A 104,886-nucleotide genomic window follows, 5' to 3' on the forward strand; every position below is an offset into this window, starting at 1 on the left:
CATGGACCTGATAGAGAGGGTCCAGATGGGGGCCGCAAAAATGATCAGAGGGTTGGAGCACCTCTGCTACAAGGACAGGCTAAGGGAGCTGGGGTTGTTCTGCCTGGAGAAGAGGAGCTTCCGGGGAGACCTGATAGCAGCCTTCCAGTACTTGAAGGGGGCCTACAGGAAGGATGGGGAGAGACTGTTTACAAGGGCCTGCAGTGACAGGACAAGGGGCAATGGCTTCAAACTGGAGAAGGGCAGATTTAGATTGGATATCAGGAATAAGTTCTTCACTATGAGATTTGTGGAATACTGGAACAGGTTGCACAGGGATATAGACGACAGAAATTGGAGTCAATACAGCTGACCAATATGATCGAGTATTGTTCCTTTATTGTTCCAGTATTGTAGGCCTATAGTGCGAGCATAGTGAGTATAGCACAGTAAAGTAAAGCAAAGAAGAAGAAGGGAAAGGAAAGGTAGAAGTGCGTATCAAGGGAAGTTCTACAACTCGGAGAGCCTCGTTGACATAGCTTCATTGGTTCTCTATGAGTGACCACACATAGCACTATTATAGATTATTGGTCCAACTACTAATGACATGTGAGGTTTGTTGATGCAGGTGCATGTCCTGTTGTTCCAAGATAACTTTCTGTGTTTATAGCTACCAGTGTCCTGTTTTAGTTACATGCTGCAGGCATAGCACTGTCTTGCTACACTGCTAGCTGGCTCTGCACTTATGCTGAGCATGGCCTACCACCATGTCAGGCTCTGGGCCTACACTGCCAGATTGCTCATGCTGCTCGTCGCTGGCATTGCTACACAGGGAGGTGGTTAAGGCCACTTCCCTGGAGATATTCAAGGTGAGGCTTGACGAGGCCCTGGGCAGCCTGGTCTGGTTGGGGATGTCCCTGCTGACTGCGAGGAGGTTGGACTAGATGACCTTTGGAGGTCCCTTCCAGCCTGGACCGTTCTATGATTATTTTTTAATATTCCTGTGTTGTGAAATTAAAGGCACAAATGAGGCCAAATATCAAAACCAAGGGTATTTATTAACAGAATAAAGTGGACAAAACCGAAAGAGGGGGAGAGAGAAGGGAAAAAAAAATGGAAAAGGAGAGAAAGCAGGAAAGGAATTATATTACCACACTCCTCCCTGCCAAGACCATTTGGCTAAAGGAGGTCTGAGGAACTGTGCTGCCAGTTTGGCTTGGAGGAGATGTCATCCTTGTTGGCTTGGGCTGTCCTCCCTGGAGGAGGGGAGGGAGAGATCCCAAAGTCCAAGTACTTCTCTGAGCAGTCTCCAACATGTGGTATCTTCAGTAAAGATGTCTTTTTTCCATGAGTTCTTCTTCGAGGCAGAAGCTCTACCAAGTAACACCTCCACTCAAAAGGCACAGATAATAGCACTAACCAGAGCCCTTGAGCTTTTCCAAGGGAAATGTGCAAACATGGACTGACTCCAAGTATGCCTTTGGGGTGGTACATGCCCATGGAGCCATTTGGAAAGAAAGAGGACTGTTGTCATCTCAAGGAAAAGGTATTAAATATGGGGAAGAAATACTGAGGCTTCTGGCAGCAGTGCAAAAGCCAAGTAAGGCAGCCATAATGCACTGCAAAGCATACCAAAAAGGGAATTCCGATCAAGAAAGAGGCAATTGACTGGCAGACAAAACAGCTAAAAGGGTGGCCAGGGAGGGGAGGAAGGTGGCAGAGTTTGTTTTGATCCCAGATGGTAAACTGCCAGTTGAGCAAAAAGAGCCAGAACCTGTGTATAGCACAGAGGATCAGAAATTAATCAAAGACCTCTTAAGGATTAGGAGAGGAAAGGGCTGGGCCAAGACACCAGATGGGAAGTTAATCATACCCACTAACCTTCTCTGGGCTTTTGTTCAGATGGAACATGCAAAGACTCATTGGGGAACAGAAGCCCTGTATGGAAAATTGGTTCTGGAGTGTATATAGCACGAAAGTTATACAGCACAGGAGAACAGGTAACCCAGCAATGTGAGTGTGTCTTAAGGCTAACCCTAAGGTAAGGAGAGGAGATAGGTTGGGACAGGTTAGCAAAGGAAATTATCCAGGACAGAAATGGCAAATTGATTTTACTGAGCTCCCAAGAAATGGGGGGACACAGGTACCTGTTGGTACTCGCTGACACCTCGTCTGGTTGGCCAGAAGCATTTCTCTGTCGCACAAACAAAGCACGGGAGGTTACTAAAACAGTGTTACAAGAGAGAATATCTTGCTTTGGGTTACCTGCTGCTATTTCCTCAGACAGAGGACCTCATTTTGTGGCCAAGGTAGTACAGGAAGTAAGTAAAATTTTAGGGATTGATTTGCAACTCCACACCCCCTATTATCCACATTCAAGTGGGCAAGTGGAGAAAACGAACCATTTAATCAAAAATCAGATAGTAAAAATTGGTCACAAACATATGCCCTGTTCCAAATTAGAACTAAGGAAAGGATAAAGGAATAGAATATAATAGAATAAACCAGGTTGGAAGAGACCTTCAAGATCATCGCGTCCAACCTATCATCCAACACCACCTAATCAACTAAACCATGCAACCAAGAACCCTGTCAAGTCTCCTCCTGAACACCTCTAGTGATGGCGATTCCACCACCTCCCAGGGAAGCCCATTCCAATGGGAAATCACTCTCTCTGTGTAAAACTTCCTCCCGACCTCCAGCCTGAACTTCCCCTAGCGCAGCCTGAAACTGTGTCCTCTTGTTCTGGTGCTGGCTGCCTGGGAGAAGAGACCAACCTCTGCCTGTCTACAACCCCCCTTCAGGTTAACAGCAATAAGGTCACCCCTGAGTCTCCTCTTCTCCAGGCTAAGAAGCCCCAGCTCCCTCAACCTCTCCTCATAGGGCTTGTGTTCCAAGCCCCTCACCAACTTCGTTGCCCTTCTCTGGACTCGTTCCAGCAAGTCAACATCCTTCCTAAACTGAGGGGCCCAGAACTGGACACAGTACTTGAGGTGTGGCCTAACCAGTGCAGTGTACAGGGGCAGAATGACCTCCCTGCGCCTGCTGGCCACACTGTTCTTAATGCAGGCCAGGATGCCATTAGCCCTCCTGGCTGCCTGGGCACACTGCAGGCTCATAGTATCATAGTATCATTCAGGGTTGGAAGGGACCACAAGGACCATCTAGTTCCAACCCCCCTGCCATGGGCAGGGACACCCCACACTAGATCAGGCTGGCCAGAGCCTCATCCAGCCTGGTCTTAAACACCCCCAGCGACGGGGCCTCGACCACCTCCCTGGACAACCCATTCCAGGGTTTCACCACTCCCATGGTGAAGAACCTCCTCCTCACATCTAGCCTGAATCTCCCCACCTCCAGCTTCATTCCATTCCCCCTAGTCCTATCACTACCTGAGACCCTGAGAAGCCCTTCCCCAGCCTTCCTGTAGGCCCCCTTCAGATACTGGAAGGCCACAATTAGGTCACCTCAGAACCTTCTCTTCTGCAGACTGAACAGCCCCAACTCCTTCAGTCTGTCCTCATAGGAGAGGTGCTCCAGCCCTCTGATCATCCTCGTGGCCCTTCTCTGGACACGCTCCAGCGCCTCCACATCCCTCTTGTAATAGGGGCTCCAGAACTGGACACAGTACTCCAGGTGGGGTCTCATGTTCAGCCTACTATCAACCAGCACTTCCAGGTCCCTCTCTGCCTGGCCGCTCAGCTTGGTGTCATCAGCAAATTTACTGATGATAGACTCAATGCCCACATCCAGATCATCAATAAAGATGTTAAAGAGGATGGGGCCCAGCACTGATCCCTGGGGGACTCCACTACTGACTGGCCGCCAGCTGGATGTGGCACCATTCACCACCACAATCTGGGCTCGGCCATCCAGCCAGTTCCTAACCCAGCTCAGAGTGCTGCTGTCCAAGCCATGGGCTGACAGCTTGGCCAGCAGTTTGCTATGGGGGACGGGGTCAAAGGCTTTGCTGAAGTCCAGGTAGACTACATCCACAGGCCTCCCCACATCCACCAGGCAGGTCACCTGCTCGTAGAAGGAGATCAGGTTGGTCAGGCAGGACCTGCCCTTCCTAAATCCATGGTGGATACGCCTGATCCATTGGCCATCCTGTAAGTGCTGTGTGATTGCACTCAGGATGACTTGTTCCATGATCTTGCCTGGCACTGAGGTCAGGCTGACAGGCCAATAATTCCCTGGCTCATCCAACCGGCCCTTCTTATGGATGGGCACCACGGTGGCCAGCTTCCAGCCCTCTGGGTCATCTCTAGTGAGCCAGGACTGCTGAAAAATGATGGAGAGTGGCTTGGGCAGCTCCTCTGCCAGCTCTCTCAGCACCCTAGGATGGATCCCATCTGGTCCCATGGACTTGTGGGGATCCAAGCGGCTGAGCAGATCACCAACTACCTCATTCTGGAACAGTGGAAAACTATGCTGCACCCTGGCTCCTTCTGCCAGCTCTGCAGGCCAGCTGTCTGGAAGACATTCTGTCCTGCTAGTAAAAATTGAGGGAAAGAAGGTGTTAAGTACCTCTGCCTTTTCATCATCCTTTGTTACAACGTTCCCCTCCGTGTCCACCAAGGAGTGGAGGTTGTCCTTGCCCTTCCTCTTGCTATTAATGTATTTATAGAAGGACTTTTTGTTGTCCTTCACAGCAGTCTAAGCTCCAAATGCGCTTTTGCCTCCCTAATTTTCTTCCTGCAAGACCTAGCAACATCCTTAATTTTTTCATGGGTTGCCTCCCCTTTCTTCCAAAGATGATACACCCTCTTTTGTTCCCTTAGTTCTTTTAGAATTTCATTGCGCATCCAGGCTGGCCGTCTGCCCCGGCGGATCATCTTCCGGCACATTGGCACAGCCTGTCCCTGCACCTTCAACTATTCTTCCTTGAAGTAGGTCCAGCTCTCCTGGACCCCTTTGTTTTTAAGTGCTTTATCCCAAGGAACCCTCTGAATTATTTCCTTGAGTAACCCGAAGTCTGCCCTCCGGAACTCCAGAGTGGAGGTCTTCTTGCTACCCCTCTTGGCTTGACCAAAAACCGAGAATTCAATTATCTCGTGGTCACTGGACCCCAAACACCCTCCAACCACCACATCACCCACTAGCCCTTCCCTGTTGGTGAAGAGGAGGTCAAGCATAGCCTTGCCCCTGGTAGGCTCTCGCAGCACCTGGGAGAAGAAGCTGTCCTCCATGCATTCTAAGAACCTCCTAGACTGCCTTTTCTCTGCTATGTCAAGATCCCAGCAGATATCAGGCAAGTTGAAGTCGCCCATGAGAACAAGGTCCGGAGATCTTGAGACAGCCTTAAGCTGCCTATAGGATGCTTCATCAACATCTTCCTCCTGGTTGGGTGGTCTATAACAGACTCCAACCAGGATGTCAGCCCTGTTGGCCTTCCCTCTAATTCTCACCCACAGGCACTCAACCCGATCGTCCCTAATCTCCGTCTCAATGGCATCGAGTGCCTTCCTGATGTAAAGGACCACCCCTCCACCCCTTCTTCCTTGCCTGTCTCTCCTGAAGAGCCTGTAGCCGTCAATTGCAGCGCTCGTCATGTGAGTCGTCCCACCACGTCTTTGTGATGGCAACTACATCATAACTTTCCTGCTGCAGCAAGGCTTCCAGCTCCTCTTGTTTGTTGCCCATGCTTCGTGCATTAGTGTACATGCACTTCAGCCATGCTGCTGGTTTCACCTCTGGCTCTGGCTTATCACCCCCAGATTCCTGTCTGGGGGGGCTGGTTTCAGCCCCTTCCCCCTTCGAAACTAGTTTAAAGCCCTATCTATGAGACCTGCCAATTCCCTTCCTAGAATCTTTTTCCCTTTGAGGGATAGGCCATTCTTGTACACTCTGATCTTACCCCTCCTCTGGGACAGATGTACTCCATCTGTTGCCAGCTGGCCTGGTGCAGCAGAAAGTTTTTCAAGATCGAAAACCCCAAAATTCTTTTGACTGCACCAGCCTCTAAGCCACTTGTTGACTGCAGCTGCTGACCTGTTCTATATGGTATTCCCTCCTGCAACTAAGGGTATAGATGAAGAAAGTATTTTTGCACCTGACCCCTCAACCAGATCTCCCAGGGCCCTGAAGTCATCTTTGATAGCCCTGGGAGTTCTGGTTGCAACATCATCATTCCTTAACTGCATAACTATCAAGGTATAATAGTCAGAGGGCTGCACCATACCAGGCAGTCTTCTGGTAACATCTCCAACCATGGCTACTGGAAGGCAACAAACCTCCCTGTGAGTAAGATCTGGGTGACATATGGGGCCCTCTGTTCCCCTCAGGAGGGAATCGCCAATAACAATTACCCTCCTCTTTTTTTTAAGGGAACAATTCCTGATGCCGGGGGAAGGCTGCTTAACCTTAGGCTGTTTAACCTTAGGCTGTTTTGCCACAGGGAAAACCCCAGATGGTGTGTCCTCCGATATCAGAATCACCTCACCCTCAACCTCCAATGCCCCGTACTTGTTTTCCAAGGGCAGTGGGGGGGGTGAGGGGAGGCAAGGAGGTTTAACCTTGTGTCTTTTGAGAGGAACCTGCATCCATTTCCCTCTGCTTTTTGGATAACCGGCCTCTGCTGTGGGGGCCTGCAGAGCCTGGTTACTCAGGTTCGTCACCCTTCTGCAATTGCATACATCTCTAAATTTAGCAACCTTGTCCTTCAGTCCGGCCACCAGGCTAAGCAGACAGTCGATCTGCTCACACCTAATGCAGGAGCCGTCCCCTCTACCCTGCATCTCAAGTGCCAGGCTCCAGCACCGTCTGCAGCTAGATGCCTGGACACCTACCTCTTGCTTATGACACCTAGCTGCCTGCTTATATTCCCCCTCAGTCTGAGTCGAGACTGACTTTTTAAAGGAGTTATTGCGGCGAGTTACCACCATGGCTAGCCCTGCCCACGGGACCTACTGGAGAATGTTTTTAAAAGAAGTGTGGCGGCGCGCGTGACCGAGCGAGAAGCCGGGCTGAAACGGAAGCTGCCACAAGCTGCCGCTGGCTTTTAAACTGCCGCAACACACAGTGGAGCCCGAACGATCCCGAACACGTGGAGAATCGGCGAGAGCCGATCCTTGCCGAGCGTTGAGATTCCGCGCAGGAAGGATTGAGCCCATTTGAAATTCTGTCTGGAAGACCTTATGTAGTAGGAACTCTGGACCCTTCTGAACCAGGACAATTCAGAGAAGAAATGTTGAACAAATATGTTCAGCAGATTTGTAAGACCCGGAGCATTGTTAACGAACAGGTGATTGGAACTAATGTGAGAGGGTTAGACAGACCAGTCCATGATGTGGAACCTGGAGACTATGTCTATGTAACATCTTTTTCAGAGAACCCTCTGGAGCCCAAGTGGACAGGACCGTATCAGGGGTTAAAGACATCCTTCACAGCCATTAAAATCAAGGAACAAGCTACCTGGATCCACCACACCCAAGTCAAGAAGATTTCAGAGAGAAAAGGGAAACTCCAATCCCAGAGACCCCTGAAGCTCAAGCTCTATGGATAATTGTGGCCTGTTTGTTGGTTAATACTATTGAGAGATGGGAAGGAAATATGTATTTAAATGTTAGTCAATAATTGGCTTTGCAAACTAATCTTTCTAACTGTAGTACTTGGGGGCCATTAGTCTGGGTGACTACATCTCGTAGTAATTTCCAAAATTGTCAGTATGGGACAGATGATTCAGATATCATTGTTCACTAGCTGACATGGTGCAGAATCTGGCTTTGGTTATGATTATAGCTGAAATGGGAGGGGTGTGTGCCTGATTAACACCACTTGTTGCACTTATGTAGATAAGTAAGGACAAATTAAAACTGATGTACAAAAATATGGGAACAAGGGAAAGTATTACATGAGGTGAACAAGGATGATACATCATATGGATCTTCAAACCTCTGGGAAGAATTAACCTCATGGATACCCAACATTTTCTGGCTTAAACAGTTGTTGCTGGGAATTGTAATGATTATTAATAGTATTATTGTTAGTTTTGATTAAGATAGTTCTTTGTACTGGAAAGAGTGGTGTGGAATCATACCAGAAGGATAAAAATTATACACTTAGGCATGAGCTGGAAACAGGATATTATTTTAAGCAAATATAGTATAGGAATATACTATTGGATGTAAGAAAGGGGGGAACTGATGAGCAGAAAATTCTTTTAAATTTCTTATCGAGTTTAACAGAGTAACAGAGCTGATAAGGAACTCCCCATTGTCAGCTGGAATGCAGGGAGGGGGAGAGGATTAGACAGATAGTGTTTGCATAGATAATAAACAACAGGATTTTTCTGTAGTTTACTTCTGTTAGTCTTAGATAATCTTTTGTATAGATAGAAGACATCTGAACATTTTGTATACTTCTGTTGTTTTTAGATAGATAACCTTTGTATAGATAGAAAACATATGGGCTTTTCCATGAAATATTAAAATACCTCTGTCATTTTAGACAGATAAACTTTTGTATATATGCCTGCACAAAACTCTCTGAAGGTACACAAGTCTTTTAGAGATATCCAACTTGTGTCGGGCACCGAAAATAGAAGCATAATACAAGAAACTTACTGAGTCTCTTGTGTTTTTCTAAGTCAATTCCTCCGGGGAGCGGCTCCAGACCCACTGAGCCCCCGTCGGGCACGACTCTGGCTCCTGCAGCACCGCCGTTTCCTGCCGCAGCAGCACCATCCAGAGCCCCGGCAGGGCCCCCAGCAGCAGCCCCAGCACGGACAGGGGGCCCGGTGCAGTCTGCCTCACGCTCCTAAGGCCTGCTCTGCACGTGTGGAGAGGACACTCTGCCTTAATCCCCACTAAAGCCCTGGGCAGGCACCCGGGGCTCCGCAAGTGGCAGTGGAGCATCCACACACACAGCCAGCACTCCGAACAGCTCAGCTTCTCGGAGCTCTGCGCTTAACGCACTCACTGAGCTGCTGGTTCTTCACAGAAACCCAGAGCTACAGCCTCAGGAACAAGTCCCCACTCCTGAGTGGACACATGCAGAAGCAGTGCAGGGGAGGCAGCATCACCTGGAGCCAGCACAGCAGGAGCTCTTTGCAAGCCAGAATTTAACATGAAGACATCCACCATTAATGCTGTGTGACCGTTTGAGGCTGTGCCTTTAAGAAAGGGAATATGGTGGACGGATGTTGGTAAACGAAAGAAGAATCTAAACTAATTTCATTGGTGAAGTGGGAGGAAGCACCTTCTGAACTGGGAGTGCAGGAGGAGTATCCTGGGCACTCCAGCACTTCTATCTTCAGTCTTGCTTCCGCTTTTCCTTCGGGCAGCAGCTTTCTGTGCTGGGCTTTCTGCCAAGGCTTCGGCCTTGAAACTGATAAAGGCCTGTATTAACTCCTTTCCAATTAACACAAACTGATTCTAACAATTTTTTTCCTCCTTCTCTCTCTTTTCTAACCTACTCTGGGGAAAGGGGGGAGAGAGGGGAGAGCGGAGGTGGGGAACCCCCTCTGCTGAGGGGGGAACTGTCATTTCTGTGTTACTTTATTGTATATCTTTGTATATATTGTAAATATTGTAAATTTGTATATATTCCCCTGCATATCCTACATTGCTTTGTAAATATACAGCTCCACTGCTTTGCTAATTCAGCTGTGAGTTTTTTTTTTTCTTTCCCTTCAATTTTCTTTCCCTTTACTTTACAGGGGGGAGGGAGGAGGCTTTTGGGCCTTACCCTTCCAACCCCACGACATGCTGTGGCTGCCAATGCTTGAATACACACCGGCCAGCATTGAGTACTACTGACTTACAGGACCCTCTCCATTCTTGAGTCAGCACTCCATAAACTACCCCTCCCTCCATGTATTCAGGGAAGGGAGGCTCAAAACTGGAGCAGTAATCCCTTGTCTTCCCCTGTCCAAATGAAGTCACCATCCCCCACTAGTTCTTCATATAAAAACTTAACTGACTATATCCCTTGATCCACAATCTACAATATCCCAATAATCTTTGTTTTGGGGGCTTGAAGAGACACAATCCCCCTTCCTTCCAACTTCAATTGCTCCTTCTCCCGAGATCAACAGATTATCTACACCTAAACTCCCTTTATTTTCTTCACTGGCCCAGACTTCTGGGTTAATCTCTGCCTCATCCCAAATGCTTAACTGTAATATTCTGACCGTCATCTGCACCTCTTCCGGAACTACCCTTGTGTCCAATTGAACTATCTCTCCCCAGTAAATTACGTTACCCTAGCCCAATTCTAGTTTCAGTCTCCAATTTAACATCCCTAACTACCGGGACTTTAAGCCCTTCCCCCTTTGCCCCTAAAACTTTGTGGTAGATTGAGAGGCCAATTCTCCCACCACGGGCAAAAGAGAAGACTCAGACAAACGGATTGCAAAAATGGTGGAAAGTTTAAATGGAAAAACAATGAAAGTTTTACAGAGAACCACAAGCACCATGACAAAAGAGAGAGAGATCCCAAAACATACCCAAGAACATCCCACCCCCACCTGGGGGTACACCCAAAACCCCCAGGGCTCTTTCTCCCTCCCCCAACCCGGCCTTGGGCCTAGCCAGGCCCAAGAGAGGCAGCTCACCCCATTACTCAGGCAGCGGTGAGGGAAGAAAGAGGCAGAGAGGACCCCCCGCTGATATTTTATAGGGGAGCAGGACATTATGGGATGAAATACCTGGCTTCCTGTGCCCACCCACTGGGCTGGCCACTTTTTGGGACATCCCAGGTGTGGCTTGTGCAGTGGCATCAAGGGCGAGCCCCCCCCAGCCTGAACCATCACAAACTTACTCTCCACACACTCTCTAGGAACCTTAGTAACATTAAGTCTCCGTCCTGAGCCTGGCCACCTCCGGGGCCTGATCCTCGGCCAGTCCCTGGCGGGCACAGCTCAGCTGCTGCAGCTGCCCCCACAGCAGCTGCTGCTCCGCCCACATCTGTGCCAGTGCCTCGGCCGCTGCGCCCTGCTCCTGCACTGCCTACCACAGGTGCTGGTGCAGAGGCTGGTGCTGGCTGTGCAGCTCCCGCAGCTCTGCGTGCAGCCCCTGCCTGCCCTCCTCGGCTGCCCTGCGAGCCCTCTCCAGCCCCTGCAGCTCCGCGGTGCCGCAGCCATGGCCCCACTCCAGGGCTGCCCGGAGCCAGTCCAGCTCCTGTAGCAGCCGCGCTCCTATTCCTCCTCCAGACGTGCCAGGCTGCAGCTCAGCTCTGCCTTGTCCCGGGCCAGCCCTGCTGCCAGCTCGCTGGTGGCCAGGGCATCCCACAGCCGATCCTACGTTCAGCTCCTGGATCTTCTAAAAATTTTAGAATTTCTTCTTGGAGTCCCACTTTATAAAAGTGGCTTGTCTCTCTTTCCTTCCTTATATAAGCTAATTATTATATCCTCAAAAACCTTAAGATCTCTCTTCCTCCTTGGGCAATCTCAGTTAAAATGCCCAACTTTCCCACAATCTAATTTTCTTTCTAGGCCCTTCCTCCGTACAATAATTTATCATTTTTGCCTTATCCTTATCCTGCATATTAGGATTATCCCTCCAATACGGTAATTGTAACCCCAGAGGACTGTCTGGGTGTATATCCCTGGGTACCCTTCACAGTATCACAGTATCACCATGGTTGGAAGAGACCTCAAAGATCAAGTCCAACCTGTCACCACAGACCTCATGACTAGACCATGGCACCAAATGCCATGTCCAATCCCCTCTTGAACCCCTCCAGGGATGGTGACTCCACCACCTCCCTGGGCAGCCCTTTCCATACCCTTGTTGCTCCCATGTTTCCTGGGGCTGGTCTATTTACCTGACCCCTGCCATATTTTCCCGAGGTCTATTCTTCCCAACTGCTAACCAACCTCTTTGTCCCTTTAGCAGGACTCTGCACTCACTTCGTGAATCTGGCTCACGCACACATTCACCGACCTCAATTCCCGCCAAACCGAATAATACTTACAGTCCTGTTCTTGTCTGGATCTTGGTGCACTAGAATTACAGGCAACTGCAGCAACTGGGAGCTCCTTCCCTTGCCTTTATCTTATAATATTTGCTGAATCGTTTACCCATGTTCTGAGAGGCTTACAGGATCCTCCTTCCGGGCCGCTGAAATCAGCAGGGGTGCCCCCTCCCCCGAAGGGTCCTGAAAGCTGTTGCAGACAGGGTAATCATGTACGGGTCACCAAATTGTGAGAAACAAGCTCACTGCTAAATTTTAAATACAACCAGTTTATTATAAAATAAAGGCAAAAGAGCGCTGGGTGCATAGCAGGTTTACTAGAGTCGTGCCATAACAACATGAGTTGAACTTATATAAATGTCAAACATGCATATTCATACATTTCCCCAGCACACTCCCACCCCTCTCCATCAGGCCTGGGACAAAACCTGCACTTTTGATCTGGACAGTCTTCAGACATCTTGGCGCCTCACCTTTCTCTCCCAATACACAAGGATCGAACCCCACACAACACAGACTACGATCAACCAATCAGCCCAAAGATCGAACCCCACAGTCCCCAGCAATTCCCCTTGCGAAAGCCAAATATTACAATTTCTCACACTTTTAGGGGATGGTTCTTCAGTATTTGTAAAAGTGAGCAGACAATCTTTATATTTTCTCTTCCCTGTCCATCTGAGGAAGGGAGTGATAGAGTGGCTTGCTGGACACCTGGCATTTGGCCAGGGTCAACACACCACATCTTGGCAAAGGCTATAAGACTCAGCTATGCAGGAAGAACACCAAAACTCAGCATCCATGGGTGTAAAGATGGGCAGTGGCTCAGACTCAGCTTCCCACAGCGATCTGCCAGTGGAGTCCGGCGAGGACCACCCTGGGGTTCTTGGCTGAGGCAGTGCCACCACTAGGGATCGGATCTCCGCCCGAGCATGGGGACACAGCCAGCTGCCACTGGAGCCCACAGTTGTACCCGAAAACTGTCTCCCTCCTACCGCCTCCAGTCCCGGCTCCGCAGACCCTCGTTGCCCCTTCCCGGCTCCCAGCAGATGAACCCATGGGCAGAGGTGGTTTCCCACCAGATCACGGGCTTTAGCACTGCCGCAGCCCCTGCCAACCACCCACCATTTGCTGTTGTGACGCAGCCCGTCATTTGCCTGTCTCAATCCCTTTATGTAATGGGGATGGACCTCCCTGCCTCACCCTGTCCCCTGCCTCCCCTCGGGAAGGTGTGGGCCCTGAGCAACTCCCGACGCTCCAGCTGAGAGGGTCTGGATCCTGGGCTGATGGATCGCCATCGCCTTTGCTGCAAAACCTTCCTTGCTTTGCTTTGCTGGACAGGCCTGGTAACGGTGGGCTGTGATCCCACGCCTGGCTGTCATTTTCCAGGCACAGCTCCTAGCACCCCACTTATATTCTCTAGCTTCTCCCGTCCCTGCCTTTGAGACCTGCACTCTAAACGCTGCAGGCTGCATACCTCCTTCCTAGTTTCGGTTCTTTTAATGGTAAAAATTACTGAAGCTAGACTAGATGAGAGTTGGTGAGTCAGGAAAGGGCTCCAGCTTCTGTTGGACCTGCCCGAGCTGCCAAATATTTGACAAGATACAAAAAATTCACATTTTCATTATAAACAGTTTGCTATGATTTTAAAATTATTTGCTATCTGCAAACACTATCATTTAAGAACAAAGTTGTTAGAAATAACAACAAAATGATCTGCATGTTACATTTTCACAACAATCCCTATAGATGAGATACTCCAGTCCTTAAAAGTAAGCAAATTACACATCTATTTAAATGTTTTCTCATTTGAAATAATGTTACAGAATTTGTGCAAGAGTACCGTATTTTGCACCATTACCTACTTAAGAGTTCCACTGCAGACATGAAACAAAGCAGAGGCTGCATGACCTTCCTCCACTTACTGTTTCCACAAAGGACTGACATCCGATTTCATCCTCATAGTGTGGTTTGGCAAGTGTTTTCATAAAAAATAGCTGCTCCTTTCTTATACTGCCCGAATAATTCATCAGCTCTCAAACTACTGATCAGCTCTTCCCTTTCCCCCCTCTGCCCTTCTTTCAGAAATAGCTTGTGGTCACATGAATATTCTATATCAAAATAATAATAACAATAATAATAATAATAATAATAATAACAATAAAAAAAATAATAATAATAAACAACAACCAGGTTGGAAGAGACCTTCAAGATCATCGCGTCCAACCCATCAACCAATCCAACCCACCTAAACAACTAAACCATGGCACCAAGCACCCCATCAAGTCTCCTCCTGAAAACCTCCAATGACAGTGACTCCACCACCTCCCCGGGCAGCCCATTCCAATAAGCAATCACTCTCTCTGTGTAGAACTTCTTCCTAACATCCAACCTAAACCGCCCCTGGTGCAGCCTCAGACTGTGTCCTCTTGTTCTGGTACTGGCTGCCTGGGAGAAGAGATCAACATCTGCCGGTCTACAACCTCCCTTCAGGTAGTTGTAGAGAGTGATAAGGTCACCCCTGAGTCTCCTCTTCTCCAGGCTAAGCAATCCCAGCTCCCTCAGTCTTTCCTCATAGGGCTTGTGTTCCAAACCTCTCACCAACTTTGTTGCCCTTCTCTGGACACGTTCCAGCAAGTCAACATCCTTCCTAAACTGAGGGGCCTAGAACTGGACACAGTACTCGAGGTGTTGACTAACCAGTGCAGTATACAGGGGCAGAATGACCTCCCTGCTCCTGCTGGCAACACTGTTCCTGATGCAGGCCAGGATGCCATTGGCCCTCCTGGCCACCTGGGCACACTGCAGGCTCATATTCAGCCTACCATCAACCAGTACCCCCAGGTCCCTCTCTGCCTGGCTGCTCTCCAGCCACTCTGGCCCCACCCTGTAGCTCTGCATGGGGTTCTTGTGGCCAATGTGCAGAACCCAGCACTTGGATGTGTTAAATCTCATGCCATTTGACTCTGCCCATCTGTCCAGCCTGTCGAGGTCTCTCTGAAGAGCCTCTCTACCCTCCAGCAGATCAACTCCTGCCCCCAGCTTGGTGTCGTCAGCAAATTTACTGATGATGGACTCAATGCCCTCATCCAGATCATCAATAAAGATGTTAAAGAGCACAGGGCCAAGCAGTGATCCTTGGGGCACACCACTAGTGACTGGCCGCCAGCTGGATGTGGCACCATTCACCACCACTCTCTGGGCTCGGCCATCCAGCCAGTTCCTAACCCATCGCAGTGTGCTCCCATCCAAGCTATGGGCTGACAGTTTGGCCAGCAGTTTGCTATGGGGGACGGTGTCAAAGGCCTTGCTGAGGTCCAGGCAAACTACATCCACAGGCCTCCCCACACCCACCAGGCAGGTCACCTGATCATAGAAGGAGATCAGGTTGGTCAGGCAGGACCTGCCCTTCCTAAATCCATGCTGGCTGAGCCTGATCCCTTGGCCATCCTGTAAGGGCTGTGTGATTGCACTCAAGATGACCTGTTCCATGATCTTGCCTGTCACTGAGGTCAGGCTGTGTGGTGTGTTGACAGAGTGCTGTGTGTTGCCCCTGTATACTGCACTGGTTAGGCCACACCTCAAGTACTGTGTCCAGTTCTGGGCCCCTCAGTTTAGGAAGGATGTTGACTTGCTGGAACGAGTCCAGAGAAGAGCAACAAAGTTGGTGAGGGCTTTGGAAAACAAGTCCTATGAGGAGAGGTTGAGGGAGCTGGGGTTGCTCAGCCTGGAGAAGAGGAGACTCAGGGGTGACCTTATCACTCTCTACAACTACCTGAAGGGAGGTTGTAGACCGGCAGATGATGGTCTCTTCTCCCAGGCACCCAGTACCAGAACAAGAGGACACAGTCTCAGGCTGCGCCAGGGGAAGTTCAGGCCGGAGGTCAGGAGGAAGTTTTACACAGAGAGAGTGATTTCCCATTGGAATGGGCTGCCCGGGGAGGTGGTGGAGTTGCCGTCATTGGAGGTGTTCAGGAGGAGACTTCATGGGGTACTTGGTGCCATGGGTTAGCTGTTTGGGTGGGTTGGATTGGTTGATGGGTTGGACATGATGATCTTGAAGGTCTCTTCCAACATGGTTTGGTCTATTCTATTCTATTCTATTCTATTCTAAAGGCCTAGCTTTCTCTCCCCCACAAACGGAAAAAAAACCACAGCTAACTCAGCCGGAGAAGCGGAAGGAATGCTATATTTTACAAGCAATGTGGAAAGGCAGGTTAGATAGACAATATATACAATATTTACAATATATATACAGAAATATACAGCAAGGAAACAAAATCAAGAAAACAGGAATGAAACTCCCTCCTCTGGACATAGGAAGGTTCCCCCTCTGTATCCGATTCTCTCCCCCTAACTCCCTTTTTTCCCAAAGAGGGTTAGAAAGAGAGAAAAAGGCAGTTATTAAGAAAGCAGAATTTCAGTAGGCCTCATGCGAATTAGTATTCGAGCTTATCTTTATCCAAGGTCACTGTGGCAAGGAGCCCAGAAGCAACCAAGCTGGAACGGAGAATGAAAGGAACAAACTGAGAAAAAATTCCAGCTGCACTAAAACTTAAAACTGCATTCTACCAATCTACCAATGTGTTACAGTTTGAGCTGGGTGCCCCCCTGCAATGTTTACTTCCTGTGTCCAGAAGTCCAGCCTAGAGGGGTGGACAAAGGAAGTTATGTAGTATTTCCCACCACAATTCTTTGCACCACTATAAGATCCAGTGCGGAGTCTAGCACCTCCTCTTCTCTTCCTCCTCCGTCAGCCGGTAACTGGGGAAGATGCCTCCTGGCTTTGAGCCTGGCTAGGCCCAAGGCCATGGGGGGATGGGCAGTCTCAGATCTGGCCAGCTGAGACTAGCCTAGCAGTGGGAGGGGGAAGAAGGAGCCCTGGGGATCTTGGGTGTACCCTCAGGTGGGGATGGGATCTCTCTGGGTCTGTTTTGGGATCTTTCTTTGTCACTGTGCTTTTGCTTTTCTGTAAATGTTCACTGCTTTCCATTTAAACTTTCCATCACTTTTGCAATCCGTTTGTCTGAGTGTTTATTGTTGCCAGGGGTGGGGAAGGGGGCTGCCTCCACCCAGCACACAATGAAATTCGTTTAGAACATCAATGTTTTCATTGTCTTCACCAAAACATTCGGCCAGAGTGTCCCAGCACTGTCCCTTTCTTAACAGCACAGCCTCAAACGTTCACAGGCTGACAGGCCTATAATTCCCTGGCTCATCCAACTGGCCCTTCTTGTGGATGGGCACAACGTTGGCCAGCTTCCAGGCTTCTGGGACATCTCCAGTGAGCCAGAACTGCTGAAAAATGATGGAGAGTGGCTTGGCCAGCTCATCTGCCAGCTCTCTCAACACCCCAGGATGGATCCCATCCAGTCCCATGGACTTGTGGGGATCCAAGCAGCTGAGGAGAGCTCCAACCACCTCCTCATGGAACATAGGGAAACTACGCAGCTCCCTGTCTCCTTCTGCCAGCTCTGCAGGCCAGCTGTCTGGAAGATATTCTGTCCTGCTACTAAAAATTGAGGCAAAGAAGGTGTTGAATACCTCTGCCTTTTCCTCATCCTTTGATACAACGTTCCCCTCCGTGACCACCAAGGAGTGGAGGTTGTCCTTGCCCTTCCACTTGCTATTAATGTATTTATAGAAGGACTTTTTGTTGACCTTCACAGCAGAGGCCAGTTTAAGCTCCAAATGTGCTTTTGCCTCCCAAATTTTCTTCCTACATGATTTAGCAACATCCTTAAACATTCCATGGGTTGCCTGACCTTTCTTCCAAAGATGATACACCCTCTTTTTTTCCCTTAGTTCTATTAAAAGTTCATTGACCATCCAGGCTGGTCGTCTGCCCCGGTGGCTCATCTTCCGGCACACTGGCACAGCCTGTTCCTGCATCTCCAGGAGCCCTTTAATTTTATATTTTATAAATATAATAACAATAAGAAGAATGGCAGGAAGAACCTGCACTCCCTAGTGGACCTGGAGGGGAACATGGTGACCGAAGATGAGGAAAAGTCTGAGGTCCTGAACCCCTTCTTTGCCTCAATGTTTAACAGCAAGGCAGGAGTTCAGGACGAGTGGCCTCCTGAGCTGGGCGACGGGGTCAGGGAGCAGAGTGGTGTCCCGGTAATCCAAGAGGAATTAGTTCGGGACCTGCTGAGCCACTTGGATACTCACAAGTCCATGGGACCGGATGGGATCCATCCTAGGGTGCTGAGAGAGCTGGCAGATGAGCTGGCCAAGCCGCTCTCCATCATTTTCCTCCAGTCCTGGCTCACAGGTGAGGTCCCAGATGACTGGAAACTGGCCAATGTGGTCCCCATCCATAAGAAAGGTCTGATGGAGGAACCTGGAAACTACAGGCCAGTCAGCCTGACCTCAGTGCCAGGGAAAGTGATGGAGCAGATGATCCTGGCGGCAATAACTGCGCACCTGAAGGATGGCCAAGGGCTCAGGTCCAGCCAGCATGGATTTAGGAAGGGCAGGTCCTGCCTCTCCAACCTGATCTCCTTCTATGATCAGGTGACCCGTCTGGTGGATGTGGGGAGGCCTGTGGATGTGGTCTACCTGGACTTCAGCAAGGCCTTTGACACCGTTCCCCACAGCAAACTGCTGGCTAAGCTGTCAGCTCGTGGCTTGGACCACTACACTCTGTGCTGGGTTAGGAATTGGCTGGAGGGCCGGGCCCAGAGAGTGGTAGTGAATGGTGCCACATCCAGCTGGCGGCCAGTCACCAGTGGCGTCCCCCAGGGATCAGTGCTGGGCCCCGTCCTCTTCAACATCTTCGTCGATGATCTGGATGAGGGGGGCGAGTCAGTCATCAGCAAGTTTGCAGATGACACCAAGTTAGGGGCAGATGTTAGTCAGTTAGAGGGTAGAAAGGCTCTGCAGAGGGACCTCGACCGACTGGACCGATGGGCAGAGTCCAATGGAATGGCATTCAACAAGTCCAAGTGCCAAGTGCTGCACTTTAGCTACGGCAATCCCATGCAGAGCTACAGGCTGGGGTCAGAGTGGCTGGAGAGCTCCCAAACAGAGAGGGACCTGGGGGTGCTGATTGACAGCCACCTGAATATGAGCCAGCAGTGTGCCCAGGTGGCCAGGAGGGCCAATGGCATCCTGGCCTGCATTAGGAATAGTGCGGCCAGCAGGAGCAGGGAGGTCATTGTGCCCCTGTACTCTGAATTGGTTAGGCCGAACCTTGAGTACTGTGTCCAGTTCTGGGCCCCTCAGTTTAAGAAGGACATCGAGACACTTGAACGTGTCCAGAGAAGGGCAACAAGGCTGGTGAGAAGCCTTGAACACAAGCCCTATGAGGAGAGGCTGAGGGAGCTGGGATTGTTTAGCCTGGAGAAGAGGAGGCTCAGGGGTCACCTCATTGCCCTCTACAACTACCTGAAAGGTGGTTGTAGCTAGGAAGGGGTTGGTCTCTTCTCCCAGGCAACCAGCACCAGAACAAGGGGACACAGTCTCAAGCTGCGCCAGGGGAGGTTTAGACTCGAGGTGAGGAGGAAGTTCTTCACTGAGCAAGTCATTCATCATTGGAACAGGTTGCCCAGGGAGGTGGTTGAGTCGCCGTCCCTGGAGGCGTTCAAGAGGAGATTGGACGTGGCACTTGGTGCCATGGTCTAGTCATGGGGTCTGTGTTGATAGGTTGGACTCGATGATCCTCGAGGTCCTTTCCAACCTAAGTGATACTGTGATAAAATTTAGAGAGGTCTGTGTGCTTTTACAGACATTTGGGGCAGAAAGAGGATGGCAAGGTACCTGTTACAGAAAGCACCCAGAACTTCTGATTCTCCAAGTTCTTTCCCCCATATCAGCTGTTGTAGTGAGGATGCATGGGGGACTCCATCAGTGGAATCAATGTGGGCTTTAGACATTTGAGAAGGAAATTCTAGGAGGTTATAAATAGAAACACTTTCCAGGGGAGTTATTACTTGAGGAGAGCTTTTCACCCTGTTCCTCTGAGTGAGAAGGGGATTGCTTATGCCCCCATCACACTTCCATCCAGGCTCAGCAAGAGTTTGGATGGAGGAAGCGCTGGATGCAACAATGGAGCATTGTTTCTTTCCTACCAAATTGGAAGCTGTTGGTAAGGGGAGATCAAACAGAATAAAAAACCAGCCCAACTATGCTTTTACCAAATTACAGCCCTGTTAACAATACCATGTACCTTCTCAATTTACATTAGACCTTAAATTACCTAAAAGTTAGTTTCATTGGTTAAGATCATTCCTTTAATTCCACAGACACAGACCTTGTGTCTATATGCACAAATACCTAAAAAAAATAGTTATACAGCTAAACAAGCAGGCCTGTGCCCTCCAAAAGACAGTTTTTTTTATCAGAAAACAGATATAAATACAATAGACAACTTCTACTTTCATGATTAACATTGGGCCACATTCTTCCCTCTGCTCAGAATCTCATTGCATATTACTTGTATCTCAGAAAACAAAAACAAACAAAACAACCCACAAAAAATAAAAGCAAATTACATTAATCAAATTGACATTTTAATTGAGATCCATGTTTGCTTTGCAACAGTTTCTCAAAGGCTATGCTATGATGAAACACAGGAATCAATTTAAATGTGACTAAATAAAAGCACGAATATCAGGAAATAATTCTGCATTTGGAGAAGACTGGATAGAAATGGATGGAAGACTGGATAGAAATTTTAATTAAGATGTACAAGATTACAAAAAGCATTAGGAAACATCCTTACAGAAATACTTCTCTTTAGTTAAGGCTTTGAAATGAATTTTTTTCACAAGTATGGAGGCACCTCTAATCTCAAGGCAATAATTGAGAAATAAAAGTTCTTAGCATCCTTAAACATAGAGCTAGACAGGCATTTTCTAAACAAACTTAACTTTACAGTAATGAGCTATTAATCTGAGATTGATTCTTGCCACTGGGATCTGTCAGTGTAATTGCCAGTGACTCAGTTGTTCCAAATTTATTAGATGTTTATTAGATGTTGGGGGGGAATTTTCAACCCACCACAAGCAAATAATGCAGTATTTAATGGATGTTATTGTTTAATTTTTTAATATTGATGAAAATATTTACAATAGAATAGAATAAACCAGGTTGGAAGAGACCTTCAAGATTATCGCGTCCAACCCATCAACCAATCCAATCCACCTAAACAATTAAACCATGGCACCAAGCACCCTATCAAGTCTCCTCCTGAACACCTCCAATGATGGTGACTCCACCACCTCCCGGGGCAGCCCATTCCAATCCTACCTTTCAATCCAAATTTTAGCACTCATACCTATGGCTTTTACTTTCAGTATATCTTTGTGTCGAGTGTCAGATTTCATTAAAAAAAAAAAAACAAGAACTTGATACTATATAGACAAATCTTCTCTATATTTATGTTTAAAAATAGTCTTTTTAAATGAAGAGTTATAGAAGAGTCTGCTGATAGCTTTCTTCCAGCTCATGTTTACCACAGATTCTATTGAGCTTTTTCTAAATTAAAGCATCCATTTTAGAGTGTCCCACTGCCTCCATGTGGAATCTGTTTCCTCCCTCACCTCCCCTCTAAATTTTACAAAATATAAAAATCAGTAGCTGACAATTTAAAGCAAAAATATAAAGCACTATAACATTATCAACATTACTTTTACTGAACTAAGTTCTGAACATTCTAGGAGCTTTGTGACATTTTAACCAGACTGTTGAAAAGGCACAGGTTTTTTGTTCTCCAGGACCTCCAGCAACAGTTTTTTCCCCAGCCTGAAAGTTAGGTACCACTGATAGGAAACAGCAAACTGTCTGCTCAGAAAATTGGCAGGTATCTGATTGTCCACTTATATTAGAATCCACCTAATTTTACTGATTCTTCTGCCACAGATACCCTGTAAATATATAACAAGAGTTTGCAAGAGGAAAAGAGGTAAAGTTACTCTTATATGTACCCAGGAATGGTGTAACAGTGATACAAACTACTCATCATTAAAATCTTCACAAAGCTGTCCAACTCCATGGTAGTTTCTGTTCCATGGTATTACATAAATGGGAAAGTTATTTTTACACATGAGAGAAGTTTGGTTGTACATGAAGAAAGTTAACTTTGGTCCATTTGTCCAGCTTCCTAAGGACAACATACTGGAAAGATGATCACTGACAGTTCAAAAACCAATTTAAAAGCAAACAAAAATAATCAGGTATTTTATTCCTAAACCTGCAGTGTGGTTATTTGTCCTAGTCATCCACCTTTTCATTCTGTGTGTCCACTAACTGTTGAGTTTAAGTCTTCAGCTTGTTCATGATCTTCCTTATCTATATTATCTACTTGATTAATTTTATTTTCTTCTGCTTCTCCTTGATCAATACTTTCATATTCTACTTGTTCCAGGTCTGTTCCATCTACAAGTTCTGTCTGTACATCTTCCATCTGTATTTGATTTACATGCTGAACATGTAATTGCTCCACGTGAACTTCAGCACCTTGTTCAGGCTGAATGTGTTCAACTTCCAAGTAACTAATTTGCACCTGTTCTTGCAGTTCCTCCATCTGTGTGTCTTTCACTTGACTGTTCTCCATGAGATCCTGATGCATCTGTTCCACAGTTACCTGTGCAGGATCCACTTGTACCTGAATTACTGGTAGGACATGGACTTGCTCCACTTGTTCTATTATAGTCATTGATGTTACTGGTTCAGCTTCCACTGGAAGAACCTGTTCTGTCACTATTTGTTCTGAAATATTGTGCATTTCTTTGAGATGCCTTCTCAGCTCACTACCTTGCATAAACCACAAATCACATAAGGTACAGTGGTTGGGTTTGTCACCGGTGTGTATTACTAAGTGATCTTTAAATTGATCCCAGCTGTTAAACACACTGTTACAAACCTGAAACAAAATATACAGTATGTCAAACAGTGTCAACAGAAACATGACAAAGTATAGTGCCTACTTCAGATCACAGATTTGTATAGTGTAGCTTCTTGCTACTTGGATTTAAAAGTAAACAAACAACAACAACAACAAAAACAACCAAACAACCCCCCAACCACAAAACCTAAACAAACCACCCCCTCTCCCTCAAACAATAACAAAAACACACACCCCAACCCCACATATGTTACAGATAAAACCTGAAAAGTCAGCTTCAGATGAACAAAATACCTAATATTTATTTATTTTTAAGAATCACTGTGCCATTTGAGAGTTGTGCATACATAGGATAGCTACAAAATTTATGAGTCAGTACAGCATTTGAAAGTTTTCTTATTTTAACCTTATGTGAAATTTGCATACAGATTCATGCCCAAATAGATGCCTGGTACTACAATTTTGTGTAAAAAACTATTTTTGCAATAATATTGTATGATGAAAGTGTAGTACAAACCACCCTTTTACTGAAGTTCTAGATGCAGTCCTACTAGCCAATGTTTTTCTTATCAGCTTTCATTTGTTCATGGCATTGTAAGATTTATCTGACTATACTAAAGTCTCAATTTTGCCATTAAAAAAAAATATATGAGTGGTTTCAGCAGATAAAAATCTCTTAAAACTCCATCCCTTTTAAGTCTCTTCCAGATAAAAGTACTGCTTTCACTGCAGACATACTATTTTCACAAAGCACTTGAGTACACTTCCTTCCCTTCAGCTGACACTGAGGTAAGTAGTCTGAAAACAACACACAGAGGACTGCAGAAATGAATCAGATGCTGGGGTAGAAGAGAGAAAAGAGTAGAGTTAAGCTTGAAGTCAAGAAACAGGCTCAGGGGTCTTTGTCCATGCAAGTGTTCTTAGCTGCAGAAATAAGCATTTCACTGTTGGCAAATACTTTTGAAACATAACATTCTATCTCAATTTTCAGCAACAGAACAGAAGAATGATGTAGTATCTGGCAGTAAATAACTCTGTGTAACAGAGTTGAATATCCCCCATTTCGCTGTTGAAGTCTTAAAGCCATGTTTGTGATGCTAACAATGTGCTTTTTGTCTGCCACCCCCCCATGCTCATGCTTTAGAAAGTTACAACATACACTTCTTAAAATACTAACCTCATAGATAAGCACTCAAAATTACTTATTCATAAATAAATTTAATGACTATCAGTAATGTCCAAGCACATAATTACTGTTCTTGCCACATATAGCCTAATCCAGTACTCAATGCATACAATGAAGAGCACCAAAAGTGCTCATCAAGCAAGTGCAGTTTTGTTTTCTTCTCTTTGTTCAGTGAGTCAAGATTTTATATATTCAACACTATCCAAATTTAGTTCTAAAGAGAAAAAAATTGCAAATTTAGTTCTAAAGAGAAAAAAATTAAGAAAAAATTATCCAAGAATTGCTGTAGGCTGAAATACCACTAACTGACATTCACAATATCTGTAACAAAGCTGTGATGAGGTAAAGCAATTAAACCAAAGAGTCGCAAAGACAAAACAGTATTTTCAAATGAAGCTACTAGGGACAATTTTGTGTTATAGAGTAGTTCTCATGTTCAAAACAAACTTATATTTAAGTTCAAGCTATGCTCCCAAGAATTAACTTCAGACTAGCATAACAGCTAAATGATGCAACAGCATCAGTGAAACTTCTGATTAAATTATTTGATTAGCAACACAGAATTCATTCATCTCCTGCAGTATTCATTGCTTCCTGTGAATATGATCACTGGGATTTTTTAACAAATAAATCAAATATCCAGCAGTTTTTACTGCACAATTCAATTTAACCTTGAACCACAGCCATCCTGTGAACTGAATAATGTGAAAGCCTTAAGAGAGGAAGAGTGTGAAGTGTGTTATTATTTATGACTATCACAGCAGTAAAGCAGCGAAATGACAAATAAAAATGCTACAATCAACCTCAGCTCTCATATTTTCTAGCTTTTCAGAATCAACTTTTAAAATCTAAGGAACATTCTTCTGAATAGCTTTTCAAATGTCAGCTACATATAGTGACTAAGTATTCTAGCTATCCATCTACAGCATTTATATTTGCTTAAAAGACATTACAGATTGTCATAAATTGGAATGACTTCCCAGACAAAGTCAATATTATTGGTATTAATCAGAAGTTCTTTGTATTTTGGACTTTAGTGAAGCATGCTCACAAGCACAAAAGGCCTAGGTCAGTGCATCAAGAACCTTGAAAAGGAAGCAGAAAGATCAGTAAGATGCAGATGAACACTCACCTACCCAGAAGAATCTTTCTGATAAACAAGGTATTATGAAGTTCCATAGCAGTAATTCTATATTTTAAATAGAACTATTTAGATATACTAATTTACCCTCATGTTGTGGTTGAATGCAATTTTTATAATTTATATTACTAAAAGTAGTTACTGGAGGTATAAGCCTACTCTCATTACATTTCCTGCTCAGTACTCCCTCAGCACAGGAAGGAGATATCTAGTCTCAGACTCTGCTACTTTTATTACCCACCTGACATTCATACAGCTTCTTTCTTCCCTTTTTAGCTCCAGCTCCAGACTGACAGGCCGTTAGATGACATTTGAGCGTACTATTCCTAGCAAAATGTTCATGGCAGTTTGGACATTCAAATGGTTTTTCACCTGTTAAGACAGACACAGGGATTTGTAAGTGTATAAAGCCAGTGAGTTTTTGGTCAGATCTCCTGTGGTGGCTTGGAGAGAATGGCCTAGCCTTCTCTCCCTCACAAAGAGGAAAAAAAAACCCGCAGCTAGCCGGCCGGAGAAGCAAGGAAAAATGCTATATTTTACAAGCAATTTGGGGAATGCAGGATATATACACAATATACAGTATTTACAACATATATACAGAAATATACAGCAAAGTAAAAAAAAAACAGGAATGAAATTCCCTCCGGAGGAGGAGGGTTCCCCCCCTGTACCCCCTTCTCCCCCCCTTTTCCCCAAAGAGGGTTAGAAAGAGAGAAAAAGAGCAGTTATTCATTAAAGCAGAGCGTTAGTCGGCCTTATCTGTTCAGGGTCACTCTGGCAGGGAGCCCAGAAGCAGACGAGCTGGACAGGGAGAAGGAAAGCAGCGAACTGAGAGGAAAATCCCAACTGCACCTAAACCTAAAACTGCATTCTACCAATCCACCAATGAAATTAGTTTAGAATATCTAATTGTATTCGTTAATATTCCAAAACATTCAGCCATAGTGTCCCAGCACGGTCTCTTTTCTTAAAGGCACAGCCTCAAACGGCCACAGTCCACCCCTTCTAAACAATTTCATTGGCTGTTCACATTGTCCATCCAATCCAAAACAATATTTTACAGTTCGTAAGTAAAGTTCATAGTCCCTTCCAGCTATACTCAGATGTAGATGATTCAGACGTCCAGAGGGACCTCGACAGACTGGACAGATGGGCAGAATCCAATGGAATGGCATTCAACAAGTCCAAGTGCCGAGTGCTGCACTTTGGCTACGGCAATCCCATGCAGAGATATAGGCTGGGGTCGGAGTGGCTGGAGAGCCCCCAAACAGAGAGGGACATGGGGATACTGATCGACAGCCACCTGAATATGAGCCAGCAGTGTGCCCAGGTGGCCAAGAGGGACAATGGCATCCTGGCCTGCATTAGGAATAGTGTGGCCAGCAGGAGCAGGGAAGTCATTGTGCCCCTGTACTCTGCATTGGTTAGGCCACACCTTGAGTACTGTGTCCAATTCAGGGCCCCTCAGTTTAAGAAGGACATCGAAACACTTGAGTGTGTCCAGAGAAGGGCAACAAGGCTGGTGAGAGGCCTTGAACACAAGCCCTATGAGGAGAGGCTGAGGGAGCTGGGATTGTTTAGCCTGGAGAAGAGGAGGCTCAGGGGTCACCTCATTGCCCTCTACAACTACCTGAAAGGTGGTTGTAGCCAGGAAGGGGTTGGTCTCTTCTCCCAGGCAACCAGCACCAGAACAAGGGGACACAGTCTCAAGCTGCGCCAGGGGAGGTTCAGACTCGAGGTGAGGAGAAAGTTCCTCACCAAGTGAGTCGTTCGTCATTGGAATGGGCTGCCCAGGGAGGGGGTGAAGTCATCGTCCCTGGAGGCGTTCAAGAGGAGATTGGAAGTGGCACTTGGTGCCATGGTCTAGTCATGGGGTCTGTGTTTATAGGTTGGACACGATGATCCTAAAGGTCTCTTCCAACCTTAGTTATACTGTGATAATGTGATACTGTGAAAATCAGGAACTGAGAAAAATGGAAAACAGTTTATCTCTTCACCGACGAAGCAAAGAAAAGGAAAACAGGGATTCTCAGGGTCTCTTAGTTGACTCAGGGTTTTCAGGGTTCTCAGGGTTCGTGCACCGTAGATTCCTCGTAGATTCTTCCTTTGGGCGCGATGTTGTAGGACGACGGAGATTGGGAATCAATACGGCTGACCAATGTGATCGAGTATTGTTCCTTTATTGTTCCAGTGTTGCAGACCTATGTTGCAGGCCTGAGGTGCAGGCCTATGGAGCAGGCCTGTAGTGCAAGTATAGCACTGTAAAGTGTAGAAGAAAAAGGAGACAGGAAAGGCAGAAGAAGAAGTGCGTAGCAAGGCAACTGCTACAACTTATATAAACTCGGAGAGCCTCGTTGGCATAGTTCCATTGGTTCCCTCTGAGTGACCACACATTGCACTATTACAGATTATTGGTCCAACTACTAATGACACAACGAGGTTGTTGATGCAGGTGCATGTCATGTTGTCCCAAGATAACTGTCCATGTTTATAGCTACCAGTGTCTTGTTTTAGTTACATGCTGCAGGCACAGCAGTGTTTTGCTCCACTGCTAGCTGACTCTGCATTTATTACTGAGCATGGCCTACCACCATGTCAGGCTCTAGGCCTGCACTGCCAGATTGCTCACACTGCTCGTCGCTGGCATTGCCACACTATGTAGCTGCACAACAGTTTGAAATTAAACTCTTTCAGCTAAAGTTCTATTTCTTTGTGGAATACACTGACTTTCACCATTCTCTTGCATTACACAATAAGTGTGACCCGGACCTTCAGCTGAAACCACCCCTCGGACAGGTTTAGCCTCTCCTGAGGGTGAAAATACCCAAACAGTTTTACCTAACAGATTATTTTCTCTAACAACAGGATCTCTATCAACTTCTGCTTTCTGTGGCAGATCTGAATGTGCAGGTCCAGCGCGGTTCACTGGGCCTCTACTATTTACCAGCCAGGTTGCTTGTGCTAAATGTTTTTCCCAGTTTTTCAAAGATCCACCCCCCATGGCTTTAAGAGTGGTCTTCAACAAACCGTTGTAGCGTTCAATCTTCCCTGAAGCTGGTGCATAGCAGAGAATATGGAATATCCACTCAATACCATGCTCTTTTGCCCAGTTCTTTACAAGGTTGTTTTTGAAATGAGTTCAGTTGTCTGACTCAAACCTCTCTGGAGTTCCGTGTCTCCACAGGATCTGTCCAGACCAAGAATGGTGTTGCGTGCAGTTGCATGTGGAACTGGATAAGTTTCCAACCATCCAGTGTTTGCCTCTACCATAGTAAGCACGTATTGATTACCAGAAGGAGAACGTGGTAGAGTGATGTAGTCAATCTGCCAAGCTTCACCATACTTGTACTTGGACCATCTGCCACCATACCACAAGGGCTTAATTCGTTTTGCCTGCTTAATAGCAGCACAAATGTCACAGTCATGGATGACTTGTGTGATAGCATCCATGGAAATATCTATGGATCTGTCATGAGCCCACGAGGAATGTGAGCATCAATGTGTCTCACTTTCACTGGAATTCTCTTGATTCGATCAGCAATGTCCTGCCATGGGTCGGCTGCCCAAATGGGTTTTCCTTTCCTCTGCCAACCATTCTTTTTCCAGTCCTTTAGCCAATCCCATATAACATTGGCTACCATCCATGAGTCGGTGTGGAGATAAAGCTTTGGCCATCTCTCATATTCAGCTACGTCGATAGCTAGCTGGACAGCTTTTACCTCTGCAAACTGACTGGATTCTCCTTCTCCATCCTTCGCCTCTGCAACTCGGCGTGTTGGACTCCACACTGCACACTTCCACCTTCGCTTGTTTCCAACAAGACGACAGGAACCGTCTGTGAACAAAGCATATTTCTTTTCATCATCAGAAAGGTCATTGTAAGGAGGAGCTTCCTCAGCACGAGTTACTTTCTCCTCTGGAGGTTTAGCACAGTTGGTACCTTCAGACCAACTTGAGATCACCTCCACTAGACCAGGCGTCTCAAGATTCCCCATTCGAGCCGTCTGTGTTATCAGAGCCATCCACTTAGACCGTGTTGAGTCTGTGGCTTTTTGCCACAGGCACCAGGTTGGACCATTGTCACTTGCAGCCGTGTACAAAATGTTCTTAATGTCTGGACCATCTCGGACAGGTCCCAGACCCATTGCTTGAACTACCTCTTGCTTTATCTGGTCAAAGGCTGCTTGTTGTTCAGGTCCCCAGTGGAAGTTGTTTCTCTTTCGAGTCACATCATACAGAGGTTTCACAATTTGATTGTATCCAGGAATGTGCAGTCTCCAAAATCCCACTATCCCCAAGAAACGTGGGGTTTCTTGCTTGTTCATGGGATTTGCCATGGTAGAGACTCTATTTACCACATCCACTGGAATGTGTCGGCGTCCATCCTGCCACCGCACTCCCAGAAACTGAATATCTGTAGTAGGTCCTTTCACCTTGTCTCGCTTGATGGCAAAACCTGCATTCAGAAGAATGTCAATGATTTTGTTACCTTTCTCGAAAACTTCTTCAGTAGTTTTACCCCAGACGATGATATCATCGATGAACTGGATGTGTTCTGGAGCACCGCCTTTCTCCAGAGCATCGTGGATCACTGCATGACAGATGCTTGAGCTGTGGATCCAGCCCATTGGCAATCTGTTGAAAGTGTACTGGATTCCTCTCCAGGTGAAAGCAAACTGAGGCCTGCATTCCTCTGCTATGGGAATAGAGAAAAATGCATTAGCAATGTCTATGGTAGCATACCATTTGGCCTCTTTGGATTCCAGCTCATACTGTAGCTCCATCATGTCTGGTACTGCTGCACTCATAGGTGGTGTTACTTCATTTAGGGCTCGGTAGTCCACTGTCAGACACCAGTCTCCATTCTGCTTCCACACAGGCCACACTGGACTGTTGAAAGGTGAATGAGTTTTGCTGACGACTTTCTGACTCTCCAGCTGACGAATCAGATTCTGAATGGGCAACAGAGAGTCATGGTTGGTTCTGTATTGTCTGTGATGCACAGTCTGAGAAGCAACCGGCAATTTAATGTCCTGTATCTTGTGTTGTCCCACAACTGCAGATTCATCAGAAAGTTCAGGTCTAACAGACAGCTTCAGTTTTTGTCCATCAATTTCTACAGATGCTACTCCAAAAGCCCATTTGTAACCTCTAGGGTCTTTGAAACGCCCTTCTCTCAGAAAATCAATTCCCAAAATACAAGGTGCATCAGGTCTGGTCACAACTGTATGCTTCCTCCATTGTTTACCAGTTAAACTTATATTAACCGCCACCTTACTTAACTCATGAGATCCACCAGTGACTCCAAGAATAGTTGTAGACTCTGATCCCTGATAATTTGATGGCAGTATGGTGCACTGTGCTCCTGTGTCAACCAAGGCCCTGTACTTCCGAAATTTTGAAGTGCCAGGCCACTGGATGTACACATCCCAATAGATTCTGTTATCTCTGTTATCCCTCTCCTCCCCCTGGCAGGAGGCCGGGCACCCCTAGTTATAGGGAACATGCCCACATGTGCATTGAGCACAGTGTACAGTGTTATAAGTGGAGCCACTGTTGGAGCTACTAGAGTTGTTCTGGGGAACTGTGGAAGTAACAGCTACCCTTCTGGTATTGCTACCTCGGGTTCTGCCACTTTGCAGTTCCCTCAGTCTCCTGAAAAGATTAGAAGTTGGTTGGCCATCCCACCTGTTCATGTTCTCACCAAACTGATCACGCAGAGTTATCCAAATGGTCCTACGTGACTGCCTTGGTGGTCTGTTTTGATTTGATCTGTTTTGGAATGACCTCTTTGGAGGACGTGTATTCCTCACAGATGAAACTTGTATCCACCTGGAGGAAGAACTATCTTTTTGTGCCAATTGGTATATGGCATCCTTCAGCTCTTTCATGCAATTCTCAATGTTTCCAGACAGAGTTTCAATGGCTGAAACCAAAGAAATACGTGTCATGCCATCCTCCAATTGTCTCATTTGATCAGTGAATTGGCCAACCGTAGGAGGATCAAATTCTCTCAGGCGCTTAATTCCCTCATCTATGGTAGTCCAGGGCTTAGGATTCCATGGAAGACCATCTTGGGAAGGGTATCTCAGGGCAACTGCCATTAAAAGGCGTATCCACAGATTAACCTTACCGAGAACCTTGCCTAGATGTCTATCTATTCCATTATCACTCGAGAGATTTCCTGAGTTGCTGACTTGTCTCCAACTGTTAGAGCTGGAGCACCTGTATCATAACATCTACTAAGCCAAGCTAGAACTGGCTCCTTATCTGCTCTGGTGTAATCTTTACGGACATTTCTAAGTTCTTCCCAGGGTGAAGAACATTCAGAAATGTTATCTCCTTCCTCCTTTGCCTCCTCTTCCTCAACTTGTTGTCCAAATAATCCTGCTGTCACTCTCCTAATGATCTCTTTAAGCTGAGAAGCACCACTGCTAGCTGCTGTCCTAGCTGCATCTCCATCCTGTTTTGATCTCACTAACTCCACTAGATCTTTAAAACAAACCTTCTCTTCCTCCTTAGCAGGATCTTTTCTAGTAGAAGGTCCCTCACCAGGATCAGTCTCCTGCTCTTCTCCCCCATTAGCTCCTGGATCAGCTTTGGCCTTTCCACTTCTAGTCTTTAAAACTGCTACTTGCTTAATTGGAGCTGTGTTTGAATTTACAGCCACCTTGACAGAAGCTGACAGGTTTTGAGACAGATCAGCTGCTGTGGAAGTGGCTTCCGGTCCTGCCGAGAAGGTGGGCGGAAATGACTTTGCCTCGTTAATGGCTGAAGAAGAAGGGGAAGCTGCCATGTTAGGAGATGCCGCCGCCCCTGGCTGCTTGCCAGAATCAGCAACAGAACCGTTCAAAGCAGCCTTTCCAATAGACTTTTTAACTTTATCTTTAACTGATACAGATTCTCCATTCTCCTCATCACTGGACGTCTCTGGGGCTGACCCAGAGGTACGCCTCCTCCTCTTTGATCTATGCTTAATAATGAAACATGCTCTGGACACCTTTTTCTCCTGGCGCAAGGAAAATAGCAAATACACATTAATTATCACCGAGAGCAGGATTACACACATGAAATAAATCACCTTTGGGTCCCAGCCATCACTTAAAACTACTCTTTCACCTACTGGAATCTTAAACTGCCTTATCTCAATCAGGAGAGTGCTAGAGGTCACATTTCTGTATCTGGTAAGCCAAAAGAATCCCAGACAGTGATCATATAGAAGGCGGATTTTATACACAAACTACAAATATAACTTCCGGAGGAGGGAATTTCATTCCTGTATTATTGGGGTTTTTTTTTCTTTGCTGTGTATTTCTGTATATATGTTGTAAATACTGTAAATTGTGTACATATCCTGCATTTTCCAAAATTGCTTGTAAAATATAGCATTTTTCCTTTGCTTCTCCGGCTGGCTAGCTGTGGTTTTTCTTCCTCTTTGTGGGGGAGAGAGGGCTGGGCCGGTCTCTCGAAACCACCACATCTGCCTTCTTCCCTTCTCCCTTTTGTGTAGGTTGATGATTATGCTGTAAAGGTAAGTCCAATTGGATTATTCTACAGAAGAGAAAGACATTCTATTTGGACTTTATTTATGTAAACAAAAGGGCAAAAACATAATGGGAAGCATGACTCTCTTTTATAAAAGAGAAAACAAACCCCATAAACAGACAACAATGTAATATAATTCCCAGTGCAACTTAAGGTACATTTAGGTTTTTATGGAAGTTAGATTACTATTCTGATGAAATATCTTAAAGAAATATCCATTATTTCTCTCTTTTCACCTGATGATATTAACAATGAAAGACTCAACATTAGTATATACAAAGTGACACAGTAAAGGATAAAGTATTTAAATAATAAAGTTTTATCTAAAAAAAAATAACAGCTTATGCTTGAGAGACGAAAATGAGCTCCAGAAAGTCTCCTTGACCATGAAGTAGCAATGCATTAGTGTTAAAAACAAACCTCAATTTCATCTGAAGTAGTATATTTTTTATTTCCATCATCAAGTAGTAACAAAAAGTAGCTAGTGTCTCTGTTTACTAATTTCATCATGCACAAACACAATGAAATTCAAGGAAATTAAAGAAATTGCAAATAGTGTGTTCCTTCGGAAGTTCTGATAATTAATCTGTGGAGGTACCAATACCAACGTAAATATTGAAACAAACTACTTAATGAACTCCAAAAGAGGCCGAGATATTTCTGTGAGTAACATAAGAATCTATTTTAGCTAGATTAAGAGCTTACATTTTCAAGAATGCAGCAGTTACTGACTCCTGAGATGGAAAGCAAATAAACCTGTATTTTCAGAAATAAAGAAATTGAGAAGTGCCTAACTAGCTTCAAAAGGAAATCCACAAGTAGCCTATGATTCTCACTTATACACTTAAAGGCCACAGAAAAATGTTAAATGGCAGGAATATTTTCCTTAACTGTTATCAAAGGCTATGTTTTTGGAGACTCTTTGCTACAGGTAATACAGTGGATGCTGTATCAGTCTTGTAGATCAAAAATTATGGACTTAGCATGAGCAACCAAATACATTGGTAAGCCAAGAGGATACTACAGAATAAAACTCACACCACAGACCTTCACCTGCACTGAGATTTGGTCACATTTAATGAGTTACTTGCAACAAGGCACCACCCAGTCAAGGACAGATTTATTCTATTCTTACTAAAATTCTTCAAAGCATTCTGCCAAAAGTACCTGAAAGGGAAACTTCAAAGACAACAGTGGTGATATCCAAAGGCTAAAAGACATTGATTTGCACAGTGCAAATCAATGCCGCAACCTCAGCTGCACTAGAAAACAGAGAGCATGTCACCCTACATCTAGCTTGAGAATTTAGGGTTGCTAGGGAAATGGATCCTCAATTCATCCCACATCAAGGCCAATGATACTGAGACATCCTGGGCCTGGAATTGGACCGCAGGCTGGAAAGTGCAGAATAAGGGAACTTCGATCAGTAAATCATAGTATCATAGTATCAGTCAGGGTTGGAAGGGACCACAAGGATCATCTAGTTCCAACCCCCCTGCCATGGGCAGGGACACCCCACACTAGATCAGGCTGGCCAGAGCCTCGTCCAGCCTGGTCTTAAACACCTCCAGGGACGGGGCCTCGACCACCTCCCTGGACAACCCATTCCAGGGTTTCACCACTCTCATGGTGAAGAACCTCCTCCTCACATCTAGCCTGAATCTCCCCACCTCCAGCTTCATTCCATTCCCCCTAGTCCTGTCACTACCTGAGATCCTGAGAAGTCCTTCCCCAGCCTTCCTGTAGGCCCCCTTCAGATACTGGAAGACCACAATAAGGTCACCTCGGAGCCTTCCCTTCTCCAGACTGAACAGCCCCAACTCCTTCAGTCTGTCCTCATAGGAGAGGTGCTCCAGCCCTCTGATCATCCTCGTGGCCCTTCTCTGGACACGTTCCAGCACCTCCACATCCCTCTTGTAATAGGGGCTCCAGAACTGGGCGCAGCACTCCAGGTGGGGTCTCACCAGGGCTGAGTAGAGGGGGAGAATCACCTCCCTCGACCTGCTAGCAACACTTCTCCTGATGCAGCCCAGGATCTGATTGGCTTTGCGGGCTGCAAGTGCACACTGAGAGCTCATGTTGAGCTTCTTGTCCACCAGCACCCCCAAGTCTCTCTCCTCAGGGCTGCTTTCCAGCCAGTCACTGCCCAGCCTGTATTTGTGCCTGGGATTGCCTCGACCCAGATGCAGGACCCTGCACTTGCTCTTATTGAACTTCATGAGGTTGGCTTGTGCCCACCTCTCCAGCCTGTCAAGGTTCCTCTGGATGGCCTCCCTTCCCTCCAGCGTGTCTGCTGCACCACACAGCTTGGTGTCATCAGCAAACTTGCTGAGGGTGCACTCAATGCCACTGTCCATGTCACCCACAAAGATGTTGAACAAGACAGGTCCTAGGACTGATCCCTGAGGGACTCCGCTTGTCACTGGCCTCCACTGGGACATGGACCCATTGACAGCCACTCTTTGGGTGCGGCCATCAAGACAGTTCCTTATCCATCTAGTGGTCCACCCATCAAACCCATGTGTCACCAGTTTGGAGACCAGGATGTGGTGCGGGACAGTGTCAAAGACTTTGCTCAGGTCCAGGTAAACGGCATCAGTTGCTCACCCCTCATCTATTAATTTTGTCACCTGCTCATAGAAGGCAACCAGGTTGGTCAGGCAGGATTTGCCCTTGGCAAAGCCATGCTGACTGTTCCAAATCACCTCTTCACTATTCTTCTGAGCGAGTAGTGACTCTAGGAGGATCTGCTCCATGACCTTTCCAGGCACAGAGGTGAGACTGACTGGCCTGTAGTTCCCTGGTTCCTCCTTCTTACCCTTTTTGAAAATGGGGGCAATGTTTCCCCTTTTCCAGTCTGTGGGGACTTCACCAGATTGCCATGACTTTTGGAATATAATAGAGAGGGGTTTAGCAACCTCATCTGCCAGTTCTCTCAGTACCCGTGGGTGTATCCCGTCGGGTCCCATGGACTTGAACACTTCAATGGAGGCCCAACTTAACTGCCTCTACACTAAGGCACTGAGCATGGGGAATAAGCAAGAAGACCTACAAAACATATGCATACCTGCAGGGCTATGATGTCATTGGCATCACTAAGACATGGTGGGATGGCTCTCACAACTGGAGCATAGAAATACAGTTTGTGAGCTCTTCAGGAAAGAGGTGGGGAGAAGGAGAGGGGGTGTTGCCCTGTACATCAAGGACCAACTGGAGTCCATGGAGCTCCACCTGGGGATGGATGAAGAGCTGACTGAGAACTTATAGATGAGGAAGGCAAGGAAAAGAGATATCATAGTGAGGGTCTGCTACAGGCCACCTGACCGAGAAGACCGAGTGGATGAGGCCCTCTATAAACAGATAGGAGCATCTTTGTGTACAAAAGCCCTGGCCCTCATGGGAGATTTCAATCACCCAGATGTCTGTTGGAAGGACAACACAGCAGGGCACCAGCAATATAAGAGGTTCCTGGAGTGTACTGATGATAACTTTCTCTTCCAAGAGGTAAAGGAATCCACAAGAAAAGATACTATCCTGGACCTTGTCCTCACCAAAAAGGATGGGCTAGTGAGTGATGTGAAACTTAAGGGAAACCTTGGCTGCAGTGACCATGAAATTGTAGAGTTTGAGATCCTCAAGGAATCAAAGTGGGTGCAAAGCAAGCTCACTATTCTGAACTTCAAGAGAGCAGACTTCATCCTCTTAAGGGATCTGCTTGACAGAGTACCATGGGATAAAGCCCTGGAGGGAAGAGAGGTCCAAGAAAACTGGTCAATATTCAAGGACCATCTCCTCCAAGCTCAGGAGCAGTGCATCTCAATCAAAAAGAAGGCAGGCAAGAATGCTAGGAGGCCGGCATGGATGAACAAGGTGCTCCTGGACTTACTTGGGCACAAAAAGAGAGTCTACAGGGAGTGGAAGAAAGAATGTGCCACATGGCAGAATTACAAAGTTGTTCTCCAAGCAGCCAGGGATCAGATTAGGGAAGCAAAAGCACAGAGATTCAAGTTTGACAAAGGGAAACATGAAGAATTTCTTCAGCAAAAGGAAGGCTAAGGAAGATGTGGGGCCCCTCTGGACTCAAAATGGAGACCTGGTCATGAGGGATACAGAGAAGACTGAGGTACTCAGTTACTACTTTGCCTCAGTCTTCACCAGCAAGGGCTCTAGCCACACTGCCCAAGCTCCAGAAGGCAAAGATAGGGACTGGGAAATGAAAGATCCACCCACTATAAGCAAAGATCACATTTGAGCCCATCTAAAGAACTGGAAGGTGCACAAGTCCATGAGGCCTTTATGAGATCCACCTGTGGGTCCTGAAGGAACTGGCAGATGAAGTTGCAAAACCACTGTCCATCATATTTGAAAGGTTATGGCAGTCTGGTGACATTCCTGCTGACTGGAAAAGGGGAAATATAACCCCCATCTTCAAAAAGAGAAAAAAGGAAGATCCCAGAAACTATAGGCCAGTCAGTCTCGCCTCTGCCTGTCAAGATCATGGAGCAGATCTTCCTGAAGGCTTTGCTAAGGCATATGGAAAATGTAGAAGAGGTGATTGGTGGTAACCAACTGTGACAGTTTTAGGCTGTGCCTTTAAGGAAAAGGACAGCTACTGAAACACTCTGGCTGAATGTTTTGGTGTAAAAAGGAAAACAAAGATAGTTCTAAACGAATTTCATTGGTAGATCAGTAGCAGTGTAACTTTAAGTTCAGTTTGTAACTTTAAGCTCAGTCTGTTTCAGTCTGAGTCCGGACAGCTGTTTCTCTTTCTGTGCTTGGTGCTGACCTTCAAATAATGAGATAAGAAACTAATTCCAACCTAAGTGATACTGTGATACTGTGATACTGTAATTCCTTTCTTCCCTTAGCATACACTTTTAAACTAACAGAATTTCCCCTAACAATTACTTTTCTCTCTAACCCTTTTTGGGAAAAAAGGAGGAAGGGGGAAAAGGGGTTTTTGGGGGGACCCTCCTCTATTGAGGGGAGGGGCAGGTTTTCTGTGTTACATTTTTTCCTGTATATTTTTGTATATACTGTAAATACTGTATACTGTGTATATATTCATCGCATTTAATCCTGCTTGTAAAAATATAGCTTTTCCATCTGCTCCTCCGACTGAGTTAGCCGTGGTTTCTGTGTGTGGGGGAGAATTGAACTCTTCTCACTACCGCACCAACATGGCTTCACCAAGGGCAAATCATGCCTGATGAACTTGGTGGCCTTTTATGATGGAGTTACAGCATCAGTAGATAAGGGAAGAGCAAATGATGTCATCTACTTGGACATGTGTAAAGCATTTGACACTGTCCCACATGACATACTGGTCACTAAACTGGAAAAACATGGACTTGAGAGATGGACCACTCACTGGATAAGGAATTGGCTGAACGGTCAGAGAGCTGACGTTAATGGCTCAATATCCAAATAGAGACCAGTGACAAATGGCATCCCTCAGGGGTACTGGAACCAGTGCTGTTTAACGTTTTTGTCAATGATGTGGACAGTAGAACCGAATGCACCCTCAGCAAGTTTGCAGATGACACCAAGCTGTGTGGTCTGGTTGACATGCTGGAGGGATGTGATGCCATCCAGAGGGACTTGGACAGGCTTGAAAGGTAGGCCCATGTGACCCTCATGAAGTTGGACAAGGCCAAGTGCAAGGTGGGTTGGGGCAATCCCAAGCATAAATATAGGCTGGGCAACAAGTTGTTGGTTTCATTTTAAGCTTGAGATTTAACACATCTAAGTGCCGGGTTCTACATATTGGCCACAACAACCCCAGGCGGTGCTACAGGCTGGGGTTAGAGTGGCTGGAGAGTGGCCAGGCAGAAAGGGACATGGGGGGTACTGGTCAATAGTAGGCTGAACATGAGCCAGCAGTGTGCCCAGGTGGCCAAGAAGGCCAATGGCATCCTGGCCTGCATCAAGAACAGTGTGGCCAGCAAGGGCAGGGAAGTCATTCCTCCCCTGTACTCAGCACTGGTTAGGCCACACCTTGAGTACTGTGTCCAGTTCTGGGCCCCTCAGTTTAGGAAAGATGTTGAGTTGCTGGAAGGTGTCCAGAGAAGGGCAACAAAGCTGGTGAGGGGTTTGGAGCACAGTCCTGTGAGGAGAGGCTGAGGGAGCTGGGGTTGCTTAGCCTGGAGAAGAGGAGGCTCAGAGGAGACCTTATTGCTGTCTACAACTACCTGAAGGGAGGTTGTAGATAGGTGGGAGTCGGTCTCTTCTCCCGGGCGACCAGCACCAGAACAAGAGGACAGTCTCAAGCTGCACCGGGGAGGTTCAGGCTGGATGTTAGGAAGAAGTTCTTCATAGAAAGAGTGATTGGCCATTGGAATGGGCTGCTCAGGGAGGTGGTGGAGTCACCATCACTGGAGGTGCTTAGGAAGAGACTGGATGAGGCACTTAGTGCCATGGTTTAGTTGATTAGATAGTGTTGGATGATAGGTTGGACTCGATGATCTCAAAGGTCTTTTCCAACCTGGTTAATTCTATTCTATTCTATTCTATTCTATTCTATTCTATTCTATTCTATTCTATTCTATTCTATTCTATTCTATATAAATATTTACAAATTATTCTGCATCTCCTGTGATGTGCTAAGTTGCTTCATCACCAAAATCCTTTGTCACAACAGCAACCAACATACTGTGATATTTGGGCTACTCTGTTAATCTGCCACATCTTTTATCTCAAAATAAAAAGCTACTTCAAAAGAAAGGTACTTCTGTTAAGTAGCTTGTATTTGGCTTCAGCATAATGGAGAAAAACTCCCTACTTCATATGGAATAAGGATTTTCCAAAGACTTTTTATAAATGCAACTTTTAAGGGGCTACTGGGAGTAGACTGGTTATGGTGTCATATATCAATACTCAGCAGTCCCATACACAGTTGCAAAAAAGTTCCAATTAAAAGGCTTTAGCAAAACAGCAAGCCCCAAAAGAAATAGGACTGCTACACTCCATTAAATTCTTACTGATGACTCTCAACCAACATAAACAAAACCATCTGAAAGATCAGGAAAATATATATTTTACATTCAGGGAGTTATCTATATAATTCTCAGTACATATTCAGATAGTACAGACTTTTCAGTGAGATGAAGAAATAGCATCTTAATGTTATAGAAAATGTTTGTCCATTGTTTTACTATACAATAGAGTTAGCTATTTATGTTAGCATAGGATGTACTGTGGTCATGACCTGTAACTAATAGTAGGAGTGGAAGTCAAAATAGGCCCCTATATGTCAATGTATTGTGCAAGAGGATGTTGAAAGGGGATGTTGTGCAAATGCACGATAGAAGTCTGCCAAAACAACTCCTTATATAGACAAAAACTAATGAAAAGACCCCGAGGAATACTGACTTCAGCCTCACCGACCACCAGAAGGCAGAAAAAGACCCCTTAGCAACTCCTTGGACATGCGCCTTGAAGAATCTTCTAAGACACGAACACGGAAGTAAAAGGAAGATATAAGGACTGCTGAAACCACTTTGTATTGCGGCAGTTGGAGGAACGGTGATTCCCCTGTCGCCCAGCGCTGTCTTACCCTGCTCTATTTTATCAATTATTAAATCTATACTAATTAACAAAAAGACGACTTAAGGGTTTTTTTTTATAACAATTTGGTGCCGTGACTCGGATAGAGACAATAACTAATGATTGAAAATGAGGTGGGCGCCCTCACTGGTTTCAGTGGGCCTCTTTTTCAAAAATTGTTTTGTCTCTAACTGACGATCCGAAAAATTGAAATAGACGGGTAAGAGGAAAAACCGGTTGACTCCTTAAATTTTGTGCACAAAAGTCCGGACGAAGACGCAGGACGCGTAAGTAACTGCTATTTAGCAGGGGTATCCGTTCGGTCGGGGTCAGATTCCCTGGGGTGTAGAGTGTGTGAATGAGAGGGAGCCGGTAGTCCGGACTAACCCAAGCGAGTGTGGACCCTTCAGTAGTGCGTTTCTCATTGCTCGCGAGAGCGTGAGCCACGACCAAGGGGAGCGTTTGAGATTGAGAGAAAGAAACACCCCGGAAGATGGGTCAGGGAGCAAGTAAGACTCCTAAGCCTGTGAGACGTCCTTCTATACCGAAGGACTCTCCTTTAGCATTTATGTTAGAAATGTGGAAATATTATCCCGGGACAGGGAATAAGAGCAAATAAAAAATGATACACTACTGTATAGATGTATGGGGAGGACAAAAGATTGGACAGGCTGTTTGGTGGCCAAAATTTGGATCTAGTGAGGATTGGGTACAACAGAAATTAAACATATGGGTTAACAGTAAATCTCCTTTTAGTCAGGAGGAAAGTGAATATGCTGCTGTATGGGTTACTAGACCCGGAGGACCGGGAGTATCCCTTTTTACTTTATCTAAAGTAGATGACGATGAGAAAAAGGAAAAATCTAGGAAAATTGAAGAAATTCCGGTGGGCCCCCCACCATATGTGGTTGAACCGGAAGCCCCTCCTTTTGAAGTTGAAGAAAATAATGGACATTTGGAATCTAGTGAGGGTCCCCGGACCAGGAGTAGAACACGCCAGCAGAACTTGTTCCCTTTACGGGAAGTTCCCATGGGAGGCCCGAATCCTCAAATGGGATTTATTTCTATGCCATTAAGCTCCGGAGATGTAAGGGAATTTAAAAAGGAAATGGGAAAATTATTAGAAGATCCCTTGGGAGTTGCAGAAAAAGTAGATCAGTTCCTAGGTCCCAACATATATACGTGGGACGAAATGCAGAGTATTTTGAATATTCTTTTCACAACCGAAGAAAAAAATATGATAAGGACTGCAGGTATGAGAATTTGGGATGCACAACATGTACAAGGCCCACAGGCTGATACAAAATGGCCATTACAAAGACCCCAATGGGACCACCAAAATCCAAATCATAGAACGCATATGCAGGATTTAAGAACTATAGTTATACAGGGAATTAGAGAATCTGTCCCTAGAGGGCAAAATATCAATAAGGCCTTTAATGAGAGGCAACGAAAGGAAGAGTCTCCAAATGAATGGTTAGAGCGGTTATGAAAAAGTTTACAAATGTATTCAGGTTTGGACACCGAAGCCCCCCCAGGACAAATATTACTAAAAACACAATTCGTTGCAAAAGCCTGGGAAGATATTAGAAAGAAATTGGAAAAGCTGGAAAATTGGCAGGAAAGGGGATTAGACGAGTTATTACGAGAAGCTCAAAAGGTGTATGTAAGAAGAGATGATGAAAATCATAAGAAACAGGTCTGTATGATGGTGGCAGCAGTAAGAGAGAGTAAGGATATAGGTTATAGACCTAGAAAGGTGTTTAGGGGACAGGGACCTCAAAAGGAGAACGAAGATTTGAGAGGAAAAGGAGACGATAGAAGTTGTTTTTATTGTGGTAGAAAAGGTCATATAAAACGGAATTGTAGAAGCAGAATTCAAGATGAGAAACTTTTTAAAGAAGATTAGGGGAGTCAGGGGCTTTATCTTTTGGGGACTAGGAAACATCATGAGCCCTTGATAAAATTGAAAATAGGTCCCCATCAGGAGGAAATAGAGTTTCTAGTAGATTCAGGTGCAGAAAGATCAACGATTCAGAAACTGCCACTAGGATGTGAAAAATCTGCAGAAACTGCACTAGTGGTAGGAGCAAAAGGCGAACCTTTTAAAGTAGGGATGGTTAAAAACGTAATAATAGAGACAGAAACAAAAATAGGGGTTGGTAACTTTTTAATAGTACCTGAAGCAGAATATAACCTGTTAGGAAGAGATTTAATGGTTGAATTAGGTATAAATTTAGAAATAAAAAATGAAGAAATTAAGATTAAACTTTGTTCCTTAAGGATAGAGGATGAAGAACAAATAAATCCAGAAGTATGGTACACCCCTGAAACGGTAGGGAGGCTGCAAATTACCCCTTTTAAAGTTCAGTTACGGAACCCTGAAGACCCAATTGTTGTCAAACAATATCCGATCTCATTAGAAGGAAGGAAAGGATTAAAGCCTGAAATAGAGAGATTGATAAACCAAGGATTATTAGAACCTTGTATGTCCCCATTTAATACTCCAATATTACCGGTTAAGAAACCGAATGGGATGTACCATCTGGTGCATGACTTACGAGAAATAAATAAAAGAACAGTTTCTCGTTTTCCTGTGGTTGCAAATCCATATACGTTATTGAGTAAATTGGGTCCTGAAAATTTGTGGTATAGCGTTATAGACTTAAAAGATGCATTCTGGGCTTGCCCACTAGATGAAACTAGTAGAGATTATTTTGCCTTTGAATGGGAAGACCCAGACACGGGGAGGAAACAACAATTAAGATGGACTGTTTTACCACAAGGGTTCACAGAATCCCCCAATTTGTTTGGGCAAGCTTTAGAGCAAATACTACAGGAATACCGCCCTGCTGAAGAAATTACATTGATACAATACGTAGATGATTTGTTGATTGCTGGAAAAGAAGAAGAACAAGTAAGAGTAGAAAGCATTAAACTTCTTAATTTTCTTGCTTTGAAGGGTCTTAAGGTTTCTAAAGCAAAATTGCAGTTTGTTGAGGAAGAAGTCAAATATTTAGGCCATTACATTAATAAAGGCGAAAAGAAAATAGATCCAGAAAGGGTTAAAGGAATTTTAGCCATGCCAATTCCAAAAAACAAGAGACAAATAAGACAAATCTTGGGATTATTGGGGTATTGTAGACAATGGATTGAAGATTATAGTAGCAAGGTTAAATTTTTATATCAAAAGTTGGTAACAGATGGAGCTGTTACCTGGACGCAAGCAGATGAGGAAAAGTGGAAAATATTACAAGACAATCTAGTTAATGCTCCAGTGTTAAGCTTACCGGATTTAAAGAGACCATTTTATCTTTTTGTAAACATTAATGATGGAACAGCATATGGAGTGTTAACCCAAGAATGGGCAGGAAAGAAGAAACCTATAGGGTATTTTTCTAAGCTTCTTGATCCCGTTAGTAGAGGATGGCCCACTTGTTTACAAGCAATAGTGGGTTGTGCATTACTGGTGGAAGAAACAAAGAAGGTAACATTTAATGGAAATATTACGGTATTCTCTCCTCATAACATTCGAGGGGTATTACAACAAAAAGCTGAAAAATGGATATCAGACTCTAGGTTACTTAAGTATGAAGGAATCTTGTTGGAAGCACCAAATTTGAAAATAGAAACTGTAAATTTGCAGAATCCAGTGCAGTTTTTGTATGGCAGGACTGAAACGGAATTGGTGCATGACTGTCTCCAAACTATAGAATGTCAGATGAAGATCAGACCAGATTTAGAAGAAGAACTGCAGGAAGGAATGAAAATTTTTGTAGACGGATCTTCCAGAGTAGTGGAAGGGAAAAGAAAATCAGGGTATGCCCTAGTAGACGGAAAAACATTTAGGGTATTAGAATCGGGACCATTAAGCCCCAGTTGGTCGGCACAAGCTTGTGAATTATATGCTGTCTTAAAGGCTTTACAGCACTTAGACGGAAAAACTGGCACGATATACACAGATTCTAAATACAGTTATGGGGTAATACATACATTTGGAAAAATCTGGGAAGAAAGAGGGTTGATAAACTCTCAAGGAAAAGATTTGATTCACCAAGAATTAATTAAGAAAGTATTGCGTGCTTTAAGGAAACCCCGAAAGTTAGCAGTAGTACATTTAAAAGGCCATCAAAAAGGGTTAGACTATAAGACTCGAGGGAATAACCTAGCTGACCAAGAAGCAAAACAAGCTGCTTTATGTGTATTGTCACTAACTGAAAAGAACCTGCAGGTGACGAACTCAAATTTGGATGATTTTAAATTTACGTTTACCCCTGCAGAACAGCTAAAACTTTCTCAAATGGAGGTAAGGAAAGAAAAGGACAGATGGTATTTACCTGATGGCAGGGAAGTGATACCAAAATCTGTGGCTTTTGAGGTTATAAACAAAATGCATAGTAAAACTCATTAGGGAAGTCAGGGATTAGTTGATCACTTTGCCACTAAATATATAACGATTGGATTACACGACCTGGCCAAGAGAGTTACACAAGGCTGCCCAACCTGTTTAAAAATAAATAGGTCGGTGCAGAGGCAATTGCCTATGGGAGGCAGACCTTCAGCTGAAAAACCCTTTTCAAGAATTCAAGTTGACTTTACAGAATTTCCTAAAATACATAGATATAAGTATGTGTTAGTCATAGTAGACCATCTTACCCACTATGTGGAGGCTTTTCCTACAACTAAAGCGACTGCACAGACGGTGGCCAAACTGTTATTAGAACAAATTATTCCAAGATACGGAGTCACGGAGGTTATTGATTCAGATCAAGGCACCCATTTTACATCCAAAATTATTAAAAACTTGAAAGATGCATTGGGGATACGATGGGAAGAACACACCCCATGGCATCCTCAAAGTTCGGGTCGCGTTGAGCGAATGAATGGAGAACTAAAGAAGCAGTTATCTAAATTAATTTTAGAAACGAATTTGTCTTGGTTAAAGTGTCTCCCATTGGCATTGCTGAATATTAGGACCCAGCCAAGAACAGATCTTGGGATTTCTCCTTTTGAAATGCTGTATGGTATGCCTTATGATATTGGGATTCCGGGGGATCATCCGGGAATAAAAGATCAGATCACGACTGCTTATATCAGCACTCTTATGAAATATAAACGAGAACTATGGGAAAAAGGTCGATTAGTTCAAAGACCTCCTTTGGATATAAGCTTACACAAAATCAAACCAGGTGACTGGGTGCTTATTAGGACTTGGAAGGATACCACCTTACAACCGAAGTGGGAAGGTCCCTATCTGACATTGCTGACTACAAACTCTGCAGTATGTACGGCGGAAAAAGGATGGACACATGCCAGTCGTGTAAAAGGACCTGTAAGTGCGGATTGGCGAGTCATTAGCCCCCCAGGAGAATTGAAGCTTACTCTGCAACGGCAACCTAAGAAGTAGTAACCATCTTGCATTAATACTGACTGTTTGACTGCCATATTACTGTTAGACTACCATATTACTGTTTGACTACCATATTCTGTTATATATTTTGTTCTGGTTAGCTTTTAGTATATTTTTTTAGTATATTTTGCCTTTTGTCTTTTGTTTTTCAGGTGAACATTGCTTCACTAGAGTCTATTGGGAACTAACATTGGGTCGAATGATTTGGACTTGGTTTGAACGACTGTCGTTTAGCGTACAGTGTATTATAGGGTTTATCATAGCAATCATTGGGTCATTAGTCGTTTACTGGGTGTGGAAAATCTTGAAGTGTGGCAAAGGAATTTGTAATGAGTGAAATCTTTTGTTAAAACAGACCACTATACAGGGAGCTACTCTCAAACATCTCCTGTAATAGGTGGCCTGCTGCCGAGAAGAAAATGTACCTCGTAGCTTGCTGCAACCAAGTTGACGAGCGAGGCAAAGGAAACCTTGTAAGGGATGTTCATAAACACCGGCTAAGGTGTTGGCTCTTGGTTTTTCTTAGCAGCCAAGTATCAGTGGTCTGGACCATTGGCAACAATCACAATCCACACCGACCTGTAATCTGGGAATTGATTAATGTTGAAGAATCAAAAGTTATAGCCAAATATGGAGGGGTAGGAAGTGATTGGAATTTTACAGTGCCCCTTTCAGACCTGTTGGTAATTCAGCAGCCAGATATTATATCTCGACATCCTGGTCCTCCTAAACCCTTTTATGTATGTCCAGCCTCAAATCCCGGAAGGGCATATTGTAACGTGCCTAACCAATATTACTGTGCCTATTGGGGATGTGAAACAATCGCATCAAATTGGAAAACCAGAGGAGAACCTTTTTTGAAAGCTCAATGGGGACCTAAAGGATGTCAAGGCCCCAAATATGATGCTGTAGGGGGATTAACACCAACATGTAGGGGACCAAAATGTAAGGTTTTAAGGTGTGAAAACATAACATTACAAATACAACAAATGATGGATCCTTCGTGGGAAATAGGAAGGATGTGGGGCATTAGGATATGGGAATCAGGGGCGGACAGAGGTAGTGTTTTTCAAATACACCGTAGAAATATGACATATGATACTCCCATGGCTATTGGTCCCAATAAGGTATTAACATCCTCAAACATAAAGCAGGAGATGCTATTAACTACTACTTCTAGCCAAATAGTATCAACTTCTCCTAGTCAAATAGAATCTGCTACATCTGGTCTAGCATTGGACCCTACAGGCACCACCCACACGGATCAGGAAAACGATCTAATAGAATTAAAAGACCCATTATTAGAAGTTATGTATGCGGCTTATGTTACTTTGAATAAGACGCATCCAAATTTAACCACTGAATGTTGGCTATGTTACAACATGAGACCACCATATTATGAAGCGATTGGACGACAAGGAAAGGTACAGTGGAAGAATGGAACTAACCCACCTGAGTGCCCATGGGACCAAAATGTCACCCAAGGAATTACTATGCAATATGTTTCTGGTTCTGGGAAATGCATTGGTACGGTCCCAAGACGATATAATAGACTTTGTGCAAGCCGAATATCAAAAGAAAAGATACAGCAAAAACAAAACGATTCAATTCAATGGGTAATGCCAACCCAGGGTGCTAAGTGGTTATGTTCAGATATTGGAATAACACCATGTATATCTTTAAGGGTTTTTAACGACTCCGAATTTTGTATACAGGTGGTAATAGTGCCTCGACTGATATACCATCCCATGGAAGAGGTCATACATCAGTATGAACATGATTGGGTTCGGTCTAAACGGGAACCTGTTACTGCAATAACGATAGCAACATTGTTAGCTATTGGAGGAGTGGGTGCTGGAACAGGGATAGCCTCCTTAGTCAAGAATGAGGAAATTCGGACTCTACAAAAAGCAGTAGATGAAGACTTAAGTAGATTAGAACAATCGATTGACAATCTGGCTATTTCTGTAAAATCTCTGTCTGAAGTGGCTTTGCAAAATCGGCGGGGTTTAGATTTATTATTATTAGAAAAAGGTGGATTATGTGTGGCATTGCAAGAAGAATGCTGTTCTTTTATAGATCACACAGGAATGATTAGAGACTCGATGGCCGAGTTACGAAAAAGGCTAGAACAGCGGAAAAAGGAAAGAGAAATTGGGAGAACTTGGTATGAAGGGTGGTTCAATATGTCACCCTGGTTTACTACATTACTCTCTGCGGTAGCAGGACCTTTAATTTTGTTACTGTTGGCCTTTTTGTTTGGTCCTTGTATAGTGCGCTGCTTGACTAAGTTCATAGAAAGCCGCTTTGAAGCCACTAAACTGTTAATTTTGGCCGCACCGAGAAATGAATATAGAGACGATGTACAACCCCCATCTATCAATCTTGAGGATTATAAAAATGGGACAAACATTTAAAGGTTCAAGAGAAAAAGGGGGGATTGTTATAGAAAATGTTTGTCCGTTGTTTTACTATACAATAGAGTTAGCTATTTATGTTAGCATAGGATGTACTGTGGTCATGACCTGTAACTAATAGTAGGAGTGGAAGTCAAAATAGGCCCCTATATGTCAATGTATTGTGCAAGAGGATGTTGAAAGGGGATGTTGTGCAAATGCACGATAGAAGTCTGCCAAAACAACTCCTTATATAGACAAAAACTAATGAAAAGACCCTGAGGAATACTGACTTCAGCCTCACCGACCACCAGAAGGCAGAAAAAGACCCCTTAGCAACTCCTTGGACATGCGCCTTGAAGAATCTTCTAAGACACGAACACGGAAGTAAAAGGAAGATATAAGGACTGCTGAAACCGCTTTGTATTGCGGCAGTTGGAGGAACGGTGATTCCCCTGTCGCCCAGCGCTGTCTTACCCTGCTCTATTTTATCAATTATTAAATCTATACTAATTAACAAAGAGACGACTTAAGGTTTTTTTTTTATAACATTAACCTCCCATATTATATAGAAGAAGGAGCACGAGTAATTTTGTATTCAAATGAAGCTATCCAGATTTGAGGGGAAGGATTTACAGTAACAAAGCCTACTATAGTCACTAGAAATGTTTTGCTATGTTAATTAACAAAGAAAATGAAATCATAGATGAGATGTCAAAAGCAAGGATGAAACTTTCAAACAAGATGGTACAAGAGTTGTTAGGGGAGTATTTTATGCCTAATGCATTAATAGGTATTTGCTCAGAAGTTCTGTTAAAGGAACCCTTTAAACTGTGTATTCCACTAAGAATCTCACAGTTCAGATGATGTTTGAAAAGAAATATTTACTAGTAAAAATGTGAAAATATAAGTAGCTCCTCAGTTTAGTACTTTCAAATAAACAATTTGGGAAAAAATATTTAAAATTTAATAGACTTCAGAGAGAAGCTTCAGTAGTGCTTTCTGGGTTTAGATGACTATTTTTAACTACCCCAATTCTTAAAGTATATATCAATGGGAAAAAAATTAAACAAAACAACAAAACTCAATGAAACAAACAAACAACCCCCCCCCAGCATTTTAGTTGTAACCAGAAGCCAAATATTCCTAGTACTTGTGTTTCCTTCAGTATATTTTCCATTTTGCCAAACCATGCAAAAACCCAAAATGCTAGAGGCAAAGGCACAAATACATGACCATAGCAATACTCTTACCTGTGTGCTTCCGGAGGTGCTCTTTAAAATGTCCAAAGTGGTCAAACTGCTTATTACAATACTGGCATATATGTATCTTTTTGCCAGGTCTTTGCTTCTTGCTGGCACCACCTTCATCTAGATGGTAACCAATAAGGTGCTGTTTCAAAGCACTCTCTCGTAGGTACCTTTTATTGCATATGTCACATTTGTAACTCTCAGTAGAGTGTGTTTTCATGTGTTCCTTAAAATGGTAAAACAATTTAAATGAACGGTTACATTTCTCACAGTGGAATAAATTCTTCATGTGTGACAGCTGAAGTTCCACAATTTCAATACCTTCTACCTGTTTGCATGAGGGATCAGTTGCACCGTCACCTTCTTGAATCTGGCATTTTGCCTCTCCCTGACGATACTTACTGGTGATATCTGCCAAAAGAGCCAAGGCAGATTCATCTGATGTACCTGTTGTCTGTAGGTACTTTATAGATTGCTCTGCAGAAGCTACTTCAAGCGTTTCAGTGCTGTCATCTTCCACTTCAATTGTCCCCTCAGCAATCTCAACCTCAATTTCAACAGGCTCCGAATCTGCAGATGGCAGTGTTTCTGTGATAACATTAGAGGTTTCAGCTATCTTCCTCTTTTTCGGTTTATTTTTACCTTGCATTTGATTTGATTCTAAGGGTGATGAATTTTCTTTGTTCCTGCAAAGTATTTGCATAAACATATAAGTGTTTATAACAATTTCTGCCTGATACTGAGCTTCTGCCTTAAACACTTGCAGTTGTTTCTCAAAGAAGCTGAATGACCACATAATCTGCATGCATTTCAGAAGGTAATTTATCCTTAATCTATACTTCTTAGAGCTGTAAAATAACATGGTTAAAGTTGTGGAGCCTTTGAATTAAGGTTACTAAAGTGTTTTAAACAGCTCCACTTGAATGATATACACATCAAGAAGAAAGGCCACTTAGCCTAATGATATAGGCTTATCTAGAAACTTGCAAAACTCTGCACTTGGAAAGAGAAATTCCCCAAAGGAAGTTCTTTGGACTGTCTACTCAAAAATAAGATTCATGTTCTTCCTATGCTATTCACCTCTTAAGTTTTGGAGTACGTGCAATTGCCTACAGTGCTTACAGCTTGTTAGAAAACACTACAGCTGTGACTTCACACAATGATTATTATAACATCTCCTTCTTCAAGTAAGCAAACAGCTAACAGCTGAGGAAACAAAAAAAGCCACCAGGATGTGGAAAGAGTATTCTGGTTTAATTTTACGGGCAGATAAAAGGTGCCACAGCAACATTTTATTAAGTACTGATCCCATACAAAAAAGACTATAACAATTACATTTGTTTAAGAAGTTTAAGAGATTAATTTTGCACCAGGTTTTAAAATCACTGCTTATTCTCTTGAAAACAGAAAGCTGCATAAAATCAAAACACCAGCACAAACTTGTTAATGTGTGTGACCATTTGAGGCTGTGCCTTTAAGAAAAGGACAGTACTGGGACACTCTGGCTGAATGTTTTGTAAACAAAAGACAGGTCTAAACGAATTTCATTGGTAGATTGGTAGAATGCAACTTTAAGTTTTGAGTGCAGCCGAGACTTTCCTCAGTTCACTCTTCCCTCCTCCCTTTCCAGCTCGTCTGCTTCTAGGCTCTCTGCCAGACTGACCTTGGACAGATAAGTGTGTGGCCTACTAACACTTTGCTTTAATTTATAATTGCTTTTATTAACAATTGTTCTTTTTCTCTCTTTCTAACCCACTTTGGGGAAAAAGGGGAGAGAAGGGGGTACAGGGGGGGAACCCTCCTCAGCAGAGGAGGGAATTTCGTTCCTGTATTATCGCTTTTCTTTTTACTTTGCTGTATATTTCTGTGTATATATTGTAAATACTGTAAATTGTGTATATATACTGCATTCCCTAAAAATTGCTTGTAAATATAGCATTTCCCTTTTGCTCCTCCGGCTGGCTAGCTGTGGTTATTTTCTTTTTCTTCTCTTTGTGGGGGGAGAAGGCTGGGCCTTTATCTCTAACCCTCCACAATGTGACATCATCACTGTACACTTAGCTCTAAATCAGGTGTGGGCAATCAGATAACAGAGATGTAACATTAGTTACTACAAAGTCACAGCCCTACAATGTCTGCAACATTTACCAACCATGTTACTTGTCATTGAGTTCCAGCCCAAAGAATGTGATATTAAATTTTTTAGCCTTTATAATTCTGAGCCATATCTTATAGTAGAAGAGTACATGGTCCCACGCAAGTCTAGGAGGTTCCAGGATAAAGAACAGCACTGCAAAATACTGGCAGTCAGCTCTCATAAAAGGATTCTTAAAACTCTATGTTTCAGTGTTGGGGAGAAAAAGAGGCTTGTGCGTTTACCTGATTTCAAGTGCTTTGATTGCTTCTAACATCTGTAGATATTCAGCTGCTTTCCAAACATCATTTGCTTCTTCCTCACCTTGGACCATTAGTTTTGCTGTATAGGTGAACTCAATTAGGTGACGAAAAGCCATGTTACTTACACCTGTTCACAAGCAAGAAAAACTGCTTTTTTAGCAATTCCTCAGTCTTGCACACTTGTCTGCTCATCATTTTGCTCACAATTCTTTGACAACCAGTTTCATGAAGAGGTAGGCTCACATTGGAATAAAAAAAAATCTACTATAGAAGCATGTGAATCCAGAACAACTACAGAGTCATACCAATATATTTTTACAACTACATTAACAGCAAGAAGAGAGTCAAGGAGAATCTCCACCCTTTATTGGATGTGGGGAGGAACATGGCCATCATGGAGGAAAAGGTTGAGGTACTTAATGCCACCTTTGCTTCAGTCCTTAATAGTCAAACCATTTATATCCTCAGGGCATCCAGCCCCCTGAGCTGGAAGACAGGGGCAGAGAGTAGAATAAATCCCCCATAATCCAGGAGGAAGCAGTTAACAACCTGCTACACCACCTGGACACTTACAAGTCTATGGGGCTGGACGGGATCCGCCCAAAAGTATTGAGGGATGCTGGCAGAGAAGGTTGCCAAGTCACTCTCCATCATTTATCAGCAGTCCTGGTTAACATGGAATATGCCAGACAACTGGAGGCTTGCCAACGTGATGGCCATCTACAAGAGCCAGGAGGATCCAGAGAACTACAGGCCTGTCAGCCTGACCTCAGTACAGGAGAAGATTACAGAACAGTTCATCTTCAGTTTACTCACATGGCACATGCAAGATAACCAGGGGATCAGACCCAGTCAGCACAGTTCATAAAAGGCAGGTTTTGCTTGACCAATGTGATCTCTTTCCATGACCAGGTGACTCACTTAGTGGATGAGGGAAAGGCTGTGGATATTGCCTACTTGGACTTCAGTAAACCCTTTCACACTGTCTCCCACAGCTGGCAACTCATGGATTACAGGTGTATTTTTGCTGGGTAAAAAAAGTGACTGGACAGCCAAAATCAGAGAGTTCTAGTGAATGAAGCCCAGTTAGTGACCAGTCACAAGTGGTGTTCTCCAGGGCTCACTTTCTGGGCCAGTGTTGTTTAACATCTTTATCACTGATCTGAACAAGGGGATTGAGTGCTCTCTCAGTAAGTCTGCAGGTGACACCAAGTTGGGTGGGAGTGTTGATCTGTTTGAAGGTAGGAAGGCTCCACAGAGGGATCTGGAGGGGCTGGCTTGATGGGCCAAAGTCAGTTTTATGAAGTTTAACAAGGCCAAGTGCCAGGCCCTGCACTTGGGTCACAACAACCCCACACAATGCTATGAGCTTGGGGGAGAGTGGCTGGAAAGTGGTCCAGAAGAAAAGTACCTGGAGGTGCTGGTTGACGACTGGCTGAACATGAGCCAGCAGTGTACCCAGGAGGCCAAGACGACCTGTATCAAAAATAGTGTGGCCAGCAGGAGTAGGGAAGTGATTCTGCCCCTCTGCTCAGCACTGCTGAGGCTGCACCTCAAATACTGTGTTCAGTTTTAGGCCCCTCACTACAAGAAGGACATTGAGGTGCTGGAGCATGTCCAGAGAATGGCAATGAAACTGGTGAAGGGCTTGGAGTACAAGTCTGATGAGGAATGGCTGAGGGAACTGGGGTTGTTTAGTCTGGAGGAGGCTCAGGAGACCTCATTGCTCTCTACAACTACCTGAAAGGTTTTAATGAGGTGGGGGGCCAGTCTCTTCTGCCAAGTAACTAGCAATAGGACTAGAGGAAATGGCCTCAAGTTGCACCAGGGGAGGTTTAGATTAAGTATTAGGAAAAATTTCTTTACTGAGTGAGTGGTCACCCATTGGAGCAGTCTGCCCAGGGAAGTGGTGGAGTCACCATCCCTGGAAGTGTTCAAAAGACATGTAGACATGGTATTTCAGGATGTGGTATTTCAGGATGTGGCACTTGGGCAAGTGTTGATCTGCTGGAGGGTAGAGAGTCTCTGCAGAGGGACCTCGACAGGCTGGACAGATGGGCAGAATCCAACGGCATGAGATTTAACACATCCAAGTGCCAGGTTCTGCACATTGGCCACAACAACCCCATGCAGTGCTACAGGCTGGGATCAGAGTGGCTGGAGAGCGGCCAGGCAGAGAGGGACCTGGGGGTGCTGATTGACAGCTGGCTGAACATGAGCCAGCAGTGTGTCCAGGCAGCCAGGAGGGCCAATGGCATCCTGGCCTGCATCAGGAACAGTATGGCCAGCAGGAGCAGGGAGGTCATTCTGCCCCTGTACACTGCACTGGTTAGGCCACACCTCGAGTACTGTGTCCAGTTCTGGGCTCCTCAGTTTAGGAAGGATGTTGACTTGCTGGAACGAGTGCAGAGAAGGGCAACAAGGTTGGTGAAGGGTTTGGAACACAAGCCCTATGAGGAAAGACTGAGGGAGCTGGGGTTGCTTAGCCTGGAGGAGACTCAGGGGTGACCTTATTGCTCTCTACAACTACCTGAAGGGAGGTTGTAGAAGGGAAGTTGTAGACAGGGAGATGTTGGTCTCTTCTCCCAGGCAGCCAGAACCAGAACAAGAGGACACAGTCTCAGGCTGCGCCAGGGGAGGTTTAGGCTGGATGTTAGGAAGAAGTTCTATACAGAGAGAGTGATTGCCCATTGGAATGGGCTGCCCGGGGAGGTGGTGGATTCAGCATCATTGGAGGTGTTCAGGAGGAGACTTGACAGGGTGCTTGGTGCCATGGTTTAGTTGTTTAGGTGGGTTGGATTAGTTGATAGGTTGGACATGATATTGAAGGTCTCCTCCAACCTGGTCTATTCTATTCTATTCTATCTTTTTATTTTTAATTTTTCTTCAGGATTAGTTTCTTCCACTGACAACAACTACCTGTATTGGTTTTGTCTGAGGCAGAGTTAAGTTCTTCATGGTAGCTTGCATGGGGCTGTTTTGAATTTGTGCTGAAATAGTGTTAGCAATAACTAATACATCCCTGTATTGCTAAGCAGTGCTTACACAGAGTCAGGGGCTTTTTTGCTCCTCATGCTGCCCTGTCAGTGAGTAGGTGAGAGGTGCAGAAGAATTTGAGAGGGGACACAGCTGGAACAGTTGACCCCAACTGACCAAAGGCATATTCCATGTCATATGACATCATGCTCAGCAATAAAACTGGGGGACAGGTGTGGAGGTGAGCCAAAGGGTCATTGCTCAGGGACTGGCTGGGCATCAGTCAGTTGGCGACAGGCAAATGTTTTCATCTGTATTGCTTTTCTTTCTTTTTTTTTAATTTCTCTGTTATTTTTTTCTCTTTTCCTTACCATTACAATAATAATAACAATAATAAACCATTTGTTTTTAATATTTAAACTCTTTTAATCTCAAACCATGAGTTTCTTTCTCACTTTTACCCTTCAGATTCTCTCCCCATCCCACTGGTAGGGAATGAATGAGCCTGGCTGCCTAGTGGCTGGCCAGGGTTAAACCATGATGTTACCTCAGAACAACTCAAGAGCTGAGATATAGAAAACTAATCAATATGACCAAACATGCATTTAAACCCATACCAAGGCTACTACATTCATTTTGAGCTTGGGCACACAACTCTGAAGATTTCTATTTACATGAATCGGGCTACCTTCAATCTCCACCAAGGGCTCCTGGGTGAAATCTTGGAAGAATTTGTAGAAAAACTGGCTACAGGCAGCAAGAACAGCCTTATGAGCTTTGAAATGGTGACCTACAAAGAGGGAAAAAAATTGGCTTAGGATAACACCTTCCGTACTCATAGTGCAGAATAAGTACAGATGCAGAGAACAGCTGCAGAACCACCCAGTCTACAAATCTATTCCAGCAGCATATAGTCGCTTAGTATGTCTCTTTGTAACATGGGATACTACTTCAGCTAGCCTGTCCCCTCTCATGCAGGCGCTTGCTGACATCACTGACCTTGCTGAAGCTCTGCAACTCAATCAGCTGGAGGACTCACTCCAGAGTATTTAACTTTTTGGATATTTATGTTATGGGAAGCTCCTGTGCAAACTTTTTCCTGCATGCCTTGGGCTCAGCTCTCAGGTTTTATCCAGGCTCTGTTTGGATTTGTGTTCTTACATACAGATGCATTTTATCATTACGTCTGTCAGCATAAAGACTCCCACAGAACAGAAGTAGGTCTGCTCTGTTCCTCCTGTTTTTTAGACTATTTCCCATCATTGTGTTGGCTTCTCCCTGGTGTAGGCATGAACGTTCATAATGCTCCATGGAATAGAGGTAAGAGAAGCAACATGGATTAGAACTACATAGTTACACACACAAAAAAAAACAAAACAAAAAACCCAAACAATCCAATTTTGAGCTCAACATGTGGATTCAGTAATACTAGAGCAGGAAAAAACATTCAGGATAAATTTTGTGCAAGTGTTGCCAGTGAAACTACTTCGATTCCAGAAGGGTAATTTTTTTCTAAATTTGTGTAATTGTCTCTAATCCAGACTCTGCAAGACGCTTTTCCTTCAAGTGAGTTCTTGCTATCCTTTTAAGGATCAGGTGGTACTCCATTAGCTAGGTCCATCCAATGAGACACTGCCTACCTTCCTTGAAGAGCTCATACATTCTAAGACATGTTTGGGATAAGAAGCGATCTTAGGCGATCAATCAGACACTACCTCAATTTAAGGAGGATACTGAGACGCTTGAACGTGTCCAGACAAGGGCAATGAGGCTGGTGAGAGGTCTCGAGCACAATCCCTATGAGGAGAGGCTAAGGGAGCTGGGGTTGTTTAGCCTGGAGAAGAGAAGGCTCAAAGGAGACCTTATTGCTCTCTACAACTACCTGAAGGGAGGTTGTAGACAGGTAGGGGTTGGTCTCTTCTCCCAGGCAACCAGCACCAGAACAAGAGGACACAGTCTCAACCTGTGCCAGGGGAAGTTTAGGCTTGAGGTGAGGAGAAAGTTCATTACATAAAGAGTTGTTGGCCATTGGAATGTCCTGCCCAGGGAGGTGGTGGAGTCACCATCACTGGAGGTGTTCAAGAGAGGACTGGACATGGCAGTTGAAGCCATGGCTTAGTTAGTCATGAGGTGTTGGGTGACATGTTGGACTCAATGATCTCTGAGGTATTTCCCAATCTTACTGATTCTATGATTTTCTAATGAAAAAATAAACACTTATAACTCCATCTTCCTTTTAAACTAATACTTGTGTCTTTAGAGCACACAGAAAAAGGAAAATGTAAAAGAGAGAGAATAGCTCTACCCTGGTTTAAATATATATCAAAATAGCAGGCAGATACCAGAGAAGTAAGAAGGTAATCTTATTGCAAGATGAGTTTGGGGACTGTGACCGTTTGACGTTGTCCCCTTAAGAAAGGGAATATGGTGGATGGAAGTTGATAAACAAAAAGAAGGATCTAAACTAATTTCATTGGTAGAGTGGGAGGAAGCACCTTCTGAACTGGGAGTGCAGGAGGGTATACTGGGCATTCCGGCACTTTATCTTCAGTCCTTCTTCCGCTCCTCCACCAAGCAGCAGTTCTCTGTGCTGGGCTTTCGGCCAAGGCTTTGGCCTTGAAACTGATAAGCTACCAAGGCCTGTATTAACTGCTTTCCAATTAACACACAACTGCTTATAATTTTTTCTTCTTTTCTCTCTCTTTTCTAACCTGCTCTGGGGAAAAGGGGAGAGAGGGGGAAGCAGAGGTGGGGAGCCCCCCTCAGCAGAGGGGGAACTCTCATTTCTGTGCTACTCTATTGTATATCTTTGTATATATTGTAAATATTGTAAATTTGTATATATTCCCCTGCATATCCTACATTGCTTTGTAAATAAACAGCTCCACTGCTTTGCTAATTCAGGTGTGAGTTTTTTTTCCCTTTCCCTTCAATTTTCTTTCCCTTTACTTTACAGGGGGGAGGGAGGAGGCTTTTTGGCCTTACCCTTCCAACCCTACCACATTTTTTTTTTCTTGGCTTACCCAACGTGCGGCAGATAATTAGTTTAATTTATTACTTGATTGATTTAGTGTTTTCTAGCTGAATTAGCAAACATGAAGGTGTTGTGGTTTGTGGAGCGATTATTCTTTTCAATTTTTGGGGCTCTGGTTTACAGATATTGTTTGGGTTTGATTTTGGATTACCTGGGTAAACATTTGGTGCAGACAATTTATCTGTGGGTTATGTATAGAGTTAGATTATGGTATGGAAAATGTATTGATTTATTATGGCCAGCGAGATACAGAAATGTTACCTCCACCACTCTCCCAATTGAGATAAAGGGTTTTAGGATTCCGCCTGAGGAGAGAGTAACTTTAGGTGATACCTGGGAACCAAAGGCGATTTATTTCATGTGTATAATTCTGCTGCTGGAGATAATTATCGTGTATCTGCTGATTCCTTTGCGGCGAGAGAGAAAGGTGTCCAGAGCTTGTTTTGTTATTAAACCTAGATCAAAAAGAAAACGCCATGGCTCTGGATCAGTTACAGAGTCATCTAGTGATGAGGAGTGCGCAGAATCTCTGTCAGTTAAAAAGAGGGCTAAAAAGTTAATTGGTAAATCAGCTCAAAATGACTTTGCTGCTGATTCTGGCAAGCTGCCAAGGGCGGCGGCTGGTATCAACATGGCGCCTACTCCTTCTCCTACTCCTTCTCCTCCTTCTTCTTCTCCGTCGGCCATTAACGGAGCAACGTCACTTCCGCCCACTCTCTCAGTGGGACCGGAAGTCACTGCCCCAGCAGATGATTTATCTCAGGACCTCTCAGCTTCTATTAAGGTGGCTGTAAATTCAAACACAGCTCCAGTTAAGGTGACTGTTTTAAAGACTAGAGGTGCAAAGGCCAAAGAAGGAGAAGAAGAGCTGGAGACTGATCCTGGTGAGGGGCCCTCTACTCTAAGAAATCCTGCTGAGGAGGAAGAGAAGGTTTGTTTTAAAGATCTAGCTAACCTAGTGAGATCAAAGCAGGATAGAGATGAAGTTAGGAAAGGAGCTGGCAAAGGTGGTTCTCAGCTTAAAGAGATCCTTGAGAAAATGACAGCAGGATTATCTGGACAAAAAGTTCAGGGAGAGGAGGAAGAAGATGATATTTTAGAGTGTTCCTCACTGCGTGAGGAATTGCGAAATGTCCGTAAAGATTTCACCAGGGCAGATAAGGAGCCAGTTCTAGCTTGGCTTAGTAGGTGTTATGATACAGGTGCTCCAGCTCAAACGGTTGGAGACAAGTCAGCAGCTCAGTTAGGAACTCTCTCGAGGGATAATGGAATAGATAGACATCTAGGCAGGGCTCTCGGTAAGGTTAATCTGTGGATACGCCTTTTAATGGCAGTTGCCCTGAGATACCCTTCCCGAGATGATCTTCCATGGAATCCTAAACCCTGGACTACCATAGATGAGGGAATTAAGCGCCTGAGAGAATTTGCTGTTAGAGAGCTACTCTATGGTGAACATGAAACTCTGAATCCTGATGACATTCCTGTGGGTATTGGTCTTGCTGAGAAGATCATCAAACTTGCTCCTTCTAATTATGCAAACATTCTGGCAAGCAGAATTGTGTCAAGAAATTATGGTGGAGCTTCTCCCATGGTTGGCCAATTCAGTGATCAAATGAGACAATTGGAGGATAGCATGACACGTGTTTCTTTGGTTTCAGCCATTGAAACTCTGTCTGGGAAAACTGAGAGTTGCATGAAGGATCTGAAAGATTCCATATACCAATTGGCACAGAAGGATAATTTCAATTCTTCCTCCAGGTGGATACAAGTTTCATCTGTGAGGAATACACGTCCTCCAAGGAGGTCATTCCAAAATAGATCAAATCAAAATAGACCACCAAGGCAATCACGTAGAACTATTTGGATAACTCTGCGTGATCAGTTTGGTGAGAACATGAACCGGTGGGATGGCCAACCAACTTCTAATCTTTTCAGGAGACTGAGGGAATTGCAAAGTCGCAGAACCCGAGGTAGCAATACCAGAAGGGTAGCTGTTACTTCCACAGTTCCCCAGAAATACCCTAGTAGCTCCAACAGTGACTCCAGTTATAACATGCAAAGTTATAACACTGCACACTATGTGCAATGCACCTGTGTGCATGATCCCCATAACTAGGGGTGCCCTGCCTCCTGCCAGGGGGAGAAGAAGGATAACAGAGATAATAGAATCTATTGGGATGTGTACATCCAGTGGCCTGGCACTTCACAATTTCGGAAGTACAGGGCCTTGGTTGACACAGGAGCTCAGTGCACCATAATGCCATCAAATTATCAGGGATCAGAGTCTATAACTATTCTGGGAGTCACTGGTGGATCTCAAGAGTTAAGTAAGGCAGAGGTTAATATAAGTTTAACTGGTAAACAATGGAGGAAGCATACAGTTGTGACCGGACCTGATGCACCTTGTATTTTGGGAATTGATTTTCTGAGAGAAGGGCGTTTCAAAGACCCTAGAGGTTACAAATGGGCTTTTGGAGTAGCTTCAATAGAAACTGATGGACAAAAATTGAAGCTGTCTGCTAGACCTGAACTTGCTGATGAATCTGCAGGTGTGGGACAACATAAGATACAGGACACTAAATTGCCGGTTGCTTCTCAGACTGTGCATCACAGTCAATACAGAACCAACCGTGACTCTTTGTTGCCCATTCAGAATCTGATTCGTCAGTTGGAGAGTCAGAAAGTCGTCAGCAAAACTCATTCACCTTTCAACAGTCCAGTGTGGCCTGTGCGGAAGCAGAATGGAGACTGGCGTCTGACAGTGGACTACCAAGCCCTGAATGAAGTGACACCACCTATGAGTGCAGCAGTACCAGACATGATGGAACTCCAGTATGAGCTGGAATCCAAAGAGGCCAAATGGTATGCTACCATAGACATTGCTAATGCATTTTTCTCTATTCCCATAGCAGAGGAATGCAGGCCTCAGTTTGCTTTCACCTGGAGAGGAATCCAGTACACTTTCAACAGATTGCCAATGGGCTGGATCCACAGCTCAAGCATCTGTCATGCAGTGATCCACGATGCTCTGGAGAAAGGCGGTGCTCCAGAACACATCCAGTTCATCGATGATATCATCGTCTGGGGTAAAACTGCTGAGGAAGTCTTCGAGAAAGGTAACAAAATCATTGACATTCTTCTGAATGCAGGTTTTGCCATCAAGCGAGACAAGGTGAAAGGACCTACCACAGAGATTCAATTTCTGGGAGTGCGGTGGCAGGATGGCCGTCGACACATTCCAGTGGATGTAGTAAATAGAGTCTCTACCATGGCAAATCCCACAAACAAGCAAGAGACCTTACATTTCTTGGGGATATTGAGATTTTGGAGACTGCACATTCCTGGATACAGTCAGATTGTGAAACCTCCGAATGATGTGACTCGAAAGAGAAACAATTTCCACTGGGGACCTGAACAACAAGCAGCCTTTGACCAGATAAAGCAAGAGGTAGTTCAAGCAATGGGTCTGGGACCTGTCCGAGATGGTCCAGACATTAAGAACATTTTGTACACGGCTGCAAGTGACAATGGTCCAACCTGGTGCTTGTGGCAAAAAGCTCCAGGTAAGACACGTGGACGACCTCTTGGTTTCTGGAGTCGAGGTTACAGAGGTTCAGAGGCTAACTATACTCCAACAGAGAAAGAAATTTTAGCAGCCTATGAAGGAGTACAAGCATCTTCTGAAGTGATTGGAACTGAATCACAACTTCTCTTAGCTCCCAGATTACCAGTTTTGAATTAGATGTTCAAAGGCAAAGGCTCCACACCACATCATGCCACAGACTCAACATGGTCTAAGTGGATGGCTCTGATAACACAGAGAGCTCGAATGGGAAATCTTGAAAGACCTGGTCTAGTGGAGGTGATCTCAAGTTGGCCTGAAGGTATCAACTGTGCTAAACCTCCAGAGGAGTAAGTAACTTGTGCTGAGGAAGCTCCTCCTTACAATGACCTTTCTGATGATGAAAAGAAATATGCTTTGTTCACAGACGGTTCCTGTCGTCTTGTTGGAAACAAGCGAAGGTGGAAGTCTGCAGTGTGGAGTCCAACACGCCGAGTTGCAGAGGCAAAGGATGGAGAAGGAGAATCCAGTCAGTTAGCAGAGGTAAAAGCTGTCCAGCTAGCTCTCGACGTGTCTGAACGTGAGAGATGGCCAAAGCTTTATCTCCACACCGACTCATGGATGGTAGCCAATGCTCTATGGGGTTGGCTAAAGAACTGGAAGAAGAGTGGCTGGCAGAGGAAAGAAAAACCCATTTGGGCAGCCAACCTGTGGCAGGACATTGCTGATCGAATCGAGAGAATTCCAGTGAAAGTGAGACACATTGATGCTCACATTCCTAAGGGCAAAGCTACTGAGGAACGGCAACACAACCATCAGGCAGATCTAGCTGCAAGAGTTTCTCAAGTAGACATGGACTCTAATCTTGATCTCGACTGGAAACACCGAGGTGTGGTATTTTTAGCTCGGTGGGCTCATGATTCATCAGGACATCAAGGCAGAGATGCAACATACCAATGGGCTCGTGACAGATCCATAGACATTTCCATGGATGCTATCACACAAGTCATCCATGACTGTGACATTTGTGCTGCTATTAAGCAGGCAAAACGACTTAAGCCCTTGTGGTATGGTGACAGATGGTCCAAGTACAAGTATGGTGAAGCTTGGCAGATTGACTACATCACTCTACCACGTTCTCGTTCTGGTAAGCAAGACGTGCTTACTATGGTAGAGGCAAACACTGGATGGTTGGAAACTTATCCAGTTCCACATGCAACTGCACGCAACACCATTCTCGGTCTGGAGAGACAAATCCTGTGGAGACATGGAACTCCAGAGAGGATTGAGTCAGACAACGGAACTCATTTCAAGAACAACCTTGTAAAGAACTGGGCAAAAGAGCATGGTATTGAGTGGATATTCCATATTCCCTACTATGCACCAGCTTCAGGGAAGATTGAACGCTACAACGGTTTGTTGAAGACCACTCTTAAAGCCATGGGGGGTGGATCTTTGAAAAACTGGGAAAAACATTTAGGACAGGCAACCTGGCTGGTAAATAGTAGAGGTTCAGTGAACCGAGTTGGGCCTGCACATTCAGATTTGCTACGGAAAGTAGAAGGTGATAGAGTTCCTGTTGTTAGAGAAAGGAACCTGTTAGGTAAAACTGTTTGGGTATTTTCACCCTCAGGAGAGGCTAAACCTGTCCGAGGGGTGGTTTCAGCTGAAGGCCCGGGTCACACTTATTGGGTAATGCAAGAGAATGGTGAAATTCAGTGTATTCCACAAAGAAATTTAAGTTTAGCTGAAAGAGGTTAATTTTGAACTGCTGTACAGCTACATTGTGTCCAGAGGAAGAATCAACGTAGAATCTACGGTGCACGAACCCTGATATCCCCGAGAGCCCTGACTCAACTAAGAGACCCTGAGATTCCCTGTTTCCCTTTTCTTCGCTTCATTGGCGAAGAAATTAACTGTTTTCCATTTTTCTCATTTTCTGATTTCCTTGGACTTTAGAATCATCTACATCTAAGCATAGCCGGAATGGACTATGAACTTTACTCACGAACTGTAAATGTCGTTTTGAATTGGATGGACAGTATGAACGGTCAATGAAATTGTTTAGAAGGGGTGGACTGTGACCGTTTGATGTTGCCCCCTTAAGAAAGGGAATATGGTGGACGGAAGTTGATAAACGAAAAGAAGGATCTAAACTAATTTCATTGGTGAAGTGGGAGGAAGCACCTTCTGAACTGGGAGTGCAGGAGGGTATACTGGGCATTCCGGCACTTTATCTTCAGTCCTTCTTCTGCTCCTCTGCCAAGCAGCAGCTCTCTGTGCTGGGCTTTCGGCCAAGGCTTTGGCCTTGAAACTGATAAGCTACCAAGGCCTGTATTAACTGCTTTCCAATTAACACACAACTGCTTATAATTTTTTTTTCTTTTCTCTCTCTTTTCTAACCTGCTCTGGGAAAAAGGGGAGAGAGGGGGAGAGCAGAGGTGGGGAACCCCCTCAGCAGAGGGGGGAACTCTCATTTCTGTGTTACTTTGTTTTATATCTTTTTATATATTGTAAATATTGTAAATTTGTATATATTCCCCTGCATATCCTACATTGCTTTGTAAATACACAGCTCCACTGCTTTGCTAATTCAGCTGTGAGGTTTTTTTTCCTTTCCCTTCAATTTTCTTTCCCTTTACCTTACAGGGGGGAGGGAGGAGGCTTTTTGGCCTTACCCTTCCAACCCTACCACAGGGATTTTTGGGGTCTTTTTTGGATTTTCTTTAAAAAAACCCAAACGAAACAATCAATCAATATTTGTATAAGTTCACTGCATGTAAACAGTCAGCTCAAGTTAGGGAAAGATATATATTTTTACAATGTTTTGGAAATCCATAGACAACATGTTAAACATATACAACTGTTTCAAAGTGGGCTTCTACCTGAAAACATTTAGCCCTTTGTTTGGAATTTTGTTTTGTTTGAAAGTCAGGGAATTACAGGCCTATCAGCCTGACCTCAGTGCCAGGCAAGATTATGGAACAGGTCATCTTGAGTGCAATCACACAGCACTGACAGGATGGCCAAGGGATCAGGCCCAGCCAGCATGGATTTAGGAAGGGTAGGTCCTGCCTGACCAACCGGATCTCCTTCTATGATCAGGTGACCCGCCTGGTGGATGTGGGGAGGCCTGTGGATGTAGTCTACCTGGACTTCAGCAAGGCCTTTGACACTGTCCCCCATAGCAAACTCCTGGCCAAGCTGTCAGCCTATGGGTGCTGGGATGGGAGCACACTGCAATGGGTTAGGAACTGGCTGAGAGGGCCATGCCCAGAGAGTGGTGGTGAATGGTGCCCCATCCAGCTGGTGCCCCGTCACCAGTGGCGTCCCCCAGGGATCAGTGCTGGGCCCCATCCTCTTCAACATCTTCATCGATGATCTGGATGAGGGGATTGAGTCAGTCATCAGCAAATTTGCAGATGACACCAAGTTAAGGGCAGATGTTAGTCAGTTAGAGAGTAGAGAGGCTCTGCAGAGGGACCTTGACAGGCTAGACAGATGGGCAGAGTCCAATGGGATGTCATTCAACAAGTCCAAGTGCCGGGTGCTGCACTTTGGCCATGGCAACCCCATGCAGAGCTACAGGCAGGGGTCAGAGTGGCTGGAGAGCTGCCAAATGGAGAGGGACCTGGGGGTGCTGATCCACAGCTGCCTAAACATGAGCCAGCAGTGTGCCCAGGTGGCCAAGAAGGCCAATGGCATCCTGGCCTGTATTAGGAACAGTGTGGCCAGCAGGAGTAGGGAGGTCCCTGTGCCCCTGTACTCTGCTTTGGTTAGGCCGCACCTTGAGTACTATGTCCAGTTCTGGGCCCCTCAGTTTAAGAAGGACACCGAGACACTTGAACGTGTCCAGAGAAGGGAAACAAGGCTGGTGAGAGGCCTTGAACACAAGCCCTATGAGGAGAGGCTGAGGGAGCTGGGATTGTTTAGCCTGGAGAAGAGGAGGCTCAGGGGTGACCTCATTGCCCTCTACAACTACCTGAAAGGTGGTTGTAGCCGGGAAGGGGTTGGTCTCTTCTCCCAGGCAACCAGCACCAGAACAAGGGGACACAGTATCACGCTGCGCCAGGGGAAGTTTAGGCTCGAGGTGAGGAGAAAGTTCTTCACCGAGAGAGTCATTAGCCATTGGAATGGGCTGCCCGGGGAGGTGGTGGAGTCACCATCCCTCGAGGCGTTCAAGAGGAAATTGGACGTGGCACTTGGTGCCATGGTCTAGTCATGGGTCTGTGGTGACAGGTTGGACTCGATGCTCCTCGAGGTCTCTTCCAACCTTGGTGATACTGTGATACTGTGATACTGTGAAAAGCAGAAGCAAAATTATTAATCACTGCTGGAGACTCTGTTCAGCCCAAGATTTTAAATTAAACTCTGCAAGCAATTCACACACTAATACAGAACCAAGAATTTGTTAGCAACCCAATTTGACAGCATGATAAACTCAACAGCTTCCCACCACAGCTTTCAGAATTCTCTGTATACCAACTGCTTCTCAGGCTTGCACATACCATCGACAATTAGAGTGATATCCGTAAACTGGTCCTGCTCACGTTGTTCATTCAGTCTATCCAAAATAACTTTATAGTGTTCAGGGAATTCCTGGATACATTCCATCATTTTCTCAGATTCCGTAGCAAAAGGACTACTCTGCAAAAGATGTGGTAGGACACTAAGAATATTGTACTACTCAGTAACATGTACAGTCAGCATACGTGCAGTCAGGTTAGTACACACACTAACTAGCACTTTTCAGGGACTATAAACCCAATAGAAATACCACAGTGTCTTGGTAACAGGTTTACCCAATTTTAGCTGGCAGGTAAATGTTAGAGTTCATGAAGTGAAGTGTGGCCTTATTCATACATATGGAAAAAAACAGTCAATGTGTGTAAGTGCATTTCTTTATTCTGCAGATTCAGCAGGGACCCACCTCCTTCAAAGCAAATACTGCAGGGATGTAACATCTCCATAACTAACTATTCTATACCACCTCAGCAGCATAATCATAGAATACCAGGTTGGAAGGGACCTCAAGGATCATCTGGTCCAACCTTTCTTGGAAAAAGCATGGTCTAGACAAGATGACCCAACACCCTGTCCAGCTGAATCTTAGAAGTGTCCAATGTTGGGGAATCCACCTGTAGGAAAATAATGGAAAAATGGTGAGGAAGGTTGTAAACACACTGAAATGACTTGCACCTGGGGTATTAAAACCCACATATACTAATTGTTGCTTAGTTTGTGTGCTTGAGAAGTACATAAAACATCTATGTTTAGATAATATAGGTCTGTGAAGGGGTTGGAGGCAGCTTATTGAACATGCTTGAGATTCCTACCCTGCTGTGGGGAAGATCTAAGCACAGTGGAAAACTATGCCTGCAAGAATCCTTGATATACAGGAGAAAGCAGAATGTTTGAAAGGGTTTTTGCTCTCTATCAAGGACTGAGCTCCACAATGCCTGTGTCCTTGTTTGTATACCTCCATCTGAATGTTGCTGTGGAGATCCCTCTGTTCATGAAGTAATGAGAATATCTACTCTTTGCATTTTATCTGTGGCTTTGCGGTTGTTCCTGCATCTTGCCTGTGCCAGCTCACATACCACCAGTTCCCTGGGGAGATTATTCCAGTATCTGGTTGTTCTCATTGTGAAAAATTTTCCTTGTGTGTGACCGTTTTAGGCGGTGCCTTTAAGAAAGGGACAGTTGCTGGAAAACTCTGGCTGAATGTTTTGGTGAAATAATGAAAACAAGATATTATAAATTAATTTCATTGGTAGATTGGTAGAATGCAACTTAAAATTTTAGTTCAGTTTGAGTCTCAGTCAGTTCTGTCTGTCTTTTTCAGCCTGTCTGTTTCAGTCTCTCTCTCTGAGCAATAGCTCTGCTGGATGGAGTTGACTTTGAACTAACAGATAAGAAACTAATTCTTGCATATGCTTTGAGCAAACAGAATTTCCTCCTTAATAATTACCTTTTCTCACTGTCTAACCCTTCTTGGGAAAAAAGGGAGGTAGGGGGAGAGAGGGGGGTACGAGGGGGGGGGACCCTCCTGGCTGGAGGAGGGAGCTTTGTTCTGTATTACGTTCTTTGCTGTATATTTCTGTATATATTGTAAATACTGTATATTGTGTATATATCCATCTGCATTTCATCCTGCTTGTAAATATAGCTCTTATCCATTTCTGCTCCTCTGACTGACTTAGCTGTGGTTTCTTTGTGTGTGGGGGAAGAACTGAACTTACTCTCACCACCACACTTGTGTCTAATTGGAATCTTCTCAGGAGTAACATGTATGCATTACTCCTTATCTTTTCTATATGACTCCTTGTAAAGAGTAGCAGCCACCCTTTAAATACTGGAACATGGTGAAAAGGTCTCCCCTAAGGCTTCTTTTCTCAAGGCTGAACAAACCCAGTTCTCTCAGCCTTTCCTCATATGGCAGGCTTCCAGTCCTTGGATCATCTTTGTGGCCCTTCTCTGGACCCTCTCCAGCCTGTCCACATCTTTTTTTGTACAGTGGGGACCAAAACTGAACACAGTATTCCAAGTGTGGCCTGACAAGCACTGAGTCTTTGTCTCTACTGGTGATGTCCTTGTTGATGCAAGCCAGCATCCTGTTGGCTTTCTTTACTGCAGCAGCAGCAAACTCATACTAATCTTGTTATCCACCAGGAACCCCAGGTCCTAGAATAAACTTTATTTAGAATAAACATTATTTAGAATAAATACTTTATTTAGAATAAACCAAACCGGGTTGGAAGAGACCTTCAAGGTCATCGTGTCCAACCCATCAACCAATCCAACCCACCCAAACAGCTAACCCATGGCACCAAGTACCCCATCAAGTCTCCTCCTGAACACCTCCCATGACGGCAACTCCACCACCTCCCCGGGCAACCCATTCCATAGCACAATCACTCTTTCTGTATAGAACTTCTTCCTAACATCCAACCTGAACCTCCCCTGGTGCAGCCTGAGACTGTGTCCTCTTGTTCTGGTACTGGGTGCCTGGGAGAAGAGACCATCATCCGCCTGTCTACAACCTCCCTTCAGGAAGTTGTAGAGAGTGATAAGGTCACCCCTGAGTCTCCTCTTCTCCAGGCTGAGCAACCCCAGCTCCCTCAGTCTTTCCTCATAGGGCTTCTGTTCCAAATCCCTCACCAACTTTGTTGCTCTTCTCTGGACTCGTTCCAGCAAGTCAACATCCTTCCTAAACTGAGGGGCCCAGAACTGGACACAGTACTCGAGGTGCGGCCTAACCAGTGCAGTATACAGGGGCAGAATGACCTCCCTGCTCCTGCTGGCCACACCGTTCCTGATGCAGGCCAGGATGCCATTGGCCCTCTTGGCTGCCTGGGCACACTGCAGGCTCATGTTCAGCCTGCCATCGACCAGTACCCCTAGGTCCCTCTCTGCCTGGCTGCTCTCCAGCCACTCTGACCCCAGCCTGTAGCACTGCATGGGGTTGTTGTGGCCAATGTGCAGAACCCGGCACTTGGATGTATTAAATCTCATGCCGTTGGATTCTGCCCATCTGTCCAGCCTGTCGAGGTCCCTCTGCAGAGCCTCTCTACCCTGCAGCAGATCAACTCCTGCCCCCAGCTTGGTGTCGTCAGCAAATTTACTGATGATGGACTCAATGCCCTCATCCAGATCATCCATAGAGATGTTAAAGAGCACAGGGCCCAGCAGTGATCCTTGGGGCACACCACTAGTGACTGGCCGCCAGCTGGATGTGGCACCATTCACCACCACTCTCTGGGCTCGGCCCCCCAGCCAGTTCCTAACCCATCGCAGTGTGCTCCCGTCCAAGCCATGGGCTGACAGCTTGGCCAGCAGTTTGCTATGGGGGATGGTGTCAAAGGCCTTGCTGAGGTCCAGGTAGACTACATCCACAGGCCTCCCCACATCCAGCAGGCGGGTCACCTGATCCTTGAAGTAGGACCAGCTCTCCTGGAACTTTTTGTTTTTAAGGGCTTTATCCCAAGGAACCCTCTGAATTAGTTCCTTGAGTAACCTGAAGTCTGCCCTCCGGAAATCCGGAGTGGAGGTCTTCTTGCTACCCCTCTTAGCTTGACCAGATAATGAGAATTCAATTATCTCGTGGTCACTGGCCCCTAAGCACCCTCCAACCACCACATCACCCACCAACCCTTCCCTATTGGTGAAGAGGAGGTCAAGCATAGCCTTACCCCTGGTAGGCTCTCGCAGCACCTGGGATAAGAAGCTGTCCTCCATGCATTCTAAGAACCTCCTAGATTGCCTCTTCTCTGCTATGTTAAGATCCCAGCAGATATCAGGCAAGTTGAAGTCACCCATGAGAACAAGGTCAGGCGATCTTGAGACAGCCTTAAGCTGCCTATAGAATGACTCATCAACATCCTCCTCCTGGTTGGGTGGTCTATAACAGACTCCAACCAGGATGTCAGCCCTGTTGGCCTTCCCTCTAATTCTCACCCACAGGCACTCAACCCGATCGTCCCTAATCTCCGTCTCAATGGCATCTAGTGCCTCCCTGATGTACAGGGCCACCCCTCCACCCCTTCTTCCTTGCCTGTCTCTCCTGAAGAGCCTGTAGCCATCAATTGCAGTGCTCCAGTCATGTGAGTCGTCCCACCACATCTCTGTCATGGCAACTACATCATAACTTTCCTTCTGCAGCAAGGCTTCCAGCTCCTCTTGTTTGTTGACCATGCTTCGTGCATTAGTGTACATGCACTTCAGCCAGGCTGCTGGTTTCACCTCTGGCTCTGGCTTATCACCCCCAGACCCTAGCCTGGGGGGACTGGTTTCAGCCCCTTCCCCCTTCAAAACTAGTGTAAAGCCCTATCTATGAGACCTGCCAATTCCCTCCCCAGAATCTTTTTCCCTTTGAGGGATAGGCCATTCTCGTACACTCTGATCTTACCCCTCCTCTGGGACAGATGTGCTCCATCTGTTGCCAGCTGGCCTGGTGCAGCAGAAAGTTTTTCAAGATCGAAAAACCCAAAATTCTTTTGCCTGCACCAGCCTCTAAGGCACTTGTTGACTTCAGCTGCTGACCTGTTCCTTATGGTATTCCCACCTGCAACTAAGGGTATAGATGAAAAAATTATTTGTGCACCTGATCCCTCAACCAGATCTCCCAGGGCCCTGAAGTCATCTTTGATAGCCCTGGGAGTTCTGGTTGCAACATCATCATTCCCTAACTGAATAACTATCAAGGGATAATAGTCAGAGGGCTGCACCATACCAGGCAGTCTTCTGGTAACATCTCCAACCATGGCTACTGGAAGGCAACAAACCTCCCTGTGAGTAGGGTCTGGCCGACATATGGGGCCCTCTGTTCCCCTCAGGAGGGAATCGCCAATAACAATTACCCTCCTCTTTTTTTTAAGGGAGCAAGTCCTGATGCCGGGGGAAGGCCGTTTAACCTTAGGCTGTTTAACCTTAGGCTGTTTTGCCACAGGGAAAACCCCAGATGGTGTGTCCTCCAATATCAAAATCACCTCACCCTCAACCTCCAATGCTCCGTACTTGTTTTCCAAGGGCAGTGGAGGGGGTGAGGGGGGGCAAGGAGGTTTAACCTTGCATCTTTTGAGAGGAACCTGCATCCATTCCCCTCTGCTTTTTGGATAAGTGGCCTCTGCTGTGGGGGCCTGCAGAGCCTGGTTACTCAGGTTCGTCACCCTTCTGCAATTGCATACATCTCTAAATCTAGCAACCTTGTCCTTCAGTCCGGCCACCAGGCTAAGCAGACAGTCGATCTGCTCACACCTAATGCAGGAGTCGTCCCCTCTACCCTGCATCTCAAGTGCCAGGTTCCAGCACCGTCTGCACTGTATATTGATGGGAAGAAGAAGACTAGGGAAGGTGTGGGCCCCCTCAGAAAGGAAAATGGTGATATAGTCACAAGTGATGAGGAAAAGGCTGAGGTACTTTGTGGCAATGCCAGCAACAAGCAGTGTGAGCAATCTGGCAGTGCAGGCCTAGAGCCTGACATGGTGGTAGGCCATAAATGCAGAATCAGCTAGCAGTGGAGCAAAACAGTGCTGTGCCTGCAGCATGTAACTAAAACAAGACACTGGTAGCTATAAACATGGACAGTTATCTTGGGACAACAGGACATGCACCTGCATCAACAACCTCGTTGTGTCATTAGTAGTTGGACCAATAATCTGTAATAGTGCAATGTGTGGTCACTCATAGGGAACCAATGGAGCTGTGCCAACAAGGCTCTCCGAGTTTATATAAGTTGTAGCAGTTGCCTTGCTATGCACTTCTTCTGCCTTTCCTGTCTCCTGTTTCTTCTACACTTTACAGTGCTATACTTGCACTACAGGCCTGCTCCATAGGCCTGCACCTCAGGCCTGCACCATCGGCCTGCAACACTGGAACAATAAAGGAACAATACTCGATCACATTGGTCAGCCGTATTGATTCCCAATCTCCGTCGTCTACATCTGGCGCACGAATAAACCTGAACTCATGGACAAGGGATCATCGGAGTACCATACTGATCGACTCAGCACAGAGGCACGTCCGAGCGATACGGAAAGCCGGTCCGACAGCACTGCCCCGGTGCTGGAAAATTAGCAGCGCGCGCTCACAAAGGAAGTGAATCTCACCCTGGCCCGGTGAGCGACCGGGGAGAGGCAAGGGGAAGCACGCCACCACAGAAGAGGCTGTGCTAAACGCCTTCCACCTCTCCTCTTCATGAGAGGTATTACTGGCAATTCTGGGATCGTAAAAGGGCTATTAGCCTGTGCCCAGAGTCATCCCCACGGCAATTAAGCTTTTACTTCCAAAGCATGGGACGAAATTGCAGCCCAGCTGTGGGATGAGGTGCTAAATGCTTAAAAAAGCAGCTTTTCGCTATAGCACCATGTGACGGATCGTCACGGACATTGCAATCGAAAAAAGCAGAGGAGGCTACTCCTGGTTCAGCTGCTGCGGCGTTTGGTTCTAACCGAGACGAGAAAGAGAGACTGGGAAGGCACTCCCCGCCCTCCGCCCCCCCCCCGTCTCTCCTTGCACATCGTCTGCCGCTCCGTCAGCATCCTCCTCAATTTCAATTGCCCGCTACTCCTTCTACACGAATCGCGGCTCTCTATTACCGTCCTTTTGCATGGAAAAATCTGCTCCTGCCACGTCAATAGCGGCAGAAGCGAATCCTGATCGAACTGATAAAGCGCGCGAAATCAAAATGGAGGTCGCTACGCATTAAGAATTAGACAAAGAAGACGGCACCTCCGCCATCTTGGCCAGCACACCGTGTTTATTAAGACACCGCCACAGCCGCCCGCGCCCAGCGGAGAAGCCCATTAAAAAAAAAAAAAAAAAAAAAAAAAAAAAGCGGCGAAACCTGCGGCTCGGCGTTTTCGATCCCCTTCATCAACATCTTCCTGATACCGCCAGCGATGGCTTGGGCTTGGAAGCCGGACAGTGCGAACTCTGCCCTAGAACTCCTGGAGCGCTTGCAGGCTCGCGATCACGGCATTTTTGCACCCCCGCCCCGTCGCGAGCCCCGGCCGCCCCGATGGTGGCCCACACCACCCCGGCAGCGCTCAGCCCGGCAGTGCTCACCCCGGCAGCCCTCAGCCCGGCAGCGCCCACCTCAACGGCGCCCCACACTCTGGCAGTTCTCCTGGCGACGCCTCCCGCGACCCCCCATGGTCCCCGCGAGTACCGGCGGCTCCGATTAAGCGGCATCGACTGACGCACCGCCGACAACAGCGGCCCCGGCAACAGCCACCCCCACGGTAGCGGCAGGAACAGCCCCAGCAGCCCCTTCCTCCCGGCAGTTTCACCGGCTACACCCCCCCAGCCCCCTACATTCCAGTCATTATCATCAGAGTATAGCCTCGGACGGAGATTTCAATTGAGTCCCGATGGGGCGATCGGGAGGTGGGAGGGACACGGAACTGTCCCGCTGAGCTGGTGGAAAGGTATTGTGGGAAATGTAGTCACAGATGGAGAAGGTTAACAATGACTATGGTAATCTGAACTGACTAATGTTCTTTAACAGAAGCTAAACAAGCCATAGCTACCTATGGGCTACAGTCAGGATACACAACTGCTGTAATCAATCAGTTGTTTTCAACACATTTGTTAATCCCTTTTGACACACGTATGTCAGCAAATGGTGTTTATTACGAGGTCTGAGAGCGATCATGGAGGAGATGGGTGCCTTACAACCTGGCCTCCCAACTCCCAGTCCCCACAAATTGGGACCTGATTATTATTCATTTGAAGGATCGTTTTCTTTACAATTTGCTCACACTCGGAGGACTTAACAAAGTCTGCATCTACTGAGTCATCGATTAAGGCAGACTCCACCCACCGATATCAACGGGTAGCCCGAAGGCACTCTCTTCCCACTTAAACAGACTCATTGTGACATTGACTTGTGACATCTATAAGACTATGGATGGTATTCTGATTGCAACAAAAAAGTTACATCTTAAGACAGTGCTGTCTGAGTTTCAGCAGCAAGCAGACTTGAAAGTCACACCGTCTTAGCCCTAGCAACTCCTCAATTAACTGACAATTCACTTGCAAATGCCTGAGAAGCCATGCCCCGGCAGCCAGCAGACTCTACGAGGTGTCACCATTAGCCATCTCATTGGGGCGAGATCTTTGCCAGATCTCATCAGCAATTGCAGCTTCCTGAGAAGGTTTTGCAATTAAGTCAGGATATAGTGATCAAAGGGTGGTCCACCATCCAGGACAATAACTCTGATCCTGTGTTTCTTATTACTGAGCAGGGTCTAACAGGGACACTTGGTTTCTTTGTCAATACCATCCCTTACATACGGCATTCAATACTAATTCAGACCTGACTCACAATATGAAGGTAGAAATGTGGATATTTTGGCATTTGACAATGCTAATGAAGAAACTAAATAGGTTCTCAGCATTTTATCAACAGGTGCCACTGCCTCATGACTGCAGGGCCACAACGAATGAAGGCATCGACAAGCAGCAATGTATCTAGCCACGGCCATAGAAGCAGTCCTGAAATCATCGTGCCTCTGAGAAACCTAGGTACCTTAAAGTGTCTGACTGTTGGACAGACTCGAAAGGGTCACAAATCTAATCATTTTACTCGAGATTGTCGCAGAAGCTGCTCCTGCAGCGTGAATGTACCCCGCACGACGACACCAAACCAGGGTCCTTGGACCGCGCCCCGCCCCCCCTTCCCCCCCCCCTCCCCCAGCCCCCTCTGGCAGCGCACAGCGGACCTGACAACAGCCGCATATCTCCTTTTGAATCCACAAAGCGTTGTCGAGTTTAACTGGCATGGTCCTTTGGGTCACAGACCCTGTGCTCTGTTAATTGGCAGATGTCTACTTTTAGACAGGGCATTCTTATAATTCCTGGTTCAATACATTCTGATTATGACTGGGCTATGAAAATTATGCTCTATACCATTGCCTCTCCTGTTAGCACTCTTGTTGGGACAGAAATTGCTTAGCTAATACCATCTCAGTCCCGAGTGCCTAAAACTTCTAACAGAATCCAAGGGCAAGAAGGCTCGGGTTCCACCGATATGCCTAATACCTTATTAGCCCTAAAAATCCAAAAGGGAAAACTGGAACAGATTATATCTGTCAGACACCCTGGTGGACAAATTATACAATTTTCAATTATTATGGATACTGGAGACAATGTCATCATTATACCTAGTCATAAACGGAATGGTCACTAGTCATTGCTCATGGCAAATGTTGAAGTCGTGTTTAAAAGGTATCCAAACAACCTGGGTTAGCAAAGAGCCAGTGCAATTAGCTTTTAACTACAGCAAATCAATCACTGTAAGACCATACATGTTAACCCTTCCAGTTGCTCTATTGGGCTGATATGCCTTAAGTCAACTAGGAGCAAAACTTGTTACTGTTCCTTCTTTATAGTGGCTACTAGTCAGCAACCAACCCACAAATTAAAATGGAAAACACATAATCCAGTATGGGTGGAACAATGGTCGTTCAGACACGATAGGCTGCAAGTCGTTAAGACCCTAATACAGAAACAATAGCAACTAGAGCACACCTTGCTAGCCACCCACCCCTACCCCCACCCCCAGAAAAGGGAGGATTTTCTAGTACTACTCTTGCCAACCAAAGCTCTGCTCTGATTTAAAGTTACAGTGATAATTTCTTAATTTCTGATTGCAATGTCCTTAAGAGATTTGTTATTTAGATATTTGCTAAGTTTTCCTGGTAAGCATAATGAATGGTGAGCATTTGGTTTTTACAGATACCTAGTACATAGTAATTGTAGTAAGGTGTAAGTACTTAGTAATGAGTTCATATTGTAAGATTTCTTTTGGTTCGAACCTTCTTAGTTGTGTGCCATGGCATTTCAAAGGAGCTCCATGTAATATAGTTAAGACTTGTAGTAAATAGGTATTCATTTAAAAAAAAGTATTCCTTAGCTAAGGTAATGTCTTTATATTTCCTTCTTAGACATAGACTAGAAAAAAAAATACAAAAAAAATGTAAAAAAAAAAAGGTAAACAAAAAAACCCATAGAAATATATAACAAAAGCACAAAAACTCTGGATACAAAACATAGAGTACTAAATAACAGAATAGTAATAAAAAAGAAGAGCAACAATAAAAACAAAATATTAAAAACAAATATTACACATTGAAAAATCATAAAGATTACTAACACAGAATAGCTATTAAAAAAAAAAAGACATAAGAATTGTTAGCAAAAAAATGAAAATAAGGATTATCAAGACTACTAGATTAAAACAAACAAAAAATTATACAAAGAAAAAGTTGAGAAAATTAAAATGAAAAATTATAATAAAAAAGAATTAATAGAAAAGGTTAAAAAATATAATAAAAAATAAGAAATTAAAACTAAAATAGAAAATAGATTAAATAAAACAAACATGCAAAATAAAAAATAATTACAATAAAGAATATAAGATAAAAAATAAACTATTAAACACTAGATAAAAAGAAAAAAATAGAAATTACAAAAATAAAAGAAATTGAAAATGAAAAAATTGATTGGAATAACAAATTAAAATACAGATTAAAAAATTACAATAAGAAAATAAAAATTATAATAAAGAAGGTAAAAAAAGAAATAAATTAAAAATGACAAAAAGTAAGTTAAAAATAATAATAATAAAAATTTAAAGAACAAAAAAATTAAAATACAAAATAACAAAAATTAATTGAATAAAATTATATCAAAATTAGATTAAAATTAACAAACAAAAAAGTTAACAAAAAATAATTAAAAAGTGCAGACAAAAAAAAATAATAAAATGCAATGGAGAAAAAAACACATTAAAACAGTATAGAAATAAATTTTAAAATTTGAAATTAATTAAATATTAGACAAAAGAACTAGATTAAAAGTCAAAATATTAAACATATCAAAATAATAAATTCACAATAGAAAATAATAACTAAAAATTAAATAAAATAACAAAAAGAAACAAAATAAATAATACAAGAAATACATTCAACATAAAGCGTGAAACAACTCAAGTTAGAATTAAAAAGAAAGAACTATAAAAATAATTTACAAAATCAAAATTGAAATGAAAATAAATTAAAAAATTAAATAAAACCAATTGCAAACATGTAAAAAATAATAAAAAACCCCATAAATCCATATAATGAAATCAAACAAAAATGAAATAGATTTATTGAAAGTAGATTTCAAAATATTAAAGAAATGAAGCAAAAAATTAACTACAAATTTAAAAATAGCTCACATTAAAAACAAACAAAAAACCACTCAAAATTAGTTAGAAAATCTGTGGAATCATAGACTCGTGGAATGAGTCAGGGTTGGAAAGGACCACAAGGATCATTTAGTTCCAACCACTGCCATGGGCAGGGACTCCTCACACTGGATCAGGCAGGCTAGAGCCTCATCCAGCCTGGTCTTAAACACCTCCAGGCATGGGGCCTCGGCCATCTCCTTGGGCAACCCATTCCAGGGCTTCACCACTTTCACAGTGAAGAATTTCTTCTTCACATCCAGCCGGAATCTTCCCATCCCCAGCCTTGTTCCATTCTCCCTAGTCCTGTAATTTCCTCACATGCTAGGATGTCCCTCCCCAGCATTCTTGTAGGCTCTCTTCAGATACTGGATGGCCACGAACAGGTCACCTCGAGCCTTCTTTTCCGCTAACTGCAATCATCGCAATAAACAATGGTGGAAGAATCAAGACCATGAGGACACAGCATTTCCCATGCAGTCGAACATCGATCACAACAACTGCTATGATCATCTGGGATCAAACAGCATCAATCAGAAGAATGTACCACAGCATCATGTGAATTAGGATTGAATACTGTGGTTGCTTGATAACTTTGTATTCTCTCTTGTTAACTAAGTGTGCCTCTGAATGTAGACATCCTAGAGGATAAAGTTTCCTCTTTGCATTTTGCTTAGTAGAGATTATTAAAAAAAAAAAAGGGGGGGGGAAAAGAGAGAATACCCCATAGCAAAATATTAGCTCATGGCAACCCTAGAAATGCTGTAACCCTAGAAACATCAACTTTGCAATGTGCTGTAACCCTCTCACCACAAGACAGCACGAACACGGCACAAATGTCATGAAAATGACAATCAGCAAACCTGCTTAGCACTGACCAGAATGACGGTCACGATAATCCAAGATGTCAACAGAAAACATCTAACTTATAACTGAGTGTCGTGACTGCTTTACTGTTGTGTGAACATTAAGAGATCAGAATTACTAGGATGAGCAAAAACACATTATTCTGTGTAATTTTATATTGGGCAATGCAATGAAGCTCTTTTTGCTCTTGCTGCTTGCCTGCAAGTTTTCTGTCTGTGAAGCTAGAGCCTGGCCAGATCTACCTTTACAGATTAAAGAAATCTTGCTACCATTAAACAATTCATGATTTTTGACCATCCTAGAGAAAATAAAGATGCAACATAATCCTAAAGCAGATCGCAAAAGACAGTGCTAAGGATTGCATTTGTGCCTCAATCTCTGTGTGCAATGCATTCAGGCATAATCAAGTCTTCTCTGTCAATAAGAGGAGTGAAATGTAAAGATCGGAACTGTTAAGATCTAAGTTCTTCTTTACAATGTTTGTTATCTTTGACCATGTATTATGCCATCTCTGTAGAGCATTGTAACTAGTTCAACTTAAGCTTTGTGCCTTGTATGGGTTACATCAGTCTGTTAGACATGCTGCACTACAGAACTCGTGCTTTTGCTGCACAGCTTAGCTTTACCTTGCTTGCTTCTGTGTTTGCAGTAGCATCTTGTATGGGATGAGAACAACTCCCATGACCAGATTGCTCACAAAAAGAAAAAGGGGGATTTGTGGCAATGCCAGCGACGAGCAGTGTGAGCAATCTGGCAGTGCAGGCCTAGAGCCTGACATGGTGGTAGGCCATAAATGCAGAATCAGCTAGCAGTGGAGCAAAACAGTGCTGTGCCTGCAGCATGTAACTAAAACAAGGCACTGGTAGCTATAAACATGGACAGTTATCTTGGGACAACAGGACATGCACCTGCATCAACAACCTCGTTGTGTCATTAGTAGTTGGACCAATAATCTGTAATAGTGCAATGTGTGGTCACTCATAGGGAACCAATGGAGCTGTGCCAACAAGGCTCTCCGAGTTTATATAAGTTGTAGCAGTTGCCTTGCTACGCACTTCTTCTGCCTTTCCTGTCTCCTGTTTCTTCTACACTTTACAGTGCTATACTTGCACTACAGGCCTGCTCCATAGGCCTGCACCTCAGGCCTGCACCATCGGCCTGCAACACTGGAACAATAAAGGAACAATACTCGATCACATTGGTCAGCCGTATTGATTCCCAATCTCCGTCGTCTACAGTACTTAATAACTTCTTTACCTCAGTCTTCACTGCACGGGCCTCTAGCCACACTCCTGATGTTATGGAAGACAATGCCAGGGACGGGGAGGAAGAACTGCCCATTGTAAGTGAAGATCAGGTTCGTGATCACCTGAAGAACCTGAAAGTGTTCAAGTCCATGGGACCCGACGGAATACACCCACGGGTACTGAGAGAACTGGCAGATGAGGTTGCTAAACCCCTCTCTATTATATTTCAAATGTCATGGCAATCTGGTGAAGTCCCCACAGACTGGAAAAGGGGAAACATTGCCCCCATCTTCAAAAAGGGTAAGAAGGAGGAACCAGGGAACTACAGGCCAGTCAGTCTCACCTCTGTGCCTGGAAAGATCATGGAGCAGATCAAGTCCCTTCTCCCCGGCAACTGGGCAGATCTTACCCTCAGGGGTCAGTCCAGTCCTCCAGTGGCACGGTGGGCTCTCCCAGTCAGTACGACTGGCTGTAGCGACGCTGGGCTTCTCAGCGTCGCTCAGGTCCTCCCTCTGTGCTTCTCACGATACACACTCCAGCGGCACCCCACACCCCGGCAGCTCTCCTGGCGATGCCTCCAGTGACCCGCCATGGCCTCCGCGAGTACTGGCGGCTCCGATCAAGGCGGCATCGACCGACACACCGCAGATACCAGCACTGACACCGGCAGCGGCCGCCCCCATGGCGGCGGCAGACATGGCCCGCACCACCGGCCCCTTCCCCCCAGCGGTTTCAGCTGTGCTACACCCCCCCGCCTCCTACATTCCAGACATAATCAGCAGAGGATCTGGAGGTCCTGATCCACCAGGGGAACTATGATATAGTCGCCATCTCAGAAACTTGGTGGGACAACATGCACGATTGGAGTGCTACACTAGGGGGTTACAGGGTTCAACATATTCGTCGATGATCTGGATGAAGGGGTAGAGTCAGTCATCAGAAAGTTTGTAGATGACACAAAGTTGGGGGCAGATGTTAGTCAGTTAGAGGGTAGAAAGGCTCTGCAGAGGGACCTCGACTGACTGGACAGATGGGCAGAGTCCAATGGGATGGCATTCAACAAGTCCAAGTGCCGAGTGCTGCACTTTGGCTACGGCAATCCCATGCAGAGCTACAGGCTGGGGTCGGAGTGGCTGGAGAGCTCCCAAACAGAGAGGGACCTGGGGGTGCTGATCGACAGCCACCTGAATATGAGCCAGCAGTGTGCCCAGGTGGCCAGGAGGGCCAATAGCATCCTGGCCTGCATTAGGAATAGTGTGGCCAGCAGGAGCAGGGAAGTAATTGTGCCCATGTACTCTGCTTTGGTTAGGCCGCACCTTGAGTACTGTGTCCAGTTCTGGGCCCCTCAGTTTAAGAAGGACATCGAAACACTTGAACGTGTCCAGAGAAGGGGAACAAGGCTGGGGAGAGGCCTTGAACACAAGCCCTATGAGGAGAGGCTGAGGGAGCTGGGATTGTTTAGCCTGGAGAAGAGGAGGCTCAGGTGTGACCTCATTGCCCTCTACAACTACCTGAAAGGTGGTTGTAGCCAGGAAGGGGTTGGCCTCTTCTCCCAGGCAACCAGCACCAGAACAAGGGGACACAGTCTCAAGCTGCGCATGGGGAGGTTTAGACTCGAGGTGAGGAGGAAGTTCTTCACCGAGCGAGTCATTCGTCATTGGAACGGGTTGCCCAGGGAGGTGGTTGAGTCATCGACCCTGGAGGCGTTCAAGGGGAGATTGGACGTGGCACTTGGTGCCATGGTCTAGTCATGGGGTCTGTGTTGATAGGTTGGACTCGATGATCCTCGAGGTCCTTTCCAACCTAAGCGATACTGTGATACTGTGATACAGGCTCTTTAAGAGAGACAGGCGAGGGAGAAGAGGAGGAGGGGTGGCTCTGTATATTAGGGAGTCACTCTCTGCCACAGCACTCGAGGTGGAAGATGAGGGAATTGAGAGCCTGTGGGTTAAAATCAGAGGGCAGCCTAACAAATCTGACATCCTGGTTGGAATTTGTTACAGACCACCCAACCAGGATGAGGAGGCTGATGAATTGTTCTACAAACAACTGGAGGCTGTCTCAAGATCATCAGATCTTCTCCTTGTTGGCGACTTCAACCTACCAGATATCTGCTGGGAACTTAATTCAGCAGAGAGGAGGCAGTCCAGAAGATTCCTGGAGCGAATGGAGGACTGCTTCATGACACAGCTGTTAAGCGAGCCTACCAGGGGACAGGCTCTGCTTGACCTGCTGTTCTCCAATAGGGAAGGGCTGGTGGGAGATGTGATCATGGGAGGCTGCCTAGGGTGCAGTGACCACGAGATAGTGAAGTTTTCAATAGGCAGGGAGACAGGGAGGAGCATCAACAGAACCTTCACCTTGGACTTCCGGAGGGCGAACTTCAGCCTGTTTAAGAAACTTATTGGTCAGTATTCAAGGACCACCTCCTCTGTGTCCAGGAGCTCTGTATACCAACAAAGAGAAAAGCAGGTAAGAATGCTAGGAGGCCTGCCTGGATGAGCAAGGAGCTACTGGACACACTATTACTTAAAAGGAAACTCTACAGGCAGTGGAGAGAAGGACAGCTAGAACAGCAGGTATATAAGGAAGCTGCCCGAGCAGCAAGAGTCCTGGTTAGGAAAGCCAAAGCAGAGTTTGAGTTGAATCTAGCCAGGGAGATTAAAGGGAACACTAAGAACTTCTACAGGTATATTAATGGGAAGAAGAAGACTAGGGAAGGTATGGGCCCCCTCAGAAAGGAAACTGGTGACATGGTCACAAGTGATGAGGAAAAGGCTGAGGTATTTAATAACTTCTTTACCTCAGTCTTCACTGCAAGGGCCTCTAGTCACACTCCTGATGTTATGGAAGACAATGCCAGTGACGGGGAGGAAGAACTGCCCATTGTAAGTGAAGATCAGGTTCGTGATCACCTGAAGAACCTGAAAGTGTTCAAGTCCATGGGACCCGATGGGATACACCCACGGGTACTGAGAGAATTGGCAGATGAGGTTGCTAAACCCCTCTCTATTATATTTCAAAAGTCATGGCAATCTGGTGAAGTCCCCACAGACTGGAAAAGGGGAAACATTGCCCCCATCTTCAAAAAGGGTAAGAAGGAGGAACCAGGGAACTACAGGCCAGTCAGTCTCACCTCTGTGCCTGGAAAGATCATGGAGCAGATCCTTCTGGAGTCACTACTGGCTCAGAAGAATAGTGAAGAGGTGATTGGGAACAGTCAGCATGGCTCCGCCAAGGGCAAATCCTGCCTGACCAACCTGGTTGCCTTCTATGAGCAGGTGACGAAATTAATAGATGAGGGGAGAGCAACTGATGCCGTTTACCTGGACCTGAGCAAAGCCTTTGACACTGTCCCACACCACATCCTGGTCTCCAAACTGGTGACACATAGGTTTGATGGGTGGACCACTAGATGGATAAGGAATTGGCTTGATGTCCGCACCCAAAGAGTGGCTGTCAATGGGTCCATGTCCCAGTGGAGGCCAGTGACAAGCAGAGTCCCTCAGGGATCAGTCCTGGGACCTGTCTTGTTCAACATCTTTGTGGGGGACATGGACAGTGGCATTGAGTGCACCCTCAGCAAGTTTGCTGATGACACCAAGCTGTGTGGTGCAGCAGACACGCTGGAGGGAAGGGAGGCCATCCAGAGGAACCTTGACAGGCTGGAGAGGTGGGCACAAGCCAACCTCATGAAGTTCAATAAGAGCAAGTGCAGGGTCCTGCATCTGGGTCGAGGCAATCCCAGGCACAAATACAGGCTGGGCAGTGACTGGCTGGAAAGTAGCCCTGAGGAGAGAGACTTGGGGGTGCTGGTGGACAAAAAGCTCAACATGAGCTCTCAGTGTGCACTTGCAGCCCGCAAAGCCAATCAGATCCTGGGCTGCATCAGGAGAAGTGTTGCTAGCAGGTCGAGGGAGGTGATCCTCCCCCTCTACTCAGCCCTGGTGAGACCCCACCTGGAGTACTGTGTCCAGTTCTGGAGCCCCTATTACAAGAGGGATGTGGAGGTGCTGGAACGTGTCCAGAGAAGGGCCACGAGGATGATCAGAGGGCTGGAGCACCTCTCCTATGAGGACAGACTGAAGGAGTTGGGGCTGTACAGTCTGCAGAAGAGAAGGCTCCGAGGAGACCTAATTGTCGCCTTCCAGTATCTGAAGGGGGCCTACAGGAAGGCTGGGGAAGGACTTCTCAGGATATCAGGTAGTGATAGGACTAGGGGGAATGGAATGAAGCTGGAGGTGGGGAGATTCAGGCTAGATGTGAGGAGGAGGTTCTTCACCATGAGAGTGGTGAAACCCTGGAATGGGTTGTCCAGGGAGGTGGTCGAGGCCCCGTCCCTGGGGGTGTTTAAGAGCAGGCTGGATGAGGCTCTGTCCAGCCTGATCTAGTGTGGGGTGTCCCTGCCCATGGCAGGGGGGTTGGAACTAGATGATCCTTGTGGTCCCTTCCAACCCTGAATGAAACTATGGCACTATGATTCTATTTGTAAAGTCCCCTGGGTACAAGCCCTCATGAACCAAGGGGTCCAGGAGGGTTGGACCTACTTCAAACAGGAGCTCTTGAAGGCACAGGAACTGGCAGTTCCCATGTGCTGAAAGATGAGCCGGCGGGTAAGGCGACCGGCCTGGGTGAGCAAGCAGCTCCTGGAGGATTTAAGGGGAAAAAAGAAGCTGTATTACCTTTGGAAGGAGGGGAAGACTTCTCGAGGTATGTTCAAGGCAGTTGTTAGATTATGTAGGAATAAAATTAGGGAGGCAAAAACCCAGTTGGAACTGAAGCTGGTCACCTCCATCAAAGACAATAAAAAACATTTTTACAAATATATTAACAATAAGAAGGGAAGGAAGAACCTCCACCCCTTACTGGACCTGGAGGGGAACACGGTGACTGAAGACAAGGAAAAGGCTGAGGTCCTAAATGCCTCAATTTTTAACAGCAAGGCAGGAGTTCAGGACGAGTGGCCTCCTGAGCTGGGTGATGGGGTCAGGGAGCAGTGTAATACCCCAGAAATCCATGAGGAATTAGTTCGGGACCTGCTGAGGCAGTTGCACACTCACAAGTCCATGGGACCGGATGGGATCCATCCTAGGGTGCTGAGAGAGCTGGCAGATAACCTGGCCAAGCTGCTCTCCATCATTTTCCTCCAGTCCTGGCTCACTGGTGAGGTCCCAGATGACTGGAAACTGGCCAATGTGGTCCCCATCCACAAGAAGGGTTGGATGGAGGAACCTGGAAACTACAGGCCAGTCAGCCTGACCTCAGTGCCAGGGAAAGTGATGGAGCAGATTATCCTGGCGGCAATAACTGCACACCTGAAGGATGGCCAAGGGCTCAGGTCCAACCAGCATGGATTTAGGAAGGGCAGGTCCTGCCTCTCCAACCTGATCTCCTTCTATGATCAGGTGACCCATCTGGTGTACATGGGGAGGCCTGTGGATGTGGTCCACCTGGACTTCAGCAAGGCCTTTGACACCGTCCCCCACAGCAAACTGCTGGCTAAGCTGTCAGCTCGTGGCTTGGACCACTACACTCTGTGCTGGGTTAGGAACTGGCTGGAGGGCCGAGCCCAGAGAATGGTGGTGAATGGTACCACACCCAGCTGGCGGCCAGTCACCAGTGGCGTCCCCCAGGGATCAGTGCTGGGCCCCGTCCTCTTCAACATCTTCATTGATGATCTGGATGAGGGGGTTGAGTCAGTCATCAGCAAGTTTGCAGATGACACCAAGTTAAGAGCAGATGTTAGTCAGTTAGAGGGTAGAAAGGCTCTGCAGAGGGACCTCGACAGACTGGACAGATGGGCAGAGTCCAATGGGATGGCATTCAACAAGTCCTAGTGCCGAGTGCTGCACTTTGGCTACGGCAATCCCATGCAGAGCTACAGGCTGGGGTCGGAGTGCTGATCGACAGCCGCCTAAACATGAGCCAGCAGTGTGCCCAGGTGGCCAAGAGGGCCAATGGCATCCTGGCCTGAATTAGGAATAGTGTGGCCAGCAGGAACAGGGAAGTCATTGTGCCCATGTACTCTGCATTTGTTAGGCTGCACCTTTAGTACTGTGTCCAGTTCTGGGTCCCTCAGTTTAAGAAGGACACCAAGATACTTGAACATGTCCAGAGAAGGGCAACAAGGCTGGTGAGAGGCCTTGAACACAAGCCCTATGAGGAGAGGCTGAGGGAGCTGGGATTGTTTAGCCTGGAGAAGAGAAGGCTCAGGTGTGACCTCATTGCCCTCTACAACTACCTGAAAGGTGGTTGTAGCCGGGAAGGGGTTGGTCTCTTCTCCCAGGCAACCAGCACCAGAACAAGGGGACACAGTCTCACACTGCGCCAGGGGAGGTTTAGACTCGAGGTGAGGAGAAAGTTCTTCACCGAGCGAGTCATTCGTCATTGGAATGGGCTGCCCAGGGAGGTGGTGGAGTTACCATCCCTGGAGGCGTTCAAGAGGAGATTGGACGTGGCACTTGGTGCCATGGTCTAGTCATGGGGTCAGTGTTTATAGGTTGGACTTGATGATCCTCAAGGTCTCTTCCAACCTTAGTTATACTGTGATACTGTGACTGTGATACTGTGAGTATAGCACTCCAACGGAGGTTCCAATCGAGTCCCGATAGGGCAATCAGGTGGTGGGAGGGACAGGGAACTGTCCCGCTGCGCTGGTGGAAAGGTATTGTGGGAAATGTAGTCACAGATGGAGAATCTGTAGAAGGTTACCAATGAGTATGGTAATCTCCGGACTGACAAATGTTAAAGGAAGCTAGACACACCATAGCTACCTATGGGCTACAGTCAGGATACACAACTGCTGTAATCAATGAGTTGTTTTCAACACATTTTTTAATCCCTTTTGACACCCGCATGTTACCAAATGGTGTTTATTACATGGTCTGAGAGCAATCAATCATTGAGGAGATGGGTGCCTTACAACCTGGCCTCCTAACTCCCAGTCCCCACAAATTGGGACCTGATTATTATTCATTTGAAGGATTGTCTTCTTTACAATTTGCTTACACCCGGAGGATTCAAAAAAGTCTTCATCTACTGAGTCCTAGGTTAAGGCAGACGCTACCCACCGATATCAATGGGTAGCCTCAAGGCATGCCAGAATTCTCTGGCACTCTCTTCCCATTTAGATAGACTGTCGTAGTTTGGGCTGAGTGCCCTCTGCTACAGGGGTGTTTCCTGTGTCCAGAAGTCCAGCCCAGTGGGTGGACACAGGAAATTAGGTTATTTCCTACCATGATCTCTTGCACCACTATAAGTTTCACAGCGGGGTCTGGCACTTCCTCTTTCCTTCCTCTTCACCACCTGGTAACTGGGGGAGAGATCTCTCGGCCATGGGCCTGGTTAGGCCCAAGTCCATGGGGGGATGGGCAGTCTCAGATCTGGCCAGCTGAGCCTAGCCTAGCAGTGGGGGGGGAAGGAGGTGCCCTGGGGGCTTTGGGTGCACCCGCAGGTGGGGATGGGATCTCTCTGGGTCTGCTTTGGGGTTTCTTCCTGTCTCTGTGTTTCTAATTCTCTGCACGCACTCACTGTTTTCTATTTAAACTTTCCATCACTTTTGCAATCTGTCTGAGTTGTTATTTCTGCGCGTGGTGGGGAGGGGGTTTGCCCCAACCCATTACATTTTTGGTGCACCAACGTGGGGTTGGCTGTTGTGCCCACTCTGCAGATCGATTGCAAAATATGGAGAGTTTAAATTTAGTTCTGGGTGTCAGTTTGGGTTTGGCAGTTGGGGGCTCAAGTGATGTTGCCAGGGCGACCGTGTGAGTTCTTGTGGATTGTGGGGGGATAACTGGTGTGCTGCCGGTGGCACGGACCCTCTCCTGCTATTTCAAGCAGAGGTGGTTCTCAACCATCAGGGTACCGCTTGAGAACGCGGAACCTGCCCTTCCTCCGCGGTGGGCAGCAAAGTGGGGAGGGACAGCAGCGAGCAGATCAGAGTCAGGTCCGTTCTCGCTGCGGGGATAGAGCCAGCCACTGCAAGCGGGCGAGCCAGCTCCCGAAACCCTGGGGGGCCGACGGGGACTCCAGATGGAAAGCCATTTTCAAGGGCTCTGAGAACGCGTGTATGGCTTTTGCTGGAGAAGCCGTTTGAGTGCCCGAGGGGTGGAGGTGATTTTGATTCTGTGCCGCAGCGGTAGAGGTGGGCGGAACCCTGCTGTTTGCCGAGCAGCAGCGGTGGCGGACCTGGCTGTGTGCTCGGGCTGCAGTAGGGCCGGCTCCAATCTCTTTCCCCGACATTTTCGGATGAGTTCCGAAAACGGCACCGAGCGCCTGGTTCCACCTCCCTTCTTCTCAGTGAGCTGTGGTGCAGCCCCTCCCTTTCCAGGGGGGTGTGTGCAGCCGGATGCTGTCTTGCCTTGGTACGGGTACGCCTAGTGGGGGGGCGGAGTACCTCAGACATGCATCCGTGTAGTTTTGGACCGCAGTTGGAAGCGGTTGGTTGCGGCACCCTGGATGGATTGAAAAAGGCAGTTGTGGAGTTGGATTGTTTCGACTGGCCTGCCCCAGGGGTGGAGAATATGCCGCCGAGTAAATATAGGTGAGAATAAAGGCTTGGCTGAGAAGTTGTGAGGCTTTTCCAGGTGACCAGGATGTCCAACCAATCCACGGAGAACTTGCACCACAGGAGAATGAGCTCTGCATCGCTGGGAGGTTCCATTGGATGAAGGAAGAAGAACTGGAATGGACAGACACTTGAGCCTGAATGAGAGATTGTTTGGGTGGACACCCAGATGAAGACACGGACTTCGCCGGACATGTCATCAGAAGTTCTTCTGATTTGATGATGTGTTTGGGTGCAGGCATTATGGTATGAAATAAGGGGTGGCTCCTCTCGTAGTTTGGGCTGGGTGCCCTCTGCTACAGGGGCGTTTCCTGTGTCCAGAAGTCCAGCCCAGTGGGTGGACACAGGAAATTAGGTTATTTCCTACCATGATCCCTTGCACCACTATAAGTTTCACGGCGGGGTCTGGCACTTCCTCTTTCCTTCCTCTTCACCACATGGTAACTGGGGGAGAGATCTCCTGGCCATGGGCCTGGTTAGGCCCGAGGCCACGGGGGTGATGGGCAGTCTCAGATCTGGCCAGCTGAGACTAGCTGTCGAGGGTTGGAAGGGAAAGGCCTCCCCCCCCCGGAAAGTGAAGAAAAAAAACTCACAGCTGAATTAGCAAAGCAGTGGATGCTGTATATTAACTAAGCAATATAGGATATGCAGGGGAATATACAGAATTTACAATATATACAAAGATATACAATGAAAAAGCACAGAAATGAGAGTTCCCCCCTCTGCTGAGGGGGTTCCCCACCTCTGCTCCCCCTTCTCTTCCCCTTTCCCCAGAGAGGGTTAGAAAGAGAGAAAAGAGAAAAGAAAAGCAGTGATTAATTAGAAGAAGTTAGGCTGTTACGTGTTAGAAAGTTCTTATATCTTCCCAAGGCCGAGTCTGGCCGAAAGCCCAGAAAGCTGCATGCCACCGAAGGAGGGGGGAAGACAGACTGACCAGAAAAGTGCAGGAATGCCCAGGATACTCTGCTGCACTCCCAGTTCAGACGGTGCTTCCTCCCAATCTACCAATGAAATTAGTTTAGATCTGTCTTTTCGTTTACAAACATCCGACCACCATATTCCCTTTCTTAAGGGGACAGCCTCAAATGGTCACACTAGCCTAGCAGTGGGCGGGGAAGGAGGAGCCCTGGGGGTTTTGGGTGCACCCTCAGGTGGGGATGGGATCTCTCTGGGTCTGTTTTGGGGTTTCTTCTTGTCACTGTGTTTCTAATTCTCTGCACGCACTCACTGTTCTCTATTTAAACTTTCCATCACTTTTGCAATCTGTTTGTCTGAGTCGTTATTTCTGCGCGTGGTGGGGAGGGGGTTTGCCCCAACCCATTACAATTGTGACTTTCTCATCTATAAGTCTATGGATGATATTCTGATTGCAACAAAAGTTACATCTTAAGACAGTGCTCTCTGAGTTTCAGCCCCTGTCAGCAAGCAGACTTGAAAGTCACACCGCCTCAGGCCTTGCAACTTCTCAATTAAGTGGCAATTCACTTGCAAATGCCTCAGAAGCCACGCCCCAGCAGCCAGCAGACTCTTTCCGAGGTGTCAGGGTTAACCATCTCGTTAGGGCCAGACCTTTGCCAGATCATATCAGCAATTGCAGCTTCCTGATAAGGCTTTGCAATTAAGTCAGGATATAGCGATGAAAGAGTGGTCCAGAATCCAGGGCAATAACTCTGATCCTGTGCTTTTCACTACTCAGCAGGGTCTAACAGGGCCACTTGGTTCTTTTGTCGATACCATACCATACATATGGCATTCAATACTAATTCAGACCTGACTCACGATATGAAGGTAAAAATGCTGGATATTTTGGCATTTGACAATGCTAATGAAGAAACTAAACAGGTTCTCAGCATTTTATCAACAGGTGCCACTGTCTCATGACTGCTGGACGCAACGACGAATGAAGCATCGACAAACAGTAACATAGCTAGCCACGGCCATAGACGCAGGCCTGAAACCACCAATACGACCACTGCACAAGGGAAACAACCTGGGTGGAAATCATCGTGCCTCTGAGAAACCTAGGTACCTTAAATCAAATTGCCTGACTGCTGACTCTAAAGTGTCACAGACCTAATCATTTTACTCGAGATTGTGGCAGGCAGGGAAGGTGCTCCCACAGCGCAAATACACCCCGCGCGACGACACCAAACCAGGGTGCTTGGACCACGCCCCCCCCCCCAGCCCCCTCTGCCAGCGCATAGCAGACCTGACAACAGCCGCGTATCACTTTTGAATCCACAAAGTGTTGTCGAGTTCAACTGACACGGTCCTCTGGGTCACAGACCCTGTGCTCTATTAATTGGCAGATTGTCTACCTCTAGACAGGGCATCCTTATAATTCCTGGTTCAATACATTCTGATTATGACTGGGCTATGAAAATTATGCTCTATACCATTGCCCCTCCTGTTAGCATTCTTGTTGGGACAGAAATTGTTCAGCTAATACCATCTGAGTCCCGAGTACCTAAAACTTCTAACAGGATCCAAGGGCAAGAAGGCTCGGGTTCCACCGATATGCCTAATATCTTATTGGCCCTAGAAATCCAAAAGGGAAAACTGGAACAGATTGTATCTATCAGACACCCTTTTGGACAAATTATGCAATTTTCAATGATTATGGATACTGGAGACGATGTCATCATTATACCTTGTCGTAACTGGAATGGTCACTAGCCATTGCTCATGGCAAATGCTGAAGTCGTGTTTAAAAGGTATCCAAACAACCTGGGTTAGCAAAGAGCCAGTGCAATTAGCTTTTAACTACGGCAAATCAATCACTGTAAGACCGTACGTGTTAACTCTTCCAGTTGCTCTTTTGGGCTGAGATGTCTTAAATTTGCTAGGAGCAAAACTTGTTACTGTTCCTTCTCTGTAGCGGCTACTAGTCAGCAACCAACTCTCAAATCAAAATGGAAAACACATAATCCAGTATGGGTGGAACAATGGTCACTCAGACATGATAGGCTGCAAGTCGTTAAGACCCCAATACAGAAAGAATAGCAACTAGAGCACACCTTGCTAGCCACCCTCAACCCACCCCTACCCCCACACCCAGAAAAGGGAGGATTTTCTGGTAAGACTCTTGCCAACCAAAGCTCTGCTCTGATTTAAAGCTACAGTGCTAATTTTTTCATTTCTGATTGCAATGTCCTTAAGAGACTTGTTATTTAGAGTTCTGCTAAGTTTTCCTGGTAAGCATAATGAATGGTAAGCATTTGGTATTTACAGATACCTAGTATCACAGTATAACTAAGGTTGGAAGAGACCTCAAGGATCATTGAGTCCAACCTATAGTACATAGTAATTGTAGTAAGGTGTAAGTACTTAGTAATGAGTTCACATTGTAAGATTTTCTTTTGGTTCGAACCTTCTTAGTTGTGTGCCTAGGCATTTCAAAGGAGCTCCATGTAATATAGTTAAGGTTTCTAGTAAATAGGTATTTGTTTTTAAAAGTATTCCTTAGCTAAGGTAACATCTTTATATTTCCTTCTTAGACATAGACTAGAAAAAATACAAAAAATGAAAAAAAAAAAGGTAAACAAAAAGGTAACAAGTATAAAACCAAAGAAATTTAAACATAGAAATATATAACAAAAGCACAAAAACTCTGGATACACAAAATAGAGTACTAAATAACAGAATAATAATAAAATAGAAGAGCAACAATAAAAACAAAATATTAAAAATTAATATGACACACTGAAAAATCATAAGGATTACTAACACAGAATAGCTATTAACAAAAAATATAAGAATTGTTAGCAAAAAGTAAAAATAAGGATTATCAAGACTACTAGATTAAAACAAACAAAAAACTGTAAAAAGAAAAACTAAAAATTAAAATGAAAAATGATAAAGAATTAATAGAAAAGAAGGTTAAAAAATATAATAAAAAAGCAAAAATAAAAATTAAAATAGAAAACAGATTAAATAAAATACACATGCAAAATAAATAATAATTACAATGAAGAATATAAGATAAAAAAATAAAATATTAAATACTAGATAAGAGAAAAAAATAGAAATTACAAAAAAAAATAAAATAAATAGAAAATAAAAAATTGATTAGAATAACAAATTGAAATACAGATTAAAAAATTACAATAACAAAATAAAAATAAAGAAGGTAAAAAATAAATAAATTTTTAAAATTACAAAAAAGTTACGAATAATAATAAAAATTTAAAGAACAAAGAAAAATTAAAATAGAATACAAAAATAACAAAAATTAATTAGAAAAAATCAAAATTAGATTAAAATTAACAAAACAAAAAAGTTAATAAAAAATAATTTAAAAGTGCAGATTAAAAAAAATAAAGTGCAATGAAGAAAAAAACACATTAAAACAGTATAAAAATAATTTAAAAACAAAAATTAAAATGAATTAAAGATTAAACAAAAGAACTAGATTAAAACTCAAAATATTAAACATATAAAAATAATAAATTCAGAACAGAAAATAATAACAAAAAATTAAACAAAATAAAAAACAAAAAATAATAAAATATATACATTCAAAATAAAATTAAAAAATTAAACTACTCAAATTAGAATTAAAAAGAAAAAATATATAAATAATTTACAAAAAATTGAAATTAAAATAAATTTTAAAAATTAAATAAAAACAATTCAAAACATGGAAAAATAATGACAAAAATATTAAAATTAAACTTAGAAAAAATATATATCTATCATAAAATCAAAACAAAATTAAACCAATTTAATAAAAAATAGACTTAAAAATATTTAAAAATGAAACAAAATTCATTTAAAATTTAAAAATAGCTCACATGAAAAACAAACAAAAAACAGTCAAAATTAGTTACAAATCTGTGGAATCATAGACTTGTGGAATGAGTCAGGGTTGGAAAGGACCACAAGGATCATTTAGTTCCAACCACTGCCATGGGCCTGCCTCACACTGGATCAGGCAGGCTGGAGCCTCGTCCAGCCTGGTCTTAAACACCTCCAGGCATGGGGCCTCGGCCACCTCCTTGGACAACCCATTCCAGGGCTTCACCACTTTCACAGTGAAGAATTTCTTCTTCACATCCAGCCGGAATCTTCCCATCCCCAGCCTTGTTCCATTCTCCCTAGTCCTGTCATTTCCTGACATGCTAGGATGTCCCTCCCCAGCATTCTTGTAGGCTCTCTTCAGATACTGGATGGCCACAATAAGGTCACCTCGAGCCTTCTTTTCTGCTAACTGCAATCATTGCAATAAACAACAGCAGAAGAATCAAGACCATGAGGACACAGCATTTCCCATGAAGTCAAACATCAATCACAATAACTGTTATGATAATCTGGGATCAAACAGCATCAATCAGAAGAATGTACCACAGCATCATGTGAATTAGGACTGAATATTGTGGTTGCTTGATAACTTTGTATTCTCTCTTGTTAATTAAATGTGCCTCTGAATGTAGACATCCTAGAGGATAAAGTTTCATCTTTACATTTTGCTTAGTAGAGATTATTAAAAAAAAAAAGGGGGAAAAGAGAGAATACCCCCATAGCAAAAAAAAATTAGCTCATGGTAACCCCAGAAATGCTGTAACCCTAGAAACATCAACTTTGCAAAGTGCCGTAACCCTCTCATCACAAGACAGCATGAACACGGCACAACTGTCATGAAAATGACAATCATGAGGGTGCTGGAGGGCGGCGGAACTGGCTTCGTGGGCAGCGCCCTGACGCAGCTGCTGCGGGGCCGCGGGTTTTTTTGGGTTTTTTTTTTTTTTAAGGGGACACAGTCTCAAGCTGCGCCAGGGGAGGTTTAGAGGTGAGGAGGAAGTTCTTCACCAAGCGAGTCATTCGTCATTGGAACGGGTTGCCCAGGGAGGTGGTTGAGTCATCGACCCTGGAGACGTTCAAGAGGAGATTGGATGTGGCACTTGGTGCCATGGTCTAGTCATGGGGTCTGTGTTGATAGGTTGGACTCGATGATCCTCGAGGTCCTTTCCAACCTAAAGTTATACTGTGATACTGTGATCAGCAAACCTGCTTAGCACTGACCTCAACGACTGTCACGATAAAGCAAGATGTCAACAGAAAACATCTAACTCATAACTGAGTGTTGTGACTGCTTAACTGTTGTGTGAACATTAAGAGATCAGCATTACTAGGATAAGCAAAAACACATTATTCTGTGTAATTTTATATTGGGCAAGGCAATGAAGCTCTTTTGCCCTCGCTGTTTGCCTGCAAGTTTTCTGTCTGTGAAGCTAGAGCCTGGCCAGATCTACCTTTACAGATTAAAGAAATCTTGCTACCATTAAACAATTCATGATTTTTGACCATCCTAGAGAAAATAAAGATGCAACATAATCCTAAAGCAGATTGTAAAAGACAGTGCTAAGGATTGCATTTGTGCCTCAATCTCTGTGTGCAATGTGTTCAGGCATAATCAAGTCTTCTCTGTCAATAAGAGGAGTGAAATGTAAAGATCGGAACTGTTAAGCTCTAAGTTCTTCTTTACAATGTTTGTTATCTTTGACCATGTATTATGCCATCTCTGTAGAGCATTGTAACTAGTTCAACTTAAGCTTTGCGCCTTGTATGGTTTACATCAGTCTGTTAGACATGCTGCGCTACAGAACTCTTGCTTTTGCTATACAGCTTAGCTTTACCTTGCTTGCTTCTGTGTATGCAAGTAGTATCTTGTATGGGATGAGAATAACTCCCATGACCAGATTACTCAGAAGAACAAAAAGGGGGATTTGTGGCAATGCCAGTGACGAGCAGCGTGAGCAATCTGGCAGTGCAGGCCTAGAGCCTGACATGGTGGTAGGCCATGCTCAGCATAAGGGCAGAGCCAGCTGGCAGTTTAGCAAAACAGTGCTGTGCCTGCAGCATGTAACTAAAACAAGGCACTGGTAGCTATAAACATAGAAAGTTATCTTGGGACAACAGGACATGCACCTGCATCAACAACCTCATTGTGTCATTAGTAGTTGGACCAATAATCTATAATAGTGCGATGTGTGGTCACTCATAGGGAACCAAGGAAGCCATGCCAACAGGGCACTCCGAGTTTATATAAGTTGTAGAAGTTCCCTTGCTACACACTTCTGCCTTTCCTTTCTCCTCTTCTTCTACGCTTTACTTTACTGTGCTATACTCGCACCACAGGCCTGCACCATAGGCCTGCAACACTGGGACAATAAAGGAACAATACTTGATCATATTGGTCAGCCGTATTGATTCCAATCTCCATCGTCTATACAGAAGGGCAAGTTGAAAACTGGTGGAAGGACATAGATCAGAGGGTTGTGGTCAGTGAGGCAGAGTCTAGTTGGATTCTTGTGGCTAGTGGTGTTCCCCAGGGGTCAGTACTGGGTCCAGTTCTGTTCAACATCACAGAATGTTAGGGGTTGGAAGGGACTTCAAAAGATCATTTAGTCCAACCTCCCTGCCAGAGTGGGATCACCTATATCAGATCATCTTAATCAATGACCCGGATGAAGGGACAGATTGTACCCTCTGCAAGTTTGCCCACAATACCAAACTGGGAGAAGGGGCTGACATGCAAGAAGGCTGTGCTGCGATTGAGCATGACCTGGGCATGCTGGAGAGTTGGGCAGGAAAAAAAACTAATGAAATTCAACAAGGGCAAGTATAGAGTAATGCACCTGGAGAAGAACAATCCCACGTATGAATACAAGTTGGGGGCTGACCTGCTGGAGATCAGCCCTAGGGTAAAGGGCCTGGGAGTCCTGGTGAACAACAGGATGACCACAAACCAACAACGGGTCCACATGGCCAAGAAGGCCAATGGCAACCTGGGATTCACTGAGTGTGACTAGTAGGTCGAGGGAGCTTCTCCTCCCCCTCTACTCTGACCTGGTGAAGTGTCACCTGGAATATAACATCTAATTCTGGGCTCCCCAGGTCAAGAAAGACAAGGAGAGAATCCAGCAGAGAGCCATGAATAGAATAGAATAGAATAGAATAGAATAGAATAGAACAGAACAGAACAGAACAGAACAGAACAGAATAGAACAGAATAGATCTTCAAGATCATAGCGTCCAAACCATCAACCAATCCAACCCACCTTAACAACTAAATCATGACACCAAGCACCCCATCAAGCCTCCTCCTGAACACCTCCAATGATGGTGACTCCACCACCTCCACGGGCTGCCCATTGCAATGGGCAATCACTCTCTCTGTATAGAACTTCTTCCTAACATCCAGCCTAAACCATGCTGGCTGGGCCTGATCCCTTGGCCATCCTCTAAGTGCTGTGTGATTGCACTCAGGATGACCTGTTCCATGATCATGCCTGGCTCTGAGGTCAGGCTGACAGGCCTATAATTCCCTGGCACATCCAACCGGCCCTTCTTGTGGATGGGCACCATGTTGGCCAGCTACCAGCCTTCTGGGACCTCTCCAGTGAGCCAGGAATGCTGAAAAATGATGGAGAGTGGCTTGGCCAGCTCATCTGCCAGCTCTCTCAGCACCCTAGGATGGATCCTATCTGGTCCCATGGACTTGTGGGGATCCAAGCTGCTGAGGAGATCTCTAACTAGCCCCTCCTCCTGGAACAGAAGGAAACTGCAGCTCCCTGGCTCCTTCTGCCAGCTCTGCAGGCCAGCTGTCTGGAAGACATTCTGTCCTGCTAGTAAAAATTGAGGCAAAGAAGGTGTTAAGTACCTCTGCCTTTTCCTCATCCTTTGATACAACGTTCCCCTCCATGTCCACCAAGGAGTGGAGGTTGTCCTTGCCCTTCCTCTTTCTATCAATGTATTTATAGAAAGACTTTTTGTTGTCCTTCACAGCAGAGGCCAGTCTAAGCTCCAAATGTGCTTTTGCCTCCCTAATTTTCTTCCTACATGATCTAGCAACATCCTTAAACATTCCATGGGTTGCCTCCCCTTTCTTCCAAAGATGATGCACCCTCTTCTTTTCCCCTTAGTTCTACTAGAATTTCATTGCCCATTCAGCCTGGCCACCTGCCCCAACAGTTCATCTTCTGGCACATTGGCACAGCCTGCTCCTGTGCCTTCAAGAGTTCTTCCTTGAAGCAGGTCCAGCTCTTCTGGACCCCTTTATTTTTAAGGGCTTTATGCCAATGAACCTTTCGAGTTAGTTCCTTGAGTAACCTGAAGTCTGCCCTCTGGAGTTCCAGAGTGGAGGTCTGCCCCTCTTAGCTTGACTGAATACTGAAAATTCAATTATCTCGTGGTCACTGACCCCTAAACACCCTCCAACCACCACATCACCCATCAGCCCTTCCCTATCGATGAAGAGGAGGTCAAGCATAGCCTTACATTACGGCATTGAGTCGATCATCAGTAAATTTGCGGACGACACCAAGCTGGGGGCAGGAGTTGATCTGCTGGAGGGTAGAGAGGCTCTGCAGAGAGACCTCGACAGGCTGGACAGATGGGCAGAATCCAACGGCATGAGATTTAACACATCCAAGTGCCGGGTTCTGCACATCGGCCACAACAACCCCATGCAGTGCTACAGGCTGGGGTCAGAGTGGCTGGAGAGCAGCCAGGCAGAGAGGGACCTGGGGGTGCTGGTTGATGGGTTGATGGTAGGATGAACATGAGCCTGCAGTGTGCCCAGGCAGCCAGGAGGGCCAATGGCATCCTGGCCTGCATCAAGAACAGTGTGGCTAGCAGGAGCAGGGAGGTCATTCTGCCCCTGTACACTGTACTGGTTAGGCCGCACCTCGAGTACTGTGTCCAGTTATGGGCCCCTCAGTTTAGGAAGGATGTTGACTTGCTGGAGCGTGTCCAGAGAAGGGCAACAAAGCTGGTGAGGGGTTTGGAACACAAGCCCTATGAGGAGAGGCTGAGGGAGCTGGGGCTGCTTAGCCTGAAGAAGAGGAGACTCAGAGGTGACCTTATCACTCTCTACAACTACCTGAAGGGGGGTTGTAGACAGGCAGATGTTGGTCTCTTCTCCCAGGCAGCCAGTACCAGAACAAGAGGACACAGTCTCAGGCTGCACCAGGGGAGGTTCAGGCTGGAGGTCAGGAGGAAGTTTTACACAGAGAGAGTGATTGCCCATTGGAATGGACAGCCCGGGGAGGTGGTGGAGTCGCCGTCATTGGAGGTGTTCAGGAGGAGACTTAACAGGGTGCTTGGTTGCATGGTTTAGTTGATTAGGTGGTGTTGGATGATAGGTTGGACATGATGATCTTGAAGGTCTCTTCCAACCTGGTTTATTCTATTCTAGTCACTGAATCCTTACCCCTGGTAGGCTCACGCAGCACCTGGGATAAGAAGCTGTCCTCCATGCACTCTAAGAACCTCGTAGACTGCCTCCTCTCTGATGTGTTGAGATCCCAGCAGATATCAGGCAGGTTCAAGTCACCCATGAGAACAAGGTCCGGAGATCTTGAGACAGCCTTAAGCTGCCTATAGAATGACTCATCAACATCTTCCTCCTGGTTGGGTGGTCTATAACAGACTCCAACCAGGTGTCTGCCCTGCTGGTCTTCCCTCCAGTTCTCACCCACAAGCACTCAACCCCATCGTCCCTGATCTCCAGCTCAATGGCATCTAGCACCTCCCTGATGTACAGGGCCACCCCTTCTTCCTTGCCTGTCTCTCCTGAAGAGCCTGTAGCTGTCAATTGCAGTGCTCCAGTCATGTGAGTCGTCCCACCATGTCTCTGTGATGGCAACTACATCATAACTTTCCTGCTGCAACAAGGCTTCCAGCTTCTCTTCTTTGTTACCCATGCTTTGTGCATTAGTGTATGTGCACTTCAGCCGGGCTGCTGGTTTCACCTCTGGCTCTAGTTTATCACCCCCAGACTCCTGCCTGAGGGGACTGGTTTCAGCCCCTTCCCCCTTTGAATCTAGTTTAAAGCCCTATGAATGAGACCTGCCAATTCCCTTCCCAGAATCTTTTTCTCTTTGGTGGACAGGCCATTCTCGTATACTGTGACCTTTCCCCTCCTCTGGGACAGATGTACTTCATCTGCTGCCAGCTGACCTGGTGCAGTAGAAAGTTCTCTTAAATTAGGGGACTGGAACATCTACCTTACAAAGGAAAGGTCAAGAGAGCTGGGTCTACTTAGCCTGAGAAAGCAGAGACTGAGATCTGATTAACACTTATAAATATGTAAAGGACAAGTGTCAGGAGAACGGAGCAAAAACTTTTCAGTGGTGTCCAGTGATGGGACAAAGGGCAATGGACATAAACTGGAACACAGGAGGTTCCACACAAAGGGGGGGGAAAAAAAACTTCACTTTGAGGGTGGCAGTGCACTGGAACAGGCTGCCCAAAGGGGTTGTGGAGTCTCCCTCTCTGAAGGCATTCAAAACCCACCTGGATGTTGTTCCTGCGTGATCTATTCTGAGTGATCCTGCTCTAGCAGGAGGGTTGAATTAGATGATCTTCAGAGGTCCCTTCCAACCCCTGCCATTCTATGATCTCCTAGCTATGTCAGGAAAGATTGAGGGAAGTTTGGTAGGTAACTGCAGTGGTTGCTTCAAAATAACAAAGACATAAGAACTTCTTGTGCAGTTCACTCAATTTTTCTTTAAAAACAACCACCATGGAGCAATGATGCAAGCCATCCCCTTGGTCCCTGCTCAGCTATAGACAAGGCTTCACTCTCTCCGAGGCAGAGGCGACCCAGGCACTCACGCCCTACCGAACAGGGCAAGGAAGGGCGTACGTAAGGTGTCGCACTGCTAAGGAGCGGAAAAGGTCTGTCACTGCCCATGACGGGTACGAGGCGCCGCCGCGACCTGCCTCTTGCAGTCCTCACGGGCCCGAAAGTCCGTGGAGCTCTCAGAGACTCGCCTCCGTCCCACCGGAACTCCTCACGGCCACCCGCCGCCTCTGAACTTCAGCCCACACACCCCTGCGGTCGGCTGCAGCCTCCCGTCTACCCGTTACAGCCCCGTTGACGTGCGCTGATGGCAGTTAGCGCGACTCTCGACAATCGTAAGGCAGCGGCAGTACCCGCCCCAGGCGAAAGAGCCAATGAGCGCCCGGCGAGTACCAGGAGCGGGAGAAGACGGAAGGCCTAGCCAACACCGAATGCTCACTGGGCACGGGCGCTCCGAGAACGGCGCGGAAAATTGCTGACAGGCACGAGTAACCCATGGAGGCGCCCCCGATAAAGAAACCCCACCGGTGCCAGCCTGACCCATGCATTTAGCAGTACCATCACCTCATTAGTCGTTGTTGCGTCATCAAAGCGCGCATTAAATCGATCCTTTTTCAATTCCCGGCTGGATCACGCCCCGGCAGCGTGGCTCTCCGCAGGGCGGGGAAGCGGTTCCGCTAGATACTCACCGCGAGAAGTTCCACGCCTTGGCGCTTTTACTTCACCGGTTACTGCTTCCTGCTCCCTAGCACGTTGAAATGCGGAGCAACCGCTAGCCAATAGCGACTCGCATTCCCGACCTGCACTACGCGGTGGAAATGACGGCAGTCACCTTTCACACGACAGATTGTGCAGGCGTCGGGGGGCGCGGTTCAACTCCTCGGTGCATTCTGGGAGTTGTAGTCTATGTACGTGCGTCAGCACTGTGCGGTTGTGGGTGGGGAGTTGGTATTGAGAGTTGTTGTTGAGTGGAGCTGGGCCTGGACCAAACGAGCTGCTTCCCCAGAGCAAATACATCTCTGTGTTGTTGGCACTCCTTAAAGACAAGACGGCCCTCACTGTGTTATGGAAATTACTCATGCCAGGCACCATAACAAGATTCAACTCTAGGTTTCTGCTCAATTAATAAGCCAAAAGAAGACTCTTCTATAAAGTCCTTATTAGTAATACTAGATCTTGAGCTGTGTGTTTCCAAAGAGGAACCTCAAACATAAAATCCCTGGGCAATTTTCCACTTGAAATCTAAATTCCCCAGCCCTGATGCTACACTTTGGACCAGTAGTAATATTAGGGTGTGGTGTCTTCCTATTCTTCACTGGGTCCTGTCATTGTCTCTAGATGAGCTATATCTTTTATTATCTCGAAGGTTGCAGCTTCTCTTAATGAATGTAGCTTCTTTAGCTTCTGGCTTGAACTGGCTCTGGGGCCTTCTTTTACTTGATTAGGTAAAAGTTCAACATATCTAGGTGAAAGTTCACAGCTTGTGGCTTAAGGCTTCAGCAAATTTAGCAAATGATGTTAAGTGAGTTACGTTAAACAGGTTCTATAGAAGTAGTATACCAAATTGCACAACTGTGAGATCAAAACAAATACATGGGTATGTGAGGAATGAACTCACTGCTGAAATTTATAACCAGTTTATTATAAAATAAAGGCAACACAGCGTTGGGCGCATAGTGAATTTGCTAGAGGCGCACCATAACAACATGAGTTGAGCTTATATAGATGGCAAACATACATATTCATATATTCCCCAGCATGCTCCCACCCCTCTCCATCAGGACTGGGACAAAACCTGCACTTTTGACCTGGCCAGTCTTTAGACATGTCGACGCCTCACCTTTCTCTCCCAATACACAAGAATGAACCCCACACAATACAGACCACAACCAACCCAACGATCGAACCCCACTGTCCCCAATAATTCCCCTTGCAAAAGCCAAATTCTTCTGAGCCTGGAGTCACTACTGGCCCAGAAGAATAGTGAAGAGGTGATTGGGAACAGTCAGCATGGCTTTGCCAAGGGCAAATCCTGCCTGACCAACCTGGTGGCCTTCTATGAGCAGGTGACAAAATTACTAGATGAGGGGCGAGCAACTGATGTCGTTTACCTGGACCTGAGCAAAGCCTTTGACACTGTCCCGCACCACATCCTGGTCTCCAAACTGGTGACACATGGGTTTGATGGGTGGACCACTAGATGGATAAGGAACTGGCTTGATGGCCACACCCAAAGAGTGGCTGTCAATGGGTCCATGTCCCAGTGGAGGCCAGTGACAAGCGGAGTCCCTCAGGGATCAGTCCTGGGACCTGTCTTGTTCAACATCTTTGTGGGTGACATGGACAGTGGCATTGAGTGCACCCTCAGCAAGTTTGCTGATGACACCAAGCTGTGTGGTGCAGCAGACACGCTGGAGGAAAGGGAGGCCATCCAGAGGGACCTGGACAGGCTGGAGAGGTGGGCACAAGCCAACCTCATGAAGTTCAATAAGAGCAAGTGCAGGTTCCTGCATCTGGGTGGAGGCAATCCCAGGCACAAATCCAGGCTGGGCAGTAACTGGCTGGAAAGCAGCTCTGAGGAGAGAGACTTGGGGGTGCTGGTGGACGAGAAGCTCAACATGAGCTCTCAGTGTGCACTTGCAGCCCGCAAAGCCAATCAGATCCTGGGCTGCATCAGGAGAAGTGTGGCCAGCAGGTTGAGGGAGGTGATCCTCCCCCTCTACTCAGCCCTGGTGAGACCCCACCTGGAGTACTGTGTCCAGTTCTGGAGCCCCTATTACAAGAGGGATGTGGAGGTGCTGGAACGTGTCCAGAGAAGGGCCACGAGGATGATCAGAGGGCTGGAGCACCTCTCCTATGAGGACAGACTGAGGGAGTTGGGGCTGTTCAGTCTGCAGAAGAGAAGGCTCCGAGGTGACCTAATTGTGGCCTTCCAGTATCTGAAGGGGGCCTACAGGAAGGCTGGGGAAGGACTTCTCAGGATCTCAGGTAGTGATAGGACTAGGGGGAATGGAATGAAGCTGGAGGTGGGGAGATTCAGGCTAGATGTGAGGAGGAGCTTCTTCACCATGAGAGTGGTGAGACCCTGGAATGGGTTGTCCAGGGAGGTGGTTGAGGCCCCGTCCCTGGAGGTGTTTAAGAGCAGGCTGGATGAGGCTCTGTCCAGCCTGATCTAGTGTGGGGTGTCCCTGCCCATGGCAGGGGGGTTGGAACTAGATGATCCTTGTGGTCCCTTCCAACCCTGTCAGTGAGAAGGTGAGCTCCGCTCCTCAAGCTGCCTCCTCTCTCTTCCACCACGCGCTGGGTTCTGTTTGGTTTGCACGCAGTCTCCGCGGCAACCCCTCCCCCAGCTACGTCACTGCCCTCGGGCAGGTATGCAATCCGAGCCCCCTGCCCCTCCTCCTCTCTTCAGAAAGTCCCGAGCCACCAGCCCCTTACCGCCTGAAAAGCAAGGGAATCAAAGCCAAAAGCCAAACTCCCAGAGCTGCGCTCCTCAAGCTGCCTCCTCTCTCTTCAGCCACGCGCTGGGTTCTGCGCTTTTCTAAGTTTTAGTAGGTCTAATTACTAATTCAGCCTGTTTACCATAACTAATGTTGGAGGAGAATTTATCCACACCTGGGGACATGGTCTTAAGATTTTGATTGGACTCCTTATACAAAAATAGGGTTGGGATCAAGATTAGGCTCCACCAGTATATGTTAACTCTGCCTCCTCAGCCTACTGGGTTGCAACCAGCAGCCGGGTATGGTATCTTCTTGGCAGCAGTTACATTCTTCAGGAACCTTCCAGATCCCTTTAAGATTTTAGATTCCGGTTAGAGTCTCTTCCCAGCAGTCAGGATAAAATACTCCTTGATTATAACAAATACCATTTCTTACAACACTCTAAAACATTTACATGTTACCCATCCCCAATGATATCAAGTCCCAGGATGTTTTATACACAGAATGAAAATGGGGGCTTTCCTTGATGTTTACTTTGCAATGCAGATTCGATGTCACATAATGTCAGATATTTCAAAAGGTGGGTTTGCTCTTTCTCAAGCCCACAGTTAAAATTTCTTATTGTTTACACAGCTAATGATTATTAGTTTATACAATGGATACATTCTACGAGAATTACATATTCCTAAATGTTCCTAAATTAGTGTGGTATCACTGTTATGCCAGCACAGAAGATGAAGCCTCAGGCAATCTAAATCTCTTTCAGGATCAGATGAAGGAAATGGGGCCTGTTGAGGGGCCAGCAGAAGAACCATGCTGCCCTCACTATAGCTGTAGGGATGGAGTGGCATCACAGCCCCTGAGGAGCCACCATGACTCCCACCCGGTGCTGACACTCGAAAGAACGAGGTTTCGCCCTCACGTGTCCAAGGAGCATTTAAACTTTGATTTAATTGCAGCTTTATTAGCCGCTCGAGAACAAGTGTCCCTGTGCCGGGCTCATTGCGTTCCCTGAGATAATTTCTGGTAAGAATAAACCTTTACTTAGAATAAACCAAACCAGGTTGGGAGAGACCTTCAAGATCATCGCGTCCAAGCCATCAACCAATCCAACCCACCTAAACAACTAACCCATGGCACCAAGCACCCCATCAAGTCTCCTCCTGAACTCCTCCAATGACGGCGACTCCACCACCTCCTTGGGTAGCCCATTCCAATGGGCAATCACTCTTTCTGTATAGAACTTCTTCCTAACATCCAACCTGAACCTCCCCTGGCACAGCCTGAGACTGTGCCCTCTTGTTCTGCTACTGGCTGCCTGGGAGAAGAGACCATCATCCGCCTGCCTACAACCTCCCTTCAGGTAGTTGTAGAGAGTGATAAGGTCACCCCTCTGCTCCTGCTGGCCACACTGTTCCTGATGCACGCCAGGATGCCATTGGCCCTCTTGGATGCTTGGGCACACTGCAGGCTCATGTTCAGCCTACCATCAACCAGTACCCCCAGGTCCCTCTCTACCTGGCCGCTCTCCAGCCACTCTGACCCCAGCCTGTAGCTCTGCATGGGGTTGTTGTGGCCAATGTGCAGAACCCGGCACTTGGATGTGTTAAATCTCATGTTGTTGGACTCTGCCCATCTGTCCAGCCTGTCGAGGTCCCTCTGCAGAGCCTCTGTACCCTCCAGCAGATCAACTCGTGCCCCCAGCTTGGTGTCATCAGCAACTTTACTCATGATCGACTCAATGCCCTCATCCAGATCATCAATAAAGATGTTAAAGAGCACAGGGCCAAGCACTGATCCTTAGGGCACACCACTAGTGACTGGCCGCCAGCTGGATGTGGCACCATTCACCACCACTCTCTGGGCTCGGCCCCCCAGCCCGTTCCTAACCCAATGCAGTGTGCTCCCGTCCAAGCCATGGGCTGACAGCTTGGCCAGGAGTTTGCTATAGGGGACGGTGTCAAAGGCCTTGCTGAGGTCCAGGTAGACTACATCCACAGGCCTCCCCACATCCACCAGGAGGGTCACCTGATCATAGAAGGAGATCAGGTTGGTCAGGCAGGACCTGCCCTTCCTAAATCCATGCTGGCTGGGCCTGATCCCTTGGCCATCCTGTCAGTGCTGTGTGATTGCACTCAGGATGACCTGTTCCATGATCTTGCCTGGCACTGAGGTCAGGCTGACTGGCCTATAATTCCCTGGCTCATCCAACTGGCCCTTCTTATGGATGGGCACCACGTTGGCCAGCTTCCAG

General features: G+C 45.7%; 1 protein-coding gene across 3 annotated transcripts; it reads right to left on the reverse strand.

The window, feature by feature from the left end:
* Positions 1 to 20,015: 20,015 nt before the first annotated feature.
* ZNF131 (zinc finger protein 131) lies at positions 20,016 to 99,983 on the reverse strand. 3 transcript variants are annotated; one of them, XM_068155397.1, is made up of 7 exons: positions 99,879 to 99,983; positions 65,698 to 65,836; positions 55,282 to 55,383; positions 51,600 to 51,744; positions 49,224 to 49,906; positions 25,316 to 25,446; positions 20,016 to 22,765 (listed from the first exon to the last, which is right to left on the reverse strand). In XM_068155397.1, the coding sequence occupies exons 2-7, from the start codon at positions 65,804 to 65,806 to the stop codon at positions 22,130 to 22,132; spliced, it is 1,806 nt and encodes a 601-aa protein (XP_068011498.1). In that variant the 5' UTR covers positions 65,807 to 65,836; positions 99,879 to 99,983; the 3' UTR covers positions 20,016 to 22,129. The 3 variants fall into 3 exon arrangements, with proteins under 3 accessions (XP_068011498.1, XP_068011499.1, XP_068011497.1); XM_068155398.1 differs by having other exon boundaries at positions 65,698 to 65,831; positions 99,879 to 99,898; XM_068155396.1 differs by lacking the exon at positions 99,879 to 99,983 and adding an exon at positions 72,755 to 73,179.
* Positions 99,984 to 104,886: the final 4,903 nt, after the last annotated feature.

The sequence above is a fragment of the Melanerpes formicivorus genome, unplaced genomic scaffold, assembly GCF_026170545.1.
Source record: "Melanerpes formicivorus ecotype bairdi unplaced genomic scaffold, bMelFor1.0.p_v2 SCAF_31, whole genome shotgun sequence".
Classification (NCBI taxonomy): Eukaryota; Metazoa; Chordata; class Aves; order Piciformes; family Picidae; genus Melanerpes; species Melanerpes formicivorus.

What these genes read in the sequence shown, in the direction of transcription:
- ZNF131 (XM_068155396.1), bottom strand. Translation starts at nt 72,880, where the DNA reads ATGCCGCTTAATCGGAGCCGCCGGTACTCGCGGGGACCATGGGGGGTC. An exon ending in CCGGGCTGAGGGCTGCCGGG is followed by an intron (nt 65,837 to 72,754) that starts GTGAGCACTGCC and finishes CATCTTTTGCAG; the next exon opens with AGTAGTCCTTTTGCTACGGA. An exon ending in ATCAAAGCACTTGAAATCAG is followed by an intron (nt 49,907 to 51,599) that starts GTAAACGCACAA and finishes AATACTTTGCAG; the next exon opens with GAACAAAGAAAATTCATCAC.